We start from the raw sequence: 141,049 nt of genomic DNA, 5'->3' as shown, positions 1-141,049 counted from the left end.
GTCTTTGGGGTGCGGTTGTGACCCCGTAACCTAAAGTGTTGGTGGCAGACAAATGGAGACTAACAGGTGATGTCCTAGGACATGACTACATTGTGACACTCGGTGGGGATGGTGACCATTGCTTGGAAAAGAGTGCGAGGCCCCTTTAGAAAAACATTTTGTTAACAGGCATTCTGCCTCAGCCTAAACACCTATAGCTTGCAAAGCGCATGCTATTAGACAGGCACCTCTGCAAGACCTTAAGAGTCTCTTAAACTAGTGATAGTAAGGTGTTCCCAATGGGCGATGTTTGGCTTTCAAATCATCTCTCTGTGGAAGCGCCGAGATGCAGCTGTTTAAGGCTTAGAAGCAGCTGACTGTTTCACTACCTAGCTGATTACTGTCAGTCAGGGAGCTCAGAGGTGAAAAGCCTGTCTGAGAGACAATTCGCCGTCGATCAGTTCAATATGTTCCGTTCCTGCTCGGTGCAACTGAGATCATCTTGGTAGCCGTGTAGCTCAGATGAGTGAGAGCGTGTGTGTGTGTACCACCGTGATTGGATGCCGGTCCTTCTCAGGTCACAGTAAACCTTCTGCTGCCTAACTTCCCTAATTTTGGGGATCCCTTTGAAAAAGCAAAGGAAAAAAAAACTGTCTCTCATCAGCGTGATTGACCCTACCCAGTATGCCCCAGTGGCCTAATGGCTAAGACACTGGCCTCCTAAAACAGGGATTGTGGGTTTGAGTCCCATCTGGGGTGCTCCTGTCCCATTTTGAGCGTACAAATGTCCTTGTGATTTGCAAAGCTACAACCCCACCTTACTCAGTGAGCGTCTCTGCTTTTCTCTCACATACAGTTGGGAGAAAAACTTTTGTAAACAGCCCTTCGGAATGATGTGGATTTCTGCATGAATGGCTCCTAACATGTGATCTTATCTTTATCTAAGTCATAATAATTAATAAAGAGAGTCTGATTTAACAAACAACACACGCCCAACATTTGACATTGCTGTTTCTTTATTGACCAAATGGTTTAAACAATCAAGGTCATTGATGGAAAAAGTACGTGAACCCTTATATTAAGGAGCTAGTGGAACCTCCTTTATGACAAAAACCTCAATTCCCACTTTCTGTAGTGGCTGGTCAGACCTGAGCAGCGGTTAGGAGGTATTTTGGCCTATTCCTCTATGCAAAACTGTTTCAGTTCATGTATATTTTTGGGATGTCTTGTGCTGAATGGCCTGCTTCAGATCACGCCACAGCACTTCAATGGGATTGGGGTCAGGACTCTTACTTGGCCATCCCAAAATATGGAATTTCTTCTGTTTCAGCCACTCTGTTGTTGATGTACTCCTTTGTTTTTGTCATGCTGCATGACCCAGCGTCTTTCGAGTTTTAGATCACAGGCAGACACCCTGACATTCTGCTGTAGAATTTCCTGATACATCTTTGAATTCATCGGTCCCTTGATGATTGCAAGCCGTACAGCCTCCGCCATGCTTCCCAGGTGGGATGAGGTTTTGGAGTTGGTATGCAGTGTTTTGTTATCTCCAAACATAACGCTGTGCACATTTACCAACAAGTTCAACTTTTGTCACGTCTGTCCACAGAACATTGTTCCAGGAGTTGCTGTGGAACATCCATGTGGTCTTTAGCAAACTTGAGAGGGGCAGTGGTGGTTTTTTTTGGGGGGGAGAGCAGTGGTTTCCTCCGTGGTGACCTCGCATGATCACCACTCCTGTTCAGATTTCTTCTTATGGTGGACTCATGGACACAGACGTAAGACAAAGTCAACCACCTGTTCGCTAGATCCCATCCCCACTCAGCTAGTCAAAGATTCCCTCGAAGGACTGGCAGGACCTATAATTAGTATGATGAATGCATCGCTTGCGTCAGGCGTTGTACCTGATCAATTTAAGGTAGCGGTTGTTAGACCGCTCCTTAAGAAGTCAAATTTGGATCCACAAGTTCTTAACAACTACAGGCCTGTCTCAAAGGTCCCATTTCAATCTAAAAGTTTTGAGAGAATAGTTGTTGCCCAACGTCAATCGTATCTGGATTCAAATAATATACTTGAGAAATTTCAATCTGGTTTCTGAAACAGCATTAACAAGAGCCTTAAATGATATTCTCTTAGCTACTGATGCGCGGAATGCAACAGTGCTAGGTTGCAACAGAGCTAGGAATGCAAACGTTAGGTTGCGCTTCTTCATGCTGCATGGTCGGCATGAGTGGAGCTTTTTAAACGTCTGTACTTAGTGCGCCTCATAAGAAATCGTTTGTCCCCGTTCAAAAGAGATTGTGCGATGTCCTGCAGCGTTCGCAAAGCAAACCTTTGACAGTTTGAAAAGAGGAATTTATTCTGCTTCCTGTGCGTGCAGTAGTTACAAAGTTGAACGTCTTTACACGATCTGCTGCAGTTTTCAGTGGGCGGGCTTTGTCAGATGGCTTGGAAAAACGCACTGTGTTTCGGCTCGGGAAACATCATGAGCAGTGTCCTGCATGTTTTCTGTGTATAGCTGTCTTTTAACGCATACAGAATTCATTCGAAATCATTGATTTCTCCAATTAACAAAGGTCCCTTAAAGGATGAGTCAAAGTAACGTCTAATCGGATTAGTTTCCTTAGAGCTGGTTTAGAGTTTGCTCAAGAGTTTACCTTTCACAGATGCGCAAAGAAGAATGTTGGGGGTGCACGCTTCAAGGCGCCTTACAGCTGTAGGGAGTGATTCGAGACGATTCGTGGCGTGTGCTCGTTCCCATATACCGTACGCCCCGGGGTGCAGTGCTAGGATGACGTATAATACCGCTTGGGCACGTAACGGCGTTATACGCAAGTGCGGGACATGAGGGTTTTCGTTTGTTCGTTTTGTTTTGCTCTGCTTTGCTTTGTTTTGCTTTCCATCGCGTTGGTAAGAGCGTAAATAAAAAGGCGATTCCTGCGTCTACCACTAATGTAAGAGCTATTTCAAGTGCGACGTGGTGCGGCTTTTCAAATGCTTGTGGGCATTTCTCTGTTGTTGATTCTTTTTTTGTGTGTAACAAAGTGGCATTTTCATGTCCGGACGGGGAGACTTTATCATTCCGACATGAAGCCACCCTTAAGTCCTCTGAGGCGTGTCTGTCTGCAAGGCTTGTATTTTGGAAATGTTTTTTTGAAACGGAGAACGACTTTGAAATAGGCTTCCGCCGGCGCCTCGCGATCCAGGTAAGATTGTAGCAAGAACGCAGCGGCAGTGGGGCTTGCTGTAGTCGTGGCCGAGTGGTTAAGGCCATGGACTAGAAATCCATTGGCGTCTCCCCGCGCAGATTCGAATCCTGCCGACTACGTTGTCCGCCTCCAGTCGGTGTGTTTCGGCGCAAGCAAAGAAGCGCGCCTCTTTGCTGTTCCTGGTGGTTTTAAAACGCCCAATCGCTTGTACCCGCTGCCTTGGAAATAAGTTCTTCAGCGTCCGCGAATGGCATTTTGCAGTTGGAAGCAGATGTCGACGCGTTTTGCACAGAGCACCAAAAAAGCGTCTTTTTTGAAGGCCCAGGCACTGAGCATTGGTGGTTCAGTGGTAGATTTCTCGCCTGCCACGCAAGAGGCTCGGGTTCGATTCCCGGCCAATGCAGTGGCTTTTGCAGCGAGCGGCTCCATCACTTGCACCCCCTTGCAACTCGCAACTCAAAAAACCCACTGAAGCTAAGCAGGTGTGAGCCAGGTCAGTACCCGGATGAGGGTGAGCTACAGGGAAAAACAAAGCTTCCAGCTGGAAGCGGTGTTAATGGTGCCGGCGGGGGGGGGCGCTCACCCTGAGGTCTGTGCGGGTCCCAATGCCCCAGTATAGTGACGGAGATGCTGTGTTGTAAAAGGGTGCTGTCTTTCGGATGAGATGTAAAACCGAGGTCACAGCGCTCTGTGGTCATTAAAAATGACCACCAAAACCTTTGACAAAAGCTCTTGGTAATTGATGGTCTTCAATAATGCTTCTCCTTTAGGTACATTTTAAATCAGCTGAAAACTGTTGTGAAATGGGGGGGCACTTCAGGCCAGTGTAGGATTTGGGTTACAAGAACCATGAAACTGCACGAGAAAGCCCGTACACTGAATTACACGGCTTTCTATTCAAAGGAGGGCAAAAGAAATTCCCTGAGATCGATTTTTGCAGCACAGAGAGGAACACTGTCGTGAGGCCGTTTAGCTCAGCTGGTTAGAGCGTGGTGCTAATAATGCCAAGGTCTCGGGTTCGATCCCTGTACGGGCCAGGTCCTTTTCTCCTCTCTTACCAAAGCTGTTAGGTTCCTTTCCGTGGTGAGAGGGGTTGTCATGCAACGCTGCCACATAGTGCCGACAGACAAGAGTGTTGCGGGAGAAGAGAAAAGTGTTTGAAGATTCAAGAGTGTCTTAGGTGGAGCCAAAATCAAGTGTCACAAATGCAAGTGGGAGGATTTCCAATGTTTAATATGGTAAAAATAAGCGGAAGTTATCTGCCGGTCCGGCACAGTCTGCCATGCTTTTGCCATATACTGTAAAGTGGTGTCGAACTGCAAATGGTGAGGCTCCAGTTATACATCGAGTGTCACATTAAATGACAAAAATGAAGAGAGTTAAAGCAGCTGGAGAGGTTTTCTTACAACTTTTGAGCTGACACAGTTTTGGAAAATGTTTTCTTCACGCTGCACTGTACAACATAGGCAGCCAAGAGTCTCCAAAACAAAACAGAATGGACATATAGGAGAAAATTCCCACTCGTCCTGAAGTTCCCAAAATCCAGCACTGAGCGTAAACAAAGTGTCTAAGTAGCGTGGGAATGCTAACCCTAACCCTAGCTGGAGTTTGAGCAATCCAGCACTGAGCGTAAAAAGATGAGTCAAAGTAACGTCTAATCGGATTGGTTTCCTTAGAGCTGGTTCAGAGTTTGCTCAAGAGTTTACCTTTCACAGATGCGCAAAGAAGAATGTTGGGGGTGCACGCTTCAAGGCGCCTTACAGCTGTAGGGAGTGATTCGAGACGAATCGTGGCGTGTGCTCGTTCCCATATACCGTACGCCCCGGGGTGCAGCGCTAAGATGACGTACAATACCGCTTGGGCACGTAACGGCGTTATATGCAAGTGCGGGACGTGAGGGTTTTCGTTTGTTCGTTTTGTTTTGCTCTGCTTTGCTTTGTTGTCTTTCCATCGCGTTGGTAAGAGCGTAAATAAAAAGGCGATTCCTGCGTCTACCACTAATGTAAGAGCTATTTCAAGTGCGACGTGGTGCGGCTTTTCAAATGCTTGTGGGCATTTCTCTGTTGTTGATTCTTTTTTTGTGTGTAACAAAGTGGCATTTTCATGTCCGGACGGGGAGACTTTATCATTCCGACATGAAGCCACCCTTAAGTCCTCTGAGGCGTGTCTGTCTGCAAGGCTTGTATTTTGGAAATGTTTTTTTGAAACGGAGAACGACTTTGAAATAGGCTTCCGCCGGCGCCTCGCGATCCAGGTAAGATTGTAGCAAGAACGCAGCGGCGGTGGGGCTTTCTGTAGTCGTGGCCGAGTGGTTTAGGTGATGGACTAGAAATCCATTGGGGTCTCCCCGTGCAGGTTTGAATCCTGCCGACTACGTTGTCCGCCTCCAGTCGGTGTGTTCCGGCGCAAGCAAAGAAGCGCGCCTCTTTGCTGTTCCTGGTGGTTTTAAAATGCCCAATTGCTTGTACCCGCTGTCTCGGAAATAAGTTCTTCAGCGTCCGCGAATGGCATTTTGCAGCTGGAAGCAGATGTCGACGCGTTTTGCACAGAGCACCAAAAAAGCGTCTTTTTTGAAGGCCCAGGCACCGAGCATTGGTGGTTCAGTGGTAGAATTCTCGCCTGCCACGCGGGAGGCTCGGGTTCGATTCCCGGCCAATGCAGTAGCTTTTGCAGCGAGCGGCTCCATCACTTGCATCCCCTTGCAACTCGCAACTGAAAACCCACTGAAGCTAAGCAGGTGTGAGCCAGGTCAGTACCCGGATGAGGGTGAGCTACAGGGAAAAAGAAAGCTTCCAGCTGGAAGCGGTGTTAATGGTGCCGGCGGGGGGGCATTCACCCTGAGGGCTGTGCGGGTCCCAATTCCCCAGCATAGTGACAGAGAAATAATCATGTTTGGGCAACTTTGGTCACCCCCATTTAACTTCTGTGGCAGGAAAAGCACACTTTTCAAAACGTGTTTTTCAGCTCGCTGTGACCTCTGTTTTACATCTCATCCAAAAGACAGCGCCCTTTTACAACACAGCGTCTCTGTCACTATCATAAGTGACTGCCATCATAAGAATATGAGTCCAATATTTTAGAATATAGTCAGAATGACTTCTAACCTTACCTGTGGTGTCTTTAATCCCTATTGCTCAATGCATGGTGTACGTACTGCATAGATGTGTCTTGAGAATGAGGAATGGGCCCCTGAGACCGTCATTTACCTGTTTCACAAATGATCGTATTTTACTAGAGATTCTGTTTGGGATTCAGATGTGCATTCGGACAGCAATCCCTTTCAAGAAATGATACGTACTGGATGAGGTCAAAGGTGCTGGAACACTGTATTTAGGATGTGTTTGCAGTGATTGTGTGTCTCCTGCTTCATCGCAGTGATATATAGATGTGCTCCTGTAATTTATTGGTACATGCCCAGGGCAGTAAGCAGTCTGAGGATTTATTTCCAGACGGCATAGAGCAGTGAAGCAGTGAAGTAGTGCAACACACTGGATCATTATATTATTAGAATCTATTCTACTTAAATTATTACATTATACACAATTTGAGTTCATTTTAAAAAGTAAAAGGTAATGAAAGGAATGCATTTTCATAAGAAAGATAATACCGATATGCATGTGATAATCTTCCTTATATCATGTAGTGCGTCAGTTGGACACTTTGTGGGCTTGAAATACAAAGCAAATCATGTTCTATGGTACAAGATAAATACAAAACGTAAGCTTTTATTTTAATTAGATTTGTTTATAAAGCATAAGCAATCATTTATTACATTAATATATGTGAAAATGACATTTTAGCATCATAATATTACATAAAGGTCTCTAGCTTCAACACAGTGATATATATATATGCTCAGTGATTTATTGGTACATGCCCAGGTCAATAATCAGAATGAGGATTTATTTCCAGACGGGCTACAGGTAGTGTTGTGAAATACTTCAACACACTGGATCGCAGATTTAGACCCCCTGCACTCTTACTCCTTAAAAACCAAAGAAATGAAGATATGTAGCAATCACATTGTAACAGGGGTGACAGTGACTTAATGCTTATACTAGTGGACTTTTGGTACCTTTAGGGTACGGTGTTCCCTGAAGGGCTCTCAAACCCCACATTTCAGATGCCTAGCTGTATCGCTGATGTGTTGCACCTCAGAATCACTTTTAAACCTTACCTCTGGTATCTTTAATCCCTATTGCTCAACGCATGGTGAAAGTATTGCATAATTGTGTCTGAAAATGGGCACCTGAGAGACTCATTTGCCTGTTTCACAAATGATCATATTTGACTAGAGATTCTGTTTGGGATTCAGTTGTGCATTCTGACAGCAATCCCTTTCAAAAAACGATACATTCTGGATGAGGTCAAAGGTGCAGGAACACTGTATTTAGGATGTGCTTGCAGTTATTCTGTGTCTCTAGCTTCAACACAGTGATATATATATATATGCTCAGTGATTTTTTGGTACATGCCCAGGGCAATAATCATTATGAGGATTTATTTCCAGATGTGCTAGGGGTAGTGTTGTGAAATACTTCAACACACTGGATCGCAGGTTTAGACCCCCTGCACTCTTACTCCTTAAAAACCTGAAGCGTCTGGCATCTCGCCGACGTCGAACACCCCCCTCAGGCTGTACTCGTACTCGGCTAACTGCTGTGGAACCCTGCGTGAGCAGCCGCTGCGCCACGGTGACGGCTGGCGACCCACGGACGCCCCACTATCGGCCGGCTCCAGCCCCGGCTGGTCCTCTAGAGCCTCCCCACACGGCTCCTCCTCCCGGGCCCGGTAGGGGGCCAGGCGGTCTCGGTGCAGGACCACCACTCTCCCCCATGTTCGCAACCGGACACGGTAGCAGACCTCGCCCACCACCCAGAGTACCTCAGCGGGCCCCTCCCACGACGGCGCCAGCTTAGGGCTGAGGCATTTGCGGTGGCGCTGGTTGTACACCCAAACCGAGTCCCCGGGCTGGAAGGCAGGCCCCCTGCAGCGCAGGTCGTAGTGCCGCTTCTGCCGGACCCCCGCCTGTGTCAGGTGGGTCCGTGCAAAGCTGTGCACCTGCTGCATCCGCTGCCGCAGGTCCCACTCGTTGTCCGGTCCAGCCAGCGGTGCCGACCAGTCTCCGGGCGGCGGGCCGAAGACCAGGTCCACCGGGGTTCACATTTCCCGGCCCAGCATGAGTGAGGCCGGGGTGCACCCGGTGGATTCCTGGACCGCGGTCCTATACGCCCAGAGCGCAAGGGGGAGGTGGCGGTCCCAGTCCCGTTGGTGCCGGGACACCAGGGTGGCCAGCTGGGTGGTGAGCGTACGATTAAACCGCTCCACCAACCCGTTGCTCTGGGGATGCAGCGGTGTGGTCCGCGTCTTAGTGATCCCCAGGCGCTGGCACACTCTGGCTAAGACCTGGGACTCGAAGTTACGCCCCTGGTCACTATGTAATTCCTCCGGCACCCCCAGCCAGGCAAACATCCCCTCCAGCAGTGCATCGGCCACCGTGGGGGCACTCTGGTCCGGGAGGGCGTAGGCCTCCGGCCACTTCATAAAATAATCCATGGCCACCAAGACGTAGAGGTTCCCGGCCTCGGTGCGCGGAAACGGGCCCAAAACGTCCACCCCCACCCGCTCCATAGGAGCCCCCACCTGGTGTTGTTGGAGGGGGGCCCGAGAGCGCTCGGGGGGACCCTTCTGCGCCACGCACACTGCACACGTTCGGCAGTACCGCTCCACGTCCCGGTGGCAAAGACCCCAATAAAAATGGCCTCGGAGGCGCTGCAGGGTTTTTTTACCGCCAAAGTGCCCCACGCCCGGCTGGCCATGCACTGCTCGGAGCACCGCCCCGCGGAGCGACCAAGGCACCATCAGCCGCCACCGTACCTCGCCACTGGAGGGTACCCGCCACCCCCGGCGCAGCACCCCGTCCTTTACCTCCAAGGCCTCCCACAGGGCGCAGAGGGCCTTGACGGACTTTGGGTTTGGGGCGAGCTTCTCTCGCATAGGCCGCACTCCGGCTACCACTCCCAGCATGCCCAGCGGTACTACGAGCGCCTAGGGGCGCTTCCTCCTCACCACCAGGCGAGGGCGTTACAATACATAGAATATGCATGTAAAACGAACAGATCTTATCGAGAGGGTTATCAGAATACAAAAGGTATATATTCAGTCAGTTACAAAGTGTTACACATATCAAGAGGACATACGTTCAGTATATCATTCATTTAGACCATTTCATAAATGAACCTGGTTATAACTTCTACATTAGATACTGAAAACAAGTACATAACTCTTAGGAATTAAATTGATATCAACTGGTTGGGATAACAATTGAATTCTCGAGCAGTAATGCAGTGAAGTTGAATACTCATCCAATCTCTGGGGATTCAGATCTCCTGCGGGCACAAAGAAGCAGTTGCACGCTTGTTTCTGTCCAATCCGCGCTCTCTGTCTAGGTGCCAGGCTGTGCTGTGCGGGTTGCGACGGTGCCCTGCTGATGCTCACTGACCGGCTAGTTAGTGTTGGCTTTAACTAGCAAAGTTTGTGCACAGGAGAAAAGATGACTATGGGTCCCAGCAAGTCAAGAAGAAGACCGGTTCGTTCCTGATGAAGAGCTAGTTCTGAATAGTGATTCAACTGTCCACAGTTCCGACCTGTTCACGAGGCCTGCTGCTGGTGCTAACCTCGGGTGGATCCTCTGGTTACTCTCTGGCAACCTCCGCTCTATACTCTTAGAAGGAAAGTTCTGGCACTCGGACACACTGGCCGTTCCGTGGTTGTCCGGGCTGAGTCTCAGGATGGTCAGGAGGTGCGCTGTGAGAATGTCCTGCCCTTGGGAGCCTTCTGCTCCTGGGCTGTCCTGCCCTGGAATTCTCCTTTGAATTCCCTTTAGAAAACTCCACAGAAATCTCTACTGAATTCCCACTGAATCTCTCAGGCTCTCTGTGTTGCCTGTTTTTACCTGGAGGAACTTCAGCTTTCGGCTGAAAGATCCATGGGCATCAGAGTCCCACGTGGGTTACTCGGCCCTACCAGTCCCTGATTGGTTGATCAAGGTGAGATATGAGTCACTTACTCCTGACACTTAGGAATGCAGTCCAGATGTCCATCTGGCACTCCCTAGACAGATAGGCGCCAATGGATGACCATTGATCATGATAGCCAGGCTTAGCTAAGTGCATCCCCCTTTGGGAGCTGTCCCTTATCAAGGGAAACCTTAAATCAGCCTGCATGAATAGATTCTCTGTGGCTGCACCACAGAGATGAACAGAGAGATGAGGCCTAATTTGTGAAAGCTCAGAAACACTTAATTCTTTCTTATTAATAAGCCTCACTTCTAAAACAGGAGATTCGCGTTTGGGAATGCGCCCTGCCCTACAAATAAAACAGGTCTACAGGTCTGTTCTTTCTTTTTAAAGAAAAAAACATTGCTGACTTCTTTTTTTTTTGCCAGCCGCTAGCGCTGATTAGCAAGGTTTGTATTTCATGTTTTGCAAGTTGCATCCATTTTAAGAAAAACAAGTCCCGTTAAAGACAGGAAATGAATACTTGCATTTAATTAAGTCTAGCCGTAGGCGGTTGTCTATAATGACCAGTACTGTTCAAGAAGACAGAACAAAGAAGGCACCGCTGGGATTCGAACCCAGGATCTCCTGTTTACTAGGCAGGCACTTTAACCAACTAAGCCACAGCGCCCCAGGAGTGTTGTCCTTTTGCAGCCACTTGGACACACCTTTAGAAAAACATTTTGTTAACAGGCATTCTGCCTCAGCCTAAACACCTATAGCTTGCAAAGCGCATGCTATTAGACAGGCACCTCTGCAAGACCTTAAGAGTCTCTTAAACTAGTGATAGTAAGGTGTTCCCAATGGGTGATGTTCGGCTTTAAAATCATCTCTCCGTGGAAGCGCCGAGATGCAGCTGTTTAAGGCTTAGAAGCAGCTGACTGTTTCACTACCTAGCTGATCACTGTCAGTCAGGGAGCTTAGAGGTGAAAAGCCTGTCTGAGAGACAATTCGCCATCGATCAGTTCAATATGTTCCGTACCAGCTCGGCGCACCCGAGATGAGTGAGAGCCGTGTAGCTCAGATGAGTGAGAGCTTGTGTGTATTTACCACCGTGATTGGATGCCAGCCCTTCTCAGGTCACAGTAAACCTTCTGCTCAAAAAAAGTGAGGTAAAACCTCACTCTGCACAGTAAAACCTAAAAAAGTGAGGTTTTATTTAATCTCTGACCAAGGGAAACGTTTCATTTTTTCAAAGAAATGTTTGTTAAAAAATAAAGTCATAGTTCCATGGGATTCAATCATAGACCGTGTGACATGGAAGTCAGGAACCTAACCCACTAAAGCACTACAGAAACATTATCGACAGACAATGTACAGCGTGTACTATTCTTGTGTTGCGGTACATGAATATAATTATATCGTTATTAATTTCTAATTTATAACTTTATTAACTTTATAAATTTATTAACGTTATTAATTAATTTCACGACGCACAGACAGAGCGTGGGGAGCCGCCGCCTGTAAACACGGCTCCAGGCAGGACTCCGCTCTGCAGGAGCCGCAGAGCAGAGGAGATGGGGGCAGCTTAGCTCCTGTGCAGAGACCTGAGCTGTTGTTGCTGCGGACGCTGTCTTTTCTGCACTCGGGGTAGGAGTGAATGTTGAGTTGCCCTTAGAAATGAAGCAGAGCACTTCAACGGCACGGGTGTGTGTGTGTGCGCCCTGGTGATTCTGGGAGACAGATCGAACCTGGGCTAAAAGAGAGGGGGCTTAGCCCTCTTCCATTTGCTACTTCAAAGTTGTAGAACCCATTTGCATCTGCTAGGCGGCGCAGTCGTCATGCACAAAGAACGCTTTGAAAAGCGTCCAAAGCAAGTCATTCTGAGTTGGTCGTTTGTGTTTTCCGTTCAGACGCGAAATGCTGAAATGATCTCTCGGCTCCTCGGTTGTCATTTCTGCTCCGTAAAGGAATCACAGCACGCGTCGCCTTCCAGCACGCTGGGTCGGGACACGATGCCGGGGGTGGGAGCATCCGATGTCTTCCTCGTTAGTATAGTGGCAAGTATCCCTGCCTGTCACGTGGGAGACCGGGGTTCGATTCCCCGACGGGGCGTAGCTTTTCTTTTACCTCCTTAGAGAAAGGACTGCCTTTCACTTCTCTGTTTTCTAACACAGCGTCGTGCACCTTTTCATTGCTCTCGCTTTCAGAGCCTCCGCACAGCACACGACTCGACATCAGGAAGCACATTGAAGTGAAAGCAGGGAGCGCTGCGACATGCACTGTGCAGATCCCGCCACACTAAGAGGTGAGTGGGTCTGTTCGATGCACAAAGAACGCTTTGATAAGCGTCAAAGGCAAATCATTCCGAGTTGGTCGTTTGTGTTTTCCGTTCAGACGCGAAATGCTGAAATGATCTCTCGGCTCCTCGGTTGTCATTTCTGCTCCGTAAAGGAATCACAGCACGAGTCGGCTTCCAGCACGGTGGGTCGGGACACGATGCCGGGGGTCGGAGAGAGCGATGTCTTCCTCGTTAGTATAGGACCTGTCACGCGGACCTGTCACCTGTCTCCACCTGTCACGCGGGAGACCGGGGTACATCAGGACGCGCATTGAAGTGAAAGAAGGATGCGCTGCGACATGCACTGTGCAGATCCCGCCACACTAAGAGGTGAGTGGGTCTGTTCGATCACAGCGCTAGGCGAATCCCCAATCCCCTTTTGTGCGTGGCGACAAAAGAAGTCTGTTTTCGCCCGGTTTCAAACCGGGGACCTTTCGCGTGTGAGGCGAACGTGATAACCACTACACTACGGAAACGGTGGTAAGACATGCCCAGCGGCCCAGTGCTGAGCTTCGCCAATGCGATTCAGCTGCTTCCAGTGCCTTTATTGGAGTGCGCTGATGGACCGTGCTCTCTCTCCAGAGACCAGCACGCCTGTCATGGACGGAGCAGGAAAGGCGGCGTCACATTCTACAGCCCTCTCCACGCAATCGACGAAATCGGGCTGCTGACGTGGAGAAAATCGCCTCTCCAGAAAGTGCAAATATCATCTTGGAGAGTATAGATCCTATTGCCGAAGGTCAGCCCTGTCTACCAGAGTAACCCTCCCACCTCCTGCAGCGATGGTCAGCTGGTCTCACACGCGAGAAGTTTCGGCTGGAAACAAGCGCCCCCTCTTCTCGCACGTTTTGCACGTTCGAGTAGTTTTAATGCGGCTCCTTCGTACACGGTGCTGATCTTTTGGAAAGCAGGAGGCAAAACTGACACGTTCCCATACCGGGAGTCGAACCAGGGCCGCCTGGGTGAAAGCCAGGAATCCTAACCACTAGACCATATGGCAGCGAACAACCCTCCTGTTCCCGGCATCATGCAAGCAAACTACATAAATATGAGAAAACGCAAGAGAGTTGTCACTCAAAGTGTCGAAGGGTCGATGTATACTGGGACTCAGTTGAAATGCAACGTCAGGACTTTTCCGTTTATGTCACACGAAGAGAGCACAGCCTTTTCCGCCCTGCCACGTGTGTATCGGTAACTCGCCGTGATCGTATAGTGGTCAGTACTTTGCGTTGTGGCCGCAACAACCCTGGTTCAAATCTGGGTCACGGCAGAATAGGGGCGTCTGCTTTTACTACTTGCATGAATGAAGGCAAAAAAAAGCCAATCGATGTGAACGAACGGCGCTTTACAGAGGAGTACTGCCTGACTGGATCGTTGATGAACGACAGAGGCCACTCCGACCTCTTCTCGGGTTTCTTCAATGACTTACTAAGGATCTTCTTCACATTCGCCCATGCAGGGGAAGCCAGTTACACCAAAGCAAACGCAGGAAAGTGCATTTCATGCAGAGACCAGGAGGGACCTGTTTACACCAAGAGTGGTCGGAGTATGGAACAATGCGCCCAGCCCTGTTGCTGGAGTCGATTCTTGATTAGATTTTGGGCTCACTAAGAGGCCCCCGCTGGGTACTAATCTTTCTGTTGTTCTCGCAGGTGTTGCGCTGCTTTTGAGCCGACAGCTCGTCTTGGTCTGTCGGGACAGCCCAATTGCAAATGATCGGCTCCAGGTACAGAAAAAACGTGCGTTTGGTACAAGAGTGCATGAACGCACCGGAAATACATTGGGAACAAATGACTGGTGGTTCAAGACCTCTGTGAAGTGCAGGAGCGTGCAAGAAGAGGCTGTTTGCACCCAGTCTCGAACCTGGGACCTTTCGCATGTTAGGCAAACGTGATAACCACTACACTACGGAAACCTGTACGGTTTGTTGCTGGTGTATCGCTTGCGTTTCGGGCTGAGAAAGGGACGCGTCATTTTAGGCAGGGGGCGCTGGAGAGAGGAACAAAGGGAGCGATGAAACAAAATGCCGAAACCCGGGATCGAGCCAGGGACCTTTAGAACATACTCTCACGAATCGTTAGAATATGTGCGTTTGATCATCAATTGCGTAACAACCACATTCGTTCGACTTGAGCCATCAAGCTCATAGTTTTCAAATCTTGAAAGCTGTCATTGAGCACATCATAGTCTGCAGTACGCCCCGTAACTTGCGTACTTCAACAGAAAGAAGAGCAGACAGCTCCATAAATATGCGAGGCGCAGAGAGTGCAAGGCGAGCCGCACACGTTTCGGTGGCTGAGAGAGGGCAGTTTTTGCTTCTGCATTTCCCAATTTTTAATGGCTGAGTGAGGGCACGATGCTGAAGCAGAGAGGCCACTTCAGCCAGAGAGACTTGTGCTAGGTGAGATCTGAAAAACGGACTCGCAACAGAAACAGACCAAAAAAGTATCGGTGAGATCAAAAGGCAAATGCAACATCCAGCAGAGGGCGTCTGAAGATTAGGGAACGGGCGACTGAAATCCATATGAGGCAAACTTTCCGGCTGTGCACTGCAGCTGGCCTCGTTGGCGTAGTTGGTAGCGCGTCAGTCTCTTTATCTGAAGGTCCTGAGTTTGATCCTCACACGGGGCATGGCTGCTTGCTCTTTTCAAACACTTGCGGCAACTGTTCGCTCATAACCACGTCTGGAATGCGTGACCTTTACACGGGGGAGAAGCAATGCCGCATCCCTTTTCTAAAGAACATTCATATTCAGAAATAAGTCAAGAAATTTGCCATTACTTTTGCTGTCAGCCTGCCCATGTTGCCAAAGAAAGATTCACTCGGCGTCAACATGACAGAACAGCGATCACTTGAAAACACTGTTCCACACTCCGTAAGCAAGAACTTCAGTGTTTGCAGTCACCCGATATGCCGATAGTCAAAGGAGCACAAAACACGAAGCGTCAAAAGACAAGATGAGTTGATGGAAAGACCGTTGAATTGATGAGCACAAAAGTTCAGCTCGTACAATAGGCAACGAAGGTCCCGGCGTCATCATCGCACTTGAAAGGACTGCCTTGCAGACTAAGGGCAGTGGGAGGTTGCTGTTTTGAGATGGAGGCATTGGGATGGTGGGCCGAGATCTATTCTTCTTAAGGAATTCTTCATCGTGAAAGATCGGTCCACAGATCATCCAAAGAACTTACAAATTTTTGGGACTCAGGGAATCACGTCTTGAAAATACGGCTTGGACGCGTAACGGCATTCTATCCAACTATCCAACTGCAGGACTTGAGGGTTTTTTGTGCTTTGTTCTGTTTTCGTTGACATCGCATTCGTAAGAGCGTCAAAAAAAGGCAATTCCAGCATCTAACACGAATAAAAGGGCTATTGAAACTGCAGGGCTGCGCAGCTTCTAAAATCCTTGCACACAATTCTCCGTTATTGTTACTTCCTTCTTTCTGTCTAACAAAGTTCCCTTTTCCTGACCGGACGGGGAGACTATCATTCCAACTTGAAGCCAGCCTTAAGTTCTCCGAGGCGCATTTGTCTGCTAGCATGCATTTTGTGAAATTTTTTTTTGTTGTTGTTAAACCAAAAGCGACTTTGAAAAAGGTTTCCACCGCCGCCCGGCACTCTATGTTAGACTGTATCAAGAAAGCAGCATGCGCTGCAGCCGTGGCCGAGTGGTTAGGGCGATGGATTAAAAAGCCGTCGGGGTCTCCCCGCGAAGCTTCGAGTCCTGCCCCCTACGGTGTTGTCGTGTGTCTGCGCAACAAAGGAAAAGCACCCATTTCGCTCTTCCCGCGACTTTTAAAACACGAATGATCTGGATTTCTACATGAATGGCTCTTAAAATGTGATCTGATCTTCATCTGACGCATAATAATAAATAAAGACAGTCTTGTTTAACAAACAACACACAACATTTTACATTGTCAATTCAGTTCAAATCAATGTATTTCTATATAGCGCCTTTCACAACAAGGTTGTCCCAAGGCACTTAACAATGCAAGTTGTTAAGAGCCTTGTGTCTAATATGCCGCCTAGGTTACGTGCTGTCTCTTTGAGGCAAATGTTTAAATCCTCTGAGTTAAGTGCTGAAGTTATAGTAGTCCTATCAGTATTGTTGCCTCCGATCAACAGATCCTCAGTTTTCTCAGAGTTGAGTAACAAAAAGTTTTCACACATCCAAGTCTTTCCTTCATTAATGCATTTAACTAAAGTGATAATAGAAGAGTTGTCATTTGGTGTAAACAAAATGTTTATTTGAGTGTCATCAGCATATGAATGAAAGTTCATATTATTTTTTCGTATTATCCTACCTAGCAGCAGCATGTAGAGAGAGAGAGCAATATTGGTCCCGGCACTGATCCGTCTGGTACCCCAAATTGAACTGGTGACGTTGATGAAGCAGTACAATTATTAGATATTTGAACATAATGAAAACGATGAGTAAAATGTGAAGTAAACCACTGAAGGACGGTTCCAGATAAGCCAACCTCAAACTCAAGCCTGTGTAACAAAACAGAGAGGTCAACCGTGTCAAAGGCAGCTCTAAGATCTAGAAGCACAAGCACTGTTGCATTCCCCGCATCAGTAGCTAAGAGAATATCATTTACGACTCTCGTTAATGCAGTTTCAGAAACCAGACTGAAATTTCTCAATTATATTATTTGAATCCAGATACGATTGACGTTGGGCAACAACTATTCTCTCAAGACTTTTAGATTGAAATGGGACCTTTGAGACAGGCCTGTAGTTGTTAAGAACTTGTGGATCCAAATTTGACTTCTTAAGGAGCGGTCTAACAACCGCTACCTTAAATTGATCAGGTACAACGCCTGACGCAAGCGATGCATTCATCATACTAATTATAGGTCCTGCCAGTCCTTCGAGGGAATCTTTGACTAGCTGAGTGGGGATGGGATCTAGCGAACAGGTGGTTGACTTTGTCTTACGTCTGTGTTCATGAGTCCACCATAAGAAGAAATCTGAACAGGAGTGGTGATCATCCGAGGTCACCACGGAGGAAACCACTGCTCTCCCCAACAAAAAAACCACCACTGCCCCTCTCAAGTTTGCTAAAGACCACATGGATGTTCCACAGCAACTCCTGGAACAATGTTCTGTGGACAGACGTGACAAAAGTTGAACTTGTTGGTAAATGTGCACAGCGTTATGTTTGGAGATAACAAAACACTGCATACCAACTCCAAAACCTCATCCCACCTGGGAAGCATGGCGGAGGCTGTACGGCTTGCAATCATCGAGGGACCGATGAATTCCAAGATGTATCAGGAAATTCTACAGCAGAATGTCAGGGTGTCTGCCTGTGATCTAAAACTCGAAAGACGCTGGGTCATGCAACATGACAAAAACAAAGGAGTACATCAACAACAGAGTGGCTGAAACAGAAGAAATTCCGTATTTTGGGATGGCCAAGTAAGAGTCCTGACCCCAATCCCATTGAAGTGCTGTGGCATGATCTGAAGCAGGCCGTTCAGCGCAAGACATCCCAAAAATATACATGAACTGAAACAGTTTTGCATAGAGGAATAGGCCAAAATGCCTCCTGACCGCTGCTCAGGTCTGACCAGCCGCTACAGAAAGTGGGGGTTGAGGTTTTTGTCAATAAAGGAGGTTCCACTAGCTCCTTAATATAAGGGTTCACGTACTTTTTCCATCAATGACCTTGATTGTTTAAAACATTTGTTAAAACAGCAATGTCAAATGTTGGGCGTGTGTTGTTTGTTAAATCAGACTCTCTTTATTGATTATTATGACTTAGATAAAGATGAGATCACATGTTAGGAGCCATTCATGCAGAAATCCGGCATTCTATCCAACTGCAGGACTTGAGGGTTTTTTTGTGCTTTGTTCTGTTTTCGTTGACATCGCATTCGTAAGAGCGTCAAAAAAAGGCAATTCCAGCATCTAACACGAATAAAAGGGCTATTGAAACTGCAGGGCTGCGCAGCTTCTAAAATCCTTGCACACAATTCTCCGTTATTGTTACTTCCTTCTTTCTGTCTAACAAAGTTCCCTTTTCCTAACCGGACGGGGAGACTTTATCATTCCAACTTGAAGCCAGCCTTAAGTCCTCTGAGGCGCATTTGTCTGCTAGCATGCTTTTGTGAAAGTTCAAATTTGGACAAACACAATCTGTGGCGTTTAGCGTGACATAGTCTTGCAGGCATCGTGCTGTCTCACTGCAATACTATACCGCTGGAGGAAACAGTCCATCTGGCCATGAAACTCATTTGAACGTCTAGCTACAGCAACTAACAATATCATGATTTATTCAGGATGTGTGGAATCAGCACGTCCCGGAGACAGCTTCCGAAATCGTGAGCATTCTCTGGTGGTGTCCTGCTGGGATCCTGTGGGCGTGTGTTGGTGGTATAGTGGTGAGCATGCAAAAGCCACTGCATTGGCCAGGAATCGAACCCGAGCCTCTTACTTAGCAGGCAAGAATTCTTCCACTGAACCACCAATGCTCAATACCCGTACCTTCAAAAAAGACGCTTTTTTGGTGCTCTGTTCAAAAAGCGTCGACATCTGTTTCCAGCTGCAAAATGCCATCCGCGGACGCTGAAGAATTTATTTATTTAGACACCGCTCAGAATCCCCTGTAAGATTCTCCCTCAGTTCCTTTGAGCAGTGTTTTACCTCTTTCAAAAGGCTTCACTTTCCTAGTCACATTCCAAGGCTCATCGAACCCGGGCTGTTTCCTCCAGCGGTATAGTATTGCAGTGAGACAGCACGATGCCTGCAAGACTATGTCACGCTAAACGCCACAGATTGTGTTTGTCCGTTCGTGTCAGTCGTCCTGCAACCACGGGAAGTGGGACACAAACATGCTGCAATGCTTTCAGGACGTTAGGATTTGTTTATGCAACATCCGAGAAGAGTACTTGTGGCTTGAATGTGAACTGTACGTGCCCGCCCCCTTTCCTCTGTAGTGCATGAGTTCCTCCCGGCATGCCCTTCGTCATTGTTCTGTCATCTTGTATTTAAAGGGTTGTATTCCTGCAGCTGAAAATAAGCAACGGTTTTCTCACAACGCCCTTTGTTTCCGACGGAGCCCTTGTCTGTCATGAAATTCTTCAAAACCTCAAACTAGAAGAAGAAGACGACAAATATGAAGCGTTACAGCAACGACATGCCATGAGACGATTGATAACGTTTCCGTAGGATCCCCGCGGTTGCCTGGCAACCGTCAGCTTTGCGCAGTGGCAGTATCGTAGCCTGTGAGGTTTAGCCGAGGCGTGATTATTACTAGTTGAAAACTTTTCCCAATACCCCCCTTCCGCCGGTTTGCAATACAATCGGCGAAAGCAATTTTTGATAGTCTCGTCAGAGACTGAGCAAGGTGTTTAAAGACAGATTTTGTCATGGTGACATCATGATAGAAAGAAACGAGCTTGTTACGTTTCAACAGAAACGCTCTTTAGCTCTTTCAGCGTTATGCAGAGAACAGCGTCTGTCGAGATCACTTTTGAGTCAGCGCGAAACGCCGTGTGCTGTCAGTTTGATTTCATATTGCTTGTAGCGGCGCCCGGCTTTTGTCTGTCAAACGTTAGGTTGCGCTTCTTCATGCTGCATCGTCGGCATGAGTGGAGCTTTATAAACGTCTGTACTTACTGCGCCCCATAAGAAATCGTTTGTCCCCGTTCAAAAGAGATTGTGCGATGTCCTGCAGCAAACCTTTGACAGTTTGAAAAGAGGAATTTATTCTGCTTCCTGTGCGTGCAGTAGTTACAAAGTTGAACGCCTTTACACGATCTGCTGCAGTTTTCAGTGGGCGGGCTTTGTCAAATGGCTTGGAAAAACGCACTGTTTCGGCTCGGGAAACATCATGAGCAGTGTCCTGCATGTTTTCTGTGTATAGCTGTCTTTTAACGCATACAGAATTCATTCGAAATCATTGATTTCTCCTATTAACAAGGGTCCCTTTTTGAACCTGCCAGAAGCATTCTTTCAATGTAACAGATTTACTCCGGGGAAAGGCAGCATGACATTGAGAGTAGCTCAAGCTTTCAGCACCCGTATCGGACTGTGTGTATGCAGACACCGCTCAGAATCCCCTGTAAGATTCTCCTTCAATTCCGTTTTGCTCTTTCAAAAGGCTTCGCTTTGCTAGTCACAATCCAAGGCTCATGACAGCATTTGGAACCAATCGCCACTGCGTTGGCCGGGAATCGAACCCGGGTCAACTGCTTGGAAGGCAGCTATGCTCACCACTATACCACCAACGCACGCCCACAGGCGCCCTGCAGGACACCACCAGAGAATGCTCACGATTTCGGAAGCTGTCTCCGGGACGTGCTGATTCCACACATCCTGAATAAATCATGATATTGTTAGTTGCTGTAGCCAGACGTTCAAATGAGTTTCATGGCCAGATGGACTGTTTCCTCCAGCGGTATAGTATTGCAGTGAGACAGCACGATGCCTGCAAGACTATGTCACGCTAAACGCCACAGATTGTGTTTGTCCGTTCGTGTCAGTCGTCCTGCAGCCACGGGAAGTGGGACACAAACATGCTGCAATGCTTTCAAGACGTTAGGATATGTTTGTGTAACATCCGAGAAGAGTACTTGTGGCTTGAATGTGAACTGTACGTGCCCGCCCCCTTTCCTCTGTAGTGCATGAGTTCCTCCCGGCACGCCCTTCGTCATTGTTCTGTCATCTTGTATTTAAAGGCTTGTATTTCTGCTGCTGAAAATAAGCAACGGTTTTCTCACAACGCCCTTTGTTCCCAACGGAGCCCTTGTCTGTCATGAAATTCTTCAAAACCTCAAGCTAGAAGAAGAAGAAGACGACAAATATGAAGCGTTACCGCAACGACATGCCATGAGACGATCGATAACGATTTCCATAGGATCCCCGCGGTTGCCTGGCTACTGTCAGCTTTGCGCAGTGGCAGTATCGTAGCCTGTGAGGTTTAGCCGAGGCGCGATTATTGCTAGTTGAAAACTTTTCCCAATACCCCGCTTCCGCCGGTTTGCAATACAATCGGCGAAAGCAATTTTTGACTGTCTCGTCAGAGACTGAGCAAGGTGTTTAAAGACAGATTTGGTCATGGTGACATCATGGTAGAAAGAAACGAGCTTGTTACGTCTCAACAGAAACGCTCTTTAGCTCTTTCAGCGTTATGCAGAGAACAGCGTCTGTCGAGATCACTTTTGAGTCAGCGCGAAACGCCGTGTGCTGTCAGTTTGATTTCATATTGCTCGTAGCGGCGCCCGGCTTTTGTCTGTCAAACGTTAGGTTGCGCTTCTTCATGCTGCATCGTCGGCATGAGTGGAGCTTTTTAAACGTCTGTACTTACTGCGCCCCATAAGAAATGGTTTGTCCCCGTTCAAAAGAGATTGTGCGATGTCCTGCAGCGTTCGCAAAGCAAACCTTTGACAGTTTGAAAAGAGGAATTTATTCTGCTTCCTGTGCGTGCAGTAGTTACAAAGTTGAACGTCTTTACACGATGTGCTGCAGTTTTCAGTGGGCGGGCTTTGTCAGATGGCTTGGAAAAACGCACTGAGACATCATGAGCAGTGTCCTGCATGTTTTCTGTGTATAGCTGTCTTTTAACGCATACAGAATTCATTCGAAATCATTGATTTCTCCAATTAACAAGGGTCCCTTTTTGAACCTGCCAGAAGCATTCTTTCAATGTAACAGATTTACTCCGGGGAAAGGCAGCATGACATTGAGAGTAGCTCAAGCTTTCAGCACCCGTATCGGACTGCGTGTATGCAGACACCGCTCAGAATCCCCTGTAAGATTCTCCTTCAATTCCGTTTTGCTCTTTCAAAAGGCTTCGCTTTGCTAGTCACAATCCAAGGCTCATGACAGCATTTGGAACCAATCGCCACTGCGTTGGCCGGGAATCGAACCCGGGTCAACTGCTTGGAAGGCAGCTATGCTCACCACTATACCACCAACGCACGCCCACAGGCTCCCTGCAGGACACCACCAGAGAATGCTCACGATTTCGGAAGCTGTCTCCGGGACGTGCTGATTCCACACATCCTGAATAAATCATGATATTGTTAGTTGCTGTAGCTAGACGTTCAAATGAGTTTCATGGCCAGATGGACTGTTTCCTCCAGCGGTATAGTATTGCAGTGAGACAGCACGATGCCTGCAAGACTATGTCACGCTAAACGCTACAGATTGTGTTTGTGTTGGACAGTTGGACCCTACAGCTGGACCCTCGTCGACAACCTGAATAGCTTATTCAGAAGCAGTGCTGGACCGGGAACGAACCAGCTTCTTCCCAGGCACAAGAGTGACTTGTGAGGACTCGCGGTCACACTCTGTGCATAGAGACTTTCTACCAGCCAGCCGGACTGCTGGTAGATCCCCTCGGAGCAACGACTGCCCTGCGCGCCGCAGTCAGATTCCTCCGTCCGTCCTACTCCGAGCTGCACCTTGACTGGTTGGCCGGTAGCCAGAGGATGCCGGGACAATGCCCATTGGACAACCGCTGGAACAGAGGCTGCAACAGAGCCTGTCAGCTGGTTTGGTGTTCGTGCCGGGAAATTCCAAATCCATACACAGTGGATAAGTAAACCCCATGTTCTACATTGCGTCTCGAGAATTCAATTGTACCTCAACACAAGTTGTTATCAATTTAATTCATGAGTAATGTATTTACTTCCGAGTTTAGAGTAACAGTGGGTAATAACACTGATTAGCGATTTGGTAACCGAACGATATATATTGACATATATTCTCTGTTGTGTATCTCTTTGTGTTTGCATCTCTTCGGGATTATATACCTTGTATATTGATAACCCTCACAGTAAGGTCTGCCACTCGTATCCAGGCAGACTAGTATATGTTTGGTGCACAATTTATATTAATAAATGTATCTAGTGTATTGAACCCCTGTGTGTGCGTTGTTAGTTGTTCTGACGATTGATTTTCTAAAAGCCCCAACGAACAACCTCGTGATTACTGCTACAATTAATAATTGTCTCAGTAAACCCATCAAACCATTACATTTAATGGCGTCCCTGGGTGGGCGAGTTAAGAATGAAATGAGAATCAGTCGCACAGAATAACTGATGTTGCTGTGAGTTCAAGTTCAGCACAGCACCGCGGCTTCTATACGCGAATACCGGGTGTGCTGATAACTGCGTAAAGAAATCCCCCTGTTTTCTAGCGTTTAGTGTAACGTGTGCTGATTGGAAATCCATCTGCTCGGGTGTCTAGATTCCATACTGTATTTTGGAAAAAGAAAAAAAAAAGTAATACTCTTAAAGTTTCTCTGACGTAATGACAATGGCTGCTAAAATGTCTGAAGTGGAGTCGCTTATAAGTACTATTTCTAGCGACGACAATCCTGGTTACTGGAGTGGTATCGAAAAGTTGAACTTTGTTGATATTGAGAAGCTGCAAGTAGATTTAGTAGCTAAGGTAGCGAACCAGCTTAACACAGGAGGGTCTGTGAAAGCAGTTCTGGTCCTATCGAGTTTCACCTTAAATCTAGCTAAACAGCTGGAACTGTCTTTGTCCGAGCTGACAAAGTTTCAAAAGCTTCAGGGAACGCTAGAAAGATATAAGGCGGAGCGAGTTGAGTTGTTGGATATAATCAGAGAAAAGAGAGTGAAAAATGAGGAAAGTGAAGACTGACTCAGGGAAGCTTTAGGTAAATTAGATGACTTGTCTGCTAGAGAAACTGCGGCTGAGGTAGCTAGGAGAGACCTGGAAGCGAGCTTGAAAGAAAAAGAAAAAGAAATTGAGAATTTAAATGAGCTCAGCCAGGAAAGGCAAAAGGAGTCAGATGCTGCCGTACTGGAAGCAAAATAGACTAGATCCCACTTGCATGCCAGCCCACCTAGCAGCCCGGAGCGCTCACCCAGCGCGCCGGGAGGAGGTTTCTCCCGGCCAGGGTCTGTGGTCGGATCGGCATAGGGGAGATCGCCGAGTCCTGCGCGAAACGCAAGGGCGAGTCAGTTCAGGCATAGACCCCCTGCTCCTGATCACGGCCGTCTCCCTGCCCGCGGAGAAACCGTAAAAATTAACCTCCACTCCCTGAGGCAGTTAGCCAAAGATGTAGAAAGGTTTAACCCGTCAGTGTCAGGGAATAATGTGGAGACCTACATCGATGAGCTGAGATATACTTTGCAGTTTATGCCCGAAGCGTCCGAACAGGAAAAGGCTATGTTAGTAAGGAAAACTACCAGCCGAGCGGTCCACGAGTGGATGTCTAGACAAGGACCGGAGGTCTGTAATAGCTTTGAGGAGCTGTGTCAGGCAATGATTGGAGAATTTTCGGCTTTTATCGATCCCATAGCTGCCGTGGCTGCTGTGCACCATATTAAGCACGAAAAAGCTGAAGCCCCTCGCGACTATTATCAGAGGCTTAGGCGCACTTATTTTGCAGGGCGGAATGAAGAGGGTTGCGAAGAGAACGTGAATTTCAAAGGTTTATTCATTGCTAATCTGCATCCCTCAGTCAGGAAAATGATTGTGATGCACACTGATGCAAAAGCGATGAAAATGTCTGACATTAGAAGGTTGGCTCAAAAAGCCTGGGGAGCTGAAGTCTCTGCTTCCTCAGAGCGAAAACCTGCTAAAACGGCCGTGTTCGCCACTAAAGCCAGCAGGGTTGACGACTCGCCTCAGCTCGAGGCAGCTGAGGTTCCTGAGCTCGCTAAGCCCTGGCGCAAAATAGGCAGGCAGGACCGCACTAAGTGTCAGAGCCGCCGTGAGCGCTACGGGGAAGGCAAGGGCTCAGGCAGAGCCTATCATAAGACTGGACGAAGGGAGTCAACTGCAGCCCGCCTGGCCAGGCTTGAACAAGCCCTGCCTGAGAGATCAGGACAGGGTAAACCTTCCGCACAGAATGCCGGAAGTGTGAATGAGCTTAGGGGGACCACGCCCCTTCTCACTGGAGGAGGCGGGGATCCGTCCCAAGCCCCTCCCTCAGTCTATCTGATTGGGTGGGAGGGTTCCTGCCTGGAAGAAGGCTGTGACTCTGAGTTGGGCGCTGACCCCGCCCCTGAAGTCAAAGAAAAGGCAGGCTTCCAACAATTCTTAGGGAATCTCAGCCAGAAAGGCAAAGCAAGGCGTATTTATATCAAGGTTTCTCTTGAAAACGTCTTAGATAGAGAAGCACTGATTGACACTGGGGCTGAAATTAGTTTGATGTCAGCCGATCTACTCAGCGAGCTCAAACGAGTAGCGAAAGGAAAAGGCATCAGACTTAAGGTAGAACCGTGTAAGATAGATATTTCCAGCTATACCCAGGATCATGCCAAGATCACACACCGAGTGTGGGTGGCACTTAGGTTCGGGCCAATGAACGTGGTGCATCCTGTTTACATCTCTAGGTTTAAAACAGAGCCACTACTCATTGGCCAAGACCTGCTTGACAGGCTGGAGCCTCTGGTGGACTGCCAGCGTGGAAAATTGTGGGCTCAGGTCAAAAACCCTAAGCCTGTTGCACAGCAAAAAGGGGGATTCAGTGGTTATGCTGTGATCACACAGTGCCCACTGAACACTATAGCTGAGTTGGAGGTTCCTCCTGGTTCCTCTGGACGAGAATAAATGTCTCTTCTTGCTTTCCAAAACTACAGGGAAGTCCTGCCCAGGCCAGCACTCCCACGGTCTCCCAACTACAGGAGCAGTGCTCCAAGCAGCTGCTTGACCCGCCAGGTAAAGCACACCCCCTTTTCATCCCTGAAGAAGAGTGGATCTCCCTGTCCGGTAATGAATGGGAGTCCTTTCTGTGCACTCTGGTACCTCAGGGGGTCCAGGACTACCACCCCATGGTGGTGGGAGGGGGTCCAGGTGGCAGAAGTGCAGGTTGATGATGTAATTCTTAGCCTCAGCTCTGAGAAGTCCATAATCAGTGAAGGTCTGTTCGAGGACCTGTCGCGAAGCTGTCAGGTGACCCTGGTGACGCAGTCACAGGTTCTGTGGTGGGCACCCCCATCTCATAGGTCCATTTGGAGCAAAGGAAGCTGTGAAGCTTCCATCTCCATCGGAAAAAGGAAGTTTGCTCACTACTTCCTATTGGAAGTACCTATTGGTTCGACTGGGCGCCCAGCTGGACACAGTAAACAGTGTGCTGTGGACACGGGTGGACCCAGATGCCCACTCTCTAAGCGGTGACCCCGAGAACATTCGGTCAGGTCAGACGATTCCTCAGGCCTGCCAGGTAGTAAGCGAATCGGACCTGATCGTTCCTGTGTCAACAGCAGGGTTTCCAGTACGCCTTGTCCTAAAGAAGGGACAGAGAATGGACGCTGAGATGGTTTTCTTCCAACCATCAGCTCAGTTTATCAGACTGAACCTAGCAGTCTGTTGTACCCCCAGACTGGAACGGAATGGCCGAGCCACCTGCCTGTTGGTGCAGAACATAGCAAAACAAGATGTCAAAATCCCTGCTCGCACTGACATGGGACTGGTAATTGACAATGGTTTCTATGATTTCGAACTGGCCATCCCAGTACTGGGGCAGCTCCCTGGTCCCTTGGCCAGGGAGGGGGGAACCGAGCAGGTGTACTACACCTACCCCCGGCGGATGATTGCAATTATGCCAATAGAGGGATTCTGCAACCAGGAGGTGTGCAGGGTGGACCTTAGCGATAAGGATGAGATGGTTGTGTACACAGTACACGCAGGTGTTCCGATGGACCACTCAGCCGAGAGTACGACCCGGGATACCGCCATGCCGTCAAAAGCGGGGTTCCTAGAGCAGGTACAGGAACAGGTTGGCAAGGCAGATGCCCTGGAAACGGAAAGCCAGCGTCAGCAGCTGCGTCAGAATTTCCAGGATTTCCGGGAAGTGTTTGCACGGGACGCCTATGACTGCGGGGTGACGGATTTGAACACAGTGCGCATTCCAACGGCCCCTGGCGCCCGCCCAACCTATGTCAGGCAGTATCGCATTCCCTCACGGCATACGAGTCCATAAAGCAGACGTTGGATGCTCTACTAGAGCGTCAGATCATAAGGGAGTGTAACTCCACTTATAACTCCCCACTGTGGCCGGTGCTGAAACCCAATGGTAAATGGCGTCTGACCATTGACTACTGGCAGCTGAATAAACAGGTTCCTTTGTCACGATGGCCAATGATCTACCTAGATCAGGAGTTAGCCAAGGTGACAACAGCGAAATATTTCACCACAGTGGATGTGGCCAATGGGTTCTGGACCCTTAAGGTAGAACCAACAGACCAGTACAAACTGGCCTTTTCCTTTGGAAACAGGCAGTTCACCTGGAATCGATGCCCCTTTGGGTATTCCAACTCCCCAGTGGAGTTCAACATATTTCTGCACAAAGCCATGAGTGATGCAGCCGCCAGGGGCAACCTGGTCTATGTGGACAATATTCTGATGAGGAGTCAGACCTGGGAAGAACACATGGCCGAGATCAGGCATGTGTTGACCCAGCTCTCCTGTGCAGGGGCCAAACTGTCCCTGGCTAAGGGACAGTGGTGTAGGACCCAAGTGGAGTACGTGGGACTGTTGGTTGGAGCCCAAGGCATACAGCCACAGTCCAGCAGAGTCCAAGCTATCCAGAATATGAAGTCGCCCACTAACCTGTCTGAACTGCGCAGCTTTCTGGGAGTATGTAATTATTCCCAGCAGTTCATTGAGGATTACGCTGAAATAGCAAGGCCCCTCCACAAGCTGTTGCAGAAAGACGTGCCCTTTGAGTGGGGGCCTTCCCCAGAACAGGCTGTGATGGAGCTGAAGCGCAGACTCGGTAGTGCTTTACCTAGCTTGGCCTACCCTGACAAAAATAAGGTCTTCTACCTTGAAGCAGGGTTCTCAGAGCACTGCCTTGGGGCTGCTCTGAGTCAGGAATATAACCAAGAGCGAAGGGTGGTGGCATATGCCAGTCGAGCCCTGAGCCCAGTGGAGCAAAAGTTCTTGGACTGCGAGAAGGCCCTGTTGTCTACGGTCTGGTCGGTAGAACACTTCCGTAGTTATGTTGGGGGACAAAAGATCATCATCGAAACCTGCCACCAACCTGTGACATTCCTGCATAGCCAGAGACTGAAAGCGGGCAGGGTGTCAAATAGCAGGATTGTGGCATGAATGATGGCCCTACAAGGCTATGAGATAGAGGTACGTTATGCACAGAGCAAGAAAATGTACCTGGGACAGGGCCTGGCTTTGGGCCAAGTGTGTCACGGCTGTGACACTGACATGGAAGCTCCAGAAACAATTCCCGCTGCTGAGCTACCGAACAATCATCGGTACTACGATGAGAACGTGGGCCAGGGCTTACCCATGGCCTATGTTGACGGTTGCTCTTTTCGCCACGAACAGCAGGTGCTAGCAGGGGTAGGAGTAGTCTGGCAAGACAATACTCCCTGTGGGCCGACCCGCTATAAGCTAGGACCAAAGACTAGTCAGTATGCGGAAGTAGCTGGGGTGCTGATCACCCTCCAGCAGGCCCTGACACATGGCCTTAAACAGTTTGTCATCTGTAGTGACTCGAACTACGCCCGACATAGCTTCGTGTCTCACGTTCCGTATTGGAAGGGTAACGGCATGAAAAATGCCCGGGGCAAGGAAGTAAAGAACAAAGAGTTGTTCCTGGCCAGTGACAAGCTCACGACCGAGGCTGGAATGATGGTTTACTGGAGGAAGGTGAAGGGACACTCCCAGGTGAAGGGACCAGACAAAGACGGGAATGATGAGGCCGACCGGTTGGCCAAATCTGGCGCCTTAGAGGGTGAACCCTGGCAGTTCCAGCAGGAATGGCTACCCCCAGAATTCGTGGCTGAGGTCAAGGCGGTCACCCGAAGCAGGGCTAGACAGGATGTCGGAGCTGACCCTCAATCTGTAGTGCTTGGGTCACAGGGTTTTAACACCGATCTTGCGGAAATGCAGAAACAGGACCCAGCAATTGGGCAAATGTATCAGCATATCGCTGACCCAGTGCGTCAACCTCTTTCGGAGCAGGTGCTGAGCCAGTCTCTGGAGTTGAAGGAGCTGGCAGAGGTGAAAGACAACCTAAAAATTATAAAGGGGTTGTTGGTTTGTGTACCAGTTGCACAAGGTGTCCCAAAGTGGGTAGTTCCCCACTGTCATCGGGGGGTCATGATCCAACATGCTCATGACGAACCCTGTGGGGGTCACCGGGGAATCAAGGCTACATACGACACTATCCAGCAGGTGGCATTCTGGCCTCACATGGGCCAAGACATCGCCGCGTATGTAAAGGGGTGTCTGACGTGTAGCCAGTTCCAACCATCACGGCCCTTGCACCGTGCACCACTCCAGAAAAAGGGCATGACATTCACCTGGTCCAATCTTCAAATGGATTGGGTGGGGCCGCTGGTGAGGTCATCCAGAGGGAACAAATATTTCCTCACTGTTACGTGTGCATTCACAAAATGGATTGAGTGCCTCCCAGCACCCAACGACACGGCAGAGACAACTGCAGTGCTGTTGGTGAACCATGTGTTCAGTCGATGGGGATTCCCCCTGACCGTGGTCTCGGATCGGGGAACCCATTTCACAGCTACAGTAATGGCAACCCTGTGGAATATGCTTGGGGTCAAGACCCAGTTGCATATCTCCTACCACCCTCAATCCTCGGGCCAGGCAGAAAGGGCAAACCGAACGGTGGTTAGTATGCTCAAAAAGTTTGTCTTCAACAGCAGTAGGGACTGAGACATTAAGCTGCCCCTGGTTCTGATGGCCATCCGAGCTACGCCCCATTGCTCTACGGGGGTCCCACCTTTTGAGATGATGACAAGTCGGAAGATGACTCTTCCCCTACACTGTCTTTATGGGGTGGAGGACCTGAGCACGACTGGGGCTGCTACGGCCCATCAGTATGTGTCAGACCTGCGAGCACATCTGCAGGCAACCTTTGCTTTTGCCCAGAACAATCTGGGAAGGAGTGCAGAGGGTAGGAAAGCATACTATGACTGAAAGGCAGTTAACCAGGAACTCCAAGTAGGAGACAAGGTCCTGTACTTCCAATTTGCCAAACCCACAGGGGTGGCCCGGAAGTACTTACCCAGTTGGACAGGACCCCACGAGATTGTCGATAAGGTATCACCGGTAGCTTATCGAATTCAGATTGAGAAGGGAAGGCAATCTCTGGTCTACAAGTGGGTGCATCGCAACCACCTCCGGTTGTATCGCCCACCTCAAATGGCGCCGGAGAACACAGAATAGGGTTAAACGTCCAAACCCGATCAAAGAGGGGGGTGCCCCTTTGTAGCTGCAGGCAGTTAGGTACTGTACTGTAGGTCCTGCTAGGAAAATATATTCAAAATTATAGTGGAACTGTACCATGTGCCTCATCTATGTTCCAGAATGGGAATCCTAAAACTGCCACGGCTGGTCCTGACAGTACTGTGGATCGCCTCGACACAGCCCCTTGAAGTTGTGGAACCTGGTCCTCCTACCGGCATAGTCCTGCAGGAAACCATAGTCCTCTCCATGGAAATCTTTATGGTACAATCTTTTTTTTTTCTTATAAAATATACTTTATTCCGAAAAAAAACACATCTCAAAAGGAAACATCTCACACGATAACACTCCACAAAATTAAAACATCGGCGGAACGGCGGTGATTGTCCGTTATCAATCCTTGCAAGGGTGGGCGTATTTGCGCTATTATGAGAGTCCCTCCAAACCCTACCGCTTGCTGTAAACCATTAATCCCTGTACAGGGTCCATAGGCCTTTCCAGCGCTCCTTTGCCGTGGGGAAACCCCATTTAGCAACGTCGCGCTTCATCCTCCTCCTGAGGTCCGCCAGGATCCTCTCTTCCAGCTCCCTCGCTCCCCACTTGTTGTTGTGCCGGATGAGATTGTTCCTCGCGTCCCACAGGCCTTTCTTTGTGAGGGACAGCAGCAGCCACATCAGGAACTGCGTCCCCCTGTCCAGTCCGGTAGGTGCCAGCCCCAGCAGAATGTACTGGTAGCTGAGCACCGCATTCGTTTCCAGGAGTTGCATTATGTTGTCCATTCTGCCCCACGCCGCCTTGGCGAAGGGGCAGCTCCTTCACTTTATTAAGATACTGAAGAAAGATGTGGAGACGGGGGTTTGAATTTAATCCTTTCTGTAGGGGGTTTAGACTTTCAAGTCACAAGCTGGGGTTTATGGCAGGAAAGGGGGGTTAACTGATAAGGATTGCAGATGCAAGCTAGGAACCCCCCTGGGTGTAATGTTAAACTGACCATTTGTCCAGAACATCGTAAACTGGCCAAATACCATGAACCCCCCTCTTTACCATCAGACCGAGTGACGTCAGAAACGGAGAAGAAAACACTATATAACCCAAAAGTTTGTAACAGTACGGGGAACAATACTTCGGTTTTGTTGTTTCTTGCGGGAAACAAGACTTCGGCTTTATTGTTCCTTGCATGCAATAAACTCATCTGTTTTACTTCATCTCGGGATCAAGAACCTTATTTCTTCTGTTACAACAAATTTGGCGTAGTCTGGATGCTCCAGAAGGCGCAGAACTTCCCATCGGCAGGAGAGATGGTCAGCGCGCACATAACTAAGAGGTAAGGACTCCTCTTTTATTTAAAAGTCCTGACTCTCTCTGACCGATTGGGAAATCTCTGCTCCCTGCGAGAATCGCCCGAGATGACGGAGTAAACGTGAGTTTCTGAATTCCTCTGGCCCGGGGAAGACACCGGTGTATGTAATGGGTTGTTTGCTGTAAGCCCAGAATTTGGTCTGGCAGGGGTTCCGCGGTATTGTGTACAGGCGTTCGAAGCTGGTATATGCCTTAATTGCGCGTGGAGTTTTTGAACGGGTTTTGGACCCTTACCGTGAAGTTCAGGACTGGTGTGGGCCTTAATTGCGCCCGGAGTTCTGAAGGTCAGAACTGGTTTGGGCCTTAATTGCGCCCGGAGTTCTGAGGCTCAGGATCGGTGTGGGCCTTAATTGCGCCCGGAGTTCTGTGGCTCGGGATCGGTGTGGGCCTTAATTGCGCCCGGGGTTCTGGAGTGGTGCATTAAATGCACGTATAATCCAGGATTGGTGTGGGCCTTAATTGCGCCCGGGGTCCTGAGATTAGCTACGCCTTGATTGTGCACAGATTGGCATGGCGTGGTTTTTTTGTTTTAAAGGAAACAGGAGTAGAAGAGATATATATATATATGTATGTATGTTTTTGGTGTTTTCCTTGTTTGTGAAATACATATACACACGCACGACACTAACATAAACACACCTCATAATAAAAGAGCAAAGCATTAAGTAGCAGGATTTAAAGGACGTTGAGACCCGAGAATCGCCCTGATTGAGCTCAGTGCATAAGTCCACCCCGGGGCAAAAGCAGCGATGCTGGCGTTCTGGGGATGGTGAATTACTGATCAAGAAAGGGGGTTTTCGAGGTCTCGTTTCTTACCTGTGAACAGTGCGGTGTAAGCCCTCTCTAAAGTCTCGGAGAGGCATTTAGATCTGGAGGTAACAGACGCCCTTAGCTGAATGAGTGCAGTAATGCACAGGTTTTTCCAAGTGAAAACATCCCCCTACTGAATGAGCTGTTACCTCACACACGACAAAAGTAAATCTTAAAGAAACCAAACATGTGTGCTAATTGGGTGTTTGAGAAAGTGGTGGAAGTATCTGATTACATATCGGAAAAGTGTAAATTGACTGAAAGGGAAGAGAAATATAGGAAGAAGCTGAGTCTGTCAGAAGTTTGGGGCGAAGATGCCTGTAAAAAAGCGTATGAACATTGGAACAAAAACAAAGATTTAGCTGCAGCCCTGGTGATCGGCCGACACCTGAGGTGGCAGATTAGCATGAAGGAGAAATCAGAATGGGATAAAAAAGAGAAGGAGTTCACAGAAAAAATAAAAGCGTTAAATGAGAGGAAAGATAATTTATTCGCGGCAAAAGAGGTACTAGAAAAAAAGCTAAAAGAGGGAGTACAGGAGAATGAGAAACTAAAGAAGGAATTAACTCCTGGTCACGCTGCACTGGTTAATGTGCTACAGCCGGCGACTAAGTTATATCCTGCTCTCCCACAGGGGAACAAACAGGCAGGAAACGAAAATAATTGGGATCAATTCCCACTGTGGCCATATGGAGATGGGGGGTCGGATTGGGATAACACTTGGTATGAGTGTGATAAAGACGGATCAAAGTCTCTCCTGTTAGAGGGAGGGCGCCCGTAGGTCTGTACTCTCACTCGAAGTGGGAAAGGACTTGATGTAGCAGGGGCTGGCGCCGTTGATGACAGCGCCACTCTAGCTCCGTCTCGCACCCCGCCGAGGGGGTCCGTTCTCGCACCTACCTTCCCTGAATCCCCAATACGATCAAATCCAAAACCGGAGGATATTGACCGGTGGGCTAGAGAAGTACCGCACCCAAAATTAGGGATGCAGCGAACCTGGAGTGCGCTTCAGGAATTAAAAGATACTTATGGTATCTCCCCCCTGACTGCCGCTATGATCCTCAGAAGGACAGGGGAAAAGCGTCTCGGAGAACTTAAACAATTGTGTGAGGATAACGGCAGGGGAGGGCGATGGGAATGGGTTTGGCGATGGCTTAAACAAAATTATCCACCAAAGACAGATTGGAAAAAGATATCTGCGCGTCAGCAAAAAGAAAGCGAGGATGTGGCTGACTTCACTGACCGCTTCGTCACACTCTGGCTGGAATGCTCAGGACTAAGTGACGAAGATGATGTGAATAGCGACGCCTCTGCTGTGATTAAACAAATTTATTTGGGCGGTCTTAAGCCTGATATAGCCAAAGCCCTTCAGTTAAAAGAGCCCGAAATAGGGCAAGATACGACTAAACAATTTGAGGAAATAGTTAAAATGGCACGGCAAATCGAGAGAAATATGTATGCTAAGGTGCGGGCAATACAAACAGGGTGGACACCCCCCATACTGAAGGGTGGAGCTGGCCCTGACACCCGACTAAATCCAAAAGGCGAAATTACAACTCGGTGCCATTATTGTAAAAATTTCGGACATTGGCAAAAGAATTGCAAAAAGCGATTAGGCAGTGAGGGCAGGATTGGAAGATACCGAGATCCCCCTTTCAATCCCTCGAATCGAGAGGGGCAAAAAAACCTGTTGTCACAATTACAGGATTTGAGCGAAGCAGACAAACGCGCTATCAGGGAGCTTTTAAACTAGGACTCCCCCTAGTGGCCTCCCTACGCCTATCTCAGGAACTGAGTGAAAAAGAGCTCAAATTACAATGCACGATTAATGGGATTCAAATGTCACTTTTATGGGACACTGGGGCTCAATTATCGTGTTTATCTGAACAGTCAGCCAAACGGTGTGGTGTCATGTTCACAGGGAGGGAGCTGGAGGCCACTGGTGTAGGGGGTAATCGAATAACACTCAGAGAAACTCAAAAACTCAAGATTAGACTAGGAGATGGGGAGGTAACATTTAATGCTGTCATGTGGGTAGGATCTACCCCAGATCTGTTGGGATGGGATGCTCTGAAATACCTACAAGGGGTTACATTAACCATACATGAGGAGAGGGTGGAGGTAAACATCTGGTCCCTCCAAAAAGACGAACTAAAAGGGCATTCAATTTGGACTATGGATAAGGACGAATGCGGGCTTCTGGATATGGAACCCGCCACATTTACTGGGAAATCCCCGCCATACACAAAGCCATATAAAATCAACAAAGAGGCGGAGGAAGGGGTTCGACCAGTAATACAAAAACTATTGACTCAAGGCATTGTACGAAAAACACATAGTACAAGCAACAGTCCAATATGGCCCGTAAAGAAAGCCAGCGGAGCATGGCGATTCACAGTTGATTACTCAAAAGCTAATCAACACATCAACCGTCTCACCCCCTTGGTAGCAGACCCCTCTGCTATTTTTCAACTACTGACCCCTGAGCACCAGGTGTTTTCAGTAATTGACATGGCTAATGGGTTCTGGTCTGTTCCTCTACACCCAGAGTTACAAGATTGGTTCGCTTTTGTTGTAGATGGAGAACAATATACTTGGACCAGGTTACCACAGGGGTTTCATAACAGCCCCACCGTGTATCACATGGCACTTCGGAGGCATCTCCGGGAGCTGCCTCAAGTGTCCTCCGTCGTTATCCAATATGTGGATGATATTTTAATCGCGTCTCCTGACGAGGAAACCCACAAGAAGGACCTCCAAATTATTCTCAACCAACTGGTTAAAAAAGGACACAAGGCTAGTTATAGCAAAGCACAGTTATGCCTAGACACCGTAATTTACTTGGGACAAAAGATTAGTCAGGGAAAAAGGGAATTGACAGAAGATCGGGCCTAGGCAATCCGAACACACCCTAGTCCCAATACGGTGAGAGAGCTCCGATCATTTCTGGGTCTGTGCAATTTCAATAGAAATTGGGTTGATGCTTTTTCTGAAAGGGCCAAACCACTTACAGACCTATTAAAGGGGGGAGGGAGGTCCCTTGATCCTATTGCTTGGAGTCCTGAAGCTGAACATGCTTTTAATGATTTAAAACAAGCTCTGTTACAGGCTCCTGCATTGGGGTTTCCTCAGACAGATCAACCATTCTACCTCTACGTAAGTGAAAAGAATGGATTTTGGACAGCTGTACTAACACAGGAACATGGGGGCAGGTACCGCCCGGTAGGGTATTACTCTGGATCCTTGGACGAGGTAGCCAGGGGCTGGGGTCCATGTCTACGAGCCGTTCAGGCCGTCTGTCTAGCAGTACAGGCAGTCAATAACATAGTACTAGATCAACAACTGATTGTTCGATGCCCACATGCGGTACACACCCTCATGTCCCTGAATCGGGTCAGTCAGGTTAATGCGATACGATGGAGCAAGTGGCAGGTCTTGTTAGAGGCTCCAAATATTACCATTGAACGTGAAGGAGCTCTAAATCCAGCCACATTGTTACCTGACCCATCAGAAGCCTACATGTTAGAACACAGCTGTGATGTTTGGGCAATGGGAGAAGATGAGGGCATCAAAATAGCCGAGCAACCACTAAGGAATGAAGACCTCATCCTCTTCACTGATGGAACTTAATTCACAAATTCTAGTGGGGAGAGGAAAGCGGGTTGGGCTGTGACTACAGAACATGATATCCAATGTGGGGGAAGATTTGAGGTACCCACGTCAGCACAGTGAGCTGAACTGAAAGCTTTGGTGGAAGCCTGTAAATTAGCAAAAGGCAAGACCACCATAATATACACAGACTCACGATACGCATTTGGAGTATGCCATGACTTTGGAAGGTTATGGAGTAATAGGGATTTTTTAACCTCTGCTGGCACTCCGGTAAAGAATGCAGATCTGGTGTCTGAGCTGCTTGAGGCTCTCCAACTCCCAAAGCAGGTAGCTGTAGTCAAATGTAAGGGCCACAGCAGAGAGGACACTCCCGAGGCCAGGGGCAATAAGCTGGCAGACTGGACAGCACATCAAGCTGCCCTGGGGCAATGGGAGGAGTGGGCTATAGAAAAACCTCTTCAGATTATTTCAGTTTGCACAGTGAACATACAGGCACTCCGGACGGAACAGCTCAGCGAGCTCCAGGCCCAGGCCCTAAGGATTGAGAAATGGACCTGGATGGAACGCAATGTGGGGCTGCAGAAGGATGGGACCTGGAGGTGCCAGCGTACAGGCAGACCCGCCTGTCCCAAGCAACTAATGCCCTACCTGGCACAGCAAATACACTCCACAGGGCACCCAGGTGTTAGCCAAATGACTCGACACTTTGCTCAGAGCTGGGTGGGCACAGGCTTCACACCCTTCGCAGCTGATGTGGTACAACGCTGTGGCGAGTGCCAAAAAGCCTCTGGAGCACCGCCGGTTCGGGCTCCTAATCTTCGACGTCCTGCACCCGAGGGGCCCTTTAGACACTGGCAAATAGACTATTGTTCACTGCCACCCTGTAAAGGGAAAACAGGTCTCCTAGTGATGGTGGACCAGTTTTCTAGATGGGTGGAGGCTGTCCCTGTCAAACGAGAGACTGCGCAGACAACTGCCAAATATCTCGTGACAGAAGTAATTCCCCGATGGGGACTCCCGTGTCGCATAGACTCAGACCAGGGCACACATTTTACTGGAAAAGTGTGTCAGGTGGTGGCAGACCTACTAGGGATCAAATGGGACCTGCATTGCCCTCATCACCTGCAGTCCTCTGGCATGGTGGAACGGGTGAACCGGACTTTGAAAGCTAAATTGACAAAGTACCACCTGGGAGGGATCCCCTGGGTGGATGCATTGCCCGCCGTACTGTGCAGCATCTGGGCTGGAACAAATCGAATAGTGGGGCTGAGCCCGTTTGAGGTGATCACGGGGCGTCCCATGAGACTGAGTGACTCTCCAGGACATGACAGAGTAGGCTTGAGTATACTAACTGATTCTCTGTTACAGTATTGCAAGTTGCTGACAGAGGCCACCCAAGGAGCCCGCGAGCAGGTCCTGGAGGCGTGGGGACCACCACCTGAAGGAGGGCACGACCTCATCCCAGGAGAGTGGGTGTGGATCAGGAAATTTCCTTCACAGGTTCTCCAGCCCAGGTGGGACGGACCCTACCAGATCCTGTTGACAACTGAGTCTGCGGTTCGAGTGGAAGGAAAAGATCGCTGGATCCACGCGTCACACTGCCGACGAGCCTCATCCCCATTTACAGACTCAGAATGAAATCATTTCTGTCAATAACGATAATTGTTGCTGTAGGACTATGTTCCGCAGGGATTAATGATCATCTCTCCCACAAAGGAGAACATGGAATTAATTCCTTTTTAGGCCTCTCCTATCTGACAGCTAAGAAAACCAACCAAAGTGCCTGCTGGGTGTGTGCCGCATTACCCAAATATGTACAGGAAGGACTTCCTATGGGGGCCATTCCTTGGCGTCTCGAGGAAGTCATAGGCATGATCATTTGGAGGGATAATTTAGGAGATTTTAATATGACAAACTATGGGGGTTGCCATAACACGACTTTAACCTGCACAACATTACAATATCTACAGGAGCGAGGCTTAGAGCCCACGAGTTTCACAGGCTCTTACGCTCCTAAATATAACAGAAGCCATACACCACCATACCTGACTCTAAATAAGGAACGTGAGGGAAACATATGTTTTCAGCACACTAATGGTCTGCACTTGGTTGGATGGAGTCGTTGCAACCTTACCATCGCTGCAAATATATCCACCTCTACCTTCCAAATTCCAGGATGGGATCGGCACACCCCACAATTTGGTATAAGCTTCTTATTTTCAGAGGCATGGGGAGCGCCAAACGGAACATATTTCATTTGTGGAAAACGAGCCTACCCATGGTTGCCAGCCCAGTGGTCTGGCTCATGTTATTTAGGATATGTGGTTCCTCATATCCGTGTTCAAACCCACAGCCCCTTCGGACCTAACCACAGACCACAAAGAAAATTGGCTGATTGGGAATATTATTTAGGTATAATATTTCCACAAGCCGGCATGAACTTTCTGAGTCGAGAGTTAATTCAAATGGCCTCGACTTTAGAAGAATTAGCAAATTCTACCTCATCTAGTCTGAAGGCTGTTAATGATGAGATGGTAGCCCTCAGAACAGTGGCCATGCAGAACCGACTAGCTTTAGATTATGTACTGGCGGCCCAAGGAGGAACTTGTGCAGTAATTGGCACTGAATGCTGCACATATATCCCTGATAATTCTGAGCACATCTCAGATCTGGCCCAACACATTTACAATGAGGGACAGAAATATCAGGACTATTATACTGAAAATTGGGGAATTGGGTCTTGGGTAAAGTCTGTGTTTGGGGCCTGGGGTGGAACCTTTTTACAGTGTTTATTTGTAGGAATAGTATTGTTTATATGTATAATTGTAATCATCACGTGCACAAAAACATGTATCACATCTTGCTATAACCGTGGAACGTACAATGTCATGGCAATACATACCTGTTCGCCAAGAAAGGAAAGATCTGCCCTGACATTGTATGTATAAAAATAGGCTACACTGACGTATGCCATATTTTATAAGGGGGGAATGAAAAAAGATGTGAAGACGGGGGTTTGAATTTAATCCTTTCTGTAGGGGGTTTAGACTTTCAAGTCACAAGCTGGGGTTTATGGCAGGAAAGGGGGGTTAACTGATAAGGATTGCAGATGCAAGCTAGGAACCCCCCTGGGTGTAATGTTAAACTGACCATTTGTCCAGAACATCGTAAACTGGCCAAATACCATGAACCCCCCTCTTTACCATCAGACCGAGTGACGTCAGAAACGGAGAAGAAAACACTATATAACCCAAAAGTTTGTAACAGTACGGGGAACAATACTTCGGTTTTGTTGTTTCTTGCGGGAAACAAGACTTCGGCTTTATTGTTCCTTGCATGCAATAAACTCATCTGTTTTACTTCATCTCACGATCAAGAACCTTATTTCTTCTGTTACAACAATACTTAGAAGACAAAGATACTGTATCAATTTATGTTGCATTAGCCTGATTATGATTAAAAAAACACATATAATTAAACACGCGTTTACGATTTAAATCAAAACACGATTTAAATCAATATAAATGTTTATATTGTAACGCATACTGTCCAGCCTCCATTTCTCTATAAAAATTTACTCTATTACACACACACACACAATAGAAGCAGGAAGCAGAAGCAGTGACCGTTGTCAGAAGGGAAGAAGGTGACTATTCATTGTTATCAAAAATGACTTAGAATCGATCATGTTGTGATTTTTGAAATATAAAAGTCAATTGATTGTCCATAATATTGCTATTCTATTTTTTCGAAGAAATGTTTGTTAAAAGAAAAGTCCAGCACCAGCTGGATTTGAACACACAACCTGTGAGCTGGTAATCGCGCACGTAGACCAGTAGGCTACAAGGGAAGTCACATGAAGATGGAGGCTAAACAGCCCTACACAGCCCTGTCGCAGTACACGAATATAATCATATCGTTATTAAATTCTTTAGATACGCGATTCCATATTATATTAGCAGAAAAGCTTAAAACTACCACTTTTTCACACGCTATTTCACATGCTAGTTAAATACTTCGATGCTTAAAATCGTTAGGGAGAAATGGAATACCGGTGTGTATTTTTCCTTTAAAGTACCGATTCCTGGAATCTGACTGGCTGACACCCTTCTGAAGTGGTTCCATAAAATCTGGTATACGGAAAAGAAAGCGTTGATAAAAAAGCCTGGATTCTCATGTATCTCATACAAGTATCTTTTAAAACAGTCTTTGCTGTGCTCTTGAGGATCCTTGTGATATTTTGAGCTCTAGTTGAATGATAAGTGTCGCATTTTAAATCATTTTCGTAGTTAAAAATTATGAAACGCCCTGTTAAAAGTAAGGGAGTTTTTATGCCCGTTGAAGTAAAACAAAATGCCTGACAAAGTATGGCTTGGACAGATTCCAAGTGCTTGTACAAATGTGCTAAAGAAATTATACTTTGAGTATACAGCTTGTCCAAAGTCATTCATTATTAATACTATTAGTAATATCTTCGGTAAAGGCTTTGATGCATAAATATTTCTGATAAAGGTAGGTTGTGTACTTCTGTCCAACTGAGCAATCTTGCTTTCATAAAATATACCAACATTTTAATGACTAATGATTAACATGCTGTAATACACAGTTCAAAATTAAAAGCTCAAATGCTGTACATGAGAGGTTAAGCTCCCCCTGGCGGTTTTACAAGGTGACGCCGGATAGTTTCCAGCATGACGTCAAATGATGCGATTAACCGCGTGATACCGCGACACACCGACCGGGGTATGCCGCGAAATACCCCACCCATTTTGAATGGCTGCATCTGTATACAGTACAGTTTGCATACAGTACTGTGTTTATGTTCCTAAACTGATCTCTTTTATGAGCAGGTGAAAGGCGTGGTGAATAGGAGATTTTCAAAAATTACTGTGCTTTGCATGATTGGAAACAAATGCGTGATTGCGAAATGCTGTGGTGTTACTTTTACAAAGACGGTCGATGAAAAAAAGAATGTGGACCAGGGCAATACTTTGAGTTTACAGCTTGTCCAAGGTCATTCATTATTAATACTATTAGTAATATCTTCGGTAAAGACTTTGATGGCGACAGCTCAAACATGAGAGGATGAGCTTTATTAGCTCCACCTTGTGGAAATTCCGGATACTATTATTTTAATTGCGGTACTATAGGAGAATTTACGGTAAGTCGTGGTAGACTGAGTAAAGCGCACCGCAAAATATTGCGGTATCGCCCGCTTGTTTTGAATGGCTGCATCTGTAAACCACAGCTTAAAGAAGAGCACCATCTCAGTGCCATACTAATGTAAATGAAGTAATACTAAGACATGTTCTTATGGATTTGTCTTACCTTGAGATATGTAATTGGATTTCAGGATTAACTTCCACATTCAATGTACTGGTGATTCTTTGCCTGGTCAGTACCTGGGTGGGAGACCTCCAGTGAACAATTAAGCTTGCTGCTGGAAGTGGTGTTAAGAGACTCTTAGGATCTTCCAGAGGTGTCTGTCCAATAGCACTAGTTGCCTTAGAGCTGGCTCAAACATTGCTCAAGAGTCTACCTTTCACAGATGCGCAAAGATGAATGATGGGGGTGCACGCTTCAAGGAGCCTTCCAACTGTAGGGACTGATTAGAGACGATCCGTAGCATGTGTTCGTTTCCATATACGCCCCGTGTCTCAACGGTAGGACAGAGTCAAATACTGCCTCGACACGTAACAGCGTTATATTAAACCGCAGGACTTGAGGGCTGTTTTGTTTGAATGTTCAAGGCATTGGTAAGAGCGTAGGTCAAGGGCCATTGGTGCATCTCCTGTAACTGGAGTAAAAATGCTATTCAAAGTGCAGTGACTAAAATCGTCGTCCACATGTCTCCGTTGTTGATTGCTTTCTGTCTAAGAAAGTTCTGTTTTCATGTCCGAACGGTGAGACTTTATCATTCCAACTTGAAGCCACCCTTAAGTCCTCTGAGGTGTGTGTGTGTGCTTGCACGTATGGCGTAAAAGGTTTCTTAAACGGAGAGCGAACTTGAAAAAAGTTGCCTCCGCCGCCGCCGCCTCGCACTCCCTGTTCGATTGTAGCAAGAAGGCAGCGGCCGTGGCACTCGCTGTTGTCGTGGCCGAGTGGTTAAGGTGACGCACTTGAAATCTGTTGGGGTCTCCCCGCGCAGGTTCAAATCCTGCCGACTACGGCGTCCTTTGCATTTGGTTGCGTGCGTGCGTGTAAAAGGACCAGCGCCGTTTCGTTTTCGCTGGGACCTTTAACACTCTAAATCGCCTGGACCCGCAGCCTGTGAAATCGATTCTTCAGCACCCACGAAGGACGCTTTGCAGCTGGACACAGGTAACGATGCTTTTCTGCAACAAGCTTTCCAGCTGAATTTTCTCGGCAGCTCCGTACTGAACCTGTTCTCCATTGCAACATAGCGGAGGCTCGTCACGTCTATAGCAAGGCTGTGTAGGACCGCTTACGCCACAGTGACTTGTACACAGACCACATGAAAGGCAAGCAAAATACCCTTTTAAAATTCCAAAGACTCACAAGGTCAGAGGAACAGCGATGACCTGAACAGATCTGTTACAGAAGTCTAGGTTGACCTTTTTAGAGCTGTAATTGCATTTTTGTTTAATAGAAGATCAAATCTACTCGCATGTACCAGCACCTTACAGTTTATTGATGTTAATTCTGTTTAAGTAATAAGATTGCTAACGATGTTGGACTTTAGTCTGTGTTTTTTAGAACAAATTGCTTACACTTCTGTAAGGAATACGCAGTACGTGCCTTTGTCAGTCATTGCTCACCATACCTGTAACTTTCTTATCTAACTCACTTCCTCAAATGGTGAAGGTCCACAAACATAAATGAAAAAAAAACCCTTGTTGTAGATGAGGTGCACAAAAAAGCAGCCCCTGATAGTGTATAACACATTTATACTATTGCAGAGACACATGTAACATATTGTAGCGTTTGCAGGTTCTTTTTCAGAACTAAAGAACAGTGGAGACGCGATTAACCAAGCACTGACTTTATTTAACAACCACACCAAAACCAAACACAGGATCTACACACACATGAGGAGACTGACGAACACGTACACACATTTAGGGTGGTAATTACCTAACAACACACTCTACTTTTACAGGACTACACAGGGCACTAGAATTACTAGGACATTATTTACACAGGTAGGGTCAGCCGCTGGTCATCGTGCTGACCCTCAGACTCTTCCCGGCTACCACTCCCATCATGCCCAGCTGTACTACGAGCGCCTAGGGGCGCTTCCTCCTCACCACCAGGTGAGGGCGTTACACTGCCCCCACCTGAAGCGTCTGGCGTCTCGCCGACGTCGAACACCCCCCTCAGGCTGTACTCGTATTCGGCCAACTGCTGCGGAACCCTGCGTGAGCGGCCGCTGCGCCGCGGTGACGGCTGGCGATCCACGGACGCCACACTATCGGCCGGCTCCGGCCCCGGCTGCTCCTCTGGAGCCTCCCCACACGGCTCCTCCTCCCGGGCCCGGTAGGGGGCCAGGCGGTCTCGGTGCAGGACCACCACTCTCCCCCGTGTTCGCAACCGGACACGGTAGCAGACCTCGCCCACCACCCCGAGTACCTCAGCGGGCCCCTCCCACGACGGCGGCAGCTTAGGGCTGAGGCCTTTGCGGCGGCGCGGGTTGTACACCCAAACCGAGTCCCCGGGCTGGAAGGCAGGCCCCCTGCAGCGCAGGTCGTAGTACCGCTTCTGCCGGACCCCCGCCTGTGTCAGGTGGGTCCGTGCAAAGCTGTGCACCCGCTGCATCCGCTGCCGCAGGTCCCACTCGTAGTCCGGTCCAGCCGGCGGTGCCGACCCGTCTCCGGGCGGCGGGCTGAAGACCAGGTCCACCGGTGTTCGCATTTCCCGGCCCAGCATGAGCGAGGCCGGGATGCACCCGGTGGATTCCTGGACCGCGGTCCTATACGCCCAGAGCGCAAGGGGGAGGTGGCGGTCCCAGTCCCGTTGGTGCCGGGACACCAGGGTGGCCAGCTGGGTGGCGAGCGTCCGATTAAACCGCTCTACCAACCCGTTGCTCTGGGGATGCAGCGGTGTGGTCCGCGTCTTAGTAATCCCCAGGCGCTGGCACACTCTGGCGAAGACCTGGGACTCGAAGTTACGCCCCTGGTCACTGTGTAACTCCTCCGGCACCCCCAGCCTGGCAAACATCCCCTCCAGCAGTGCATCGGCCACCGTGGGGGCACTCTGGTCCGGGAAAGCGTAGGCCTCCGGCCACTTCGTAAAGTAATCCATGGCCACCAAGACGTAGCGGTTCCCGGCCTCAGTGCGCGGAAACGGGCCCAAAACGTCCACTCCCACCCGCTCCATAGGAGCCCCCACCTGGTGTTGTTGGAGGGGGGCCCGAGAGCGCTCGGGGGGACCCTTCTGCGCCACGCACACCGCACACGTTCGGCAGTACCGCTCCACGTCCCGGTGGCAAAGACCCCAATAAAAATGGCCTCGGAGACGCTGCAGGGTTTTTTTACCGCCGAAGTGCCCCACACCCGGCTGGCCGTGCACCGCTCGGAGCACCGCCCCGCGGAGCGACCGAGGCACCACCAGCTGCCACCGTACATCGCCACTGGAGGGTACCCGCCACCCACGGCGCAGCACCCCGTCCTTTACCTCCAAGGCCTCCCACAGGGCGCAGAGGGCCTTGACGGACTTCGGGTGCGGGGCGAGCTCCTCTCGCGTAGGCCGCACTCCTGCTGCCCTCCAGCGGAGCACCGGCCCCACGTCAGGATCAGCTGCCTGACGTTGCGCCAGGTCTGGCAGGCCCACCCCCAGCAGCCCCTCCCGGGCCGTGGCCGCGGCGCTCACCCCCGCCACGGTGCGGACAGCCTCCTCACGCTGCTCCCGCCGGGCGCAGTGATGGCAGTCCGCGGCCTCGCAGGGGCGCCGCGAGAGAGCGTCGACATTGAGATGGCGAGACCCCGCACGGTGCACGACAGTGAAGTCGTACTCCTGCAGGATCTCTATCCATCGCGCCATCTGCCCCTCTGGCTCCTTAAAGTGGAGCAGCCAGGTGAGGGACGCATGGTTGGTCCTCAACCGGAACCGGGTCCCGAACAGGTACGGCCTGAAGTGGTGGACCGCCGCCATCACCGCCAGCAGCTCGCGACGGGTCACGCAGTAGTTCCGCTCAGGCCTAGTCAGAGCCCGACTATAGTAAGCCACTACGCGCTCCCCATCCGGCCCCTCCTGCGCCAACACCGCCCCCACTCCCGAGTCACTCGCGTCGGTGTCGAGAATATACGGCAACCGCGGGTCAGGGTAGGCCAGCACGGGGGCCCCCACCAGAGCTTCACGCAACCGGCCAAAGGCAGTCTCACAGCCAAAGTCCCAGTCAAAACGGCGGCCCTTGTCGGTGAGGCGGTGCAGCGGGGCAGCGATGCTGGCAAAGTCCCGGACGAACCTCCGATAGTACGAGGCCAACCCCAGAAAGCTGCGGAGCTCCGCGACGGTGCGTGGAGTCGGCCAGCCCCTCACTGCGGCGACCTTACCTGGGTCCGTAGCCACCCCTCGCGGTCCAACAACATGTCCCAGGAAGGTCACCTCCCGCCGCAGGAGCTCGCACTTGCGGGGGTTGAGCCTCAGGCCAGCACGGCGGATGCAAGCCAGCACCGCCTGGAGGTTCGTCAAGGCCTGGTCGAAACTCCGTGCATGAACCAGCAGATCGTCCAGATACAACACACACTGGTTCCGCGGGACCGATGCCAGCACCCTCTCCATCAGCCTCTCGAACGTCGCCGGGGCATTGCACAGGCCAAAAGGCATGACAGTAAACTGCCAGAGGCCCTGGCCGATGGAAAAGGCCATCTTCGGGCGAGCATCGGGAGCAAGCGGTACCTGCCAGTAGCCGCAGCGGAGGTCCAGGGAGCTGAACCAGGTCGACCCGGTGATGTAGTCCAGGGCGTCATCTATCCTCGGCAGGGGGTAGGAATCCTTCCGGGTGACCTCGTTCAGCTTGCGGTAGTTGACGCAGAACCTCCACGAGCCGTCTTTTTTTTTAACCAGTACGGCTGGCGCCGACCACGGGCTCGCGGAGGGCTCAATTACCCCCGCTGCGGCCATCTCCCGGATCTTTTCCTCGGCGGCGGTCCGCTTGGCGTGGACCATGCGTCCCGGTGGGATGCGGATGGGCCGAGCGTCGCCGGTGTTGATCTCGTGTTGGACCAGGGCAGTGCGGGTGCAGTCCTCATCCCTCGCCGCAAAGAGGTCTTCGTTCTGGGTGAGTAGCTCCTGGAGCCGCTGCCGCTGGTCCTGATCGAGGCCCTCGCAGCTCCACTGGAAGAGGTCCTCAACGGCACGCCTCGCTTCCATGCAACGCTCGGCCCCCGCCGCCGCCTTGTCTGACTCAGGGGCAGGATACGGCACGCTCGCTCCCCGCGCCGATGGGTGTGGGAATCGCTGATCGGCTCCGGCAGGGAGGGCATCCTCTCTCCGGGGCGGCCGCCCCAATTCTACTGGACCACTACTGGGTAGCCCCTGTAAGGGCTGTGGCCACCTGTCGCACCCAGGAGTTGCTCAGGCTCCCTATGTGCGCCGCCGATGGGTTCTGCGTCTTTCAGCGTCAGCCGGCGCTTTACGGAATCGGGTAGTGTCTGCCACGAGATGTTCATTCTGCCCGCTTCTGACACCAATGTAGCGTTTGCAGGTTCTTTTTCAGAACTAAAGAACAGTGGAGACGCGATTAACCAAGCACTGACTTTATTTAACAACCACACCAAAACCAAACACAGGATCTACACACACATGAGGAGACTGACGAACACGTACACACATTTAGGGTGGTAATTACCTAACAACACACTCTACTTTTACAGGACTACACAGGACACTAGAATTACTAGGACATTATTTACACAGGTAGGGTCAGCCGCTGGTCATCGTGCTGACCCTCAGACTCTTCCCGGCTACCACTCCCATCATGCCCAGCGGTACTACGAGCGCCTAGGGGCGCTTCCTCCTCACCACCAGGCGAGGGCGTTACAATATATATATATACTGTATATATATATGAAACAGAAATAGAAACAGAAACAGGAATCGCTTACTCACCTGGAGAATCTCTGTAGGAATATCTAGCATTTATCAATGGAAATAAAAGCTGCTTTAATACAGTGCATGTTCAAACTCAAACCCTCAGCTGCTGTTCTTGTTTGTTTTGGGACAAATTGCAACTGAGCATCGCATGAGCCGTTACGTACCCTTATCTGTTAGGGAATTTCAAGGGAGGAGTTAGGTCAGAATGGGTAGGCTGCAAAACAACAAGTAAAGATTTATTCCAAGATGAAACGTTGTGGCGGTTTTCTTATCTTTTCAGCATGGACTCAACTTTTACGTGTTCCTTATATGCTATATATGTATATATTAGCACCAATGTCGTTCTTAAAAACTAACATGAAATTGTCAGGGACATTCAGCTATATACAAAGACGAGACAGACAAAGTAATAATTCTATATTAACGTGGCCTACATATTGACGCAATGATCGAACTAACTGACATGTTCTGATTCAGATCCCCTGCAGTTCATGCCAATTAGAACAATAGCAATGCTGAGTCCTCCCAACCCTACTGAGCACAAATTCAGCTGCTCTCCAGTTCTGTTCTGCATTTTTTTTCATTGCAATTGAGCTCGGAGCTGGAGATGATCTCCATACAGTTCTGTGTTAACTAGCCCACACTTACGTGCTAATTTACGGGTTGTGGCAAATGCTTTTCTATAGTTCATATACATGACGGCAACCTGTTACCGAGGAACCTGAGAGGTTTAAAAGCCTCATGAGCCAGGCAGGACTCGAACCTACAATCTTCTGATCCGAAGTCAGACGCATTATCCATTACGCCACTGGCCCATAGAACAGGCGCTTGCACTCCACCACAGAGAGCTCTACACTGCTACTAGTAGTACACTTCCCCATCTAAATTTTCACAGCAAGAAACTTGTGTTTCCTACTATCTTTATCAGGTTTAAAATATCATCTCCTTAAAACAGAAAAAGTGTTGGTGTGTCGTGCTGAAATTCTGATTGATTTTGAATTCAAAGAAAAAAGGTTTTCTTCCAAAACACCGTGAAATTGTCACATCTTGCAGACAATAGGTGTATTCCATGTTGAAAAGAGAAGAAAGAAAACCATGGAGCCTTTTACAGGTGTGAGGCTTCTTCAGGTGTGAGAAGACCTCACGGCCGAAACGCTGTGTTTCCGTTCTTCTCTTTTCAGCATGCAATAAACCTATTACTTGTTCCTTTGCAGCCGAGGCATGCTGACGTAGCTACCCAGCTGAACATCTTGCAGACTCTACAGTACTTCTCTCCTGTAGAAGTAAAGCAGGGCTTGCTGGGTGAGCTTTTGCTCCGGTAAATTAGGTCACGTGTCATGTTAAATCACTTCTTCTAAACACAACATTTGCTGGTGCTAGCTTTCCCCATGAAAAGAGACATTTCCCTTACAGTACATGACATATCATTTTTATTCTATCAATAAGTATAGAAATAAAACAAAAGAAAAAATGTTGTCGCCAAAGAATGCACAGCTCTGTCGCCTTGGGGAGGTGTCAAGGGCATTGAGCTCCTTGGACATGAGAAGTGCCAGATAAATGCCATTTCTCATCATTTCTCTTGGCGTCAGTTCTGCTATTAAATGGGACGGAGGCAACGGGCTCAGAGAGCAGGTTAAGTGCACACTGAACGCAGATGTGTCCAAGTGTCTGTAAAAGCGCGGTGCTCTGCTGGCGCTGTTCCCTAGTGGCTTAAAGTGCCTGCCTAGTAAGCAGGCGATCCTGGGTCTGAATACCAGCGGTGCCTCTCTCCGTGTCTTGTTGTGCCGAATGTCTCATTTCAGACAAACATGTACAGCTTGGTTCAGTTTAATGCAAGAATTCATTTCCTTTCTGGAATAACTTGTTTTTGAAGAAATCCATACAGCTTGTGAAAGATGAAATCCATTTCTTGGTTGTCAGTGGAAAAAGATTGCCGGCTGCAAGAAGCGCAAGTGATTGTTTTCTTTGACCATAAACCTGCAAATGTAGGGCGCACAAAAGACTGTCAGACTCTGTGGTGCTGAAAAGTTGGTGGTTCAAGCCCCTCCAGTATGCGTGTCTCAGTTTTTCCAAAGTAAACATCATCACCATCGCTAAAGAAGATGGCGCAGAAGGCTCCACAGCCGAAACGTTGTGCTTCTTTTCTTCTCTTTTCAGCATGGAGTAAACCTTTGCTTGATCCTTTGCAGCCTAAGCATGCTGACGCAGCTACCTTTCTCTTCACACGCCTCAATCATTATTCACCAAAACGATCAGCAGAATAAGTCGCCTTTGTGGTGATGTCACTCCTCTGCTTCACAAATGTCCTTAGTGACGGGCCATTTCTTTCTGCCATTTTTCCGGAGCGGTTATTGATTGCTCCATCATTTCCCTCTTACTTTCCATCACTAGATTGAAAAACAAAACAGAAACAGGCTGACAGGACGACAATCAAATTGCAAAAACTCATCAAAGCACTCGATAGAGTATTTGAATCCACAAGTAGCTACGAGCAACTTTGTCCTGGCTTGCATGAAAGTCGGAAAATGTCAAAAAGAAAAAGATGGTGGCTTTTTCATATTCGTTCTTTTATTTTTAGTTCGTTGCTTCTTCTGTCCATTGTCCTCCTGCCTGGCTCTTGACCTGTGACTGTTTGAACGCACACAGTAGACTTTCATGCAGGGGATTTGTCCTCAGCCTCTGTGAAAGACCCACCCACCCCCATAAATAACTGCTCTAGAAACACATGAATGCAAAACTAAACCACAGCTTAAAGAGGAGCTTGTCATGACCGCCAGGCAGTTAAGACCAACTCTTAAGCAATCTAAACAGCACCAGCAGCGGGTGATTATTAACAAACGCCGCCGCACGAGTTAACCCACCTGCACACACTCCACCGTGCGGTACGCAGTGCTATTTTTACCAGCTTCCCGCTGGTATTGAGTCTACTCCTTGAGAGCTCTACCTGGCGTTTTTTCCATTACCTCGTTTATTCTGGATATTGGACTCCCCTTCTGCCTTTTCGACTTTGGACCTCGCCTCTCACCTCGGACTGTTTGCCACCAGTGTTCTCCCTGGATTACGACTTACCTTACGCCTCTTGACCACGAAACAAAGCAAAGCAGAGCAAAACAAAATGAACAAACGAAAACCCTCACGTCCCGCACTTGCATATAACACTGTTACGTGCCCAAGCGGTATTGTACGTCATCCTAGCACTGCACCCCGGGGCGTACGGTATATGGGAACGAGCACACGCCACGAATCGTCTCGAATCACTCCCTACAGCTGTAAGGCACCTTGAAGCGTGCACCCCCAACATTCTTCTTTGCGCATCTGTGAAAGGTAAACTCTTGAGCAAACTCTGAACCAGCTCTAAGGAAACTAATCCGATTAGACGTTACTTTGACTCATCCTTTAAGGGACCCTTGTTAATTGGAGAAATCAATGATTTCGAATGAATTCTGTATGCGTTAAAAGACAGCTATACACAGAAAACATGCAGGACACTTCTCATGATGTTTCCCGAGCCGAAACACAGTGCGTTTTTCCAAGCCATCTGACAAAGCCCGCCCACTGAAAACTGCAGCAAATCGTGTAAAGACGTTCAAGTTTGTAACTACTGCACGCACAGGAAGCAGAATAAATTCCTCTTTTCAAACTGTCAAAGGTTTGCTTTGCGAACACTGCAGGACATCGCACAATCTCTTTTGAACGGGGACAAACGATTTCTTATGGGGCACAGTAAGTACAGACGTTTAAAAAGCTCCACTCATGCCGACGATGCAGCATGAAGAAGCGCAACCTAACGTTTGCATTCCTAGCAAATTCCTTTTATTTTTTGATAAATAAAGACAGTCTTGTTTAACAAACAACACACACAACATTTTACATTGTCAATTCAATTCAAATCAATGTATTTCTATATAGCGCCTTTCACAACAAGGTTGTCCCAAGGCACTTAACAATGCAAGTTGTTAAGAGCCTTGTGCCTAATATGCCGCCTAGGTTACGTGCTGTCTCTTTGAGGCAAATGTTTAAATCCTCTGAGTTAAGTGCTGAAGTTATAGTAGTCCTATCAGTATTGTTGCCTCCGATCAACAGATCCTCATTTTTCTCAGAGTTGAGTAACAAAAAGTTTTCACACATCCAAGTATTTCCTTCCTTAATGCGTTTAACTAAACTGATAATAGAAGAGTTGTCGTTTGGTGTAAACAAAATGTTTATTTGAGTGTCATCAGCATATGAATGAAAGTTCATATTATTTTTTCATATTATCCTACCTAGCAGCAGCATGTAGAGAGAGAGAGCAATATTGGTCCCAGCACTGATCTTCTGGTACCCCAAATTGAACTGGTGACATTGATGAAGCAGTACAATTATTAGATATTTGAACATAATGAAAACGATGAGTAAAATGTGAAGTAAACCACTGAAGGACGGTTCCAGATAAGCCAACCTCAAACTCAAGCCTGTGTAACAAAACAGAGAGGTCAACTGTGTCAAAGGCAGCTCTAAGATCTAGAAGCACAAGCACTGTTGCATTCCCCGCATCAGTAGCTAAGAGAATATCATTTACGACTCTTGTTAATGCAGTTTCAGAAACCAGACTGAAATTTCTCAAGTATATTATTTGAATCCAGATACGATTGACGTTGGGCAACAACTATTCTCCCAAGACTTTTAGATTGAAATGGGACCTTTGAGACAGGCCTGTAGTTGTTAAGAACTTGTGGATCCAAATTTGACTTCTTAAGGAGCGGTCTAACAACCGCTACCTTAAATTGATCAGGTACAACGCCTGACGCAAGCGATGCATTCATCATACTAATTATAGGTCCTGCCAGTCCTTCGAGGGAATCTTTGACTAGCTGAGTGGGGATGGGATCTAGCGAACAGGTGGTTGACTTTGTCTTACGTCTGTGTTCATGAGTCCACCATAAGAAGAAATCTGAACAGGAGTGGTGATCATGCGAGGTCACCATGGAGGAAACCACTGCTCTCCCCCCAAAAAAACCACCACTGCCCCTCTCAAGTTTGCTAAAGACCACATGGATGTTCCACAGCAACTCCTGGAACAATGTTCTGTGGACAGACGTGACAAAAGTTGAACTTGTTGGTAAATGTGCACAGCGTTATTTTTGGAGATAACAAAACACTGCATACCAACTCCAAAACCTCATCCCACCTGGGAAGCATAGCGGAGGCTGTACAGCTTGCAATCATCGAGGGACCGATGAATTCCAAGATGTATCAGGAAATTCTACAGCAGAATGTCAGGGTGTCTGCCTGTGATCTAAAACTCGAAAGACGCTGGGTCATGCAGCATGACAAAAACAAAGGAGTACATCAACAACAGAGTGGCTGAAACAGAAGAAATTCCGTATTTTGGGATGGCCAAGTAAGAGTCCTGACCCCAATCCCATTGAAGTGCTGTGGCGTGATCTGAAGCAGGCCGTTCAGCGCAAGACATCCCAAAAATATACATGAACTGAAACAGTTTTTCATAGAGGAATAGGCCAAAATACCTCCTAACCGCTGCTCAGGTCTGACCAGCCGCTACAGAAAGTGGGGATTGAGGTTTTTGTCATAAAGGAGGTTCCACTAGCTCCTTAATATAAGGGTTCACGTACTTTTTCCATCAATGACCTTGATTGTTTAAACCATTTGGTCAATAAAGAAACAGCAATGTCAAATGTTGGGCGTGTGTTGTTTGTGAAATCAGACTCTCTTTATTAATTATTATGACTTAGATAAAGATAAGATCACATGTTAGGAGCCATTCATGCAGAAATCCACATCATTCCGAAGGGCTGTTTACAAAAGTTTTTCTCCCAACTGTATGTGAGAGAAAAGCAGAGACGCTCACTGAATAAGGTGGAGTTGTAGCTTTGCAAATCACAAGGACATTTGTACGCTCAAAATGGGACAGGAGCACCCCAGATGGGACTCAAACCCACAATCGCTGTTTTAGGAGGCCAGTGTCTTAGCCATTAGGCCACTGGGGCACACTGGGGAGGGTCAATCACGCTGATGAGAGCCAGTTTTTTTTTCCTTTGCTTTTTCAAAGGGATCCCCAAAATTAGGGAAGTTAGGCAGCAGAAGGTTTACTGTGACCTGAGAAGGACCGGCATCCAATCACGGTGGTACACACACACACGCTCTCACTCATCTGAGCTACACGGCTACCAAGATGATCTCAGGTGCGCCGAGCTGGTACGGAACATATTGAACTGATCGACGGCGAATTGTCTCTCAGACAGGCTTTTCACCTCTGAGCTCCCTGACTGACAGTGATCAGTTAGGCAGTAAAACAGTCAGCTGCTTCTAAGCCTTAAACAGCTGCATCTCGGCGCTTCCACGGAGAGATGATTTGAAAGCCGAACATCGCCCATTGGGAACACCTTACTATCACTAGTTTAAGAGACTCTTAAGGTCTTGCAGAGGTGCCTGTCTAATAGCATGTGCTTTGCAAGCTATAGGTGTTTAGGCTGAGGCAGAATGCCTGTTAACAAAATGTTTTTCTAAAGGGGCCTCGCACTCTTTTCCAAGCAATGGTCACCATCCCCACCGAGTGTCACAATGTAGTCATGTCCTAGGACATCACCTGTTAGTCTCCATTTGTCTGCCACCAACACTTTAGGTTACGGAGTCACAACCGCACCCCGGAGACCAGAGGAGCCATTGGCGTTCTGGCGGCGCAGATTGGGCTGAAGGTGGGACGCTTGAATCTCGCTGTTGGAGGCCGTCTGAAACTGACCCAAGCCTTTCCCTTGAATTAAATGTAAATAAGAAATGAACCCCAGATGCACATGGAATCAATCACGTGTTTCCTTTGAGCCGTTTCAGAGACTGCTCCAGAGTTTACCTTGCACAGATGCGCAAAGATTAATGATGGGGGTGCACGCTTCCAGGCGTCTTACAACTGTAGGGACTGTTTAGAGACAATTCGTAGATTGTTCTCATTTCCCTCTATTCCCCGTGTTGCAGTGGTAGGATGACGTAAATTCCTGCTTCGACACGTAACGGCATTATAATCAAGTGCAGGAGCTGAGGGCTTTAGTTTTGTTTCGTTTTCCATGGCGTTCGTAAGCGCGCAAATCAAAGGCAATTCCTGCGTCTAACACGAATGTAAATGCTTTGGAAAGTGCAGTGTGGTGCAGCTTGTAAAATCCTTTTCCACATTTGTGGTTTGTTGATGTTTTTTCTGTCTGCCAAAGTTGCATTTTGACATCCGGACTGGGGGACTTCATCATTTGAACGTGAAGCCAGCCTTAAACCCTCTGAGGCATGTCTGTCTGCCGGCACGAATCTTGTGAAAGGTATTTTTTTTTTTAACGGAGAGCGACTTTAAAAAGGTTTCCGCAGCGACTTCGCACTCCGTGTTAGATTATAGGAGGAATGCGGCGGCAGCGAGCTCGCTTTTGTCATGGCCGAGTGGTTAAGGCGATGGACTCGAAATGCGTTGGGGCTTCCCCGCGCAGGTTCGAAACCTGCCGACTCCGGCGTCTGCCGCACGTCGCCTTGTGCCTGCGCGGCAAAGGCAAAGTGCCGCTTCTCCTTTCCCGGTACTATAAAAATGCTAAATCGCTTGGACCCGCTGCCATGGAAAGCAGTTCTTCAGATAACCACACATTCTGCGTTCGCACCTCTGGTGCTCTACTTATGCCTTTGAAAACCTAATGAATAAAGCTGAAAGAACCGACACGATATGTAGGTGCTCGTAAAGCACGCATTCAAGAACTGTTAACAGCAAGGGTTTCAGTGGGTTAACTGAGGAGAAGGCGTGATCGCTAATTGTTGACTTTTTATTTGGTGTTAGAAACACTCTTACTGTGCATGATGTGCAACAAATGTAGCCACAGAAATTGCATCACGCTTTCATGTATGCTATTGCAGACACCAACGTTGCCTAGATAGAAAACCGAAATAGCCGTGGGTTTGCTTGTTGGTCTGAAGGATCTCTCTTCGAATCTCTATCATTTGTCAATGGAAGTAAAAGGCGCTGCAATCTCATACGTTCAGAATCAAACCCGCAGCTGTTGTTCGACTTTATTTCTTGACTAATTACAACTGAGTGTCGCATGAGCAGTTACGTAAACTTGTCTGGTATATTTGAACACAAATGCCGTTCTTCAATTAAAACTAACAGTACATTGTCAGGGACATTCAGTTCTATACAAACAAGAGACAGACAAGAGAATATTTCTACCTTTCATGTGGAGTACGTGTTGACTTACTGATCGGAATAATTGAAAAGTTCGGGTTCATAGCCGATGCAGTGCGTGCTAATTAGAACAACAGCAACGCTGAGCTCTCAGCACCGTACTGAGCCCAGGTGTTTTTCTAAAGCTGTCAGGTGCAGTTCATTTACATGAAGGAAATCTCTTACTGGGTACGATTACAATACAGTAAGTAGCACAGGCTACTTAGGGAGTAGCCTGATGCGTTTAAAAACGACCCGAGCCAGGCAGAAGTCGAACCTACAATCTTCTGATCCGTAGTCAGACGTGTTATCCATTGCACCACTGACCCTGGTGCAACACTGCAGGACTGCAACCCGGTGAGCTCAGCACTGCAACTAGTAAAATACCCCCGGTCCATTCTTTTCCAAAAGTGAGAAACACCTGTTTTCTACATTTTGTCTGTTTTAAAACCATATCTCTTTAAACCAAACCAAGAGTTTGTCTTTTGCTCTGATATTCTGATTCATTTCGATTTCAAAGAAAAAAAAACTACCTTCCAAAGCATCATAAAATTGTCCCTTCTTCCAGACTCTACTTCTCTCTTGTAGTAGTACAGCAGACCTTTCCAGGTGAGCAGATCACAGAGTCCGAAATGAGCTTCCTCCATCAAGCAAAGTACCTGAACATGACTCTGTCATCATAAAAGCGCCCCTGTAATAAAGAAATTCAATCTGAAATCAAGAGGGCAGTTGCCTACTGAAATACAAGAGGTCATCAATTTTAACCTAGCAACACATTAAAGGCTGCATCTATACAAGTACGATTCTAGAAATGCTCACCAGATTACGTTTTAAGAAGGAACTGCGCTTCAGGTTCTGCCGAGATCTTAACTCAGATGGCAGGATTCAGAGTCCGGAGTGCGGACTGATTGCGCACGGAGGGTCCATATACTGTGGATCCCTCAGTGATCTTCCGCGTATTCAAACCGCCAGCGTGTGACTCCCCTGTCCCCGTGACCTCATTGCTCTGCTCTCTCCTCTGTGCAGCCGAGCCCGATTCACGGTAAAGTGAAAAAAAAATATGCCCTCAACGTGAGATTTACTCTGGAGCAAGGATAGATGTTACCTTTTTATCATTGAACAGGATGTATGTGATGTGGCGACTAGGTTCAATTTTGTATCCTCTTTAAAAGATTAAGGACTGGGGTGAGCGTGATTTACCACCCTTTCAGCTAAGAACCCGACGTGCGCACCGTTTAAGCTGCATAGACTCGGTCGTTTAACTCTTCTCCATTAGCAGGGTTAAGGTTAAAGAAAAAAAACATTGCTGACTTCTTTTTTTTTTTGCCAGCTGCTAGCGCTGATTAGCAAGGTTTGTATTTCATGTTTTGCAAGTTGCATCCATTTTAAGAAAAACAAGTCGTGTTAAAGACAGGAAATGAATACTTGCATTTAATTAAGTCTAGCCGTAGGCAGTTATCCACTGGGATTCAGACCCAGGGTCTCCTGTTTACTAGACAGGCGCTTTAACCAACTAAGCCACAGAGCCCCGGGAGTGCTGTCCTTTTGCAGCCACTTGGACACACCACTCAGACACATCTGCATTCGGTGTGTGCTCCGCCTGCTCGCTGAGCAAGTTGCCACCTTTACATACAATAGCAACATCGACACCAAGAGAAAGGATGACAAATGGCTTTTATCTGGAACTTTTCATGTCCAAGGAGCTCAATGTGCTTTCTGTGTACAACAGGGCCACTGAACTCCACGCTGGCCACTGAACCACAGCAGTGGCTTGCTGGCTTGACATCTCCCAAGGAAAATGTTGAAATCGCATGTGGAACAGGAAAATGACCCTCGAGTACGAGGGAAAAAAAAGAAAAAGATCATCTGGAGCGCGCCAACCCAGTTGGGACAGCCCAGTTTTGTTGACGAGGTGGCCGAGTGGTTAAGGCGATGGATTGCTAGTCCATTGTGCTTTGCACGCATGGGTTCAAATCCCATCCTTGTCTGTTTCCATTCTGTTTTTGATCCCTATTGCTCAATGCACAGTGAAAGCATTGCATACATGTGTCTGACAATGAGAAATGGGCCCCTGAGACAGTCATTTGCCTGTTTCACAAATGATCGTATTTTACTAGAGATTCTGTTTGGGATTCAGATGTGCATTCGGACAGCAATCCCTTTCAAGAAATGATACGTTCTGGATGAGGTCAAAGGTGCTGGAACACTGTATTTAGGATGTGTTTGCAGTTATTCTGTGTTTCTAGCTTCAACCCAGTGATATATATATATATGCTCACTGATTTTTTGGTACATGCCCAGGGCAATAATCATTATGAGGATTTATTTCCATATGTGCTAGAGGTAGTGTTGTGAAATTCTTCAACACACTGGATCGCAGGTTTAAACCTGCACTCTTACTCCTTAAATACCAACAAATGCAGATATGTAGCAATCATATTGTAGCGGACACTCATTTGCCTGTTTCACAAATGATCATATTTTACTAGAGATTCTGTTTGGGATACGGATGTGCATTCTGACAACAATCTCTTTCAAAAAATGATTTTACCTTATCGCAGCTTTGCCCCTCTTGCCTCTTTGGAAAATATCTCCATCTTGTGGTCGTTGTTGGTAATGTTTAGACAATATCTCCATCTTGTGGTCGTTGTTGGTAATGTCTAGACAATATCTCCATCATGTGGTCGTTGTTGGTAATGTCTTCTTATGCCCTTTTTTATTTCAATTCTTTATTAGTTGATTCTAGAATCTCTACAATAGAGCTGAAAATATCAGTTTTGTAGCAGACAATATGACATTAGTTATAGTCCAATTAAGACTTTATTACCCTGTTTGTAACATAACAAATTAAAATTGATTAAAACTAAGTTTGGAACACCAGGGAACATAAAAAATGATTTTTAGGAAAACCATGAGGTTCTCTGTGTCCGATGCCTGCAAGGGGAGAAAGCTAGAATCCTTTGCTTTTTCAAAATTTGAAAATAAACATCATATAACAACAGCTTTCATTCCTAGGAGTGAAAAATAACCATTTTTGAAGACATATTAGTTTCTAAAACACTACAATAAAGTTAAAAACATCCGTTTTATATTACTTTTAGTATTTTTAGTGAAATTAGTCATTTATTGCACTATTTTTAATATAATCTCTAATTAAAAGTGAATAGAATTAAGTTTGGAGCAACAAGGAACACAAAAAAAAAAGATTTTAAGGAAAAAAATGATGTCTTCTGTGCCAGGTGCCTGCAAGGGGAGAAAGCTAGAATCCTACCCAGGCTCCTGGAGCTCTGTCCTGGCTAAAGGAGGGTGAATCCATCCCCTTCAAAGCTCCATGAAAAAATGATCATTTAAAATTTGAAAAAAAAAACATCATATAACAACAGTTTTCATTCATAGGAGTGAAAAACAACCATTTTTGAAGACATATTAGTTTCTAAAACACTACAATAAAGTTGAAAACATCCGTTTTATATTACATTAATTTTTGTGAAATTAGTCATTTATTGCACTATTTTTAATAAAATCTCTAATTAAAAGTGATTAAAATTAAGTTTGGAACAACAAGGAACACACAAAAAAAAGATTTTAAGGAAAAAAATATTGTCTTCTGTGCCAGGTGCCTGCAAGGGGAGAAAGCTAGAATCCTACCCAGGCTCCTGGAGCTCTGTCCTGGCTAAAGGAGGGTGAATCCATCCCATTCAAAGCTCCATGAAAAAATGATATTTTTAAATTTGAAAAAAAAAACATTATAGAACAACATCTCTTGGTCCACAGAGTGCAAAAATCCAACTTTGAAGAAAATCCATTGACTGATCCCCGAATCCTGAAGTTTCTTCGCATGATATCGGGCTTGCAACCACTTTCTGGAAAATTTTCAGCTCCATTGTAGAGATACTAGAATCAACTAATAGAGAATTAAAATAAAAAAGGGCATAAGAAGACATTACCAACAACGACCACAAGATGGAGATGTTGTCTAGACATTACCAACAACGACCACAAGATGGAGATATTGTCTAGACATTACCAACAACGACCACAAGATGGAGATATTTTCCAAAGAGGCAAGAAGGGCAAAGCTGCGATAAGGTAAAATCATTTTTTGAAAGAGATTGTTGTCAGAATGCACATCCGTATCCCAAACAGAATCTCTAGTAAAATATGATCATTTGTGAAACAGGCAAATGAGTGTCCGCTACAATATGATTGCTACATATCTGCATTTGTTGGTATTTAAGGAGTAAGAGTGCAGGGGGTTTAAACCTGCGATCCAGTGTGTTGAAGAATTTCACAACACTACCTCTAGCACATATGGAAATAAATCCTCATAATGATTATTGCCCTGGGCATGTACCAAAAAATCAGTGAGCATATACATATATCGCTGTGTTGAAGCTAGAGACACAGAATAAGTGCAAACACATCCTAAATACAGTGTTCCTGCACCTTGACCTCATCCAGAATGTATCGTTTTTTGAAAGCGATTGCTGTCAGAATGCACAACTGAATCCCAAACAGAATCTCTAGTCAAATATGATCATTTGTGAAACAGGCAAATGAGTCTCTCAGGTGCCCATTGCTCATTTTCAGACACATTTATGCAATACTTTCACCATGCGTTGAGCAATAGGGATTAAAGATACCAGAGGTAAGGTTTAAAAGTGATTCTGAGGTGCAACACATCAGCGAAACAGCTAGGCATCTGAAATGCGGGGTTTGAGAGCCCTTCAGGGAACACCGTACCCTAAAGGTACCAGAAGTCCACTAGTATAAGCATTAAGTCACTGTCAGCCCTGTTGCAATGTAATTGCTACATATCTTCATTTCTTTGGTTTTTAAGGAGTAAGAGTGCAGGGGGTCTAAATCTGCGATCCAGTGTGTTGAAGTATTTCACAACACTACCTGTAGCCCGTCTGGAAATAAATCCTCATTCTGATTATTGACCTGGGCATGTACCAATAAATCACTGAGTATATATATATATCACTGTGTTGAAGCTAGAGACCTGTATGTAATAATATGATGCTAAAATGTTATTTTCACATGTAAGAAAACCGGCTCAGGGACGCCAAATATGTAATGTTGCCATAGCAAAATTAAATGTAGGGGGTCTCTGAAGGCACCAGTTCTGTAGGGTTTGGGCATTTACTGAGACAATTATTAATTGTAGCAGTAAATCACAAAGTTGATTCTTTTGATAGCTTTAGAATCCAACCATGTGACATAACTCAAACAACGCGCACACACAGGTACTAATACACGAGGATACATTTATTAATACATAAAATATGCATGTAAACCTAACAGATCTTATCAAGAGGGTTATCAGAATACAAAAGATATATATTCAGTCAGTTACGAAGTGTTACACATATCAAGAGGACATACGTTCAGTATATCATTCATTAAGACCGTTTCGTTAATGAACTTGGTTATAACTTCTACATTAGATACTCAAACAAGTACATAACTCTTAGGAATTAAATTGATATCAACTGGTTGGGATAACAATTGAATTCTCGAGCTGTAATGCATTGAAGTTGAATACTCATCCAATCTTTGGGGATTCAGATCTTCCTGCGGGCACAAAGAAACAGTTGCAGGCTGTTGCTGTCCAATCCGCGCTCTCTGGCTCCGTGCCAGGCTGTGCTGTGCGGCTTGCGACGCTGCACTGCTGATGCTCACTGTTGGCTTTAACTAGCAAAGTTTGTGCACAGGAGAAAAGATGACTGTGGGTCCCAGCAAGTCAGGAAGAGGACCGGTTCGTTCCTAATGAAGAGCTAGTTCTGAATAGTGATTCAGCTGTCCACAGTTCCGACCTGTTCACGAGGCCTGCTGCTGGTGCTAACCTCGGGTGGTTCCTCTGGTTATTCTCTGGCAACCTCCGCTCTAGACTCTTAGAACAAAGGAAAGTTCTGGCACTCGGACACACTGGCCGTTCCGTGGTTGTCCGGGCTGAGTCTCAGGATGGTCAGGAGGCGCGCTGCGAGAATGTCCTGCCCTTGGGAGCCTTCTGCTCCTGGGCCGTCCTGCCCTGGAATTCTCCTTTGAATTCCCTTTAGAATTGTCCACAGAATCCTCTGAATCCTCCCTTCTGAATCTTACTGAATCTCACAGGCTCTCTGTGTTGCCTGTTTTTACCTGGAGGAACTTCAGCTCATTGATTGGCTGAAAGTTCCATGGGCATCAGAGTCCCACGTGGGTTACTCGGCCCTACCAGTCCCTGATTGATTGATCAAGGTGAGATATGAGTCACTTAGTCCTGACACTTAGTAATGCAGTCCAGATGTCCAACTGGCACTCCCTAGACAGATAGGCGCCAATGGATGACCATTGATCATGATAGCCAGGCTTAGCTAAGTGCATCCCCCTTTGGGAGCTGTCCTAGGACCTTAAATCACCCTGCAGAACAGTTTCTCTGTGGCTGCACCACAGAGATGAACAGAGAAATGGGGCCTCATTTGGGAAGGCTCAGAACACTTAATTCTGCCTTATTAATAAGCCTCACCGCTACATATCCCCCCTTTTTGAAGGTCATGAGGTCCTGAGGCGTTGTTGCCTTCAAAACAAAACAGAGTTAAGTGATGTCCCTTGCCATTAGAACATTAATCTTAAATGTCCACATTACTCCTCGAGAATTCATACCGGAACCAGCGTTGGATACAAACAGGATGAATAACATCTGGAGTATGTATAAACACGGTAGGAGACATTATCTAAGTCTAGGAATTACACATCAGGAAGTTCACTGTCAATATCTGATACCTCTGTAGTACATATTTGGGGAGAAATCACTTCCTTTCTTTTGACATGCTACCTTTGACTCATTCATGCTACCCAGATTACATTTTGATGCAAGAGTACAGCATTCAGAGTACACTGTCAGTCATGATCCAGCTTCCCAGCAGCAGTGTTACAATAACAACAGTTCCTGTTCCCAGCCCCGCGATAAACCACAACACCTGTGTTGGGTATCTGCTTGGGTGGTTTGGAGGTTTGTTCCATTAAAGCAAACTAACTACCTGTACCTCTTCAGGGCTTACTGTTTCTTGGATTTCTATCCAATTCAATAGTGTGGCACCTGAAGGCATCCATGACCTCAAGTTTGGTCTTATGTTGTCTGGTTCCAGACCGTACAGTGTTAAGTTACCATGCTGTACTATGGCCTCCTCGGGAACTTGCAGGAAAACTGTTTGATTAGGTAGCTGCATTGTGGTAGCTGTATCATGCCTGTCACAAGTCATAGTGTCAGTTAAATGTGGTGTGCTGACCAGCCATTTACTTCCTACCTGCTCTTCATGGGGTTCATTAACCTCCCTCTGCTCGTTAGTAGCTTTACACCCTTCATTGGTGAATCGTTTAGACACAGCCAATGGATAGCTTTGGTAGCCATACCCATCTCAAGATTTGGAACCAAATTCAATCTTGGATTGCCTTCTGGGTGAGCTATGAGCGATGGGGTTAATGTCACATACTCCTCTACTGAGAAGAGTGGAATCAAGTGGGTTGGGAATCGTGCCGTGGTTAGACTAGCTACAGTGGCACTAAGCTCCCTTAATAGGTCTTGTGTCAACATTCTGGCCTGTTGCACACAAGCATAAACCCACTGTATAACACCAACAATCATGTCCACTGGTTGGGGAATAAGGTTTAACCCTGTTGCATAGGAAATTGCCTGTAGGGTTTTCCCTAAGCTTTCCAACTTTTGCTGCTGTCGATACAGTCTGTCACTACCCTCCGGCATCTCTGACCCCTGCCTTCTTGGGGCAGTCAGGGTGAGAGTGCCAGTAGCACACAAACCTACCAGAAAAAAGCAAACGTGCAACAGTGGCGGCAGCAATCAGTCCTCCCAAAAGTCTTTTCGGGTGGCTGATCCCAGTCATCTCCTTCTGAGTGACTGTCGCCTTTCTAAGCTGGCGCAGCGTGTACATGGTGTCTTTCTCAGTATGCCCTGTGGCATCTTGGGCACCAACATCCTGGAAATATGGGGAGATCTGACGCAGCTGCTGATGCTGCTCCTCCTTTTCCAGGGCATCTGCTTTTTCGATTTGTTCATGCCTGTGCTCTAGGAACCCTGCAGGGGGTGGTGCAGCGGTAGAGCATGCCTGACCCTCGGCTGAGTGGTCATCTGGAGCACCTGAGTGATCTGGGATTGTTACCCCATTCTCACTGTTCAGGTCCACCCTGTACACTTCCTGATTGAGGAATCCCTTTATCGGCATGTTTACAATCGTTCGCTGGGCGTGGGTGTAGGACACCTGCTCGCTCCCCCCTTCCCTTGCTAGGGGTTCAGGGAGCTGCCCCAGCACTGGGATAGCTAGTTCACTGTCTTTGAACTTACTATCACTCACCAGGCCCATGTCAGTGCAGGCGGGGATTCTGACACCCCTCTTTGCGATGTCCTGCACTGGCAGGCGGGTGACTTGACCATCCAGCTCCAGTCTGGCTGAACCACTGTTGGTCAGACTCAGACTGACAGACTGAGCTGGTGGCTGTAAGAAAACCGGCTCGGCTTTCATTCCCTGTCCCTTCTGGGGGACTGGGTGTGTTGGCAACCCTGCCGTTGAGGCAGGAACAATCAGGTCAGTCTCACTCACTACCTGGTAGTTGTGAGAAATAATGTTACCTGACTGCAGGTTCCCTGGGTCACAGCAGAGGGAATCGGCATCTGGGATCAGGTGTGTCCACAGCGCAGTAGTCTCAGCGTCCAGCTGGACCTCCTGTCTAACCTGTGAATGTTGCACCAGGGGCACCTGGCGGTGGCCCTGTGACAGCTGCTCAAGCAGATCCTTACTAATAGAGGACCTCTCAGGGCTAAGGGTGAGAGCTACATCACCAACCTGCTCTCCTGCCATCTGGATCCCTTCCACCACTGCAGGGTGGTGTTCCTGACCCCTCTTGGGTGCCAGGGTGCACAGGGAAAGCTCCTTTTCATCGCCAGGTGGGGAGATCTGCTCCTCTTTAGGGATGTAAAAGGTGTGTGCTTTACCTGGTGGATCAGGCGGCTGCTTGGAGCACCGCTCCTGTGGCATGGAGGCTGTTGGGACCTTGGCCGGGACACGACTTCCCTGTATATCCGGGGAACAAGGAAATATTTTTATTTCTTGTCCAGAGGGAACAGAAGGAATCTCCACATAGGCTTCTGTGTTCGGTGGGCACTGTGTGAGCACAGTCTGCCTCTTGGCCCCCCTTTCCTTCTGTACAGAAGGCTTAGGAGCCTTGACCTGTTTCCACACTTTGCCTTTCTGGTGATCCACCAAAGGTTCCTCTCTGAGTCGCATGCCCTTTTCTTTTTCAACCCGTTTGAGCTTGCCGTGTGACATCAAACACCTTTCAACCTCAGTGTCAATCAGTGTCTCACAGTGTAAGACATCTCCCATGGCAGCCTTGAGGTAAAAGCTTCTTGCTTTTCCTCTGTGTTTTACTGCCTGCTCTGTGACTTCAGGGGTGGAGTCAGCACTCACTTGGGAGTGGCTGAATTCATCCAGGCAGGAACCCTTCCGCTCAATCAGATAGACTGAGGGAGGGAGAGGGGGCGGGTCTCCGCCTCCTCCAGTGGAGAGTATCAGCTCATTCACGCTTCCGGCAGCCTTGGGGAGCGGTTGTCCCTGTCCTAATAAAGCTTGTTCAAGCCTGGCCAGGCGGGTGGCTACTGAATCCTTTTGTTCAGCTTTATCTAGCCCTTTCCCTCCCCCGGTGTTCTCATGGCACTTAGGACGCTGGGTGTGGTCCTGTGTGCATGCTTTGGAACGGGGCTTAGCCAGCTCAGGAGCCTGTGCTCCTTCGAGCAGGGGGGAATTAACCCTGCTGGCTCTGACGGCAAACACAGTCACTTTAACAGCTTTTTGCTCAGAGCGACTTTGGACATCATACTCCCAGGCTTTCTGCACGAATCTCTTAATATCAGTCATTTTCATGGTCTGTGCATCTGTATGCATTAAGATCATCTTTCTGACTGACGGGTGGAGATTCGCAATGAATAAACCCTTGAAATGTGTGTTCTCTTCGCAACCCTCATCATTTCGCCCTGCAAAATAAGTTCGTCTAAGTCTCTCGTAATATTCGCGAGGGGACTCTGCTCTCTTGTGCTTAATGTTAAGAGCGGCGGCTATCGCAGCAGTCGGGTCAATAAACGCACTGTATTCTTCGATAAGTGCTTGACAAAGCTGCTCAAAATCATTACAGACTTCTTTCATCTGCCTAGCCATCCACTCATGTACAGCTCTGCTGGTAGTTTTCCTGACCAGAAACACTTTCTCCTGTTCTGTGGCGTTTGGCAGATACTGCAGGGTATACCTGAGGTCCTGAATATAACTCTCGATATTATTCTTTGACACTGCGGGGTCAAATCTCTCTATGTCCTTCGCTAGCTCTCTCAGAGAATGGAGATTTATCCTTCTAGCTTCTCCGCTGACGGAGATATGGAAGAGATCGTGGTCAGACCTGTCGCTGCTAGAGAGAGTGCTTAATAGCGACTCGAATTCAGACCTTTTAGCAACCATCGTTAAACTTAAAGAGTATTACTTTTAAGTACGAAATCACAGTTTTACCACAGAAAACCACAAGATCAAGTATGCAATCAACCCGGTAGATCGCAAAAGATCACAAAACAATCAAGCACTGCTTAAAGAGCAAGGGGAACTTTTTTTTCTTTCGGCTTTCAGCACACCGTATTGTTGTGTATGAAACCCGCGGCGTTTTATATTGAATTATTCCGCTTGGTTGACTCATTTCAGTCTTGCCACGCCCACCCAGGGACGCCAAATAATGTAAGAAAACCGGCTCAGGGACGCCAAATATGTAATGTTGCCATAGCAAAATTAAATGTAGTGGCTCTCTGAAGGCACCAGTTCTGTAGGGTTTGGGCATTTACTGAGACAATTATTAATTGTAGCAGTAAATCACAAAGTTGATTCTTTTGATGGCTTTAGAATCAAACCATGCGACATAACTCAAACAACGCGCACACACAGGTACTAATACATGAGGATACATTTATTAATACATAAAATATGCATGTAAACCTAACAGATCTTATCAAGAGGGTTATCAGAATACAAAAGATATATATTCAGTCAGTTACGAAGTGTTACACATATCAAGAGGACATACGTTCAGTATATCATTCATTAAGACCGTTTCGTTAATGAACTTGGTTATAACTTCTACATTAGATACTCAAACAAGTACATAACTCTTAGGAATTAAATTGATATCAACTGGTTGGGATAACAATTGAATTCTCGAGCTGTAATGCATTGAAGTTGAATACTCATCCAATCTTTGGGGATTCAGATCTTCCTGCGGGTACAAAGAAACAGTTGCAGGCTGTTGCTGTCCAATCCGCGCTCTCTGGCTCGGTGCCAGGCTGTGCTGTGCGGCTTGCGACAGCGCTGCTGATGCTCACTGACCGGCTAGTTAGTGTTGGCTTTAACTAGCAAAGTTTGTGCACAGGAGAAAAGATGACTGTGGGTCCCAGCAAGTCAGGAAGAGGACCGGTTCGTTCCTAATGAAGAGCTAGTTCTGAATAGTGATTCAGCTTTCCACAGTTCCGACCTGTTCACGAGGCCTGCTGCTGGTTACTCTCTGGCAACCTCCACTCTAGACTCTTAGAACAAAGGAAAGTTCTGGCACTCAGACACACTGGCCGTTCCGTGGTTGTCCGGGCTGAGTCTCAGGATGGTCAGGAGGCGCGCTGCGAGAATGTCCTGCCCTTGGGAGCCTTCTGCTCCTGGGCCGTCCTGCCCTGGAATTCTCCTTTGAATTCCCTTTAGAATTGTCCACAGAATCCTCTGAATCCTCCCTTCTGAATCTTACTGAATCTCACAGGCTCTCTGTGTTGCCTGTTTTTACCTGGAGGAACTTCAGCTCATTGATTGGCTGAAAGTTCCATGGGCATCAGAGTCCCACGTGGGTTACTCGGCCCTACCAGTCCCTGATTGATTGATCAAGGTGAGATATGAGTCACTTAGTCCTGACACTTAGTAATGCAGTCCAGATGTCCAACTGGCACTCCCTAGACAGATAGGCGCCAATGGATGACCATTGATCATGATAGAAAGGCTTAGCTAAGTGCATCCCCCTTTGGGAGCTGTCCTAGGACCTTAAATCACCCTGCATGAATAGTCTCTCTGTGGTTGCACCACAGAGATGAACAGAGAAATGGGGCCTCATTTGGAAAGGCTCAGAACACTTAATTCTGCCTTATTAATAAGCCTCGCCGCTACACACATATATTAATGTAATAAATGATTGCTTATGCTTTATAAATAAATCTAATTAAAATAAAAGCTTAAGTTTTGTATTTATCTTGTACCATAGAACATGATTTTCTTTGTATTTCAAGCCCACAAAGTGTCCAAATGTTCTATGATCATTTCTTTCATCATTAGGGACTAAATATACCAAACGTATGATGCTAAAATCCTGAAAAAAGGATAGGCTCCATTTCATCAGTAGATTGGAGTCCAAAACTGATTTGGGTCAATATACATTACCTTTGAAGATAAGGTACAGTCTACTGTAGGGAACCATCAACTTAGAAAGCATTGGCCTTCCCTGGGGGTCAGGTAGGTGCAAAAGATAAACCTTTATCCTATCTTTATCTTAAGATAAGTGTCCAAGCAGTATTTTTCCAAGTTTCACCAAGCTCATCATGTTGCCATAGTAGACAAAGTTCTATAAAATGTTAAATAACTTTAGAAAAAAGCATCTTGGTCTTTCAGTACTGTACAAGGTGAATTAAACTGTCCCTGGTAATAAAAAGTAATTAGAAGCATCCCAGAAACTTTATCTCTAGAAACATTAGCTGTTTTATATCATGTAATTTAGTGTGATGTTGTCAGAATTCAAGGACATTATCACACACAGAAATTGGTTCAGTTAAATCTAAAAAATACAGCTAAACATGGGTTTAAATGTAAAATAGAAGTCTTACCTCTTGTCAAAAGATTTAATTCAAGAAGCGATGTAATAAATGATTGCTTATGCTTTATAAACAAATCTAATTAAAATAAAAGCTTAAGTTTTGTATTTATCTTGTACCATATAACATGGTTTTCTTTGTATTTCAATCCCACAAAGTGTCCAAATGACGCACTACATGATATAAGGAAGATTATCACATGCATATCGGTATTATCTTTCTTACGAAAATGCATTCCTTTCATTACCTTTTACTTTTTAAAATGAACTCAAATTGTGTATAATGTAATAATTTAAGTAGAATAGATTCTAACAATATAATGATCCAGTGTGTTGCACTACTTCACTGCTTCACTGCTCTATGCCGTCTGGAAATAAATCCTCAGACTGCTCACTGCCCTGGGCTTGTACCAATAAATTACAGGAGCACGTCTATATATCACTGCGTTGAAGCAGAAGACACACAATCACTGCAAACACATCCTAAATACAGTGTTCCAACACCTTTGACCTCATCCAGAACGTATCATTTATTGAAAGGGATTGCTGTCAGAATGCACATCTGAATCCCAAACAGAATCTCTAGTAAAATACGATCATTTGTGAAACAGGCAAATGACTGTCTCAGGGGCCCATTCCTCATTGTCAGACATATGTATGCAATGCTTTCACCGTGCATTGAGCAATAGGGATTAAAAACACCGCAGGTAAGGTTAGATGTCATGTTCTATGATCATTTCTTTCAGCATTAGGAACTAAATATACTAAATGTATGATACTAAAATGTTATTTTCACATATATTAATGTAATAAATGATTGCTTATGCTTTATAAATAAATCTAATTAAAATAAAAGCTTAAGTTTTGTATTTATCTTGTACCATAGAACAAGATTTTCTTTGTATTTCAAGCCCACAAAGTGTCCTTTGATCTCTATTCTGTGGTAATCCACAATGACCCCGTTCTTCAGGTGATTCATCATGTCCTCCCTCGTCTGTTGAGAGGCCATCCCGATCTCTTCTGCCGTGGCATGCTTCATACACGCTCTCTTGAAATGAGCAGGAAGCTGATCAAAAGTATTCAGGCACATCTTGCACACCAGGGGAATCCTCGCGGGTTTCCTTTGAAAATAAATAATACCATCTGTGTATAGAAACAAGCTAAGACTGATTTCTTAAATTATCCTTAAAATTCTCTCTCATAGTTTGAGCATAATGATTTTATTGCATTTATATAAGAATTGCTCATTGCTCCAAAATAAATAATGGTTTCATAAAAAAGTGAACACTTACTTGGTCTCAGTCACAGACTTTCCAATAGAAGCCATTGTGGAGTTCAGCAACTGCAGGTCCTAGAAGTGGGGAAGGAATTTTAAAAGAGAAATTGAATTACAATACAGAAGGAATGGCTGAGGGTTCACTGAAATATATAAATATACAAATTCCAAAGACTGAGTCCATATAGAAACAACTACTTTTCATTTTCAGTATAAGAAAAAAAAAACATTATCTTCCAAAGCATCATAAAATTGTCCCTTCTTCCAGACTCTACTTCTCTCTTGTAGTAGTACAGCAGACCTTTCCAGGTGAGCAGATCACAGAGTCCGAAATAAGCTTCCTCCATCAAACAAAGTACCTGAACATGACTCTGTCTTCATAAAAGCGCCCCTGTAATAAAGAGATTAAATCCAAAATCAAGAGGGCAGTTGCCTACTGAAATACAAGAAGTCATCAATTTTAACCTAGCAACACATTAAAGGCTGCATCTATACAAGTGCGATTCTAGAAATGCTCACCAGATTACGTTTTAAGAAGGAACTGCGCCTCAGGTTCCGCTGAGATCTTAACTCGGATGGCAGGATTCAGAGTCCGGAGTGCGGACTGATGGCGAACGGAGGGTCCACATACTGTGGATCCCTCAGTGATCTTCCGCGTATTCAAACCGCCAGCGTGTGACTCCCCTGTCCCTGTGACCTCATTGGTCTGCTCTCTCCTCTGTGCAGCCGAGCCCGACTCACGGTAAAGTGAAAAAAAAGATGCCCTCAACGTGAGATTTACTCTGGAGCGAGGATAGATGTTACCTTTTTATCATTGAACAGGATGTATGTGATGTGGCGACTAGGTTCAATTTTGTATCCTCTTTAAAAGATTAAGGACTGGGGTGAGTGTGATTTACCACCCTTTCAGCTAAGACTTTCACCCGACTTGCGCATCGTTTAAGCTGCATAGACTCGGTCGTTTAACTCGTCTCCATTAGCAGGGTTAAGGTTAAAGAAAAAAACATTGCTGACTTCTTTTTTTTTTGCCAGCCGCTAGCGCTGATTAGCAAGGCTTGTATTTCATGTTTTGCAAGTTGCATCCATTTTAAGAAAAACAAGTCGCGTTAAAGACAGGAAATGAATACTTGCATTTAATTAAGTCTAGCCGTAGGCGGTTGTCTGTAAGGACCAGTTCTGTTCGAGAAGACACAACAAAGAAGGCACCGTTGGGATTCGAACCCAGGATCTTCTGTTTACTAGGCAGGCGCTTTAACCAACTAAGCCACGGCGCCCCAGGAGTGCTGTCCTTTTGCAGCCACTTGGACACACCACTCAGACACATCTGCATTCGGTGTGTGCTCCGCCTGCTTGCTGAGCAAGTTGCCACCTTTACATACAATAGCAACATCGACACCAAGAGAAAGGATGACAAATGGCTCTTATCTGGAACTTTTCATGTCCAAGGAGCTCAATGTGCTTTCTGTGTACAACAGGGCCACTGAACTCCACACTGGCCACTGAACCACAGCAGTGGCTTGCTGGCTTGACATCTCCCAAGGAAAATGTTGAAATCACATGTGGAACAGGAAAATGACCCTCGAGTACGAGGGAAAAAAAAGAAAAAGATCATCTGGAGCGCGCCAACCCATGTCCGGACAGCCCAGTTTCGTCGACAAGGTGGCTGAGTGGTTAAGGTGATGGACTGCTAATACATTGTGCTCTGCAGTCATGGGTTCAAATCTCATTCTCGTCGCTCTCCATGTCCGACACATGTGCCTGTTTGACGTCGGCCCTCCTGTTGCTTGCTCCGGTGCTAGAGCCGTACATTTTCTAGCGGTGGCTGAACATGGTATAGTAGGCCAACGTCGGTATCGAGCAGTGACAGTAACAGTACTTACTGCGCCCCATAAGAAATCGTTTGTCCCTGTTCAAAAGAGATTGTGCGATGTCCTGCAGCGTTCGTAAAGCAAACCTTTGACAGTTTGAAAAGAGGAATTTATTCTGCTTCCTGTGCGTGCAGTAGTTACAAAGTTGAACGTCTTTACACGATCTGCTGCAGTTTTCAGTGGGCGGGCTTTGTCAGATGGCTTGAAAAAAAGCACTGTGTTTCGGCTGAACTCCACACTCATGAGCAGTGTCCTGCATGTTTTCTGTGTATAGCTGTCTTTTAACGCATACAGAATTCATTTGAAATCATTGATTTCTCCAATTAACAAGGGTCCCTTTTTGAACCTGCGAGAAGCATTCTTTCAATGTAACAGATTTACTCCGGGGAAAGGCAGCATGACATTGAGAGTAGCTCAAGCTTTCAGCACCCGTATCGGACTGCGTGTATGCAGACACCACTCAGAATCCCCTGTAAGATTCTCCCTCAATTCCGTTTTTCAGTGCTTTAGCTCTTTCAAAAGGCTTCGCTTTGCTAGTCACAATCCAAGGCTCATGATAGCATTTGAAAACATTCACCACTGCGTTAGCCGGGAATCGAACCCGGGTCAACTGCTTGGAAGGCAGCTATGCTCACCACTATACCACCAACGCATGCCCACAGGAAGTCTGCAGGACACCACCAGAGAATGCTTTTTTTTAAATTTTTTTTATTAAACATAGAATTTACAAATACAAATACAACAAGAGGATCAGAGTCATGTACAAGAGAAAAAAAACGCAGCAGAAAAAAGCATTTAACTACCAGAGGTAATTAAGTAATTATGTGATCAAATTGTATATTTTACACGTATCATATTTTCCTTGCTTTAATATTTCTCAATTATTTATAAACTTTAGTTTCAACATGCATGCGTTTCCTGTAAAAAATAAAACTCAGCACACAGTTTTTCTTTTAACAACATTTCGAGTACCTCTGGCATTCATGAAAAAGACATACACAAAAGCAAATAACTAACTCTAAGACTGTCTAAACTATTGAGTTTTTCAAAGAACCAGAACTATAACAGTCCTTAACACTTAACTACACCATTCCAAACTAACACTAAAGAAACACTAGTATATACTGGTATAACAAATAAAACCAAACATAATCATTAACTGAGCAGTCACTGGGAGCAAATCTCCTTCCCGTCCACAAAGGCCCTCGCTCCCACAAAGTAGGCTCTCCTCCCCTCTCTTCTGGCAGCTTCAACCTGGGGCCACAGCTGGTTCCTGGTACTCCTGTCCGCAGCAGACAGGTCCTCTGCAAACCTCAGTTTGTTCCCATTCAAATACTCATTCCCCCTCGCCGCTCGCCACAGCATGTCCCTCGCCGTCCTCTTGGTGAACTGTATTATAATCGATCTGGGGAGCACTTGCCCAGACATGTTCGCTCTCCCGAGCTTGTGAACAAAGTCAATGGCCGATATTACATCCTCCTGGTCCGGCAGGGTCCTTTTACAGATACCCTTCACTGTTGCAACAAGGTCCTTATCACGTTCCTCTTTAACTCCAAATAATTTTAAATTCCATCATCGACGGTATCTATCTACATCGTTCACTTTCAATTCAAGTTCTTTAATATGCTTTTCTTGTTTGGTATTTACTTGTTTAAGAACTTTTACTTCACTCTTTAAGTCTTCAACCTCTTTAAACACACAGTCCATGGACTTTTTAAGACTTTCGATTGCGACTGTATTAGATCAAGTCATTTCCTTCAGCTCACCCATGCTCTGTGCCATCATGTTGAAGATGTTGGTCTGGAGCTCCTCCAGCGTCAGGTCGCCCCTTCCTCTCTTGGCTGCCGGGGTTTTCACAGGTGTGCTGGGCAGGGACTCCGGCTCTTCCTCTGGCAGCTGAGTCTCACTTGGGCTGCGAGCGCTCGCGTACGAGCGCATCTCCAGCACTCTTTCCACGTCCCCTCCAGCTGCTTCACTTTTCCCTTTAGTTGCCATCAATTTTCTTGTAGTGCTATACATATACGAGTGAGGTATCTTAGAGTTCTCCTTCGAAGACCCAGCACTCTCTTTTCTTTTCCCAGTGTTACTCATATCGAAATTCTTAAACCTAAAAAAAATCGTTTTTTTTTCTTTCAATTATAACTGAAGTTTAAACAAGTAGTGTTAAGTCCTTATTTTTCTGTAGTCAAAAAAAGCAAAAATTAACATTCAGGTCATGAAAAACTCAAAAAAAATCCTCAACCACTAAACTTTACCTCCCACCTGAGCGCCATCTTGAACGCCCCTACCACCAGAGAATGCTCACGATTTCGGAAGCTGTCTCCGGGACGTGCTGATTCCACACATCCTGAATAAATCATGATATTGTTAGTTGCTGTAGCTAGACGTTCAAATGAGTTTCATGGCCAGATGGACTGTTTCCTCCAGCGGTATAGTATTGCAGTGAGACAGCACGATGCCTGCAAGACTATGTCACGCTAAACGCCACAGATTGTGTTTGTCCGTTCATGTCAGTTGTCCTGCAGCCACGGGAAGTGGGACACAAACATGCCGCAATGCTTTCAAGACGTTAGGATTTGTTTGTGCAACATCCGAGAAGAGTACTTGTGGCTTGAATGTGAACTGTACGTGCCCGCCCCCTTTCCTCTGTAGTGCATGAGTTCCTCCCGGCATGCCCTTCGTCATTGTTCTGTCATCTTGTATTTAAAGGGTTGTATTTCTGCTGCTGAAAAGAATCAACGGGTTTCTTTGTTCCCAACGGAGCCCTTGTCTGTCATGAAATTCTTCAAAACCTCAAGCTAGAAGAAGACGACAAATATGAAGCGTTACAGCAACGACATGCCATGAGACGATTGATAACGATTTCCATAGGATCCCCGCGGTTGCCTGGCAACCGTCAGCTTTGCGCAGTGGCAGTATCGTAGCCTGTGAGGTTTAGCCGAGGCGGGATTATTGCTAGTTGAAAACTTTTCCCAATACCCCGCTTCCGCCGGTTTGCAATACAATCGGCGAAAGCAATTTTTGACAGTCTCGTTAGAGACTGAGCAAGGTGTTTAAAGACAGATTTGGTCATGGTGACATCATGGTAGAAAGAAGCGAGCTTGTTCCCAGTGGGCATTGATTCGTCGAATATACGTATATTTACGGTGAAATTACGGCTATACGTATATATACGTCGCCTCGAAGTATAATCAACGTCGAATTGCAACCGTAAAATTGACGACATTAACAAACGCATATATAACGTCGAAAACACATCTAACACAGTGCCTGAGGCTTTTTACTGTATGTATCGTGTGTGCCGCAACTAGGAGTATACGGCACTCTGCACAGTGTACGAAGTAAATTATTTTCACAGCAAATAATTTACACGTGTATAATAAATATAGTAAATATAATAAATTAATTACTGCGAAAATAATTTACTTCGTACACTGTGCAGAGTGCCGTATACTCCTAATTGCGGCACACACGATACATACAGTAAAAAGCCTCAGGCACTGTGTTAGATGTTTTTTCGACGTTATATATGCGTTTATTCATGTCGTCGATTTTACGGTTGCAATTCGACGTTGATTATACTTCGAGGCGACGTATATATACGTATAGCCGTAATTTCGCCGAATCAATGCCCACAGCTTGGCATACAAGGGTTTTGCTGAGGGGGTCTTGCCACCTGCCTGAAAAAAAACAGTAAAATGTTTGAGTGCCTATAGAGTTTCTATTTTTATTTTCTTGACAAAAGTCCCCCATCAGTGCGCGGTGCCCGAGGAAAAATCTGTAGGGGGGCGTCTGAAATTCTGAGGGGGGAGTGATATTTCGGTTGAAACGGAGCTGTACGGTGCAGCTACCCAAATGAAATCTCGCAGCTATGCCATTGATTAGTGCTTCATGATAGAAGATAACGACTAGCAATCTGGTATTTGCGATGAAGTTCAGTTTCACATTTTTCGTCACTCTCAAGGTTTGTATTGCCTGGAGCGAAAAGTACCATAAGCGTTCATTTTTGCAGCTACATGGACGTTCTGAATCGTTAAGAAAAAAATGTTGTAAAACCAACAGAAAGCACAGACTGCTATAACTAGTCCTAGTTATATAACGATTTTAAGTATAATGATAAACTACTGCAAGGAATCGGTCCACCTGAGCAAACAGGATCGTAATGTTGACACTCAATAATATGTGCAGTTCCTGGACGGATAGCCCTCCTGCCCATCAAACAGACTGAGTGACTGTTCGTGTCATTTAGTGTTGTCTGACCATTGACAAAGTACAACTATTTTTTTAGGGTGCAAATTAAGTTAGGTAAAACTTTTTGCCCAAAACTGAAGGGGCGACATTCCCCCCTCCCCCCGTGATGCCAGGCCTGTCCCCATCCTATTCCATAATGTCATTATATATAATACCATACAACAGTGACCGATCCTTACTTATTGCATGCGTTAAAATTGCACATCAGCTCATAGCAGCGATGTATTATCAATGTTAAATTTCAACCATAATATCGACAACATTAATAAACGCATACGTTGAGAAAATATCGAACCCAGCATATTTTCCGGTTATATACCACAATGCATTGCTAGTATTCGTTGGTCACCATTTTGGACACGTTTTTCAAACGTAGAAGTATATCCGAAAATATCTCAGCAATCCTCTTTTGACGAGTAAGTATGAACAATAATAATACTATCTGAATACATACAGATCTTTCTTAATATTATTTTGATTAAAATAGTATGTGAATAAGCAAAAAAATGGCACATAATATAGTGTGAATGGGGAAGATGACACAAAATTGTTTTGCCGTTTCTCTTATTCTTATTCTATGTTGTACTTTCAAACTTTGGGTACTCTTTAATTAGGACAGACTTTATTGCTCAACTGCTATGATGCAAGCCAAATTCTATACATTTATTTCAGCTTTGAGCTTAGTAAACCGTTCATTTTTTAGATTATACTAAAGAAGATATTAATCATCATTTATTTGGGAAGTAATATTATATAATTTTCTCCTAGCTGCGGTGCTGAAGTCCCACCCTACATCAACAGAAAAAGAAATAAAGGAGCACGCAATGTGTTACTTGAAGAATGCATATGCAAGGCAGGGGGCCAAGAGATCTGGACTCTGAAAATAATAGGTTTTTGGTTCTAACTGTTAGGACAATTAGACAGGGTTTGCAAATAGTGGACAAAAATCGTCTTAACTTCCATTGTAATATTTTATATTTTATGTAATATTTTTTTCTTGGAAATATAGAAGTTGTACATTTTAAAATGTATATTTGAATCAAAATGTGGTTTTGAGTTAGTGTGTTAATGTAATTAGTTTTGTGTTTGTCATTACTATACTGTATATTGCCATGTTACCAGAATTTGTAGCTGAAGTTTAAGACTAGTTGTGTTTTTTATGATTATTGCCCATATGTTGATTGTTGATTGATTGTATACAATGTATAATTTGAAATACATATGTTTCAGGTGTGAATGTGTATTTTCAGAATACATTTCTAAACCTAATCATTGGCTTGTTTTACTTGTTTCTACACCTATAAAATCTATCTTTGATGTATAATAGACCTCTACCCATATACGTATAATAGACCTCTAATGTTATCCGTATAATAGACCTCTAACCATATACGTATAATAGACCTCTAAAGTTATACGTATAATAGACCTCTAACCATATACGTATAATAGACCTCTAAAGTTATCCGGAACTCCAACCATATATGTATAATAGTCCTCTAAATTTATCCGTATAATAGAACTCCAACCATTTATGTATAATGAACGTCTAAATATAGACGTATAATTGACGTTTAACTTTAGACGTATATTAGAATTTCATTCTAGACGAATTGTAGACCACATTTAGACGTCTAAGATATGCGTTTAATGGACGTATATTATACGTCTTTTGCCCAATGGGTTACATCTCAACAGAAACGCTCTTTAGCTCTTTCAGCGTTATGCAGAGAACATCGTCTGTCGAGATCACTTTTGAGTCAGCGCGAAACGCCGTGTGCTGTCAGTTTGATTTCATATTGCTCGTAGCGGCGCCCGGCTTTTGTCTGTCAAACGTTAGGTTGCGCTTCTTCATGCTGCATCGTCGGCATGAGTGGAGCTTTATAAACGTCTGTACTTACTGCGCCCCATAAGAAATCGTTTGTCCCCGTTCAAAAGAGATTGTGCGATGTCCTGCAGCAAACCTTTGACAGTTTGAAAAGAGGAATTTATTCTGCTTCCTGTGCGTGCAGTAGTTACAAAGTTGAACGCCTTTACACGATCTGCTGCAGTTTTCAGTGGGCGGGCTTTGTCAAATGGCTTGGAAAAACGCACTGTGTTTCGGCTCGGGAAACATCATGAGCAGTGTCCTGCATGTTTTCTGTGTATAGCTGTCTTTTAACGCATACAGAATTCATTCGAAATCATTGATTTCTCCAATTAACAAGGGTCCCTTAAAGGATGAGTCAAAGTAACGTCTAATCGGATTAGTTTCCTTAGAGCTGGTTCAGAGTTTGCTCAAGAGTTTACCTTTCACAGATGCGCAAAGAAGAATGTTGGGGGTGCACGCTTCAAGGCGCCTTACAGCTGTAGGGAGTGATTCGAGACGATTCGTGGCGTGTGCTCGTTCCCATATTCCGTACGACCCGGGGTGCAGTGCTAGGATGACGTACAATACCGCTTGGGCACGTAACAGCATTATATGCAAGTGCGGGACTTGAGGGTTTTCGTTTGTTCGTTTTGTTTTGCTCTGCTTTGCTTTGTTTTGCTTTCCATCGCGTTGGTAAGAGCGTAAATAAAAAGGCGATTCCTGTGTCTACCACTAATGTAAGAGCTATTTCAAGTGCGACGTGGTGCGGCTTTTCAAATGCTTGTGGGCATTTCTCTGTTGTTGATTCTTTTTTTGTGTGTAACAAAGTGGCATTTTCATGTCCGGACGGGGAGACTTTATCATTCCGACATGAAGCCACCCTTAAGTCCTCTGAGGCGTGTCTGTCTGCAAGGCTTGTATTTTGGAAATGTTTTTTTGAAACGGAGAACGACTTTGAAACAGGCTTCCGCCGGCGCCTCGCGATCCAGGTAAGATTGTAGCAAGAACGCAGCGGCGGCGGGGCTTGCTGTAGTCGTGGCCGAGTGGTTAAGGCGATGGACTAGAAATCCATTGGGGTTTCCCCGCACAGGTTCCAATCCTGCCGACTACGTTGTCCGCCTTCAGTCGGTGTGTTTCGGCACAAGCAAAGAAGCGCGCCTCTTTGCTGTTCCTGGTGGTTTTAAAACGCCCAATCGCTTGTACCCGCTGCCTTGGAAATAAGTTCTTCAGCGTCCGCAAATGGCATTTTGCAGCTGGAAGCAGATGTCGACGCGTTTTGCACAGAGCACCAAAAAAGCGTCTTTTTTGAAGGCCCAGGCACTGAGCATTGGTGGTTCAGTGGTAGAATTCTCGCCTGCCACGCGGGAGGCTCGGGTTCGATTCCCGGCCAATGCAGTGGCTTTTGCAGCGAGCGGCTCCATCACTTGCATCCCCTTGGAACTCGCAACTGAAAACCCACTGAAGCTAAGCAGGTGTGAGCCAGGTCAGTACCTGGATGAGGATGAGCTACAGGGAAAAACAAAGCTTCCAGCTGGAAGCGGTGTTAATGGTGCCGGCGGGGGGGCGCTCACCCTGAGGTCTGTGCGGGTCCCAATGCCCCAGTATAGTGACGGAGACGCTGTGTTGTAAAAGGGCGCTGAATTTTGGATGAGATGTAAAACCGAGGTCACAGCGCTCTGTGGTCATTCAAAATGACCACCAAAACCTTTGACAAAAGCTCTTGGTAATTGATGGTCTTCAATAATGCTTCTCCTTTAGGTACATTTTAAATCAGCTGAAAAATGCTGTGAAATGGGGGGGCACTTCAGGCCAGTGTAGGATTTGGGTTACAAGAACCATGAAACTGCACGAGAAAGCCCGTACACTGAATTACACGGCTTTCTATTCAAAGGAGGACAAAAGAAATTCCCTGAGTTTGATTTTTTGCAGCACAGAGAGGAGCACTGTCGTGAGGCCGGTTAGCTCAGTTGGTTAGAGCGTGGTGCTAATAACGCCAAGGTCGCGGGTTTGAGCCCTGTACGGGCCAGGTCTAGGTCCAGGTCCCTGTTTGTGAAACAGGCAAATGACTGTCTCAGGGGCCCATTCCTCATTTTCAAGACACATGTATGCAGTATGTACACCGTGCATTGAGCAATAGGGACTGAATACACCACAGGTAAGGTTAGAAGTCATTCTGAGGTGCCACATGTGAGGGATACAGCTAGGCATCCGAAATGTAGGGTTTGAGACCCTTCAGGAGTACTGCATCCTTTGAGACAGACCCGTGCATGTTAAACAAATGATCATTTCTTTCGGCATTAGGGACTAAATATACTAAACATATGATGCTAAAATGTTATTTTCACATATATTAATGTAATAAATGATTGCTTATGCTTTATAAACAAATCTAATTAAAATAAAACATTAAGTTTTGTATTTATCTTGTACCATAGAACATGATTTTCTTTGTATTTCAAGCCCACAAAGTGTCCAAATGACGCACTACATGATATAAGGAAGATTATCACATGCATATCGGTATTATCTTTCTTATGAAAATGCATTCCTTTCATTACCTTTTACTTTTTAAAATGAACTCAAATTGAGTATAATGTAATAATTTAAGTAGAATAGATTCTAATAATATAATGATCCAGTGTTTTGCACTACTTCACTGCTTCACTGCTCTATGCCATCTGGAAATAAATCCTCAGACTGCTTACTGCCCTGGGCATGTACCAATAAATTAAAGGAGCACATCTGTTTATCACTGCGTTGAAGCAGGAGACACACAGTCTCTGCAAACACATCCTAGATACAGTGTTCCAGCACCTTTGACCTCATCCAGAACGTATCATTTCTCGAAAGGGATTGCTGTCCGAATGCACATCTGAATCCCAAACAGAATCTCTAGTAAAATACGATCATTTGTGAAACAGGCAAATGACTGTCTCAGGGGCCCATTCCTCATTGTCAGACACATGTATGGAATGCTTTCACCGTGCATTGAGCAATAGGGATTAAAAACACCGCAGGTAAGGTTAGATGTCATGTTCTATGATCATTTCTTTCAGCATTAGGGACTAAATATACTAAACGTATGATGCTAAAATGTTATTTTCACATATATTAATGTAATAAATGATTGCTTATGCTTTATAAACAAATCTAATTAAAATAAAAGCTTAAGTTTTGTATTTATCTTGTACCATAGAACATGATTTGCTTTGTATTTCAAGCCCACAAAGTGTCCAAATGTTCTATGATCATTTCTTTCAGCATTAGGGACTAAATATACCAAACGTATGATGCTAAAATCCTGAAAAAAGGATGTGCTCCATCTCGTCAGTAGATTGGATTCCAAAACTGATTTGGGTCAATATACATTACCTTTGAAATTAAAGTACAGTCTACTGTAGGGAACCATCAACTTAGAAAGCATTGGCCTTCCCTGGGGGTCAGGTAGGTGCAAAAGATAAACCTTTATCCTATCTTTATCTTAAGATAAGTGGCCAAGCAGTATTTTTCCAAGTTTCACCAAGCACATCATGTTGCCATAGTAGACAAAGTTCTATAAAATGTTAAATAACTTTTAAAAAAAGTATCTTGGTCTTACAGTACTGTACAAGGTGAATTAAACTGTCCCTGGTAATAAAAAGTAATTAGAAGCATCTCAGAAACTTTATCTCTAGAAACATTAGCTGTTTTATATCATGTAATTTAGTGTGATGTTGTCAGAATTCAAGGACATTATCACACACAGAAATTGGTTCAGTTAAATCTAAAAAACACAGCTAAACATGGGTTTAAATGTAACAGAAGTCTTACCTCTTGTCAAAAGATTTAATTCAAGAAGCGATGTAATAAATGATTGCTTATGCTTTATAAAGAAGCTTAAGTTTTGTATTTATCTTGTACCATAGAACATGATTTTCTTTGTATTTGAAGCCCACAAAGTGTCCAAATGACGCACTACATGATATAAGGAAGATTATCACATGCATATCGGTATTATCTTTCTTATGAAAATGCATTCCTTTCATTACCTTTTACTTTTTAAAATGAACTCAAATTGTGTATAATGTAATAATTTAAGTAGAATAGATTCAGGTAGGAAATATAGAGTCATGATGTTTATGGCTGACATCATTTCACATGGGTGAATTTTAAGCTAAGAAATAAAAACATTTACAATGAAGATACCATTGCTTAATTTTAAATGCCTTTAAAAAATAAATACCTCCTGAGAATAATTTGCCACTCCCAGATCCTTGGTAAGGTACTGTTTGAATCCAATCAGGAGAGGAGCATCCAGGGAGTGCTTTCTATAGAGTCCAGCTTGGGCCACTCTCTTCCGGCCTGCTGATACTTTTTAACTACTGAGGGCCTGTAAGGATATAAAACACCGGTTTAAACATTTTATACCTATAAGACAAATTAGAATTTTAGTAAAAAATAGATACATCTGAAAAATAAAAAAGTCTTACTGCTGATAGAGTTCTTCAGAGCTCACATCTTCCCCTTCCTTATCCGCTTCTGTTTCAGTTTCTAGAGCAGCCTCTGGCATCTCTTCCTCCTGGACAGCGGCCTCTTGCTCAGGGCCGCTGGAATGCAGGTAGATTCTTTTCAACATGCTTTTACATAATATGTTGTAACAATGATTTCAAAAAGAAACTACAGAAGCCTTACAGATTTAAAATTTCTCACCTTGCCAATGTGTCTTCAGGCTTCCCATGTACAAAAAGGCCCAAGGACTCTAGCAGTCTTACAACCACTATCCTGTTTGCCTCACCAGACACGATCTCTATTCTGTGGTAATCCACGATGACCCCATTCTTCAGGTGATTCATCATGTCCTCCCTCGCCTGTTGAGAGGCCATCCTGATCTTTTCTGCCGTGGCGTGCTTCATACACGCCCTCTTCAAGTGAGCAGGAAGCTGATCAAGAGTATTCAGGTACATCTTGCACACCAGGGGAATCCGCGCGGGTTTCCTTTGAAAATAAATAATACCATCTGTGTATAGAAACAAGCTAAGACTGATTTCTTAAATTATCCTTAATTTTCTCTCTCATAGTTTGAGCATAATGATTTTATTGCATTTATATAAGAATTGCTCATTGCTCCTAAATAAATAATGGTTTCATAAAAAAGTGAACACTTACTTGGTCTCAGTCACAGACTTTCCAATAGAAGCCATTGTAGAGTTCAGCAACTGCAGGTCCTAGAAGTGGGGAAGGAATTTTAAAAGAGAAATTGAATTACAATACAGAAGGAATGGCTGAGGGTTCACTGAAATATATAAATATACAAATTCCAAAGACTGAGTCCATATAGAAACAACTACCTTTCATTTTCAGTATAAGAAAAAAAAAACATTATCTTCCAAAGCATCATAAAATTGTCCCTTCTTCCAGACTCTACTTCTCTCTTGTAGTAGTATAGCAGACCTTTCCAGGTGAGCAGATCACAGAGTCCGAAATGAGCTTCCTCCATCAAGCAAAGTACCTGAACATGACTCTGTCTTCATAAAAGCGCCCCTGTAATAAAGAAATTAAATCCGAAATCAAGAGGGCAGTTGCCTACTGAAATACAAGAAGTCATCAATTTTAACCTAGCAACACATTAAAGGCTGCATCTATACAAGTACGATTCTAGAAATGCTCACCAGATTACGTTTTAAAAGGAACTGCGCCTCAGGTTCCGCCGAGATCTTAACTCGGATGGCAGGATTCAGAGTCCGGAGTGTGGACTGATGGCGCACGGAGGGTCCATATACTGTGGATCCCTCAGTGATCTTCCGCGTATTCAAACCGCCAGCGTGTGACTCCCCTGTCCCCGTGACCTCATTGCTCTGCTCTCTCCTCTGTGCAGCTGAGCCCGACTCACGGTAAAATGGAAAAAAATATGCCCTCGACGCGAGATTTATTCTGGAGCGAGCCAGTGTTGCGCATAGCTGCCTTCAAAGCAGTTAACCTAGGTTCGATTCCCGGCCAACGCAGTTGCGAATGTTTTCAAATGCTGTCATGAGCCTTGGATTGTGACTAGCAAAGCGAAGCCTTTTGAAAGAGCTAAAGCACTGCAAAACGGAATTGAAGGAGAATCTTACAGGGGATTCTGAGCAGTGTCTGCATACATGCAGTCAGATAAAGGTGCTGAAAGCTTGAGCTACTCTCAATGTCATGCTGCCCTTCCCCGGAGTAAATCTGTTACATTGAAAGAATGCTTCTGGCAGGTTCAAAAAGGGACCCTTGTTAATTGGAGAAATCAATGATTTCGAATGAATTCTGTATGCGTTAAAAGACAGCTATACACAGAAAACATGCAGGACACTGCTCATGATGTTTCCCGAGCCGAAACACAGTGCGTTTTTCCAAGCCATTTGACAAAGCCCACCCACTGAAAACTGCAGCAGATCGTGTAAAGACGTTCAACTTTGTAACTACTGCACGCACAGGAAGCAGAATAAATTCCTCTTTTCAAACTGTCAAAGGTTTGCTTTGCGAACGCTGCAGGACATCGCACAATCTCTTTTGAATGGGGACAAACGATTTCTTATGGGGCGCAGTAAGTACAGACGTTTAAAATGCTCCACTCATGCCGACGATGCAGCATGAAGAAGCGCAACCTAACGTTTGACAGACAAAAGCCAGGCGCCGCTATGAGCAATATGAAATCATACTGACAGCACACGGCGTTTCGCGCTGACACAAAAGTAATCTCGACAGACGCTGTTCTCTGCATAAAGCTGAAAGAGCTAAAGAGCGTTTCTGTTGACACGTAACAAGCTCGTTTCTTTCTACCATGATATCACCGTGACCAAATCTGTCTTTAAACACCTTGCTCAGTCTCTGACGAGACTGTCAAAAATTGTTTTCGCCGATTGTATTGCAAACCGGTGGAAGCGGGGTATTGGGAAAAGTTTTCAACTAGTAATAATCGCGCCTCGGCTAAACCTCACAGGCTACGATACTGCCACTGCGCAAAGCTGACGGTTGCCAGGCAACCGCGGGGATCCTATGGAAATCGTTATCGATCGTCTCATGGCATGTCGTTGCTGTAACGCTTCATATTTGTCGTCTTCTTCTTCTTCTAGCTTGAGGTTTTGAAGAATTTCATGACAGACAAGGGCTCCGTTGGGAACAAAGGGCGTTGTGAGAAAACCGTTGCTTATTTTCAGCAGCAGAAATACAACCCTTTAAATACAAGATGACAGAACAATGACGAAGGGCATGCCGGGAGGAACTCATGCACTACAGAGGAAAGGGGGCGGGCACGTACAGTTCACATTCAAGCCACAAGTACTATTCTTGGATGTTGCACAAACAAATCCTAACGTCTTGAAAGCATTGCAGCATGTTTGTGTCCCACTTCCCGTGGCTGCGGGACGACTGACACGAACGGACAAACGCAATCTGTGGCGTTTAGCGTGACATAGTCTTGCAGGCATCGTGCTGTCTCACTGCAATATTATACCGCTGGAGGAAACAGTCCATCTGGCCATGAAACTCATTTGAACGTCTAGCTACAGCAACTAACAATATCATGATTTATTCAGGATGTGTGGAATCAGCACGTCCCGGAGACAGCTTCCGAAATCGTGAGCATTCTCTGGTGGTAGGGGCGTTCAAGATGGCGCTCAGGTGGGAGGTAAAGTTTAGTGGTTGGGGAGTTTTTTTGAGTTTTTCATGACCTGAATATTAATTTTTGCTTTTTTTGACTACAGAAAAATAAGGACTTAACACTAGTTGTTTAAACTTCAGTTATAATTGAAAGAAAAAAAAACGATTTTTTTTTAGGTTTAAAAAGTCCGATATGAGTAACACTAGGAAAAGAAAAGAGAGTGCTGGGTCTTCGAAGGAGAACTCTAAGATACCTCAATCGTATATGTATAGCACTACAAAAAAATCGATGGCAACTAAAGGGAAAAGTGAAGCAGCTGCAGGGGCAGCAACAGGGCGGAAGCGCCGCGCGCCCGGCCGACGTGTTGGACCGGTGCGCTTTACGTGCTGAAATAAACACGCGACAGCCCCGAAATGTTTCCAGAGTGCTGTGCACTGAAGACTTGCCTGGTGCTCCTCCGTGCAGATTGTTTGTCCTCCTCCAGTGCGGGACGAGCCAACACAAGGGAGCGCATTCGCCAACATCCAGGCACGCAATGCGATTTGGAAAGCAGCTCCTTTCCAAAGAGTGGCACACGAACGATCCTTCAGTCCCGCTCGGGGAGCACGGAACCCCCGCCACACACAGCTTCAAGTAGCGAGTCAGGCGCCGGGGCTTTTGCTTACGGCCACACCACCCTGAACACGCCCGATCTCGTCTGATCTCGGAAGCTAAGCAGCGTCGGGCCTGGTTAGTACTTGGATGGGAGACTGCCTGGGAATACCAGGTGCTGTAAGCTTTTGCTCTCCCGGCCAGCAGGGGTCGCCGTTGGTGCCGTAGGCTTTGGGAGGAAAACCTGCAGGATGGAAAGGTGATCTATAGCCTCATCTCTAGAGATGTTTTGTTGCTGTGGCATGTGTGTGACCCATATTCAAAAAAAAACAACCCGTCTGTAAAACGAATATCGAAGCTGCCTCTAAATCTGCAAATGAAGATGAGTCGATAAACCACTCGTTTTTCGTATAACTAGACATATATTCATTTGTTACCGATTTCATTCATTGAGCACGGATACAATAGAGGTACAGCCATTCACTGTTTGACATGTCTGCACTGGTACAGAACCGAGCAATCAGAAAACGGGTGAAACTGTCTTTAGACTCAGCATACAGTACCGAGGCCCCCCATGACCAAATAAAGGCTAACCTCGATAATCAGCCTAAAGAACGCAGACTACAGCAAAACGACTGACTTTGAAAAGGGAATGAACGTCCGGAAGGAGTAGTGGAACTAGCTTGAGATGCTTCTCCGGACCCCTAACTAAAAGCCAGCGAGAACCAGCAGCGGCGTCCACTCCTGTCGAACCGGGATCCTTCCGCAACCACGCAGCTCGTGGTGTCCTAACCCTCCCGTATCTGATTTTGGTCCAAGCACATCAGGAGAGCGCGAACGCAGTCCCCCACTACCAGAAATTATGCAGTCGAGATTCCCACATTTGGGGAATTCGCAGGGGTCAGCACAGCCGGAGTGCAATGGCCGAGCCTCGCCCTGGGTGAACCTCCTTCTTGATCAAGGTATCTCCCCTGCCAGGTAAGTATGAGTTAAACAGGCCCCTGCAAGCGGGCCGCACCCACAGCACAAATCGCGCAGCCTAGGCCACCTCCTCGCCCCGCACGCCACCGCCTCCTGCTGGGCCCACTCTTTCACACACTCACACGCCACACTAACACTCAAAAGTGTGGGCAAAACGAGAAAACGAGCGCGCCGTTTCCTACACATCTGCAGTCGCCGTTGCGCATTCGCAGCATGTCCCGGGATGCAATTCGGCCTCATTTGCATAACTCCAGACCGGCAGATCGCCACGCAAGCTCGCGACGTGCGCCTGCCACACACCGAACAAACCTTTTCAGCAATTTCCAAAAAACGGGCCTGCTCGCCTGCCCACAAGGCTCCGTCTCTTACCTGCTCTCCAGAGCCTGCTGCCTTCTGTGCTTTTCTCTCGGCACCGCTGCAGTGCACACAACTCCTGCAGCGGGAGAGGGGGAGAAAGTTCCCGCGCTCCGCCGCAGGGAAGGCTCGCTCCGTGCGCACACGTCCTTTCGATGCCAGTCCAACAAGTGCTCCGCATTAGCTGCGTCGGGGCTCCGGCGTGTCGCACCTCACCTCACCTCGCCCTGCCCCCTCCTTGAATGTCTGCCGCTGGGCATGCCCCGCTCTCCTCCGCCTTATCTTATCGCGTGGAAGCACCGACAATGGCCACAATGCCGGGGAATGGCACCTGTAAAGTGTTAATTGGGGCACAGGAAAAGCCCGTCTCGTCTCGGGGGGGGCGGCTTCAGAGACAATACAGCAAACACAGCGGGGCGGGGGAAGAAGACGACACCACACATGCGGGTACATTCAGCTCCGGCGGGAACGAGACATTTGTCGGTCTTTTCAAGTGCCGAGAGCCGAGCAATCCTTCACTTGTATCGTTTCTCCCCGGTGACTAGATCTGGCCCTGCGACTCTCGACTGGGCTCACCCCCGGGGCAGCCCAGCAGGTGTAAGCCTGGCCGGCACCCGGATGGGATATTCCACCCCGGAAAAGCTCCGGTTGCTGCTGCTCCTGCAAGAGGTGTGACTGGGACCAGTAGGGAGCGCTCACCCTGCGGGCTGTGTGGCTCTCTTACGCCCCAGCCTCCTGATGGCGACACTCTGCTGCACAAACAGAGGTCAAACCGAGGTCCCGACCCTCCTTGGCCATTAGGAAACCCCAGGGCGTCTCTCAAAAAGAGACGCCGGGGGTGTCCCTCTGGTGTTAGTGCTCCCCTTTACCCATCAGTCGGGGTCTCTTCCTAATCCCCGTCTCACCTGTAACAATCAATGACGAGGCCCCCCTGTCCGTGAGATTTAGTACTCGCGCAAGAGACCGGGGGCAGAGCGCGAACGCGGTCCCCCGCCCCCCACAAAGTGCGCGCTCCGGGTTCCCTCTCGGGGCCCTGCAACACAGCGGAAGGGCAGCGAGAAGGAGCCTCTTGCTCTGATGCCGCAAGGCCACAAGAGGGCGGAGGCGCCGCGCGCCCGGCCGACGTGTTGGACCGGTGCGCTTTACGTGCTGAAATAAACACGCGAAAGCCCCGAAATGTTTCCAGAGTGCTGTGCACTGGAGGTTTTTGTCTGGTGAAGACTTGCCTGGTGCTCCTCCGTGCAGATTGTTTGTCCTCCTCCAGTGAGGGACGAGTCAACACAAGGGAGCGCATTCGCCAACATCCAGGCACGCAATGCGATTTGGAAAGCAGCTCCTTTCCAAAGAGTTGCACACGAACGATCCTTCAGTCCCGCTCGGGGGGCACGGAACCCCCGCCACACACAGCTTCAAGTAGCGAGTCAGGCGCCGGGGCTTTCGCTTACGGCCACACCACCCTGAACACGCCCGATCTCGTCTGATCTCGGAAGCTAAGCAGCGTCGGGCCTGGTTAGTACTTGGATGGGAGACTGCCTGGGAATACCAGGTGCTGTAAGCTTTTGCTCTCCCGGCCAGCAGGGGTCGCCGTTGGTGCCGTAGGCTTTGGGAGGAAAACCTGCAGGATGGAAAGGTGATCTATAGCCTCATCTCTAGAGATGTTTTGTTGCTGTGGCATGTGTGGGACCCATATTCAAAAAAAAAAACCCGTCTGTAAAACGAATATCGAAGCTGCCTCTAAATCTGCAAATGAAGATGAGTCGATAAACCACTCGTTTTTCGTATAACTAGACATATATTCATTTGTTACCGATTTCATTCATTGAGCACGGATACAATAGAGGTACAGCCATTCACTGTTTGACATGTCTGCACTGGTACAGAACCGAGCAATCAGAAAACGGGTGAAACTGTCTTTAGACTCAGCATACAGTACCGAGGCCCCCCATGACCAAATAAAGGCTAACCTCGATAATCAGCCTAAAGAACGCAGACTACAGCAGAACGCCTGACTTTGAAAAGGGAATGAACGTCCGGAAGGAGTAGTGGAACTAGCTTGAGATGCTTCTCCGGACCCCTAACTAAAAGCCAGCGAGAACCAGCAGCGGCGTCCACTCCTGTCGAACCGGGATCCTTCCGCAGCCACGCAGCTCGTGGTGTCCTAACCCTCCCGTATCTGATTTTGGACCAAGCACATCAGGGGAGAGCGCGAACGCAGTCCCCCACTACCAGAAATTATGCAGTCGAGATTCCCACATTTGGGGAATTCGCAGGGGTCAGCACGGCCGGAGTGCAATGGCCGAGCCTCGCCCTGGGTGAACCTCCTTCTTGATCAAGGTATCTCCCCTGCCAGGTAAGTATGAGTTAAACAGGCCCCTGCAAGCGGCCCGCACCCACAGCACAAATCGCGCAGCCTAGGCCACCTCCTCGCCCCGCACGCCACCGCCTCCTGCTGGGCCCACTCTTTCACACACTCACACGCCACACTAACACTCAAAAGTGTGGGCAAAACGAGAAAACGAGCGCGCCGTTTCCTACACATCTGCAGTCGCCGTTGCGCATTCGCAGCATGTCCCGGGATGCAATTCGGCCTCATTTGCATAACTCCAGACCGGCAGATCTCCACGCAAGCTCGCGACGTGCGCCTGCCACACACCGAACAAACCTTTTCAGCAATTTCCAAAAAACGGGCCTGCTCGCCTGCCCACAAGGCTCCGTCTCTTACCTGCTCTCCAGAGCCTGCTGCCTTCTGTGCTTTTCTCTCGGCACCGCTGCAGTGCACACAACTCCTGCAGCGGGAGGGGGGGAGAAAGTTCCCGCGCTCCGCCGCAGGGAAGGCTCGCTCCGTGCGCACACGTCCTTTCGATGCCAGTCCAACAAGTGCTCCGCATTAGCTGCGTCGGGGCTCCGGCGTGTCGCACCTCACCTCACCTCGCACTGCCCCCTCCTTGAATGTCTGCCGCTGGGCATGCCCCGCTCTCCTCCGCCTTATCTTATCGCGTGTGAGCACCGACAATGGCCACAATGCCGGGGAATGGCACCTGTAAAGTGTTAATTGGGGCACAGGAACAGCCCGTCTCGTCTCGGGGGGGCCGGCTTCAGAGACAATACAGCAAACACAGCGGGGCGGGGGAAGAAGACGACACCACACATGCGGGTACATTCAGCTCCGGCGGGAACGAGACATTTGTCGGTCTTTTCAAGTGCCGAGAGCCGAGCAATCCTTCACTTGTATCGTTTCTCCCCGGTGACTAGATCTGGCCCTGCGACTCTCGACCGGGCTCACCCCCGGGGCAGCCCAGCAGGTGTGAGCCTGGCCGGCACCCGGATGGGAGATTCCACCCCGGAAAAGCTCCGGTTGCTGCTGCTCCTGCAAGAGGTGTGACTGGGACCAGTAGGGAGCGCTCACCTTGCGGGCTGTGTGGCTCTCTTACGCCCCAGCCTCCTGATGGCGACACTCTGCTGCACAAACAGAGGTCAAACCGAGGTCCCGACCCTCCTTGGCCATTAGGAAACCCCAGGGCGTCTCTCAAAAAGAGACGCCGGGGGTGTCCCTCTGGTGTTAGTGCTCCCCTTTACCCATCAGTCGGGGTCTCCTCCTAATCCCCGTCTCACCTGTAACAATCAATGACGAGGCCCCCCTGTCCGTGAGATTTAGTACTCGCGCAAGAGACCGGGGGCAGAGCGCGAACGCGGTCCCCCGCCCCCCACAAAGTGCGCGCTCCGGGTTCCCTCTCGGGGCCCTGCAACACAGCGGAAGGGCAGCGAGAAGGAGCCTCTTGCTCTGACGCCGCAAGGCCACAAGAGGGCGGAGGCGCCGCGCGCCCGGCCGACGTGTTGGACCGGTGCGCTTTACGTGCTGAAATAAACACGCGAAATCCCCGAAATGTTTCCAGAGTGCTGTGCACTGGAGGTTTTTGTCTGGTGAAGACTTGCCTGGTGCTCCTCCGTGCAGATTGTTTGTCCTCCTCCAGTGCGGGACGAGCCAACACAAGGGAGCGCATTCGCCAACATCCAGGCACGCAATGCGATTTGGAAAGCAGCTCCTTTCCAAAGAGTTGCACACGAACGATCCTTCAGTCCCGCTCGGGAGGCACGGAACCCCCGCCACACACAGCTTCAAGTAGCGAGTCAGGCGCCGGGGCTTTCGCTTACGGCCACACCACCCTGAACACGCCTGATCTCGTCTGATCTCGGAAGCTAAGCAGCGTCGGGCCTGGTTAGTACTTGGATGGGAGACTGCCTGGGAATACCAGGTGCTGTAAGCTTTTGCTCTCCCGGCCAGCAGGGGTCGCCGTTGGTGCCGTAGGCTTTGGGAGGAAAACCTGCAGGATGGAAAGGTGATCTATAGCCTCATCTCTAGAGATGTTTTGTTGCTGTGGCATGTGTGTGACCCATATTCAAAAAAAAAAACCCGTCTGTAAAACGAATATCGAAGCTGCCTCTAAATCTGCAAATGAAGATGAGTCGATAAACCACTCGTTTTTCGTATAACTAGACATATATTCATTTGTTACCGATTTCATTCATTGAGCACGGATACAGTAGAGGTACAGCCATTCACTGTTTGACATGTCTGCACTGGTACAGAACCGAGCAATCAGAAAACGGGTGAAACTGTCTTTAGACTCAGCATACAGTACCGAGGCCCCCCATGACCAAATAAAGGCTAACCTCGATAATCAGCCTAAAGAACGCAGACTACAGCAAAACGACTGACTTTGAAAAGGGAATGAACGTCCGGAAGGAGTAGTGGAACTAGCTTGAGATGCTTCTCCGGACCCCTAACTAAAAGCCAGCGAGAACCAGCAGCGGCGTCCACTCCTGTCGAACCGGGATCCTTCCGCAGCCACGCAGCTCGTGGTGTCCTAACCTTCCTGTATCTGATTTTGGACCAAGCACATCAGGGGAGAGCGCGAACGCAGTCCCCCACTACCAGAAATTATGCAGTCGAGATTCCCACATTTGGGGAATTCGCAGGGGTCAGCACAGCCGGAGTGCAATGGCCGAGCCTCGCCCTGGGTGAACCGATTTCGATTTTTAAGAACTTTATTTTCTTTTCACTAAAAAATACAGGACATCACAAATCAGAAAGCTTTACATTCATATACATACTTAAAACAGTATATATGATCACATCTCATTACATTTTGACATGGTAACAGTTACATAGCAACAATTTTCTTTTTTTCTGGTGCAAATCACATTCTTTTCTTAAACTTGATAATGTTTTTCACAGTTTCTTGAGATATTGACCTATGCTCTCTATTTCCCACAGATTTTCTGCTTCCTCCCTCCCTTCTCTCCACAGATCTCTGAGGTAATAGTTCTCTCGGGTGATGAACAGGGCCAGGCTACCTGCTGCCTTGACTGGGATCTCGATGCCTTTGAACAGCCCCATGTTCCTCACTCTCCACAGGGCAACTTTCCCACTGTTCACCACGGCCCAGATCCTGTCAAACACGTCAGGAGGAAGTTTGACAGGAGAGATGCCGTATATGACGAAAGCAGCGGTCAGGGTAAATTGGGGCGAGAGAGCCAGCAACCAATCTTCAAACTGTGCCCAGAAGGCCTTAGCAAAAAAGCAGGACCACAGGAGATGGGATACAGTCTCCTCCTCGCCGCAGCCCACCCTAACGCAGCGAGGGCTGGGGGTGAGGCCCCTACGGTACAAGAAAGTTCGTACCGGTAAGCACTGGTGGACGACACTCCAGGCTAAATCTCTGTGAATGTTGCACAGAAACTTAGAGGATGTGTGTTTCCACACCTTCCTTGTTTGGGCTGATGTTAAAATGCCCACATGGGTCTGCCTATTGTTCTGGGGTGCAACGAAATCTTCCAGTTTTTGGACGCTGACATCTCGGAGGGGAATATGGCCAATTGGGTGAGATCTTAGAAAACTTTTAACTGTCCCATAAATTGAAGGGCATGTGTCAGAGAGTGGGACGTCCAGCTTGGGTCTGACACCCCACACTCTGAACACCTCCCTACCTACCCAGAGCCTGGAAAAATAAGTCCAGGTACGCGCTGCAGGTGCTGTTGCAAAGCCTCTCAGCACAGAGGCCAGGAAAATGCACAGCAGCTTCGTAGCAATATCTGGGACAGACTTCCCCCCTGAGGGTAGCGGCCTGTACATTATTTCCCTTCTGAGTCTTTCCTGCTTCCCACCCCATAGAAATTGAAACATCAATCTCCTCATCACCGCCGCAACACGGTGTGGGATTGGGAAGGTAGAAGCCAGAAAATTCAAGACAGGCAAGAGCTCGGCTTTGATGACCAGCACCTTCCCTGTCATGGTGAGGTCTCGGTCCTTCCATTGCATCAGTTTTTTGTTTAAGATTGGCAATTTGTTCTGCCAATTTACTGTTCCCATCTCTTCTCCAAAATACACCCCCAGGACCTTAATTCTCTTCTCTTGCAGCCTGAGATCATGTCCTTCTTTTGGCTCCCTCCAGTTCTGATAAAAAATCTCACTCTTAGATTTGTTAATTTTTGCGGAGGAAGCCAAAGAGAAACGATCACAGCACTGCAGAGCTCTGCTAATTGAGGCATTGTCAGAGAGGAGCAGGGTGACGTCATCCATGTATAGAGATGTCTTTACCTCTCCTCCCCCACTTCCAGGCACTGGTATCCCATTAATGGCCTGATCCTGGCGCAAGGCACAGGCTAAGGGCTCCATAGCCAAAACGCATAACAAGGGGGATAATGGGCAGCCCTGCCTCACCCCTGAACAGACTTCAAAGGGGCGTGATCTATTGCCATTAACCATGACTCTGCTGTTGCTACCTGTGTACAGCAGGTTAATCCACTTTCTCATGATGGGGCCAAACTTCATGTGCTCAAGTCCCGATGTTAAGTACTGCCGGTTTAGGCGGTCAAAGGCCTTTTCTAGGTCTACACCTAAAATGCAAAGAGGGAGGGAGCGATCCTCAGAGTACAGACAGACATCCCTCAACAAGGCCAGGTTGTCGCTCATCAGGCGTCCTGCTATCCCACAAGTCTGTTCTTTCCCTACCAGTGAGGCCACTACATTTTGTAGGTGCAGGAAAAGGGCTTTGGACAGGATCTTAGTGTCCACGCCTAACAGGCTGAGGGGTCTCCAGTTCTTTATGTCATTTTTTGCTCCTTTCTTAAACAAGAGAGAGATAGTGCCTTCTCTTAAGGAGTCAGGCAGCAATTCTGTCTTATATCTTTCCTCGAATAGGACCAGTAGCGGATCCTGAAGCAGATCCCAAAAGGTGCAATAAAATTCTTTAGGGAGCCCGTCAGCACCTGGAGTTTTCCCCTTCTGTAAGCTCTCCATAGCCTGTCTCAGCTCTTCTACTGTCAAATCCCTCTCAAGTACTTCCCTATCTTCTTCACTCAAAACGTTTTCTAGCTTTGAGGTAAAAAAATGAATTTCTTCATCCTTTACCTCTGTAGAGCTGTACAGTCTTGAGTAGAAGGCCTTGGTGCAGGAGAGGATAGCACTCGGCTCTGTTCTCTCTCGTCCCTCCTCATCAACTACACTTTCCATGACAGACTTGGAGCCTACCACTTTCCTGAAAAAGAAGCGAGTACACTTCTCATTTTCTTCCAAGAACTGCACTCTGCCTCTTAACAGCACTCCTCGACTACTTTCTTCGGCTATGCTCCGGATGTCCTTTTTTAAAAGGGTGATATCCTCGAGCACATCGAAGCCACTGTGCAGCATCGTGTAGAGACGCTGCAGCTGCCTCTGTTTCCTGGCTAGCACTCCTCTCCGTCTGGCAGCAGCCTTCCTTCCCTCAGCCATGAAAAAGGTCTTTGTCCTCATCTTCACCTCCTCCCACCACTCTCCTACTGACCCGTACAGACACTGCAAGGACAGCCACTGTGATAGTTTCTCCTTGTAGCGGGATACTACCCCCTCGTTCTCTAGCAGCTTTGTGTTGAGTTTCCAGAGGCCTGGGCCAAAGACAGTCCCGCCCTGGAGTTCCACTCTACACCCTAAAGCCTGATGATCTGAGAAGAAGACAGGCTGAAGAGTGACCCCAACAACTTTCACTCTCTCTGAGACAAAGCAATAGTCAATTCTGGAGCTGCTATTCCTCCCTGACCATGCATATCCTGCTGTTGTGGGATATATACATCTATATGTGTCTGAGAGTTTAAAGTCTTGAACTAAGTTTTGCAGGGCCAGTGAGCTGGAATCCAATTTTATCGGAGAGCTAGACTGCCTGTCTGTGTGCTCTAAGATACAATTAAAATCCCCTCCCACTATCACGTCTGTGCTACTTAACAATAGGGGAGAGAGTGCCTTGAGTAGCTCCACCCTTCCTCCCACGTCAGTAGGAAAATACACATTGATTAGCCGCAGGTTAACAGTCCCCCATTCCACATCCACACACAGCAACCTGCCATCTATGACCCTCTGAATACTTTTCAATTTGAAAGCCCATCCTTTGAAAAGAATGGCCACGCCAGAGGCTCTGTTGTTATTGTCCCCTGACCAAACAGAAGGCCCTTTATCCCACCTATCTTCAAAGCTTTTATACCTCTCTTGATAGGCTAAAGCACACTCCTGCAACATCAACACATCTCCCTCTCTCTGCTGGAGGTAATCAAAGACACACTGACATTTAACTCCGTCATTGATACCTCTGGTGTTAAGAGAAATTATGTTTAGAGCCATATTACATAAGAAAGTGGAACCAGTCTTTACAAAACACATTTCTCTTCGGTCTCACCTGTTACCTTCTTCTTTTTCTTTTTCTTCTTACCAATTTCCTGCCAGCCATCCTCTGAATGAGCCTTCATCAGGGTGGCAGCAGTAAAAGCATTCACGGAGTCCATTTCAAGGAAGGGGGTAGAGGGAGGGGTGGAGGGGTTCCAGCTGTCCCCATCGCCATTCTCTCCTTCCTCCTCGCTCGGGGAGAAAACAGAGTCATTTTTCCTTTTCCTCAAGTCCAGCTCCTGGGAGCACTGAGGGGAAAGGGGTGCAGCCGATGCACCAGTCTCCTCTTCCCCCTCACCCACCAGCTGTTGCAGATCCTCCGTGATGGACTGGATGGAGGAGAGGAGGGCATCTGTAGCACTTGCAGAGTCTGAGAAAAGCAGCTCCGCTGAATCCTGGGTATCGTCGCTGGACCCGCTCCACCGGGGGGCCCCACACTGGCCCTCGTTCTGAGGAGCAGGAGTGGGGGAGGGGTCCTCGCTGTTCTCGGGGGTTTTCAAACCCTCGTGCTTGTCTGGTGCAGTCTGCGGTTGTGGGAGCGTAGTGGATTTCTCTTCCACCGGCCCCGGAGCCACAGCAGGACTGATCCTGGCTGGAGGCTGAGACTCTTTGTCCAACAAGGGTTCTTTGTTTGACTTGTTGTTTGCTTTGGCTTTTCGGGCCGGTTTGGCTGAAACAAACACTGCCTCATCCTTTCTCATTTTGAGTTTATTGGCGTAGGCGTGAGGGCAGTTCTTAAAAACGTGTCCTTCCGAGCCACATAAATTGCACTTTGGCAGCATTGAACAGTCAGAGGCTAAATGTCCCTGTTTGCCACAGGTCTTGCAGCATTTCACAGTGCAGGAAGATGCCAGGTGTCCCACAGCACCACAGCGCCGACACACCTTTGGTTGTCCCACATAAAAAACATAGCCATTGCAGGCGCCCAGCCGGATTGTAGAGGGCAGGTGCCTTAAGCCTCCATTTACATTGTCCGGTAGTAAGCGAACCTCGAATTTCCTTGCTCCTGTTTTTATACCGTCAACATCTCTAACCTCAGTTCCATGGTGGACGGTGCAGTACTGGTTAAGCCAGGTGTGAATGTCCTCCGTCTTTGCCAGTTCCGAGAACATAACAACATGCACCGTTTTCCTCTCTCTCTGTGTCAGAGGCTGCAAGTTGATCTTCTCAAGTGCAGGAACTTTCCCTCTTTTTGCCTCAAACACATCCACGCATTGTTCAAACAGAGGATAGGTACCAAATACAACCTCAAATGCTTTCTGACCTGGGAGAGCAAAGATGAAATCCAAGTGCCGAGGTTCAAAGCCAAGTTCCTTCTGTAACACTTTTCTGCTGAACTGCATACGATCCATGAAGAGGTCATCCAAAAGCTCAAAACGTACAGCATTCTTGCGGGATCCAAAGGTTGCCATCTCAAACTGCAAAACAAACACTGCTTCCACAAAACAAGAAAACAATCCAACTACTCCAACTACAGGCTGATCAAGGTATCTCCCCTGCCAGGTAAGCCGAGAGCCGCAGGCGATGAGCCCGGAGCTGAACGGGCCCCACTGGCTCGTTTGTAAGGCCAGGTGCATTGCCAACCACGACCGGCAGGGCAGAGGCCTTGAAGGCAGCCTGGGCTCCTGCAGCTGTCCAGCCACGCACTCTGGTTTCTCTTCATCTCGTACAAATCTTTTGCCTTTTACTAAAGATTTCCATGAAGAGGAGCATGAATGAGTTCCATACAATTTTTGTGCTTTCCTGCCTTCGGGTGGGGCGCAGCTGGGCTGGTCAAAGAGAGAAAACAAAACCGCTCACAATCACTCTTATTACTGCGACTGTGGCCGTCTGCTCTGCGAGTCCTCGGTCTCCGCCTGTCTGATTGGTGCTCTTTTCTTTGGGGGGCGGGAAGTGTCCGGCCGCAAATATGAAGCGTTACAGCAACGACATGCCATGAGACGATTGATAACGATTTCCATAGGATCCACGCGGTTGCCTGGCAACCGTCAGCTTTGCGCAGTGGCAGTATCGTAGCCTGTGAGGTTTAGCCGATGTGCGATTATTGCTAGTTGAAAACTTTTCCCAATACCCCGCTTCCGCCGGTTTGCAATACAATCGGCGAAAGCAATTCTTGACAGTCTCGTCAGAGACTGAGCAAGGTGTTTAAAGACAGATTTTGTCATGGTAACATCATGGTAGAAAGAAACAAGCTTGTTACGTCTCAACAGAAACACTCTTTAGCTCTTTCAGCGTTATGCAGAGAACAGCGTCTGTCGAGATCACTTTTGAGTCAGCGCGAAACGCCGTGTGCTGTCAGTTTGATTTCATATTGCTCGTAGCGGCGCCCGGCTTTTGTCTGTCAAACGTTAGGTTGCCCTTCTTCATGCTGCATCGTCGGCATGAGTGGAGCTTTTTAAACGTCTGTACTTACTGCGCCTCATAAGAAATCGTTTGTCCCCGTTCAAAACAGATTGTGCGATGTCCTGCAGCGTTCGCAAAGCAAACCTTTGACAGTTTGAAAGAGGAATTTATTCTGCTTCCTGTGCGTGCAGTAGTTACAAAGTTGAACGTCTTTACACGATCTGCCGCAGATCTTACAAACGAGCCAGTGGGGCCCGTTCAGCTCGGGGCTCATCGCCTGCGGCTCACGGCTTGCGAGCGTGCCCAATCCGTGCGATAACTCGGAAAACACCCGGCCACACTGTGCCGGAAACGACGCACTCTGGGAAGCCACTATGCAAAGCGAGGTCCCAAGATCCCCTGCGGCCGGACACTTCCCACCCCCCAAAGAAAAGAGCGCCAATCAGACGGCCGGAGACCGAGGACTCGCGGAGCAGACTGCCACAATCGCCATAACAAGACCGATTGCGAGCGTTTTTGTTTTCTCTCTTTGACCAGCCAGGCTGCGCCCCACCCGAAGGCAGGGAAGCACAAAAATTGCATGGAAATCATTCATGCTCCTCTCCACGGAAATCTTTAGTAAAAGGCGAAAGATTTGTACGAGATGAAGAGAAACCAGAGTGCGTGGCTGCACAGCTGCAGGAGCCCAGTCCGCCTTCAAAGCCTCTGCGCTGCCGGTCATGGTTGGCAATACACCTGGCCTTACAAACGAGCCAGTGGGGCCCGTTCAGCTCCGGGCTCATCGCCTGCGGCTCTCAGCTTGCGGCCGTGCCCAATCCGTGCGATAAGTCGGAAAACACCCAGCCACACTGTGCCGGAAACGACGCACTCTGGGAAGCCGCTATGCAAAGCGAGGTCCCAAGATCCCCTGCGGCCGGACACTTCCCGCCCCCCAAAGAAAAGAGCGCCAATCAGACAGCCGGAGACCGAGGACTCGCGGAGCAGACGGCCACAATTGCCATAACAAGAGTGATTGCGAACGTTTTTGTTTTCTCTCTTTGACCAGCCAGGCTGCGCCCCACCCGAAGGCAGGGAAGCACAAAAATTGCATGGAACTTATTCATGCTCCTCTCCACGGAAATCTTTAATAAAAGGCGAAAGATTTGTACGAGATGAAGAGAAACCAGAGTGCGTGGCTGCACAGCTGCAGGAGCCCAGACCGCCTTCAAAGCCTCTGCGCTGCCGGTCGTGGTTGGCAATGCACCTGGCCTTACAAACTAGCCAGTGGGGCCCGTTCAGCCCCGGGCTCATCGCCTGCGGCTCTCGGCTTGTGGGCGTGCCCAATCCGTGCGATAACTCGGAAAACACCCGGCCACACTGTGTCGGAAACAACGCACTGTAAGGCACCTTGAAGCGTGCACCCCCAACATTCTTCTTTGCACATCTGTGAAAGGTAAACTCTTGAGCAAACTCTGAACCAGCTCTAAGGAAACTAATCCGATTAGACGTTACTTTGACTCATCCTTTAAGGGACCCTTGATAATTGGAGAAATCAATGATTTCGAATGAATTCTGTATGCGTCAAAAGACAGCTATACACAGAAAACATGCAGGACACTGCTCATGATGTTTCCCGAGCCGAAACACAGTGCGTTTTTCCAAGCCATCTGACAAAGCCCGCCCACTGAAAACTGCAGCAGATCGTGTAAAGACGTTCAACTTTGTAACTACTGCACGCACAGGAAGCAGAATAAATTCCTCTTTTCAAACTGTCAAAGGTTTGCTTTGCGAACTCTGCAGGACATCGCAAAATCTCTTTTGAACGGGGACAAACGATTTCTTATGGGGCGCAGTAAGTACAGACGTTTAAAAAGCTCCACTCATGCCGACGATGCAGCATGAAGAAGCGCAACCTAACGTTTGACAGACAAAAGCCGGGCGCCGCTACGAGCAATATGAAATCAAACTGACAGCACACGGCGTTTCGCGCTGACTCAAAAGTGATCTCGACAGACGCTGTTCTCTGCATAACACTGAAAGAGCTAAAGAGCGTTTCTGTTGAGACGTAACCCAGTGGGCAAAAGATGTATAATATACGTCTATTAAACGCATACCTTAGACGTCTAAATGTGGTCTGCAATTCGTCTAGAATGAAATTCTAATATACGTCTATTGTTATACGTCAATTATACGTCTATGATTAGATGTTCATTATACGTAAATGGTTGGAGTTCTATTATACGGATAAATTTAGAGGACTATTATACATATATGGTAGGAGTTCCGGATAACTTTAGAGGACTATTCTACGTATATGGTTGGAGGTCTATTATACGGATAACTTTAGAGGTCTATTATACGGATAACTTTAGAGGTCTATTATATGTATATGGTTAGAGGTCTATTATACGGATAACTTTAGAGGTCTATTATACGTATATGGGTAGAGGTCTATTATACATCAAAGTTAGGTTTTACAGGTGTAGAAACTAGTAAATCAACCCAATGATTTGGTTTAGAAATTTATTCTGAAAATACACATTCACACCTGAAAAATATGTATTTCAAATTATACATTGTATACAATCAATCAACAATCAACATATGGGCAATAATCATAAAAAACACAACTAGTCTTAAACTTCAGCTACAAATTCTGGTAATATGGCAATATACAGTATAGTAACGGCAAACACAAACTAATTACATTAACACACTAACTCAAAACCACATTTTGATTCAAATATACATTTTAAAATGTACAACTTCTATATTTCCAAGAAAAAAAATATTACAATGGAAGTTAAGACGATTTTTGTCCACTATTTGCAAACCCTGTGTAATTGTCCTAACAGTTAGAACCAAAAACCTAGTATTTTCAGTGTCCAGATCTCCTGGCCCCCTGCCTTGCATATGCATTCTTCAAGTAACACATTGCGTGCTCCTTTATTTCTTTTTCTGCTGATTTAGGGCGGGACTTCAGCACCGCAGCTAGGAGAAAATTATATAATATTACTTCCCAAATTAATGATGATTAATATCTTCTTTAGTATAATCTAAAAAATGAACGGTTTACTAAGCTCAAAGCTGAAATAAATGTATAAAATTTGGCTTGCATCATAGAAGTTGAGCAATAAAGTCTGTCCTAATTAAAGAGTACCCAAAGTTTGAAAGTACAACATAGAATAAGAATAGAGAAACGGCAAAACGATTTAGTGTCATCTTCCCCATTCACACCATTCCCCATTTCGAATGAATTCTGTATGCGTTAAAAGACAGCTATACACAGAAAACATGCAGGACACTGCTCACGATGTTTGCCGAGCCGAAACACAGTGCGTTTTTCCAAGCCATTTGACAACGCCCGCCCACTGAAAACTGCAGCAGATCGTGTAAAGACGTTCAACTTTGTAACTACTGCACGCACAGGAAGCAGAATAAATTCCTCTTTTCAAACTGTCAAAGGTTTGCTTTGCGAACGCTGCAGGACATCGCACAACCTCTTTTGAACGGGGACAAACGATTTCTTATGGGGCGCAGTAAGTACAGACGTTTAAAAAGCTCCACTATTTTTATGTGCCATTTTTTGCTTATTCACTTACTATTTTAATCAAAATAATATTAAGAAAGATCTGTATGTATTCAGATAGTATTATTATTGTTCATACTTACTCGTCAAAAGAGGATTGCTGAGATATTTGCGGATATACTTCTACGTTTGAAAAACGTGTCCAAAATGGTGACCAACGAATACTAGCAATGCATTGTGGTATATAACCGGAAAATATGCTGGGTTCGATATTTTCTCAACGTATGCGTTTATTAATGTTGTCGATATTATGGTTGAAATTTAACATTGATAATACATCGCGGCTATGTGCCCCCTGCTATGAGCTGATGTGCAATTTTAACGCATGCAGTTAGTAAGGATCGGTCACTGTTGTATGGTATTATATACAGTATAATGACATTATGGAATAGGATGGGGACAGGCCTGGCATCACGGGGGGAGGGAGGAATGTCGCCCCTTCAGTTTTGGGCAAAAAGATGTACCTAACTTACCTAGGAGTATACGGCACTCTGCACAGTGTACGAAGTAATTTTCGCAGTAATTAATTTATTATATTTACTATATTTATTATACACGTGTAAATTAATTACTGCGAAAATAATTTACTTCGTACACTGTGCAGAGTGCCGTATACTCCTAGTTGCGGCACACACGATACATACAGTAAAAAGCCTCAGGCACTGTGTTAGATGTGTTTTCGACGTTATATATGCGTTTATTAATGTCGTCGATTTTACGGTTGCAATTCGACTTTGATTATACGTCGAGGCGACGTATATATACGTATAGCCGTATTTTCGCCGTGAATATACGTATATTCGACGAATCAGTGCCCACTGGGTAAACTCTTCAGCAAACTCTGAACCAGCTCTAAGGAAACTAATCCGATTAGACGTTACTTTGACTCATCTTTTTACGCTAGGGTTAGGGTTAGCATTCCCACACTACTTAGACACTTTGTTTACGCTCAGTGCTTGATTTTCGGAACTTCAGGATGAGTGGGAATTTTCTCCTATCTGTCAATTCTGTTTTGTTTTGGAGACTCTTGGCTGCCTATGTTGTACAGTGCAGCGTGAAGGAAACATTTTCCAAAACTGTCAGCTCAAAAGTTGTAAGAAAACCTCTCCAGCTGCTTTAACTCTCTTCATTTTTGTCATTTAATGTGACACTCGATGTATAACTGGAGCCTCACATATGCAAATGGTGAGGCTCCAGTTCGACACCCAGTTCAATACCACTTTACAGTAAATGACAAAAGCATGGCAGACTGTGCCGGACCGGCAGATTACTTCCGCTTATTTTTACCACATTAAACAATGGAAATCCAACCACTTGCATTTGTGACACTTGATTTTGGCTGCACCTAAGACACTCTTAAATCTTCAAACACATTTCTCTTCTCCCGCAACACTCTTGTCTGTCGGCGCTATGTGGCAGCGTTGCATGACAACCCATCTCACCACGGAAAGGAACCTAACAGCTTTGGTAAGAGAGGAGAAAAGGACCTGGCCCGTACGCGGCTCAAACCCGCAACCTTGGCGTTACTAGCACCACCATCTAACCAACTGAGCTAACCGACCTCACAACAGTGGTCCTCTCTGTGCTGCAAAAAATCAAGCTCAGGGAATTTCTTTTGCCCTCCTTTGAATAGAAAGCCGTGTAATTCAGTGTACGGGCTTTCTCGTGCAGTTTCATAGTTCTTGTAACCCAAATCCTACACTGGCCTGAAGTGCCCCCCCATTTCACAGCATTTTTCAGCTGATTTAAAATGTACCTAAAGGAGAAGCATTATTGAAGACCATCAATTACCAAGAGCTTTTGTCAAAGGTTTTGGTGGTCATTTTTAATGACCACAGAGCACTATGACCTCGGTTTTACATCTCATCCAAAAGACAGCGCCCTTTTTCCAACACAGCTTCTCCGTCACTATATTGGGACATTGGGACCCGTACAGACCTCAGAGTGAGCGCCCATTAACACCACTTCCAGCTGGAAGCTTTGTTTTTCCCTGTAGCTCACCCTCATCCTGGTACTGACCTGGCTCACACCTGCTTAGCTTCAGTGGGTTTTCAGTTGCGAGTTGCAAAAGTTGGGATACAAGTGTAGCGGCAATGCTTGTTAATAAGACAGAATTAAGCGTTGGTATGCTGTCCTAAATGAAGCCCCATCTCACCGGTGCAGCCACAGAGAAAGTATTCATGCAGACTGATTTAAGTTGTTTTCTTTTGATAGGGAACAGCTCCCAGACAGGGATGCACTTAGCTAAGCCTGGCTATCATGATCAATGGTCATCCATTGGCGCCTATCTGTCTAGGGAGTGCTGAATGGACATCTGGACTGCATTCTTAAGTGTCAAGAGTAAGTGACTTATATCTCACCTTGACCAACCAATCAGGGACTGGCAGGGCGTGGTAATACCACGTGGGTCTCCAATGCCCGCCAAACTCTCAACCAATCAGCACACATCTGTGTCTTGGTCAAAAAGGGAGCGCAAGCTCAGATCGGGGCTCTCCTTGGCCATTTTCGCGCATCCTCAGAGACAATCACGTGACAACTGCTGTTGTCTGCATAGGGACTTGGACTTTGTTCTAAGCGCGAGGCCAAGCATCCCGTACGTACTCAGAATTCTACTAACGTGAATGCTCCGTTTGATCAACGGCAGCCTACAGTTGGACCCTCGTCGACAACCTGAATAGCTTATTCAGAAGCAGCGCTGGACCGGGAACGAACCAGTTTCTTCCCAGGCAAAAGAGTGACTTGTGAGGACTCGCGGTCACACTCTGTGCATAGAGACTTTCTACTAGCCAGCCGGACTGCTGGTAGATCCCCTCGGAGCAACGACTGCCCTGCGCGCCGCAGTCAGATTCCTCCGCCCGTCCTACTCCGAGCTGCACCTTGACTGGTTGGCTGGTAGCCAGAGGACGCCGACACAACGCCCATTGGACAACCGCTGGAACAGAGGCTGCAACAGAGCTTGTCAGCTGGTTTGGTGTTCGTGCCGGGAAATTCCAAATCCATACACAGTGGATAAGTTAACCCCATGTTCTACATTGCGTCTCGAGAATTCAATTGTACCTCAACACAAGTTGTTATCAATTTAATTCATGAGTAATGTATTTACTTCCGAGTTTAGAGTAACAATGGGTAATAACACTGATTAGCGATTTGGTAACCGAACGATATATATTGACATATATTCTCTGTTGTGTATCTCTTTGTGTTTGCATCTCTTCGAGATTATATATCTTGTATATTGATAACCCTCACAGTAAGGTCTGCCGCTCGTATCCAGGCAGACTAGTATATGTTTGGTGCACAATTTATATTAATAAATGTATCTCGTGTATTGAACCCGTGTGTGTGCGTTGTTAGTTGTTCTGGCGATTGATTTTCTAAAAGCCCCAACGAACAACCTCGTGATTACTGCTACAATTAATAAGTGTCTCAGTAAACCCATCAAACCACTACATTTAATGGCGTCCCTGGGTGGGCGAGTTTAGAATGAAATGAGACTCAATCGCACAGAATAACTGATGTTGCTGTGAGTTCAAGTTCAGCACAGCACCGTGGCTTTTATACGCGAATACCGGGTGTGCTGATAACTGCGTAAAGAAATCCCCCTGTTTTCTAGCGTTTAGTGTAACGTGTGCTGATTGGAAATCCATCTGCTCGGGTGTTTAGATTCCATACTGTATTTTGGTAAAAGGAAAAAAAGTAATACTCTTAAAGTTTCTCTGACGTAATGACAATGGCTGCTAAAATGTCTGAAGTGGAGTCGCTTATAAGTACTATTTCTAGCGACGACAATCCTGGTTACTGGAGCGGTATCGAAAAGTTGAACTTTGATGATATTGAGAAGCTGCAAGTAGATTTAGTAGCTAAGGTAGCGAACCAGCTTAACACAGGAGGGTCTGTGAACGCAGTTCAGGTCCTATCTAGTTTCGCCTTAAATCTAGCTAAACAGCTGGAACTGTCTTTGTCCGAGCTGACAAAGTTTCAAACGCTTCAGGGAAAGCTAGAAAGATATAAGGCGGAGCGAGTTGAGTTGTTGGATATAATCAGAGAAAAGAGAGTGAAAAGTGAGGAAAGTGAAGACAGACTCAGGGAAGTTTTAGGTAAATTAGATGACCTGTCTGCTAGAGAAACTGCGGCTGAGGTAGCTAGGAGAGACCTAGAAGCGAGCTTGAAAGAAAAAGAAAAAGAAATTGAGAGTTTAAATGAGCTCAGCCAGGAAAGGCAAAAGGAGTTAGATGCTGCTGTACTGGAAGCAAAACAGGCTAGATCCCACTTACATGCCAGCCCACCTAGCAGCCCGGAGCACTCACCCAGGAGGTTTCTCCCGGCCAGGGTCTGTGGTCGGATCGGCATGGGGGAGATCGCCGAGTCCTGCGCGAGACGCAAGGGCGATTCAATTCAGGCATAGACCCCCTGCTCCTGATCACGGCCGTCTCCCTGCCCACGGAGAAACTGTAAAAATTAACCTCCACTCCCTGAGGCAGTTAGCCAAAGATGTAGAAAGGTTTGACCCGACAGTGTCAGGGAATAATGTGGAGACCTACATTGATGAGCTGAGATATACTTTGCAGTTTATGCCCGAAGCGTCCGAACAGGAAAAGGCTATGTTAGTAAGGAAAACTACCAGCCGAGCGGTCCACGAGTGGATGTCTAGACAAGGACCTGAGGTCTGTAATAGCTTTGAGGAGCTGTGTCAGGCAATGATCGGAGAATTTTCGGCTTTTATAGATCCCATATCTGCCGTGGCCACAGCGCACCATATTAAGCACGAAAAAGCTGAAGCCCCTCGCGACTATTACCCCTATTATATAATATTTTACTATTATATAACTTGTAAAATATTACCCCCGGTCCATTCTCTTCCAAAAGTGAGAAACACCTGTTTTCTACATTTTGTCTGTTTTAAAACCATATCTCTTTAAACCAAACCAAGAGTTTGTCTTTTGCACTGATATTCTGATTCATTTCAATTTCAAAGAAAAAAAAAACATTATCTTCCAAAGCATCATAAAATTGTCCATTCTTCCAGACTCTACTTCTCTCTTGTAGTAGTACAGCAGACCTTTCCAGGTGAGCAGATCACAGAGTCCGAAATATGCTTCCTCCATCAAGCAAAGTACCTGAACATGACTCGGTCTTCATAAAAGCGCCCCTGTAATAAAGAAATTAAATCCAAAATCAAGAGGGCAGTTGCCTACTGAAGTTCAAGAAGTCATCAATTTTAACCTAGCAACACATTAAAGGCTGCATCTATACAAGTACGATTCTAGAAATGCTCACCAGATTACGTTTTAAGAAAGAACTGCGCCTCAGGTTCCGCCGAGATCTTAACTCGGATGGCAGGATTCAGAGTCCGGAGTGCGGACTGATGGCGCACGGAGGGTCCACATACTGTGGATCCTTCAGTTTTCTTCCACGTGTTTAAACCGCCAGCGTGTGGCTCTCCTGTCCCCGTGACCTCATTGCTCTGCTCTCGCCTCTGTGCAGCCGAGCCCGACTCATGGTAAAGTGGAAAAAAATATGCCCTCAACGTGGGATTTACTCTGGATCGAGGATAGATGTCACCTTTTTATCGTTGAACAGGATGTATGTGATGTGGCGACTAGGTTCAATTTTGTATCCTTTTAAAAGATTAAGGACTGGGGTGAGCGGGATTTATCACCCTTTCAGCTAAGAACCCGACGTGAGCACCGTTTAAGCTGCATAGACTCGGTCGTTTAACTCTTCTCCATTAGCAGGGTTAAGGTTAAAGAAAAATAACATTGCTGACTTCTTTTTTTTTTGCCAGCCGCGAGCGCTGATTAGCGAGGTTTGTATTTCATGTTTTGCAAGTTGCATCCATTTTAAGAAAAACAAGTCGTTCAAGACAGGAAATGAATACTTGCATTTAATTAAGTCTAGGCATATGCGGTTGTCCATAATGACCAGTTCTGTTCGAGAACACAGCACAAAAAAAGGCACCGCTGGGATTCGGACCCAGGATTTCTTGTTTACTAGACAGGCGCTTTAACCAACTAAGCCACGGCGCCCCGGGAGTACTGTTTTTTTGCAGCCACTTGGACACACCACTCAGACACATCTGCATTCGGTGTGTGCTCCGCCTGCTCGCTGAGCAAGTTGCCACCTTTACATACAATAGCAACATCGACACCAAGAGAAAGGATGACAAATGGCTTTTATCTGGAACTTTTCATGTCCAAGGAGCTCAATGTGCTTTCTGTGTACAACAGGGCCACTGAACTCCACACTGGCCACTGAACCACAGCAGTGGCTTGCTGGCTTGACATCTCCCAAGGAAAATGTTGAAATCGCATGTGGAACAGGAAAAGGACCCTCGAGTACGAGGGAAAAAAAAGAAAAAGATCATCTGGAGCGTGCCAACCCGTGTCTGGACAGCCCAGTTTCATTGACGAGGTGGCCGAGTGGTTAAGGCGATGGACTGCTAATCCATTGTGCTCTGCACGCATGGGTTCGAATCCCATCCTCGGCGCTCTCTATGTCTGACATGTGTGCCTGTTAGATGTTGGCCCTCCTTCTGTTTGCTCCAGTACTAGAGCTGTACATTTTCTAGCGGTGGCTGAACATGGTATAGTAGGCTAACGTCGGTATCGAGCAGTGGCAGTAACAGTATTTACGTGCCGCTGCTGCCAAGTGGCTCTGGGTTGAGACCGCATTTTCACTTACTTGCAGCACAAACGGAGAAAGCGATTTTTGACAGTCTCTCGAGAGACTGCGCTAGGTGTTTAGGGATAGACTTTGTCAGTTCCCCCTGGGATGATGGCCTCTCAAATAGTTTGTGATTCCTCTAGACGTTTATACAGTAGAAGCCTGCTTCGTGGCTTAAATCCAAGCTAAGGAAACGAGTTAGAGGTCTGATGCAGAACTGCACTGTATGTGTGAGGAAAGCTGCCCCCTTCTGTTCCATGTCGACCGAACAGAGGACTGTAAAGGATACGACCAAGAAACTTTAGGATGCTGGTTGGAATCCAGCTCCAAAGAAGCCCCTTTGGGTGTTATGTCATGAAAAAGTAAGAACAGAGAATCTCCCTTTGATCAAAAGCGCAACAGAACTGTTTTCCGTGGAGCAGGTTTCAGACCCGTAGACCTGTTTTATTTGTATGGCGTTCGTAAGCGCGCAAAACAAGGACAATTCCTGCGTCTAACACGAATGTAAATGCTTTTGAAAGTGCAGTGTGGTGCAGCTTGTAAAATCCTTGTCCACATTTGTGGTTTGTTGATGTTTTTTTTCTGTCTGCCAAAGTTGCATTTTGACATCCGGACGGTGAGACTTTATCATTTGAACGTGAAGCCAGCCTTAAACCCTCTGAGGCGTGTCTGTCTGCCGGCATGTATCTTGTGAAAGGTATTTTTTTTGTAACGGAGAGCGACTTTAAAAAGGTTTCCGCAGACACCTCGCACTCCGGAGGAGGAATGCGGCGGCGGCGAGCTCGCTGTAGTTGTGGCCGAGTAGTTAAGGCGATGGACTTGAAATCCATTGAGGACTCCCCGCTCAGGTTCGAATCCTGCTGACTACGGCGTCTGCTGCACGTCGCCTTGTGCCTGTGTGGCAAAGGCGAAGTGCCGCTTCTCCTTTCCTGGTACTATAAAAATGCTACATCGCTTGGTCCTGCTTCCATGGAAAGCAGTTCTTCAGGTAATTCTACTCTCTTACCAAAGCTGTTAGGTTCCTTTCCGTGGTGAGATGGGTTGTCATGCAACGCTTCCACATAGTGCCGACAGACAAGTGTGTTGCGGGAGAAGAGAAAAGTGTTAGAAGATTTAAGAGTTTCTTAGGTGGAGCCAAAATCAAGTGTCACAAATGCAAGTGGGAAGATTTCCAATGTTTAATATGGTCAAAATAAGCGGAAGTTATCTGCTGGTCCGGCACAGTTTGCCATGCTTTTGTCATATACTGTAAAGTGGTGTCGAACTGGGTGTCGAACTGGAGCCGCACCATTTGCATATGTGAGGCTCCAGTTATACATCGAGTGTCACATTAAATGACAAAAATGAAGAGAGTTGTAGCAGCTGGAGAGGTTTTCTTACAACTCTTGAGCTGACACAGTTTTGGAAAATGTTTCCTTCACGCTGCACTGTACAACATAGGCAGCCTAGAGTCTCCAAAACAAAACAGAATGGACAGATAGGAGAAAATTCCCACTCGTCCTGAAGTTTCCAAAATCCAGCACTGAGCGTAAACAAAGTGTCTAAGTAGCGTGGTAATGCTAACCCTAACCCTAGCTGGAGTTTGAGCAATCCAGCACTGAGCGTAAAAAGATGAGTCAAAGTTACGTCTAATCGGATTAGTTTCCTTAGAGCTGGTTCAGAGTTTGCTCAAGAGTTTACCTTTCACAGATGCGCAAAGAAGAATGTTGGGGGTGCACGCTTCAAGGCGCCTTACAGCTGTAGGGAGTGATTCGAGACGATTCGTGGCGTGTGCTCGTTCCCATGTACCGTACGCCCCGGGGTGCAGTGCTAGGATGACGTACAATACCACTTGGGCACGTAACGGCGTTATGTGCAGGGTTTTCGTTTGTTCGTTTTGTTTTGCTCTGCTTTGCTTTGTTTTGCTTTCCATCGCGTTGGTAAGAGCGTAAATAAAAATGCGATTCCTGCGTCTACCACTAATGTAAGAGCTATTTCAAGTGCGACGTGGTGCGGCTTTTCAAATGCTTGTGGGCATTTCTCTGTTGTTGATTCTTTTTTTGTGTGTAACAAAGTGGCATTTTCATGTCCGGACGGGGAGACTTTATCATTCCGACATGAAGCCAGCCTTAAACCCTCTGAGGCGTGTCTGTCTGCCGGCACGTATTTTGTCAAAGGTATTATTTTTTTTTAACGGAGAGCGACTTTGAAAAGGTTTCCGCAGCCACGTCGCACTCCGTGTTAGATTAAAGGAGGAATGCGGCGATGGTGAACTCGCTGTAGTCGTGGCCGAGTGGTTAAGGCGATGGACTTGAAATCCGTTGGGGACTCCCCATGCAGGTTCAAATCTTGCCGACTACGGCGTCTGCCGCACGTCTCCTTGTGCCTGCGCGGCAAAGGTGAAGTGCCGCTTCTCCTTCCCTGGTACTATAAAAACACTAAATAGCTTGGCCCCGCTGCCATGGAAATGAGTTCTTCAGATAACCACACATCTTGCGTTCGCACCTCTGGTGTTCTACTTATGCCTTTGAAAACCTAATGAATAAAACTGAAAGAACCGACACAATATGTAGGTGCTCGTAAAGCATGCATTAAAGAACTGTTAACAGCAAGGGTTTCAGTGGGTTAACTGAGGAGGAGGCGTGATCGCTAATTGTTGACTTTTTATTTGGTGTTAGAAACACTCTTACTGTGCATGACGTGCAACAAATTTAGCCACAGAAATTGCATCACGCTTTCATGTATGCTATTGCAGACACCAACGTTGCCTAGATAGAAAACCGAAATAGCCGTGGGTTTGCTTGCTGGTCTGAAGGATCTCTCTTCGAATCTCTATCATTTGTCAATGGAAGTAAAAGGTGCTGCAATCTGATACGTTCAGAATCAAACCCGCAGCTGTTGTTCGACTTTATTTCTTGACTAATTACAACTGAGTGTCGCATGAGCAGTTACGTAAACTTGTCTGATATATTTGAACACAAATGCCGTTCTTCAATTAAAACTAACAGTACATTGTCAGGGACATTCAGTTCTATACAAACAAGAGACAGACAAGAGAACATTTAGTATATAATAGACAGAAAGAGGTTCGAATCCTGCAGACTACGTTGTCCACCTCCTGTCGTTGTGTTTCGGCGCAAGCAAAGAAGCGCGCCTGTTCGGTGTTCCTGGTGGTTTTAAAATGCCAAATTGCTTGTACCCGCTCCCTTGCAAATAAGTTCTTCAGCGTCCGCGAATGGCATTTTACAGCTGGAAGCAGATGTCGACGCTTTTTGCACAGAGCACCAAAAAAGCGTCTTTTTTGAAGGCCCGGGTTCTGAGCATTGGTGGTTCAGTGGTAGAATTCTCGCCTGCCACGCGGGAGGCTCGGCTTTGATTCCCCGCCAATGCAGTGGCTTTTGCAGCTAGCTGCTCCATCACTTGCATCCCCTTGCAACTCGCAACTGAAAACCCACTGAAGCTAAGCAGGTGTGAGCCAGGTCAGTACCCGGATGAGGGTGAGCTACAGGGAAAAACAAAGCTTCCAGCTGGAAGCGGTGTTAATGGTGCCGGCGGTGGGGCGCTCACCCTGAGGTCTGTGCGGGTCCCAATGCCCCAGCATAGTGACGGAGACACTGTGTTGTAAAAGGGCGCTGTCTTTTGGATGAGATGTAAAACCGAGGTCACATCGCTCTGTGGTCATTAAAAATGACCACCAAAACCTTTGACAAAAGCTCTTGGTAATTGATCGTCTTCAATAATGCTTCTCCTTTAGGTACATTTTAAATCAGCTGAAAAATTCTGTGAAATGGGGGGCACTTCAGGCCAGTGTAGGATTTGGGTTACAAGAACCATGAAACTGCATGAGAAAGCCCGTACACTGAATTACACGGCTTTCTATTCAAAGGAGGGCAAAAGAAATTCCCTGAGTTCGATTTTTTGCAGCACAGAGAGAACCACTGTCGTGAGGCCGGTTAGCTGAGTTGGTTAGAGCATGGTGCTAATAACGCCAAAGTCACGGGTTGGTGCCCCTTACTGGCCAGGTCCTTTTCTCCTCTCTTACCAAAGCTGTTAGGTTCCTTTCCGTGGTGAGAGGGGTTGTCATGCAACGCTGCCACATAGTGCCGACAGACAATTAAATGACAAAAATGAAGAGAGTTAAAGCAGCTGGAGAGGTTCTCTTACAACTTTTGAGCTGACACAGTTTTGGAAAATAATTCCTTCACGCTGCAGTGTACCATATAGGCAGCCAAGAGTCTCCAAAACAAAACAGAATTGACAGTCATATAATGTCCATTAACCCCGGTTTTAAACGCAGCATCATGTCTGCCATCATAAGAATATGAGTCCAATATTTTAGAATATAGTCAGAATGACTTCTAACCTTAGCTGTGGTGTCTTTAATCCCTATTGCTCAATGCATGGTGTACGTACTGCATACATGTGTCTTGAGAATGAGGAATGGGCCCCTGAGACAGTCATTTGCCTGTTTCACAAATGATCGTATTTTACTAGAGATTCTGTTTGGGATTCAGATGTGCATTCGGACAGCAATCCCTTTCAAGAAATGATATGTTCTGGATGAGGTCAAAGGTGCTAGAACACTGTATTTAGGATGTGTTTGCAGTGATTGTGTGTCTCCTGCTTCAACGCAGTGATATATAGATGTGCTCCTGTAATTTATTGGTACATGCCCAGGGCAGTAAGTAGTCTGAGGATTTATTTCCAGACGGCATAGAGCAGTGAAGCACTTCTACTTAAATTATTACATTATACACAATTTGAGTTCATTTTAAAAAGTAAAAGGTAATGAAAGGAATGCATTTTCATAAGAAAGATAATACCGATATGCATGTGATAATCTTCCTTATATCATGTAGTGCGTCATTTGGACACTTTGTGGGCTTGAAATACAAAGAAAATCATGTTCTATGGTACAAGATAAATACAAAACTTAATCATTTATTTTAATTAGATTTGTTTATAAAGCATAAGCAATCATTTATTACATTAATATATGTGAAAATGACATTTTAGCACCATAATATTACATACAGGTCTCTAGCTTCAACACAGTGATATATATATATATGCTCAGTGATTTATTGGTACATGCCCAGGGCAATAATCAGAATTAGTATTTATTTCCATACGGGCTACAGGTAATGTTGTGAAATACTTCAACACACTGGATCGCAGATTTAGACCCCCTGCACTCTTACTCCTTAAAAACCAAAGAAATGAAGATATGTAGCAATCACATTGTAACAGGGGTGACAGTGACTTAATGCTTATACTACTGGACTTCTGGTACCTTTAGGGTACGGTGTTCCCTGAAGGGCTCTCAAACCCCGCATTTCAGATGCCTAGCTGTATTGCTGATGTGTTGCACCTCAGAATCACTTTTAAACCTTACCTCTGGTATCTTTAATCCCTGTTGCTCAACGCATGGTGAAAGTATTGCATAAATGTGTCTGAAAATGAGCAATGGGCACCTGAGAGACTCATTTGCCTGTTTCACAAATGATCATATTTGACTAGAGATTCTGTTTGGGATTCAGTTGTGCATTCTGACAGCAATCTCTTTCAAAAAATGATTTTACCTTATCGCGGCTTTGCCCTTCTTGCCTTTTTGGACAATATCTCCATCTTGTGGTCGTTGTTGGTAATGTCTAGACAATATCTCCATCTTGTGGTCGTTGTTGGTAATGTTTTCTTATGCCCTTTTTTTATTTCAATTCTCTATTAGATGATTCTAGAATCTCTACAATAGAGTTGAAAACATCAGTTTTATAGCAGACAATATGACATTATTTATAGTCCAATTAGAAATTTATTACCCTGTTTTTAACATAATAACAAATTAAAACTAAGTTTGGAACACCAGGGAACATAAAAAATGATTTTTAGGAAAACCATGAGGTTCTCTGTGTCCGATGCCTGCAAGGGGAGAAAGCTAGAATCCTTTGATTTTTCCAAATTTGAAAATAAACATCATATAACAACAGCTTTCATTCCTAGGAGTGAAAAACAACCATTTTTGAAGACATATTAGTTTCTAAAACACTACAATAAAGTTAAAAACATCCATTTTATATTACATTATTTTTTGTGAAATAATTAAATTGGCTTATTTCTCTCGCATTAAATTGGCTACAAATGCAAGAATTCAACCAGATATTCTTGTAAAATGTATAATGTTGCATTGCAGTTAGTTAATGTAGTTAGTCCATAGTCAGCAATCTAAACTTTATTGTTAAGCTTTAATGATTGATGTTGTACCAGTAACCTTTAGAAATACTATAGTACTTCACAAATGCTTTGTGTGTTTGGAAACCTTTTGAGTAAAAGCCTTATAAAAATAGGTTTCGTTTTTACAGGACATCACAAAGAAATAGGATGGTATAATTCTTATAATTGCTTAGTGATTGTATTTGGAAGATTATGCACTAAACAGACTTCAGGAATGCCAGTGGATCATTGTGCTATTTGGAATTATTCCAAAAATCAAGTGACCTCTTTGCTGTAGTATTTTTAGTATTATTTATTTAGTATTAATAAAGAATAGATTTATTAAAGTCGTGCGATGTGCAAGCGGGATATGTAAAATAATTTAAAATAAAGTTTTTTATTATTGTTATAGAGAAACATGATCAGATTTTCCCTGGTTCAGAAAAAAAACGATTAAAATCTGTAATCTTTCCACTTGTATGTCATCAGACATTAACGAGTACAACCCCCCTCTCTGCCGGAGTGCTGGCTGTGACGAATTAAACCAATTTCACAGGTGTTTTCAAAGTAGGAAGTACAGTGTTAACTAGTAGATGGCCTCCTCAATGAAATCGCTTCAACATGCTAATGCGTTGGTGTAACAGTCCGGGCGTGGCAAGCTTCCAATGTCAACTCGACTCGATTGGAAGACAATGAACGTATTTTAGCCCTAAATGAATTAATAGCAAACATGGTTTACATAAAAGACATTTTTCCAAGAAAGTTTATAATAATACAATCTATAGTTGAAATCTGAGCCTAAATATAAAGAAAAAAGCATTTTCAGAGAGCAATCACGCTGTGTTTATGTAGAAAAAGCGATTAGGTTTATGAGCAATCTAATTACCTATTCGCTTAAAACGCTATATAAAATAAAGTTTATTTAAAGATGAATGATAAGTGTCGCAGTTTTAATAATTTTCGTAGTAGGGCTTGGACAGATTCCAAGTGCATTTTTGCAATTTACGTTGCATTGTCCAATGTGATGTTGTAATACAGTTTAGAATACAGTAAGTCTAAACTGTATCAGCTTTATTTATGGGTTGCAATTTAGAAAAAGTCAAAAACCGCACTCAAAATCCAATTTAGAGCTTTCTGGCAAGAGGAGACACCCAAATTATAATGTAACATGCCACTGTTTGTGCATGAACAAAGTTATACTGCAATTTTCCTTAGATACGCGATTAAAAAAAATAATTTTTTTGAATCCCCGGCCAAACACATTCCATAAGAATCAGCGCTTTTATACAGTATATCGCCTTTAAACACGCGTTTACGATTTAAATCAAAACTCGATTCAAATCAATATAAATGTTTATTTTGTAACGCATAGGTGACTATTCATTGTTATTAAAAAGACGTAAATTCGATCATGTTGTGATATTTAGAAATATAAATTTGTTTTGATGCGAGTGAGGTTTTATTTAATCTCTGACCAAGGGAAATGTTTCATTTTTTCAAAGAAATGTTTGTTAAAAATTAAAGTCATAGTTCCATGAGATTCAACCACAGACCATGTGACATAGGAGTCAGGAACCTAACCCACAGCACCACCAGCGCAGTCACATGCTGAGGGCTGAAAAAGCACTACAGAAACATTATCGACTATAAAATAATGTAATTAGGCACAGAAGAAGTTTACAGCACAGTACAATAATAAATGCTGACCATGACTTTAGAAGCATAAATTACCTTACACTCAATTTAAACACAAGCTGTCTTTAGCCCTCTAAGCTGGTTCATACAGAAATGTAGAGAACCAGGCTCAGAACACACAGCTTCATTAGCGAATACATATGCAGAACAACTAGAGAAGATGTTTTACAGAGGATGGATTTTTAGAAACATCCCATCAGTGACATCACTGAAGTCAACTCCTAGGTAACTGTCGTGTGGATAGTTTCACAAGAATCAGACAAAGGTTTAAGCATCGCTTATTTTAGATAAAACTGCAAAAAAACAACAACAACCCATAATGTACTTCTTTGCGGCTCTGTTTGCCCAAATCATATATTCACAACGTGAAATTAGAAAATAGTATTACGTAACCAAAAACCGCAATATGGAAACAGAACCTGTGTAATTGTTGACAGATGATGTACTCGTAACATTTTTACAAGACGAACTACAACATTTAAAAAATGACTTGTATGTACTTGATATCTCTAATCAATCCACTGCACTGCATTAAAACAAAACAAAAACTAAAACGCCCTGGGCATACCGTTTCGCGCTTCTTATCAGTTGCTCAAAAGCAATTTGACCGTATGAAATGCATAATATAAACCTAGAAACATATACGTGAGGAGTATTTACGTAGTATCGGTGTCAAGACATACCTCTCAAATACTGTAAATCAAGTTAAAAATATCTCAAGACCGATTCTGGTCATAATGAAACCATGTTTCGTGTATGTTTTCTTTAAAGTACCGAGACCAGCCATATACTGTATGTTTATGTTCCAAAATTAATATCGTTTATGGCCTTCACACGCGTTGCATTACGCTCCTATTCTTTTTATGCTCAGGCACTAAGATTTCCCTTCAGTGGTAAAATTCCATATAAATATTCAATACTTAAACGGGCACAGTTAAGACATTAAATATACATATACATATACAAACTGTATACAGTACAGTTTGCATACGGTAATATGTTTATGTTCCTAAATCAATCTCTTTTATGAGCATGTGAAAGGCATGGTGAATCGATTCTCAAAAATTACTGTACTTTGCATGATTGGAAAAAAATGCATGATTGCGAAATGCTGTGGTGTTACTTTTACAAAGAAGGTCAGTGAAAAAAATAATGTGGACCAGGGCAATACTTTGAGTTTACAGCTTGTCCAAGGTCATTTATTATTAATACTATTAGTAATATCTTCATTAAAGACTTTGATGGCTACAGCTCAAACATGAGAAGTTGAGCTTTATTAGCTCCACCTTGCGGAAATTCCGGATACTATTATTTTGCTAGCGGTATTTACCGGTAACTCGCGGTATTTACCGGTAACTCGCGGTAGACTGCGTACAGCGTACCGGAAAATAATGCAGTATCGCCCGCACATTTTGAATGGCTGCATCTGTAGCAATCATATTGTAGCAGACACTCATTTGCCTGTTTCACAAATGATCATATTTTACTAGAGATTCTGTTTGGGATACGGATGTGCATTCTGACACCAATCTCTTACAAAAAATGATTTTACCTTATCGCGGCTTTGCCCTTCTTGCCTCTTTGGACAATATCTCCATCTTGTGGTCGTTGTTGGTAATGTCTAGACAATATCTCCATCTTGTGGTCGTTGTTGGTAATGTCTTCTTATAGATAGATACTTTATTGATCCCGTGAGGGAAATTGCAGTGCAACAGCAGCTTAACACACACAACACAGCCACAGTGTAACGAATTATATAATAATAGTACAATACTGTATATATACTGTATATATATATATGAAACAGAAATAGAAACAGAAACAGGAATCGCTTACTCACCTGGAGAATCTCTGTAGGAATATATAGCATTTATCAATGGAAATAAAAGCTGCTTTAATACAGTGCATGTTCAAACTCAAACCCTCAGCTGCTGTTCTTGTTTGTTTTGGGACAAATTGCAACTGAGCATCGCATGAGCCGTTACGTACCCTTATCTGTTAGGGAATTTCAAGGGAGGAGTTAGGTCAGAATGGGTAGGCTGCAAAACAACAAGTAAAGATTTATTCCAAGATGAAACGTTGTGGCGGTTTTCTTATCTTTTCAGCATGGACTAAACTTTTACGTGTTCCTTATATGCTATATATGTATATATTAGCACCAATGTCGTTCTTAAAAACTAACATGAAATTGTCAGGGACATTCAGCTATATACAAAGACGAGACAGACAAAGTAATAATTCTGTATTAACGTGGCCTACATATTGACGCAATGATCGAACTAACTGACATGTTCTGATTCACATCCCCTGCAGTTCATGCCAATTAGAACAATAGCAATGCTGAGTCCTCCCCACCCTACTGAGCACAAATTCAGCTGCTCTCCAGTTCTGTTCTGCATGTTTTTTCATTGCAATTGAGCTCGGAGCCGGAGATGATCTTCATACAGTTCTGTGTTAACTAGCCCGCACTTGCGTGCTAATTTACGGGTTGTGGCAGATGCTTTTCTATAGTTCATATACATGACGGCAACCTGTTACCGAGGAACCTGAGAGGTTTAAAAGCCTCACGAGCCAGGCAGGACTCGAACCTACAATCTTCTGATCCGAAGTCAGACGCGTTATCCATTACGCCACTGGCCCATAGAACATGCGCTTGCACTCCACCACAGAGAGCTCTACACTGCTACTAGTAGTACACCTCCCCATCTAAATTTTCACAGCAAGAAACTTGTGTTTCCTACTATTTTTATCAGGTTTAAAATATCATCTCCTTAAAACAGAAAAAGTGTTGATGTGTCGTGCTGAAATTCCGATTGATTTTGAATTCAAAGAAAAAACGTTTTCTTCCAAAACACCGTGAAATTGTCACATCTTGCAGACAATAGGTGTATTCCATGTTGAAAAGAGAAAAAAGAAAACAATGGAGCCTTTTACAGGTGTGAGGCTTCTTCAGGTGTGAGAAGACCTCACGGCCGAAACGTTGTGTTTCCTTTCTTCTCTTTTCAGCATGCAATAAACCTATTACTTGTTCCTTTGCAGCCGAGGCATGCTGACATAGCTACCCAGCTGAACATCTTGCAGACTCTACAGTACTTCTCTCCTGTAGAAGTAAAGCAGGGCTTGCTGGGTGAGCTTTTGCTCCGGTAAATTAGGTCACGTGTCATGTTAAATCACTTCTTCTAAACACAACATTTGCTGGTGCTAGCTTTCCCCATGAAAAGAGACATTTCCCTTACAGTACATGACATATCGTTTTTATTCTATCAATAAGTATAGAAATTAAACAAAAGAAAAAATGGTGTCGCCAAAGAATGCACAGCTCTGTCGCCTTGGGGAGGTGTCAAGGGCATTGAGCTCCTTGGACATGAAAAGTGCCCGATAAATGCCATTTCTCATCATTTCTCTTGGCGTCAGTTCTGCTATTAAATGGGACGGAGGCAACGGGCTCAGAGAGCAGGTTAAGTGCACACCGAACGCAGATGTGTCCAAGTGTCTGTAAAAGCGCGGTGCTCCGCTGGCGCTGTTCCCTAGTGGCTTAAAGTGCCCGCCTAGTAAGCAGGCGATCCTGGGTCTGAATACCAGCGGTGCCTCTCTCCGTGTCTTGTTGTGCCGAATGTATCATTTCAGACAAACATGTACAGCTTGGTTCAGTTTAATGCAAGAATTCATTTCCTTTCTGGAATAACTTGTTTTTGAAGAAATCCATACAGCTTGTGAAAGATGAAATCCATTTCTTGGTTGTCAGTGGAAAAAGATTGCCGGCTGCAAGAAGCGCAAGTGATTGTTTTCTTTGACCATAAACCTGCAAATGTAGGGAGCACAAGCGGCCGTCAGTCTCTGTGGCGCAATCGGTTAGCGCGTTCGGCTGTTAACCGAAAGGTTGGTGGTTCAAGCCCACCCAGGGACGCATGTCTCCGTTTTTCCAATGTAAACATCATCACCGCTAAAGAAGATGGCGCAGAAGGCTCCACAGTCGAAACGTTGTGCTTCTTTTCTTCTCTTTTCAGCATGGAGTAAACCTTTGCTTGATCGTTTGCAGCCTACGCATGCTGACACAGCTACCTTTCTCTTAACGCGCCTCAATCATTATTCACCAAAACCATCAGCAGAATGTGTCGCCTTTGTGGTGATGTCACTCCTCTGCTTCACAAATGTCCTTAGTGACGGACCATTTCTTTCTGCCATTTTTCCGGAGCGGTTATTGATTGCTCCATCATTTCCCTCATACTTTCCATCCCTAGATTGAAAAAAAAAAACAGAAACAGGCTGACAGGACGACAATCAAATTGCAAAAACTCATCAAAGCACTCGATAGAGTATTTGAATCCACAAGTAGCTACGAGCAACTTTGTCCTGGCTTGCATGAAAGTCGGAAAATGTCAAAAAGAAAAAGATGGTGGCTTTTTCATATCTGTTCTTTTATTTTTAGTTCGTTGGCTCTTCTGTCCATTGTCCTCCTGCCTGGCTCTTGACCTGTGACTGTCTGAACGCACACATTAGACTTTCAGGCGGGGGATTTGTCCTGAGCCTCTGTGGAAGACCCACCCACCCCCATAAATAACTGCTCTAGAAACACATGAATGCAAAACTAAACCACAGCTTAAAGATGAGCTCCAACTCAGTGCCATACTAATGTAAACGAAGTAATACTAAGACATGTTCTTATGGATTTGTCTTACCTTGAGATATGTAATTGGATTTCAGGATTAACTTCCTCATTCAATGTACTGGTGATTCTTTGCCTGGTCAGTACCTGGGTGGGAGACCTCCAGCGAACAATTAAGCTTACTGCTGGAAGTGGTGTTAAGAGACTCTTAGGATCTTCCAGAGGTGTCTGTCCAATAGCACTAGTTGCCTTAGAGCTGGCTCAAACATTGCTCAAGAGTCTACCTTTCACAGATGCGCAAAGATGAATGATGGGGGTGCACGCTTCAAGGAGCCTTCCAACTGTAGGGACCGATTAGAGACGATCCGTAGCATGTGTCCGTTTCCATATACGCCCCGTGTCTCAACGGTAGGACAGAGAAAAATACTGCCTCGACACGTAACAGCGTTATATTAAACCGCAGGACTTGAGGGCTGTTTTGTTTGAATGTTCAAGGCATTGGTAAGAGCGTAGGTCAAGGGCCATTGGTGCATCTCCTGTAACTGGAGTAAAAATGCTATTCAAACTGCAGTGACTAAAATCGTCGTCCACATGTCTCCGTTGTTGATTGCTTTCAGTCTAAGAACGTTCTGTTTTCATGTCCGAACGGGGAGACTTTATCATTCCAACTTGAAGCCACCCTTAAGTCCTCTGAGGTGTGTGTGTGTGTGTCTGCTTGCACGTATGGCGTAAAAGGTTTCTTAAACGGAGAGCGAACTTGAAAAAAGTTGCCTCCGCTGCCGCCGCCGCCTCGCACTCCCTGTTCGATTGTAGCAAGAAGGCAGCGGCCGCGGCGCTCGCTGTAGTCGTGGCCGAGTGGGGTTAAGGTGACGGACTTGAAATCCGTTGGGGTCTCCCCGCGCAGGTTCAAATCCTGCCGACTACGGCGTCCTTTGCATTTGGTTGCGTGCGTGCGTGTAAAAGGACCAGCGCCGTTTCGTTTTCGCTGGGACCTTTAACACTCTAAATCGCCTGGACCCGCAGCCTGTGAAATCGATTCTTCAGCACCCACGATGGACGCTTTGCCGCTGGACACAGATAACGATGCTTTTCTGCAACGAGCTTTCCAGCTGAATTTTCTCGGCAGCTCCGTACTGAACCTGTTCTCCATTGCAACATAGCGGAGGCTCGTCACGTCTATAGCAAGGCTGTGTAGGACCGCATACGCCACAGTGACTTGTACACAGACCACATGAAAGGCAAGCAAAATACACTTTTAAAATTCCAAAGACTCACAAGGTCAGAGAAACAGCGATGACCTGAACAGATCTGTTACAGAAGTCTAGGTTGACCTTTTTAGAGCTGTAATTGCATTTTTGTTTAATAGAAGATCAAATCTACTCGCATGTACCAGCACCTTACAGTTTATTGATGTTAATTCTGTTTAAGTAATAAGATTGCTAACGATGTTGGACTTTAGCCGGTGTTTTTTAGAACAAATTGCTTACACTTCTGTAAGGAATACGCAGTACGTGCCTTTGTCAGTCATTGCTCACCATACCTGTAACTTTCTTATCTAACTCACTTCCTCAAATGGTGAAGGTCCACAAACATAAATGAAAAAAAAACCCTTGTTGTAGATGAGGTGCACAAAAAAGCAGCCCCTGATAGTGTATAACACATTTATACTATTGCAGAGACACATGTAACATATATATACTGTATATATGAAACAGAAATAGAAACAGAAACAGGAATCGCTTACTCACCTGGAGAATCTCTGTAGGAATATCTAGCATTTATCAATGGAAATAAAAGCTGCTTTAATACAGTGCATGTTCAAACTCAAACCCTCAGCTGCTGTTCTTGTTTGTTTTGGGACAAATTGCAACTGAGCATCGCATGAGCCGTTACGTACCCTTATCTGTTAGGGAATTTCAAGGGAGGAGTTAGGTCAGAATGGGTAGGCTGCAAAACAACAAGTAAAGATTTATTCCAAGATGAAACGTTGTGGCGGTTTTCTTATCTTTTCAGCATGGACTAAACTTTTACGTGTTCCTTATATGCTATATATGTATATATTAGCACCAATGTCGTTCTTAAAAACTAACATGAAATTGTCAGGGACATTCAGCTATATACAAAGACGAGACAGACAAAGTAATAATTCTATATTAACGTGGCCTACATATTGACGCAATGATCGAACTAACTGACGTGTTCTGATTCAGATCCCCTGCAGTTCATGCCAATTAGAACAATAGCAATGCTGAGTCCTCCCCACCCTACTGAGCACAAATTCAGCTGCTCTCCAGTTCTGTTCTGCATGTTTTTTCATTGCAATTGAGCTCGGAGCTGGAGATGATCTCCATACAGTTCTGTGTTCACCAGCCCGCACTTGCGTGCTAATTTACGGGTTGTGGCAAATGCTTTTCTATAGTTCATATACATGACGGCAACCTGTTACCTAGGAACCTGAGAGGTTTAAAAGCCTCACGAGCCAGGCAGGACTCGAACCTCCAATCTTCTGATCCGAAGTCAGACGCATTATCCATTACGCCACTGGCCCATAGAACATGCGCTTGCACTCCACCACAGAGAGCTCTACACTGCTACTAGTAGTACACTTCCCCATCTAAATTTTCACAGCAAGAAACTTGTGTTTCCTACTATTTTTGTCAGGTTTAAAATATCATCTCCTTAAAACAGAAAAAGTGTTGATGTGTTGTGCTGAAATTCCGATTGATTTTGAATTCAAAGAAAAAAGGTTTTCTTCCAAAACACCATGAAATTGTCACATCTTGCAGACAATAGGTGTATTCCATGTTGAAAAGAGAAGAAAGAAAACCATGGAGCCTTTTACAGGTGTGAGGCTTCTTCAGGTGTGAGAAGACCTCACAGTCGAAACGCTGTGTTTCCGTTCTTCTCTTTTCAGCATGCAATAAACCTAGTACTTGTTCCTTTGCAGCCGAGGCATGCTGACGTAGCTACCCAGCTGAACATCTTGCAGACTCTACAGTACTTCTCTCCTGTAGAAGTAAAGCAGGGCTTGCTGGGTGAGCTTTTGCTCCGGTAAATTAGGTCACGTGTCATGTTAAATCACTTCTTCTAAACACAACATTTGCTGGTGCTAGCTTTCCCCATGAAAAGAGACATTTCCCTTACAGTACATGACATATCGTTTTTATTCTATCAATAAGTATAGAAATTAAACAAAAGAAAAAATGGTGTCGCCAAAGAATGCACAGCTCTGTCGCCTTGGGGAGGTGTCAAGGGCATTGAGCTCCTTGGACATGAAAAGTGCCCGATAAATGCCATTTCTCATCATTTCTCTTGGCGTCAGTTCTGCTATTAAATGGGACGGAGGCAACGGGCTCAGAGAGCAGGTTAAGTGCACACCGAACGCAGATGTGTCCAAGTGTCTGTAAAAGCGCGGTGCTCCGCTGGCGCTGTTCCCTAGTGGCTTAAAGTGCCCGCCTAGTAAGCAGGCGATCCTGGGTCTGAATACCAGCGGTGCCTCTCTCCGTGTCTTGTTGTGCCGAATGTATCATTTCAGACAAACATGTACAGCTTGGTTCAGTTTAATGCAAGAATTCATTTCCTTTCTGGAATAACTTGTTTTTGAAGAAATCCATACAGCTTGTGAAAGATGAAATCCATTTCTTGGTTGTCAGTGGAAAAAGATTGCCGGCTGCAAGAAGCGCAAGTGATTGTTTTCTTTGACCATAAACCTGCAAATGTAGGGTGCACAAAAGACTGTCAGACTCTGTGGTGCTGAAAAGTTGGTGGTTCAAGCCCCTCCAGTATGCGTGTCTCAGTTTTTCCAATGTAAACATCATCACCATCGCTAAAGAAGATGGCGCAGAAGGCTCCACAGTCGAAACGTTGTGCTTCTTTTCTTCTCTTTTCAGCATGGAGTAAACCTTTGCTTTATCCTTTGCAGCCTAAGCATGCTGACGCAGCTACCTTTCTCTTAACACGCCTCAATCATTATTCACCAAAACGATCAGCAGAATAAGTCGCCTTTGTGGTGATGTCACTCCTCTGCTTCACAAATGTCCTTAGTGACGGACCATTTCTTTCTGCCATTTTTCCGGAGCGGTTATTGATTGCTCCATCATTTCCCTCATACTTTCCATCCCTAGATTGAAAAAAAAAAAACAGAAACAGGCTGACAGGACGACAATCAAATTGCAAAAACTCATCAAAGCACTCGATAGAGTATTTGAATCCACAAGTAGCTACGAGCAACTTTGTCCTGGCTTGCATGAAAGTCGGAAAATGTCAAAAAGAAAAAGATGGTGGCTTTTTCATATCTGTTCTTTTATTTTTAGTTCGTTGGCTCATCTGTCCATTGTCCTCCTGCCTGGCTCTTGACCTGTGACTGTTTGAACGCACACAGTAGACTTTCATGCAGGGGATTTGTCCTGAGCCTCTGTGAAGGACCCACCCACCCCCATAAATAACTGCTCTAGAAACACATGAATGCAAAACTAAACCACAGCTTAAAGAGGAGCTTGTCATGACCGCCAGGCAGTTAAGACCAACTCTTAAGCAATCTAAACAGCACCAGCAGAGGGTGATTATTAACAAACGCCGCCGCACGAGTTAACCCACCTGCACACACTCCACCGTGGGGTACGCAGTGCTATTTTTACCATCTTTACTTGCTTCCCGCTGGTATTGAGTCTACTCCTTGAGAGCTCTACCTGGCGTTTTTTCCATTACCTCGTTTATTCTGGATATTGGACTCCCCTTCTGCCTTTTCGACTTTGGACCTCGCCTCTCACCTCGGACTGTTTGCCACCAGTGTTCTCCCTGGATTACGACTTACCTTACGCCTCTTGACCACGAAACAAAGCAAAGCAGAGCAAAACAAAATGAACAAACGAAAAGCCTCACGTCCCGCACTTGCGTGTAACGCCGTTACGTGCCCAAGCGGTATTGTACTTCATCTTAGCACTGCACCCCGGGGCGTACGGTATATGGGAACGAGCACACGCCACAAATCGTCTCGAATCACTCCCTACAGCTGTAAGGCACCTTGAAGCGTGCACCCCCAACATTTTTCTTTGCGCATCTGTGAAAGGTAAACTCTTGAGCAAACTCTGAACCAGCTCTAAGGAAACTAATCCGATTAGACGTTACTTTGACTCATCCTTTAAGGGAACCTTGTTAATTGGAGAAATCAATGATTTCGAATGAATTCTGTATGCGTTAAAAGACAGCTATACACAGAAAACATGCAGGACACTTCTCATGATGTTTCCCGAGCCGAAACACAGTGCGTTTTTCCAAGCCCTCTGACAAAGCCCGCCCACTGAAAACTGCAGCAGATCGTGTAAAGACGTTCAACTTTGTAACTACTGCACGCACAGGAAGCAGAATAAATTCCTCTTTTCAAACTGTCAAAGGTTTGCTTTGCGAACACTGCAGGACATCGCACAATCTCTTTTGAATGGGGACAAACGATTTCTTATGGGGCACAGTAAGTACAGACGTTTAAAAAGCTCCACTCATGCCGACGATGCAGCATGAAGAAGCGCAACCTAACGTTTGCATTCCTAGCAAATTCCTTTTATTTTTTGATAAATAAAGACAGTCTTGTTTAACAAACAACACACACAACATTTTACATTGTCAATTCAATTCAAATCAATGTATTTCTATATAGCACCTTTCACAACAAGGTTGTCCCAAGGCACTTAACAATGCAAGTTGTTAAGAGCCTTGTGTCTAATATGCCGCCTAGGTAACGTGCTGTCTCTTTGAGGCAGATGTTTAAATCCTCTGAGTTAAGTGCTGAAGTTATAGTAGTCCTATCAGTATTGTTGCCTCCGATCAACAGATCCTCATTTTTCTCAGAGTTGAGTAACAAAAAGTTTTCACACATCCAAGTATTTCCTTCCTTAATGCATTTAACTAAACTGATAATAGAAGAGTTGTCGTTTGGTGTAAACAAAATGTTTATTTGAGTGTCATCAGCATATGAATGAAAGTTCATATTATTTTTTCATATTATCCTACCTAGCAGCAGCATGTAGAGAGAGAGAGCAATATTGGTCCCAGCACTGATCTTCTGGTACCCCAAATTGAACTGGTGACATTGATGAAGCAGTACAATTATTAGATATTTGAACATAATGAAAACGATGAGTAAAATGTGAAGTAAACCACTGAAGGACGGTTCCAGATAAGCCAACCTCAAACTCAAGCCTGTGTAACAAAACAGAGAGGTCAACCGTGTCAAAGGCAGCTCTAAGATCTAGAAGCAAAGCACAAGCACTGTTGCATTCCCTGCATCAGTAGCTAAGAGAATATCATTTACGACTCTTGTTAATGCAGTTTCAGAAACCAGACTAAAATTTCTCAAGTATATTATTTGAATCCAGATATGATTGACGTTGGGCAACAACTATTCTCCCAAGACTTTTAGATTGAAATGGGACCTTTGAGACAGGCCTGTAGTTGTTAAGAACTTGTTGATCCAAATTTGACTTCTTAAGAGCGGTCTAACAACCGCTACCTTAAATTGATCAGGTACAACGCCTGACGCAAGCGATGCATTCATCATACTAATTATAGGTCCTGCCAGTCCTTCGAGGGAATCTTTGACTAGCTGAGTGGGGATGGGATCTAGCGAACAGGTGGTTGACTTTGTCTTACGTCTGTGTTTATGAGTCCACCATAAGAAGAAATCTGAACAGGAGTGGTGATCATGCGAGGTCACCATGGAGGAAACCACTGCTCTCCCCCCCAAAAAAACCACCACTGCCCCTCTCAAGTTTGCTAAAGACCACATGGATGTTCCACAGCAACTCCTGGAACAATGTTCTGTGGACAGTGACAAAAGTTGAACATGTTGGTAAATGTGCACAACGTTATGTTTGGAGATAACAAAACACTGCATACCAACTCCAAAACCTCATCCCACCTGGGAAGCATAGCGGAGGCTGTACGGCTTGCAATCATCGAGGGACCGATGAATTCCAAGATGTATCAGGAAATTCTACAGCAGAATGTCAGGGTGTCTGCCTGTGATCTAAAACTCGAAAGACGCTGGGTCATGCAGCATGACAAAAACAAAGGAGTACATCAACAACAGAGTGGCTGAAACAATAGAAATTCCGTATTTTGGGATGGCCGAGTAAGAGTCCTGACCCCAATCCCATTGAAGTGCTGTGGCGTGATCTGAAGCAGGCCGTTCAGTGCAAGACATCTCCCAACTGTATGTGAGAGAAAAGCAGAGACGCTCACTGAGTAAGGTGGGGTTGCAGCTTTGCAAATCAAAAGGACATTTGTACGCTCAAAAAGGGACAGTAGCACCCCAGATGGGACTCGAACCCACAATCCCTGGCTTAGGAGGCCAGTGCCTTATCCATTAGGCCACTGGGGCACACTGGGTTGGGTCGATCACGCTGATGAAGAGCCAGTTTTTTTTTTCCTTTGCTTTTTCAAAGGGATCCCCAAAATTAGGAAAGTTAGGCAGCAGAAGGTTTACTGTGACCTGAGAAGGACCGGCATCCAATCACGGTGGTACACACACACACGCTCTCACTCATCTGAGCTACACGGCTACCAAGATGATCTCAGGTGCGCCGAGCTGGTACGGAACATATTGAACTGATCGACGGCGAATTGTCTCTCAGACAGGCTTTTCACCTCTGAGCTCCCTGACTGACAGTAATCAGCTAGGTAGTGAAACAGTCAGCTGCTTCTAAGCCTTAAACAGCTGCATCTCGGCGCTTCCACAGAGAGATGATTTGAAAGCCAAACATCGCCCATTGGGAACACCTTACTATCACTAGTTTAAGAGACTTTTAAGGTCTTGCAGAGGTGCCTGTCTAATAGCATGCGCTTTGCAAGCTATAGGTGTTTAGGCTGAGGCAGAATGCCTGTTAACAAAATGTTTTTCTAAAGGGGCCTCGCACTCTTTTCCAAGCAATGGTCACCATCCCCACCGAGTGTCACAATGTAGTCATGTCCTAGGACATCACCTGTTAGTCTCCATTTGTCTGCCACCAACACTTTAGGTTAAGGGGTCACAACCGCACCCCAAAGACCAGAGGAGCCGTTGGCGTTCTGGCGGCACAGATTGGGCTGAAGGTGGGGCGCTTGAATCTCGCTGTTGGAGGCCGTCTGAAACTGACCCAAGCCTTTCCCTTGAATTAAATGTAAATAAATAAATGAACCCCAGATGCACATGGAATCAATCACGTGTTTCCTTTGAGCCGTTTCAAAGACTGCTCCAGAGTTTACCTTGCACAGATGCGCAAAGATTAATGATGGGGGTGCACGCTTCCAGGCGCCTTACAACTGTAGGGACTGATTAGAGACAATTCGTAGCGTGTGTTCGTTTCCATATACGCCCCGTGTTGCAATGGTAGGATGAAGTCAAATACGGCTTGGACGCGTAACGGCATTCTATCCAACTGCAGGACTTGAGGGTTTTTTGTGCTTTGTTCTGTTTTCGTTGACATCGCATTCGTAAGAGCGTCAAAAAAAGGCAATTCCAGCATCTAACACGAATAAAAGGGCTATTGAAACTGCAGGGCTGCGCAGCTTCTAAAATCCTTGCACACAATTCTACGTTATTGTTACTTCCTTCTTTCTGTCTAACAAAGTTCCCTTTTCCTGACCGGACGGGGAGACTTTATCATTCCAACTTGAAGCCAGCCTTAAGTCCTCTGAGGCGCATTTGTCTGCTAGCATGCATTTTGTGAAAGTTTTTTTTGTTGTTGTTAAACGGAAAGCGACTTTGAAAAAGGTTTCCGCCGCTGCCCGGCACTCTATGTTAGACTGCATCAAAAAGGCAGTGGCGGCGGCGGCGGCCGAGTGGTTAGGGCGATGGACTAGAAAGCCATCGGGGTCTCCCTGCGAAGCTTCGAGTCCTGCCGCCTACGGTGTCGTCGTGTGTCTGCGCAACAAAGGAAAAGCACCTGTTTTGCTTTTCCCGCAACTTTTAAAACGCGAATGATCTGGATTTCTACATGATTGGCTCTTAAAATGTGATCTGATCTTCATCTGACACATAATAATAAATAAAGACAGTCTTGTTTAACAAACAACACACACAACATTTTACATTGTCAATTCAGTTCAAATCAATGTATTTCTATATAGCACCTTTCACAACAAGGTTGTCTCAAGGCACTTAACAATGCAAGTTGTTAAGAGCCTTGTGTCTAATATGCCACTTAGGTTACGTGCTGTCTCTTTGAGGCAAATGTTTAAATCCTCTGAGTTAAGTGCTGAAGTTATAGTAGTCCTATCAGTATTGTTGCCTCCGATCAACAGATCCTCAGTTTTCTCAGAGTTGAGTAACAAAAAGTTTTCACACATCCAAGTCTTTCCTTCATTAATGCATTTAACTAAAGTGATAATAGAAAAGTTGTCGTTTGGTGTGAACAAAATGTTTATTTGAGTGTCATCAGCATATGAATGAAAGTTCATATTATTTTTTCGTATTATCCTACCTAGCAGCAGCATGTAGAGAGAGAGAGCAATATTGGCCCCGGCACTGATCCGTCTGGTACCCCAAATTGAACTGGTGACGTTGATGAAGCAGTACAATTATTAGATATTTGAACATAATGAAAACGATGAGTAAAATGTGAAGTAAACCACTGAAGGACGGTTCCAGATAAGCCAACCTCAAACTCAAGCCTGTGTAACAAAACAGAGAGGTCAACCGTGTCAAAGGCAGCTCTAAGATCTAGAAGCACAAGCACTGTTGCATTCCCCACATCAGTAGCTAAGAGAATATCATTTACGACTCTCGTTAATGCAGTTTCAGAAAGCAGACTGAAATTTCTCAAGTATATTATTTGAATCCAGATACGATTGACATTGGGCAACAACTATTCTCTCAAAACTTTTAGATTGAAATGGGACCTTTGAGACAGGCCTGTAGTTGTTAAGAACTTGTGGATCCAAATTTGACTTCTTAAGGAGCGGTCTAACAACCGCTACCTTAAATTGATCAGGTACAACGCCTGACGCAAGCGATGCATTCATCATACTAATTATAGGTCCTGCCAGTCCTTCGAGGGAATCTTTGACTAGCTGAGTGGGGATGGGATCTAGCGAACAGGTGGTTGACTTTGTCTTACGTCTGTGTCCATGAGTCCACCATAAGAAGAAATCTGAACAGGAGCGGTGATCATGCGAGGTCACCACGGAGGAAACCACTGCTCTCCCCCCAAAAAAAACCACCACTGCCCCTCTCAAGTTTGCTAAAGACCACATGGATGTTCCACAGCAACTCCTGGAACAATGTTCTGTGGACAGACATGACAAAAGTTGAACTTGTTGGTAAATGTGCACAGCGTTATGTTTGGAGATAACAAAACACCGCATACCAACTCCAAAACCTCATCCCACCTGGGAAACATGGCGGAGGCTGTACGGCTTGCAATCATCGAGGGACCGATGAATTCCAAGATGTATCAGGAAATTCTACAGCAGAATGTCAGGGTGTCTGCCTGTGATCTAAAACTCGAAAGAGGCTGGGTCATGCAGCATGACAAAAACAAAGGAGTACATCAACAACAGAGTGGCTGAAACAGAAGAAATTCCGTATTTTGGGATGGCCAAGTAAGAGTCCTGACCCCAATCCCATTGAAGTGCTGTGGCGTGATCTGAAGCAGGCCGTTCAGCGCAAGACATCCCAAAAATATACATGAACTGAAACAGTTTTGCATAGAGGAATAGGCCAAAATACCTCCTAACCGCTGCTCAGGTCTGACCAGCCGCTACAGAAAGTGGGGATTGAGGTTTTTGTCATAAAGGAGGTTCCACTAGCTCCTTAATATAAGGGTTCACGTACTTTTTCCATCAATGACCTTGATTGTTTAAACCATTTGGTCAATAAAGAAACAGCAATGTCAAATGTTGGGCGTGTGTTGTTTGTTAAATCAGACTCTCTTTATTAATTATTATGACTTAGATAAAGATAAGATCACATGTTAGGAGCCATTCATGCAGAAATCCACATCATTCCGAAGGGCTGTTTACAAAAGTTTTTCTCCCAACTGTATGTGAGAGAAAAGAAGAGACGCTCACTGAGTAAGGTGGGGTTGTAGCTTTGCAAATCAAAAGGACATTTGTACGCTCAAAATGGGACAGGAGCACCCCAGATGGTACTCAAACCCACAATCCCTGGCTTAGAAGGCCAGTGTCTTAGCCATTAGGCCACTGCGCCACACTGGGTGAGGTCGATCATGCTGATGAAGAGCCAGTTTTTTTTCCTTTGCTTTTTCAAAGGGATCCCCAAAATTAGGGAAGTTAGGCAGCAGAAGGTTTACTGTGACCTGAGAAGGACCGGCATCCAATCACGGTGGTACACACACACACGCTCTCACTCATCTGAGCTACACGGCTACCAAGATGATCTCAGTTGCGCCGAGCTGGTACGGAACATATTGAACTCATCGACGGCGAATTGTCTCTCAGACAGGCTTTTCACCTCTGAGCTCCCTGACTGACAGTAATCAGCTAGGTAGTGAAACAGTCAGCTGCTTCTAAGCCTTAAACAGCTGCATCTCGGCGCTTCCACAGAGAGATGATTTGAAAGCCAAACATCGCCCATTGGGAACACCTTACTATCACTAGTTTAAGAGACTCTTAAGGTCTTGCAGAGGTGCCTGTCTAATAGCATGCGCTTTGCAAGCTATAGGTGTTTAGGCTGAGGCAGAATGCCTGTTAACAAAATGTTTTTCTAAAGGGGCCTCGCACTCTTTTCCAAGCAATGGTCACCATCCCCACCGAGTGTCACAATGTAGTCATGTCCTAGGACATCACCTGTTAGTCTCCATTTGTCTGCCACCAACACTTTAGGTTACGGGGTCACAACCGCACCCCAAAGACCAGAGGAGCCGTTGTCGTTCTGGCGGCGCAGATTGGGCTGAAGGTCTGAAACTGACCCAAGCCTTTCCCTTGAATTAAATGTAAATAAGAAATGAACCCCAGATGCATATGGAATCAATCACGTGTTTCCTTTGAGCCGTTTCAGAGACTGCTCCAGAGTTTACCTTGCACAGATGCGCAAAGATTAATGATGGGGGTGCACGCTTCCAGGCGTCTTACAACTGTAGGGACTGATTAGAGACAATTCGTAGCTTGTGCTCATTTCCCTCTATTCCCCGTGTTGCAGTGGTAGGATGACGTAAATTCCTGCTTCGACACGTAACGGCATTATAATCAAGTGCAGGAGCTGAGGGCTTTAGTTTTGTTTCGTTTTCCATGGCGTTCGTAAGCGCGCAAATCAAAGGCAATTCCTGCGTCTAACACGAATGTAAATGCTTTTGAAAGTGCAGTGTGGTGCAGCTTGTAAAATCCTTGTCCACATTTTTGGTTTGTTGATGTTTTTTCTGTCTGCCAAAGTTGCATTTTGACATCCGGACTGGGGGACTTTATCATTTGAACGTGAAGCCAGCCTTAAACCCTCTGAGGCGTGTCTGTCTGCCGGCACGAATCTTGTGAAAGGTATTTTTTTTAACGGAGAGCAACTTTAAAAAGGTTTCCGCAGCCAAATCGCAGTCCGTGTTTGATTATAGGAGGAATGCGGCGGCGGCGAGCTCGCATTTGTCGTGCTCGAGTGGTTAAGGCGATGGGCTCGAAATGCGTTGGGGCTTCCCCGCGCAGGTGCGAAACCTGCCGACTCCGGCGTCTGCCGCACGTCGCCTTGTGCCTGCGCGGCAGAGGCGAAGTGCCGCTTTTCCTTTCCTGGTACTATAACAACGCGAAATCGCTTGGACCCGCTGCCATGGAAATCAATTCTTCAGATAACTACACATTTTGCGTTCGCACCTCTGGTGCTCTACTTATGCCTTTGAAAACCTAATGAATAAAGCTGAAAGAACCGACACGATATGTAGGTGCTGGTAAAGCACGCAGTAAAGAACTGTTAACAGCAAGGGTTTCAGTGGGTTAACTGAGGAGAAGGCGTGATCGCTAATTGTTGACTTTTTATTTGGTGTTAGAAACACTCTTACTGTGCATGATGTGCAACAAATGTAGCCACAGAAATTGCATCACGCTTTCATGTATGCTATTGCAGACACCAACGTTGCCTAGATAGAAAACCGAAATAGCCGTGGGTTTGCTTGCTGGTCTGAAGGATCTCTCTTCGAATCTCTATCATTTGTCAATGGAAGTAAAAGGCGCTGCAATCTCATACGTTCAGAATCAAACCCGCAGCTATTGTTCGACTTTATTTCTTGACTAATTACAACTGAGTGTCGCATGAGCAGTTACATAAACTTGTCCGGTATATTTGAACACAAATGCCGTTCTTCAATTAAAACTAACAGTACATTGTCAGGGACATTCAGTTCTATACAAACAAGAGACAGACAAGAGAATATTTCTACCGTTCATGTGGACTACGTGTTGACTTACTGATCGGAATAATTGAAAGGTTCGGGCTCATAGCCGATGCAGTGCGTGCTAATTAGAACAGCAACGCTGAGCTCTCAGCACCGTACTGAGCCCAGGTGTTTTTCTAAAGCTGTCAGGTGCAGTTCATTTACATGAAGGAAATCTCTTACTGGGTACGATTACAATGCAGTAAGTAGCACAGACTACTTAGGGAGTAGCCCCATGCGTTTAAAAACGACCCGAGCCAGGCAGGAGTCGAACCTGCAATCTCCTGATCCGTAGTCAGACGCGTTATCCATTGCGCCACTGGCCCTGGTGTGACACTGCAGGACTGTAACCCAGTGAGATGAGCACTGCACCTAGTAAAATATTACCCCCGGTCCATTCTTTTCCAAAAGTGAGAAACACCTGTTTTCTACATTTTGTCTGTTTTAAAACCATATCTCTTTAAACCAAACCAAGAGTTTGTCTTTTGCACTGATATTCTGATTCATTTCGATTTCAAAGAAAAAAAAAACATTATCTTCCAAAGCATCATAAAATTGTCCATTCTTCCAGACTCTACTTCTCTCTTGTAGTAGTACAGCAGACCTTTCCAGGTGAGCAGATCACAGAGTCCGAAATATGCTTCCTCCACCAAGCAAAGTACCTGAACATGACTCTGTCTTCATAAAAGCGCCCCTGTAATAAAGAAATTAAATCCGAAATCAAGAGGGCAGTTGCCTACTGAAGTTCAAGAAGTCATCAATTTTAACCCAGCAACACATTAAAGGCTGCATCTATACAAGTACGATTCTAGAAATGCTCACCAGATTACGTTTTAAGAAGGAACTGTGCCTCAGGTTCCGCCGAGATCTTAACTCGGATGGCAGGATTCAGAGTCCGGAGTGTGGACTGATGGCGCACGGAGGGTCCATATACTGTGGATCCCTCAGTGATCTTCCGCGTGTTCAAACCGCCAGCGTGTGACTCCCCTGTCCCTGTGACCTCATTGCTCTGCTCTCGCCTCTGTGCAGCTGAGCCCGACTCATGGTAAAGTGGAAAAAAATATGCCCTCATCGTGGGATTTACTCTGGATCGAGGATAGATGTCACTTTTTTATCGTTGAACAGGATGTATGTGATGTGGCGACTAGGTTCAATATTGTATCCTTTTAAAAGATTAAGGACTGGGGTGAGCGTGATTTACCACCCTTTCAGCTAAGAACCCGACATGAGCACCGTTTAAGCTGCATAGACTCAGTCGTTTAACTCTTCTCCATTAGCAGGGTTAAGGTTAAAGAAAAAAAACATTGCTGACTTCTTTTTTTTTGCCAGCCGCTAGCGCTGATTAGCAATGTTTGTATTTCATGTTTTGCAAGTTCCATCCATTTTAAGAAAAACAAGTCGCGTTAAAGACAGGAAATGAATACTTGCATTTAATTAAGTCTAGCCGTAGGCGGTTGTCTGTAAGGACCAGTTCTGTTCGAGAAGACAGAACAAAGAAGGCACCACTGGGATTCGGACTCAGGATCTCCTGTTTAAGAGACAAGCGCTTTAACCAACTAAGCAACGGCGCCCCGGTAGTGTTGTCCTTTTGCAGCCACTTGGACACACCACTCAGACACATCTGCATTCGGTGTGTGCTCCGCCTGCTCGCTGAGCAAGTTGCCACCTTTACATACAATAGCAACATCGACACCAAGAGAAAGGATGACAAATGGCTTTTATCTGGAACTTTTCATGTCCAAGGAGCTCAATGTGCTTTCTGTGTACAACAGGGCCACTGAACTCCACAATGGCCACTGAACCACAGCAGTGGCTTGCTGGCTTGACATCTCCCAAGGAAAATGTTGAAATCGCATGTGGAACAGGAAAAGGACCCTTGAGTACGAGGGAAAAAAAAGAAAAAGATCATCTGGAGCGCGCCAACCCATGTCTGGACAGCCCAGTTTCATCGACGAGGTGGCCGAGTGGTTAAGGCGATGGACTGCTAATCCATTGTGCTCTACACGCATGGGTTCGAATCCCATCCTCGTCGCTCTCTACGTTTGATGTTGGCTCTCCTTTTGTTTGCTCCAGTACTAGAGCCTTACATTTTCTAGCGGTGGCTGAACATGGTATAGTAGGCTAACGTTGGTATCGAGCAGTGGTAGTAACAGTATTTACGTGCCGCTGCTGCCAAGTGGCTCTGGGTTGAGACCGCGTTTTCACTTACTTGCAGCACAAACGGAGAAAGCGATTTTTGACAGTCTCTCGAGAGACTGCGCTAGGTGTTTAGGGATAGACTTTGTCAGTTCCCCCTGGGATGATGGCCTCTCAAATAGTTTGTGATTCCTCTAGACGTTTATACAGTAGAAGCCTGCTTCGTGGCTTAAATCCAAGCTAAGGAAACGAGTTAGAGGTCTGATGCAGAACTGCGAATTCAATGAAGGGGAACACTACAGTACATTGCACTGTATGTGTGAGGAAAGCTGCCCCCTACTGTTCCTTGTCGACCGAACAGAGGACTGTAAAGGATACCGCCAAGAAACTTTAGGATGCTGGTTGGAATCCAGCTCCAAAGAAGCCCCTTTGGGTGTTATGTAATCAAAAAGTAAGAACAGAGAATCTCCCTTTGATCAAAAGCGCAACAGAACTGTTTTCCGTGGAGCAGGTTTCAGACCCGTAGACCTGTTTTATTTGTAGGGCAGGGCGCATTCCCAAACGCGAATCTCCTGTTTTAGAAATGCTTTGGGCGGCGTGAAGTGAAAATAAGAAGTGGGCTCCAGATGCACATGGAAGCAATCAAGTGTTTCATCCGAGCTGTTTCAAAGACTGCTCAACAGCTTTCCTTTTACAGAGGCCCAACGATTAATGATGGGGGTGCACCCTTCAATGTGCCTTACGACTCTAGGGAGTGATTGAGACGATTCGTAGCGTGTGTTCATTTCCCTCTATTCCCCATGTTGCAGTGGTAAGATGACGTAAATTCCTGCTTCGACACGTAATGGCGTTATAATCAAGTACAGGAGCTGAGGGCTTTTGTTTTGTTTCGTTTTCTATGGCGTTCGTAAGCGCGCAAAACAAAGACAATTCCTGCGTCTAACACGAATGTAAATGCTTTTGAAAGTGCAGTGTGGTGCAGCTTGTAAAATCCTTGTCCACATTTGTGGTTTGTTGATGTTTTTTCTGTCTGCCAAAGTTGCATTTTGACATCCGGACGGGGAGACTTTATCATTTGAACGTGAAGCCAGCCTTAAACCCTCTGAGGCGTGTCTGTCTGCCGGCATGTATCTTGTGAAAGGTTTTTTTTTTAACAGAGAGCGACTTTAAAAAGGTTTCCGCAGCCACCTCGCACTCCGTGTTAGATTATAGGAGGAATGCGGCGGCGGCGAGTTCGCTGTAGTCGTGGCCGAGTAGTTAAGGCGATGGATTTGAAATCCATTGGGGACTCCCCGCTCAGGTTCGAATCCTGCCGACTACGGCGTCTGCCGCACGTCACCTTGTGCCTGTGCGGCAAAGGCGAAGTGCCGCTTCTCCTTTCCTGGTACTATAAAAATGCTACATCGCTTGGTCCTGCTTCCATGGAAAGCAGTTCTTCAGGTAATTCTACTCTCTTACCAAAGCTGTTAGGTTCCTTTCCGTGGTGAGATGGGTTGTCATGCAACGCTGCCACATAGTGCCGACAGACAAGTGTGTTGCGGGAGAAGAGAAAAGTGTTTGAAGATTTAAGAGTGTCTTAGGTGGAGCCAAAATCAAGTGTCACAAATGCAAGTGGGAAGATTTCCAATGTTTAATATGGTCAAAATAAGCGGAAGTTACCAGCTGGTCCGGCACAGTCTGCCATGCTTTTGTCATATACTGTAAAGTGGTGTGGAACTGGGTGTCGAACTGGAGCCTCACCATTTGCATATGTGAGGCTCCAGTTATACATCGAGTGTCACATTAAATGACAAAAATGAAGAGAGTTAAAGCACCTGGAGAGGTTTTCTTACAACTTTTGAGCTGACACAGTTTTGGAAAATGTTTCCTTCACGGTGCACTGAACAACATAGGCAGCCAAGAGTCTCCAAAACAAAACAGAATGGACAGATAGGAGAAAATTCCCACTCGTCCTGAAGTTCCCAAAATCCAGCACTGAGCGTAAACAAAGTGTCTAAGTAGCGTGGGAATGCTAACCCTAACCCTAGCTGGAGTTTGAGCAATCCGGCACTGAGCGTAAGAAGATGAGTCAAAGTAACGTCTAATCGGATTAGTTTCCTTAGAGCTGGTTCAGAGTTTGCTCAAGAGTTTACCTTTCACAGATGCGCAAAGAAGAATGTTGGGGGTGCACGCTTCAAGGCGCCTTACAGCTGTAGGCAGTGATTCGAGACGATTCGTGGCGTGTGCTCGTTCCCATGTACCGTACGACCCGGGGTGCAGTGCTAGGATGACGTACAATACCGCTTGGGCACGTAACGGGGTTATATGCAAGTGCAGGACGTGAGGGTCTTCGTTTGTTCGTTTTGTTTTGCTCTGCTTTGCTTTGTTTTGCTTTCCATTGCGTTGGTAAGAGCGTAAATAAAAAGGCGATTCCTGTGTCTACCACTAATGTAAGAGCTATTTCAAGTGCGACGTGGTGCGGCTTTTCAAATGCTTGTGGGCATTTCTCTGTTGTTGATTCTTTTTTTGTGTGTAACAAAGTGGCATTTTCATGTCCGGACGGGGAGACTTTATCATTCCGACATGAAGCCACCCTTAAGTCCTCTGAGTCGTGTCTGTCTGCAAGGCTTGTATTTTGGAAATGTTTTTTTGAAACGGAGAACGACTTTGAAATAGGCTTCCGCCGGCGCCTCGCGATCCAGGTAAGATTGTAGCAAGAACGCAGCGGCAGTGGGGCTTGCTGTAGTCGTGGCTGAGTGGTTAAGGCAATGGACTAGAAATCCATTGGGGTCTCCCCGCACAGGTTCCAATCCTGCCGACTACGTTGTCCGCTTTCAGTCGGTGTGTTTCGGCACAAGCAAAGAAGCGCGCCTCTTTGCTGTTCCTGGTGGTTTTAAAACGCCCAATCGCTTGTACCCGCTGCCTTAGAAATAAGTTCTTCAGCGTCCGCAAATGGCATTTTGCAGCTGGAAGCAGATGTCGACGCGTTTTGCACAGAGCACCAAAAAAGCGTCTTTTTTGAAGGCCCAGGCACTGAGCATTGGTGGTTCAGTGGTAGAATTCTCGCCTGCCACGCGGGAGGCTCGGGTTCGATTCCCGGCCAATGCAGTGGCTTTTGCAGCGAGCGGCTCCATCACTTGCATCCCCTTGCAACTCGCAACTGAAAACCCACTGAAGCTAAGCAGGTGTGAGCCAGGTCAGTACCTGGATGAGGATGAGCTACAGGGAAAAACAAAGCTTCCAGCTGGAAGCGGTGTTAATGGTGCCGGCGGGGGGGCGCTCACCCTGAGGTCTGTGCGGGTCCCAATGCCCCAGTATAGTGACGGAGATGCTGTGTTGTAAAAGGGCGCTGTCTTTTGGATGAGATGTAAAACCGAGGTCACAGCGCTCTGTGGTCATTCAAAATGACCACCAAAACCTTTGACAAAAGCTCTTGGTAATTGATGGTCTTCAATAATGCTTCTCCTTTAGGTACATTTTAAATCAGCTGAAAAATGCTGTGAAATGGGGGGGCACTTCAGGCCAGTGTAGGATTTGGGTTACAAGAACCATGAAACTGCACGAGAAAGCCCGTACACTGATTACACGGCTTTCTATTCAAAGGAGGACAAAAGAAATTCCCTGAGTTTGATTTTTTGCAGCACAGAGAGGAGCACTGTCGTGAGGCTGGTTAGCTCAGTTGGTTAGAGCGTGGTGCTAATAACGCCAAGGTCGCGGGTTTGAGCCCTGTACGGGCCAGGTCTAGGTCCAGGTCCCTGTTTGTGAAACAGGCAAATGACTGTCTCAGGGGCCCATTCCTCATTCTCAAGACACATGTATGCAGTATGTACACCGTGCATTGAGCAATAGGGACTGAATACACCACAGGTAAGGTTAGAAGTCATTCTGAGGTGCCACATGTGAGGGATACAGCTAAGCATCCGAAATGTAGGGTTTGAGACCCTTCAGGAGTACTGCATCCTTTGAGACAGACCCGTGCATGTTAAACAAATGATCATTTCTTTCGGCATTAGGGACTAAATATACTAAACGTATGATGCTAAAATGTTATTTTCACATATATTAATGTAATAAATGATTGCTTATGCTTTATAAACAAATCTAATTAAAATAAAAGCTTACGTTTTGTATTTATCTTGTACCATAGAACATGATTTGCTTTGTATTTCAAGCCCACAAAGTGTCCAAATGTTCTATGATCATTTCTTTCAGCATTAGGGACTAAATATACCAAACGTATGATGCTAAAATCCTGAAAAAAGGATGTGCTCCATCTCGTCAGTAGATTGGATTCCAAAACTGATTTGGGTCAATATACATTACCTTTGAAATTAAAGTACAGTCTACTGTAGGGAACCATCAACTTAGAAAGCATTGGCCTTCCCTGGGGGTCAGGTAGGTGCAAAAGATAAACCTTTATCC

General features: G+C 46.0%; 1 long non-coding RNA gene, 35 other non-coding genes and 1 pseudogene across 36 annotated transcripts; 21 read left to right on the top strand and 16 right to left on the bottom strand.

Annotated features, from left to right (window-relative positions):
* Positions 1–5,777: 5,777 nt before the first annotated feature.
* Positions 5,778–5,848, top strand: trnag-gcc (transfer RNA glycine (anticodon GCC)). The gene has a single exon. It is a non-coding gene; the product is annotated as a tRNA-Gly (tRNA).
* Positions 5,849–10,803: 4,955 nt separating this feature from the next.
* Positions 10,804–10,877, bottom strand: trnat-agu (transfer RNA threonine (anticodon AGU)). The gene has a single exon. It is a non-coding gene; the product is annotated as a tRNA-Thr (tRNA).
* A 2,578-nt stretch (positions 10,878–13,455) lies between these two features.
* Positions 13,456–13,527, bottom strand: trnae-uuc (transfer RNA glutamic acid (anticodon UUC)). The gene has a single exon. It is a non-coding gene; the product is annotated as a tRNA-Glu (tRNA).
* Positions 13,528–15,085: 1,558 nt separating this feature from the next.
* On the top strand, positions 15,086–15,158 carry trnak-cuu (transfer RNA lysine (anticodon CUU)). Its single transcript has one exon. It is a non-coding gene; the product is annotated as a tRNA-Lys (tRNA).
* A 4,575-nt stretch (positions 15,159–19,733) lies between these two features.
* On the top strand, positions 19,734–19,875 carry LOC148631198 (U4 spliceosomal RNA). Its single transcript, XR_015934834.1, has one exon. It is a non-coding gene; the product is annotated as a U4 spliceosomal RNA (small nuclear RNA).
* An 823-nt stretch (positions 19,876–20,698) lies between these two features.
* On the bottom strand, positions 20,699–20,770 carry trnag-ucc (transfer RNA glycine (anticodon UCC)). Its single transcript has one exon. It is a non-coding gene; the product is annotated as a tRNA-Gly (tRNA).
* A 653-nt stretch (positions 20,771–21,423) lies between these two features.
* LOC148631196 (U4 spliceosomal RNA) lies at positions 21,424–21,565 on the top strand. The gene has a single exon (XR_015934824.1). It is a non-coding gene; the product is annotated as a U4 spliceosomal RNA (small nuclear RNA).
* Positions 21,566–22,387: 822 nt separating this feature from the next.
* Positions 22,388–22,459, bottom strand: trnag-ucc (transfer RNA glycine (anticodon UCC)). The gene has a single exon. It is a non-coding gene; the product is annotated as a tRNA-Gly (tRNA).
* Positions 22,460–42,560: 20,101 nt separating this feature from the next.
* Positions 42,561–42,642, top strand: trnas-uga (transfer RNA serine (anticodon UGA)). The gene has a single exon. It is a non-coding gene; the product is annotated as a tRNA-Ser (tRNA).
* A 5,628-nt stretch (positions 42,643–48,270) lies between these two features.
* On the bottom strand, positions 48,271–48,343 carry trnar-ucg (transfer RNA arginine (anticodon UCG)). The gene has a single exon. It is a non-coding gene; the product is annotated as a tRNA-Arg (tRNA).
* Positions 48,344–57,619: 9,276 nt separating this feature from the next.
* trnas-gcu (transfer RNA serine (anticodon GCU)) lies at positions 57,620–57,701 on the top strand. The gene has a single exon. It is a non-coding gene; the product is annotated as a tRNA-Ser (tRNA).
* Positions 57,702–72,361: 14,660 nt separating this feature from the next.
* Positions 72,362–72,433, bottom strand: trnag-ucc (transfer RNA glycine (anticodon UCC)). The gene has a single exon. It is a non-coding gene; the product is annotated as a tRNA-Gly (tRNA).
* A 2,246-nt stretch (positions 72,434–74,679) lies between these two features.
* LOC148631190 (U4 spliceosomal RNA) lies at positions 74,680–74,821 on the top strand. The gene has a single exon (XR_015934830.1). It is a non-coding gene; the product is annotated as a U4 spliceosomal RNA (small nuclear RNA).
* A 4,384-nt stretch (positions 74,822–79,205) lies between these two features.
* On the top strand, positions 79,206–79,276 carry trnag-gcc (transfer RNA glycine (anticodon GCC)). The gene has a single exon. It is a non-coding gene; the product is annotated as a tRNA-Gly (tRNA).
* Positions 79,277–82,162: 2,886 nt separating this feature from the next.
* Positions 82,163–82,827, bottom strand: LOC148631188 (uncharacterized). The gene is made up of 3 exons (XR_015934820.1): positions 82,571–82,827; positions 82,351–82,467; positions 82,163–82,250 (listed from the first exon to the last, which is right to left on the bottom strand). It is a non-coding gene; the product is annotated as an uncharacterized LOC148631188 (long non-coding RNA).
* Positions 82,828–84,709: 1,882 nt separating this feature from the next.
* LOC148631187 (U4 spliceosomal RNA) lies at positions 84,710–84,851 on the bottom strand. The gene has a single exon (XR_015934833.1). It is a non-coding gene; the product is annotated as a U4 spliceosomal RNA (small nuclear RNA).
* A 1,292-nt stretch (positions 84,852–86,143) lies between these two features.
* Positions 86,144–86,262, top strand: LOC148631186 (5S ribosomal RNA). Its single transcript, XR_015934849.1, has one exon. It is a non-coding gene; the product is annotated as a 5S ribosomal RNA (ribosomal RNA).
* A 635-nt stretch (positions 86,263–86,897) lies between these two features.
* Positions 86,898–87,061, bottom strand: LOC148631185 (U1 spliceosomal RNA). The gene has a single exon (XR_015934846.1). It is a non-coding gene; the product is annotated as a U1 spliceosomal RNA (small nuclear RNA).
* A 1,788-nt stretch (positions 87,062–88,849) lies between these two features.
* LOC148631184 (5S ribosomal RNA) lies at positions 88,850–88,968 on the top strand. Its single transcript, XR_015934848.1, has one exon. It is a non-coding gene; the product is annotated as a 5S ribosomal RNA (ribosomal RNA).
* A 636-nt stretch (positions 88,969–89,604) lies between these two features.
* On the bottom strand, positions 89,605–89,768 carry LOC148631183 (U1 spliceosomal RNA). Its single transcript, XR_015934821.1, has one exon. It is a non-coding gene; the product is annotated as a U1 spliceosomal RNA (small nuclear RNA).
* Positions 89,769–91,556: 1,788 nt separating this feature from the next.
* Positions 91,557–91,675, top strand: LOC148631182 (5S ribosomal RNA). Its single transcript, XR_015934863.1, has one exon. It is a non-coding gene; the product is annotated as a 5S ribosomal RNA (ribosomal RNA).
* A 636-nt stretch (positions 91,676–92,311) lies between these two features.
* LOC148631181 (U1 spliceosomal RNA) lies at positions 92,312–92,448 on the bottom strand (annotated as a pseudogene).
* Positions 92,449–97,745: 5,297 nt separating this feature from the next.
* Positions 97,746–97,859, top strand: LOC148631180 (U5 spliceosomal RNA). The gene has a single exon (XR_015934869.1). It is a non-coding gene; the product is annotated as a U5 spliceosomal RNA (small nuclear RNA).
* Positions 97,860–98,092: 233 nt separating this feature from the next.
* On the top strand, positions 98,093–98,234 carry LOC148631179 (U4 spliceosomal RNA). Its single transcript, XR_015934832.1, has one exon. It is a non-coding gene; the product is annotated as a U4 spliceosomal RNA (small nuclear RNA).
* Positions 98,235–98,991: 757 nt separating this feature from the next.
* Positions 98,992–99,108, bottom strand: LOC148631178 (U5 spliceosomal RNA). Its single transcript, XR_015934868.1, has one exon. It is a non-coding gene; the product is annotated as a U5 spliceosomal RNA (small nuclear RNA).
* Positions 99,109–99,499: 391 nt separating this feature from the next.
* LOC148631177 (U5 spliceosomal RNA) lies at positions 99,500–99,616 on the bottom strand. The gene has a single exon (XR_015934871.1). It is a non-coding gene; the product is annotated as a U5 spliceosomal RNA (small nuclear RNA).
* An 8,802-nt stretch (positions 99,617–108,418) lies between these two features.
* Positions 108,419–108,500, top strand: trnas-gcu (transfer RNA serine (anticodon GCU)). The gene has a single exon. It is a non-coding gene; the product is annotated as a tRNA-Ser (tRNA).
* A 963-nt stretch (positions 108,501–109,463) lies between these two features.
* Positions 109,464–109,545, top strand: trnas-uga (transfer RNA serine (anticodon UGA)). Its single transcript has one exon. It is a non-coding gene; the product is annotated as a tRNA-Ser (tRNA).
* A 1,389-nt stretch (positions 109,546–110,934) lies between these two features.
* Positions 110,935–111,016, top strand: trnas-uga (transfer RNA serine (anticodon UGA)). Its single transcript has one exon. It is a non-coding gene; the product is annotated as a tRNA-Ser (tRNA).
* An 8,111-nt stretch (positions 111,017–119,127) lies between these two features.
* Positions 119,128–119,200, bottom strand: trnar-ucg (transfer RNA arginine (anticodon UCG)). Its single transcript has one exon. It is a non-coding gene; the product is annotated as a tRNA-Arg (tRNA).
* Positions 119,201–120,393: 1,193 nt separating this feature from the next.
* On the top strand, positions 120,394–120,467 carry trnan-guu (transfer RNA asparagine (anticodon GUU)). Its single transcript has one exon. It is a non-coding gene; the product is annotated as a tRNA-Asn (tRNA).
* Positions 120,468–122,007: 1,540 nt separating this feature from the next.
* trnas-uga (transfer RNA serine (anticodon UGA)) lies at positions 122,008–122,091 on the top strand. The gene has a single exon. It is a non-coding gene; the product is annotated as a tRNA-Ser (tRNA).
* Positions 122,092–128,468: 6,377 nt separating this feature from the next.
* On the bottom strand, positions 128,469–128,541 carry trnar-ccu (transfer RNA arginine (anticodon CCU)). Its single transcript has one exon. It is a non-coding gene; the product is annotated as a tRNA-Arg (tRNA).
* A 6,224-nt stretch (positions 128,542–134,765) lies between these two features.
* Positions 134,766–134,838, bottom strand: trnar-acg (transfer RNA arginine (anticodon ACG)). The gene has a single exon. It is a non-coding gene; the product is annotated as a tRNA-Arg (tRNA).
* Positions 134,839–136,462: 1,624 nt separating this feature from the next.
* trnas-gcu (transfer RNA serine (anticodon GCU)) lies at positions 136,463–136,544 on the top strand. The gene has a single exon. It is a non-coding gene; the product is annotated as a tRNA-Ser (tRNA).
* Positions 136,545–137,887: 1,343 nt separating this feature from the next.
* Positions 137,888–137,969, top strand: trnas-uga (transfer RNA serine (anticodon UGA)). The gene has a single exon. It is a non-coding gene; the product is annotated as a tRNA-Ser (tRNA).
* A 1,695-nt stretch (positions 137,970–139,664) lies between these two features.
* Positions 139,665–139,735, top strand: trnag-gcc (transfer RNA glycine (anticodon GCC)). Its single transcript has one exon. It is a non-coding gene; the product is annotated as a tRNA-Gly (tRNA).
* The last annotated feature ends 1,314 nt before the right edge of the window (positions 139,736–141,049 follow it).

Source organism: Lepisosteus platostomus, unplaced genomic scaffold (genome assembly GCF_059453375.1).
Source record: "Lepisosteus platostomus isolate fLepPlt1 unplaced genomic scaffold, fLepPlt1.hap1 Scaffold_79_H1, whole genome shotgun sequence".
NCBI lineage: Eukaryota > Metazoa > Chordata > Actinopteri > Semionotiformes > Lepisosteidae > Lepisosteus > Lepisosteus platostomus.
This window is presented reverse-complemented; position numbering and strand designations above follow the sequence as displayed.